The sequence below is a fragment of the Nothobranchius furzeri genome, chromosome 6 (assembly GCF_043380555.1).
Source record: "Nothobranchius furzeri strain GRZ-AD chromosome 6, NfurGRZ-RIMD1, whole genome shotgun sequence".
NCBI lineage: Eukaryota > Metazoa > Chordata > Actinopteri > Cyprinodontiformes > Nothobranchiidae > Nothobranchius > Nothobranchius furzeri.
In genome coordinates, this window is record NC_091746.1 from 48,728,967 (window position 1) to 48,863,572 (window position 134,606).

Sequence of the window (134,606 nt, forward strand, 5' to 3'; positions counted from 1 at the left end):
CGTTTATTTTTCACGGAGATCAGCCGCGGATTACTCTTCCGGTCGGTATTCTAGGAATTGAAACTAGGAATCTAAATAAAAAACTTTGAATGATTCCAGGAAAAATGAACAGTTGGAACCGGTTCCAATCAATGCTCGATCCCCAACCCTAATTTAGTTTAGGAAAAATAATTAAATTCATTTTATAAACGATATGCCTGACTCTGTCTGGATTAATACGAAGTGTGTTTATGGTCCCTGAATAAGCGAAGAACCCTAGAGTCCTCTGATTAACATTCAAAGATCAATCAGATTAATATTTCATATTTGTATGGAATATCACATCTTATTGGTCATAATTAATATGTTTTAATTGCTACAGTAGCCTGGTCTGCCAGACTCCTCTTCTGTTTAATTCTGCACAGAGAAAGGGTCTGGGAACTTTTCTATTCAAATAACCCCACCCCCTGAGAATTCTAACCGAGCCAATCAGCGCTGAGTAGCGTACGTCCCACACCACAACGCCGAGTTTGTCATAAACATGGCGACTGAAGAGGAGTTTGCTGTGGCTCTTTCCTCTGTTCTAAATGACTTGGACATGTCTTTAAAACCACAACAAGTAGAAGTGCTAAAAACCTTTTTTCTAAAGAAAGATGTTTGCACCGTCGCCAGATGCCATTTTTGACTACAGCTAAAAAAACTACAGCGTCGCGGACGTCACACAGCGATGCTCAGTTTCTCATAAACAACGAAGACAGCGGCGGAGTTTGCTGTGACTCTTTCCTCTGTTCTAAATGACTTGAATGTCTTTAAAACCACACGTATTTCTTCTAAAACAAAATAAAAAATTGCGCCGTTGCCAGATGCTATTTTTGACTACAGCAAAAAAAAACTACAGCGTTGCACGGTACAGTCAGCATTTCCGTTATTTTTCTGATAGGTTATTTTTGAGCTGGCTAGTCCTGCCCCTCATGTGCCTCTCTGCCTGTGAGCTACCAGACTCTTTCTCTTTGCAGAATGAAACAGAGGACGAGTCTGGCAGGCCAGTCTACAGGCTTGGGCCAGCTGCTCCATTAACGACATTAGCAACATGCCTTTAAATATTTCACGTTTTAGTGATTACAGCATTTTAAAATAATAATAGAGTTAGAGTAACTTAAGATATGACATGTTTTTAGTTGTTTAAAATCAAAACTATTTTGCTAAAACAAAATGTTATCTGAGTTAGTTATCATCATATAACAACATCAACATATTTGTTGTAATTTCATAAATAAATGCACTCACATGCTTTTGTTTCACGTCTTGCATTAGGCAAAATTACTACACAAAAAATTCAGAAAGTATTTTAAAGTATTAATGCTTAGGCTCTGCCTTCTGCAGGGGGACCAAGGTGGTCCAAGCTTGCTGTCAGGGTGGCACTGGCCCACCCTAGAGGTTCCCTAGAACCACCCCTGTTCTGATGTGTTATGACACACTCTTTCTGATTGAAAATGTGAGCCCTAAAGTTTAGATTTGATCTTTTGATGCTGAGGAGATGACTGACTTATCAAGGCTTTGCTTTAGATTCAGAGTCAGTTGTTCAGCAGTTAGGTTAATCTAGGACATCCTTCCATTTGTAGGGGCTTATCTCCGTAGGTCACTGACAGTGTTTCTCTGTTGATCTTTTAATGAAGCTAGGGATCCTCCAGTGCTCCAGATAGCTCTGTGTTATGCTCAAATGCCCGTAGGACCATGTCGGTGTTGCTGTTCATGGCTGGGACCCCCTCTACAGGCTCTGATAAGTCCTTCCTTATAATAATAATAATAATAATAATAATAATAATACATTTTATTTAAAGAAAAGCACCTTTCTGGTCACTCAAGGACACTGTACAGAATAAAAACACAAATCATTCAGTAAGTAAACATACATCAACAAACAAGGCACTCTAAAATTCAAAGCTGATATGTGGTGAGAGGGCGAAGGGAGTTCCAGAGTTTGGGAGTGGTGCAGCTGAAGGCTCTACTCCCCATGGTGCTGAGACGAAAGGAGGGCACAGAGAGATGAATGGAGGAGGAGGACCTGAGGGAACGGGACGAGGTGACGATGTGAACGAGATCTGTGAGGTAGTGAGGGGCGAGGTTATGGATGGCCTTGAGAAGGAGAATCTTGAAGTTAATCCTGGTATGCACTGGTAGCCAATGGAGTTGTTTGAGGATGGGGGTGATGTGAAGAGAGATGGGAGTTTTAGTGATGATGCGTGCTGCTGCATTCTGAACCAACTGGAGCTTACGGAGGGTTTTCTGAGGGAGACCTGAGAGAAGAGAGTTGCAATAATCGATACGTGATGTAACCAGACTATGGACAAGAATAGAAGTAGAGTGGACATCAAGGGAGGGGCGAAGATGATTAATGTTATGAAGATGGAGATAAGCTGACCATGTGATGCTATTGATATGAGATTGGAAGGATAGTGTGCTGTCTAGGATGACACCCAGACTCTTGACCTGGGGAGAGGGGGAAACTGAAGTATTATCAACAGTGAGAGAGAAACTGTCAAATTTTGAGAGGGTGTTCTTGGTACCAACCAAAAGAAGTTCTGTTTTGTCTGTATTTAATTTCAGGAAGTTCGAACTGAACCAGGATTTTATTTCTTGAAGGCAGGTGATGAGGGAGGAGGGAGGAAGTGCAGAATTTGGCTTACTGGACAAATAGAGCTGGGTGTCATCCGCGAAGCGGTGAAAATGAATATTGAATCTGCGGAAAATATTGCCAAGGGAAAGGATGTATATAATGAAAAGGAGGGGCCCCAGGACAGAGCCCTGGGGCACGCCAGAAGAGACAGAAGAGGGCTGTGAGCGGGAGGATTTGATAGTAATGAACTGAGTGCGACCTGATAGGTAGGACTGAAACCACTGAAGTGGGATGTTAGCAATGCCGATGGAAGATAACCTATGGAGGAGAATGGAATGAGATATTGTGTCAAGGGCGCACTCAGATCAAGGAGGACCAGGATGGATAGTAGACTGGAATCCTTCCTTCCTCTGTGAAGGGTTTGGCATGTGATATTAGTAATAATAGAAGTACAGCATGTGCTTCATGAGACTGGTGTGATGATTTGGGATCAGGGGAATAAAATGGTTTTAATCAGGCAGATTCATTGTTTATAATATTGCTTACCTTTTATTTGAGGCTGTGCTGTTTCACTCAACTACAGTTTTTGTTTTTTTATTGGGTTAGGCTAATTTTGTACATGTAAATACCACTGATAGCAAAGAAACTCCACTGTTTGCAATAACAAAAGGCAGCAAGCTAACTGATTAAAATGAATTTCAAGACCTGCCACGCTGCATAGGGGATTGTGATACCATCATCAGTAAACAAACTGCATCCCCCCCTACACACACACACTCACACACATGCATGCACAGTTAACAGAGATAGGGTTTTATTTTTTAAAACAGTTTATCAAAGTAGGTCAGTCATTTTAAGTAGTTTAAGCTCTCTTGCCTGCTGCAGCTGTGAATATCAGTGTCGTGACTTAGTATTTCTTGACTATGCCGATGCTTAATGCATCAGGGAACGTCGTGATCATTTTAAGAGGCATAGAAAGTTTTCAGATGTTAGTGGCATTCAGACTGTGCTAAATACTGGGTAGAAAATGTTGAATTGCATTTTAATTAGTGTGACATAATATCTTAAGATATTAAGGTTTTGTAAAGTCATTCTGACAAGTGTAAAAACAGCTGATGAGCAGGTCCCCATGAACCAGCTATTCTCCTTGCTAGTTCACAGCACTATATATAGTCAGGAAGGGCCACCTGAAGTGGGTGTCTCCTCCCACATATGATACTTATTCAACACTTGGCTGGAACATTCACAGTGTTGTTTATTTAAAGGCTTTCTTTTGTTTTCCAATTTCTGTGGATTTTATCACCCAAATAGCCACATTCCCACCATCCTTAAGGTATGCCATTAATTATGCAGATTTGTAGTCATGTTCTGCATTCTTTTTTTTATTATTTAGAAAACAAGTACACACCACAGTAAGATTGAAATGATGCAGATACGTGTTTTAGTTTAGATGCTTTGCAGATTATAATTATTCATGTCAGATGACTGACATCAAAAACGGACTGAAACTTTGCTCTCACTGAGTTTTTAATGCTGTATCTGCTTAACAGAGCAGAAATTTTCCATACTAGATGTGTTTGCATGAATTTAACCCCCTTGGAGGCAATAACATGTTATGTTTTTTTATAACTGCAAGAGAAGCATCATACCCACCAAAATTGGGTATGGTCAACCTAATTAGGAATTAGCTAATCTGAAAGGGATTTTCCTTGTTTGGGTTGTGAACTCACCAATACTAAGAGCTAGTTTGTGCTAGCACCAGATCTTCCATGTGGACATTTTAACGTCCAGATCTCATACTGAAAGCAAACCTTTTTTTGGTAAATTCACACTGAATTATTTACGTAAATGAGGTTATGTGTCACACCCTGTCTTGTCTCCCCATTCTGTTTGGTCATGTGTCTCTGTTAATTGTTCCCACCTGCCTCTCGTTTTCCAATCACCCAAGCTCCCAGCCCTCTTGTATTTAAACCCCTTCAGTTCTGTTTCTCGTGTTGGATCATTGTTTCTATGTCAGCGTGTTCCCGATTAAAATCCCTGTTTTAATGTTCCTGTTTGCCTGCCTGCCTCCTTCTTCACCCGTGTGTGGATCCTCACCTCCATCTCACTCACCAGCACGCCTGACAGAGTGATCCAACCCACAAAAGGATCCAGCGGGGAGATTCTCCCCTGGGAGTGCCTGCTCCAATTCCTCTCCTCGGACCACTGGCCAGCTTCTCCTCCTCCGGCGTCGCCTCGCCGCGGATGCCGTCACCGAGTTTCAGCCTCGGCAGAGCTTGGCCGGATCCGTCAGCTCGTCAGCCTCCAGGAGTTCCAGCTGGACACCCTATCCTCCCCGCATCACCAGGAGAAGGTGTCAGTCCAGTCAGCAGCTCCCTCGTCACAGGACCAAAGGATCGAGCCTGCAGTCCACCCAGCAGAGCTCGCCGGTCTCCGAGCTGTGCTGGCCCAACTCCATCAGTCCCTCAGTCTCCAGGAGCTCCAGCTGGACGATCTGTCCTCCCTGCTCTCCCAGTTTCCGGCGCCTCCAGTTCGGTCCGCTCTGGTCCCGGCGGTGACCCAAGAGGCTCTTCCCCCGGGCTGGCCAGTCCATTAGTCCGCAGCTCCTCCTGCAGCGGCTCCGCCTCCACACCAGAAGTCGACGGTTCCGGTCCAGAAGTCGGCGGTCCAGAAGCCGACGCCCCCGGACCAGAAGTCGATGCCCCCGGACCAGAAGTCGACACCTCCGGACCAGAAGTCGACGGAGGTGGACGCCTCTTCCAGTCCTGTGGTGGACGCCTCTTCCAGTCCTGTGGTGGACGCCTCTTCCAGTCCTGTGGTGGACACCTCTTCCAGTCCTGTGGTCGACGCCTCCTCGTGTCCTGAGGTTGACGCCTCCTCGTGTCCTGAAGTCGACGCCTCCTTGTGTCCTGAAGTCGATGCCTCCTCGTGTCCTGAAGTCGATGCCTCCTCGTGTTCTGAAGTCGAAGCCTCCTCGTGTTCTGAAGTCGACGCCTCCTCGTGTTCTGAAGTCGACGCCTCATTGTGTTCTGAAGTCGACGCCTCCTCGTGTTCTGAAGTCAATGCCTCATCCACTCTAGAGGTCAACGCCTCATCCACTCCAGAGGTCGACGCCTCATCCACTCCAGAGGTCGACGCTCCCTCCAGTCCAGAGGTCGACGCTCCCTCAGGTCCAGAGGTAGACGCGCCCTCCAGTCCAGAGGTCGACTCCGTCTCCAGTCCAATGACCCCATTTTCAGTCCAGAGGCCGACGCACCCTCCAGTCCAGAGGTCGACTCCGTCTCCAGTCCAGTGACCCCATTTTCAGTCCAGTGGTCGATGCCGTATCCAGTCCAGTGGTCGACGCCGTCTCCAGTCCCGTGGTCGACGCCGTCTCCAGTCCCGTGGTTGACGCCGTCTCCAGTGCCGTGGTCGACGCCGCCTCCAGTGCCGTGGTCGACGCCGCCTCCAGTGCCGTGGTCGACGCCGCCTCCAGCCCAGAGGTCGACGCTGCCGCCTCCAGTCCAGAAGTCAAGGACGTCTCCTCCAGCGTCTCTGCCTCCCCCAAGAGCCCGTCGGCGTCTCCCCCTCTGCCAAAGACGCAGGCCCCCAAGATCCTGTTGTCGTCTCCTCCTCTGCCCCAGACACAGGCCCCCAAGATCCAGTCGTCGTCTCCTCCTCTGCCCCAGACGCAGGCCCCCAAGAGCTCGTCGTCATTGTCTCCTCCTCTGCCCCAGATGCAGGCCCCCAAGAGCTCGTCGTCGTCTCCTCCTCTGCCCCAGACGCAGGCCCCAGAGAGCTCGTCGTCGTTGTCTCCTCCTCTGCCCCAGACGCAGGCCCCCAAGAGCTCGTCGTCGTCTCCTCCTCTGCCCCAGACGGAGCTCCCTGGACTTTACTGGTTCCTGCCTCCTCTCCACCGGTCCCTCAGTTCCTCTTGGCCCTCCTTCCTGGTCCCCCTCCTCCCACCCTGCTCTGTGTTCCTGTGGGTGTCTGGGATCCGCCCTTTGAGGGGGGGGGGGGGGTGTAGGGTACTGTCACACCCTGTCCTGTCTCCCCGTTCTGTTTAGTCATGTGTCTCTAATTGCTCCCACCTGCCTCTCGTTTTCCAATCACCCAAGCTCCCAGCCCTCTTGTATTTAAACCCCTTCAGTTCTGTGTCTCGTGTTGGATCATTGTTTCTATGTCAGCGTGTTCCCGATTAAAATCCCTGTTTTAATGTTCCTGTTTGCCTGCCTGCCTCCTTCACCCGTGTGTGGATCCTCACCTCCGTCTCACTCACCAGCACGCCTGACATTATGTTTCTATCCTAATGAAAAAAAACATGTTTAATATTTTTGTTTTACTGAAAGTATAACAAAACTGATTACTAGTGTGCTTGGATCCTGTATGTTCTTTTCTAGTTTAGTTTAGTTTATTTCAAACAAAGAAAACATACATCATTTTTTTTAAAATACCACAAACAGAAAAAATACATATCATCATCCCTTCTTCTCTGTTTGAAAAGGAGTAGGCAGAAGTGGGAACTTATATGTCCCTACCCCTTTATACAAGTAAGTTTTACTTGTTTACTAAATCTAACACAAAACCTACATTAAAACAAACAAAATGGTACAAGTCACCAAAAAATAAAAAATAAACACCAAACCATATGGGAAAAAAAACAACAAAAAAAAACACATTTTTTTTACAATTGATACAATTTACTTTTCCTTAGAATAAAGGACACCCACTTAAATCATCGATTTTCCACTATATACTTGTTCAGAATATGTTTTTTATAATTCATTTTTAACACATTTATATTTGTACTTACTTTGATTTCCTCTTCTAAATTGTTCCATAATCTAACCCCTATTATTGTGATACACAATATACACAACCCCTTTTAGGGGTTAATAGTTAAATGCTTTCTAAGACACATGAGAAGTGTGGGTTTCAGTACCGTCCTCTAAATAAACAACATCAAAAACGAACTCTGAATGTGGAAAATAGAGCTGTGCTGCTTTAAATGTGTTGTCAGCTGAGAAACAGCTTTTGTCTTACTTTTCTGTGATGGGGACTTTGAAGTTCAGATGTGCTAAAGAAATGCAGATTGGTTCCAGCTAACACTCCTACCTGTTGACACAGCTGTGAGCAAAATAAAGACATTCCCATAAAATCTGACAGTTTAACCACCTCTCAAATGCTTATGTGTAGTTGTGCAGTAGCGGGGAAGTGTGTATTTGCAATTTTTTACGTAACAATCTGTCTTTTACTTTCTAAACAAACCCATATTTTTCTGTCCCTTTGCCTTAGACACATCTCCCCTTCGAAGGTTTGCTCTGATGGAGCAGCGATTCTCAGTCTTCCTGGACAGGCACCATGTTTCCTTGCCACGTAACTGCTTGGCCTTCTGCTGAGCCCCCAGCGTCTTGCGGTAGCCATGCCCCCTCAGTGCAGCCCTCCCAACCTCTCCCTGATCTGCTGTGCAGCTGTCCTGTGCCACCTTTAAACACTTACACTGTCCTCGGACCCCATGGAGTCCCTCATCGTGGTCACGGAGTATGAACCAAGCCGGCCACCTGGACAGGCTGCAGAGGAAGAGGTGAGATGAAAAATAATCTGATTTATAGAAAGTGCAAGATTCAAATACATAATTGGGAAAATTTGTAATAAATCTTCATATTGACCTAAAGTGAAGTTTCAAATGCTAGCCTGAATAAAAACACAAACTTTAACACCTTATTAAAAGTTTGTACTCAACTACTGACATTTATTTATGTTAAAATGAAGTAACAAAAATTATTTCTATGCACTACATCAGGTAGAAGAAATGGACAGCTCTGAGACGCCCGAGCCTGCTTCCTCCCCTGCAGCACCTTTCCGGACTCCATCCTGTGACCTGCTGTCCCATACATTTGGTCGGCCAGAGGCTCTGCTGCCGGAAAGCCAAGAGCAGAGGGGCAGGCTGAGCCTGTCCGACCGGAAGCTCTCTTTGCAGGAGCGCTCACAGACGGCAGCATCCCCCTGCAGCTCCCCTGGATTAAACGGGCGCTATATTTACCCATCACTACCATACTCTCCTATCACATCACCCCATTCTTCTCCACGTCTGCCCCGCCGGCCCACCGTGGAGTCCCACAGCGTCTCCATCACAGATCTGCAGGTACTGTTCAACCCTGAACTTTACCTTTTAGTTTTAACACCACAGTCAATTATTTGGGTTGTCACATATCAAATAATCATGACTTTAAAGAAAATTGTCTAATTAATGGCCACAAGCTGTGCAGGAGTACTGGTGATAATGTGATTCTGGATCTCTGAACCATCTGACCCACTTCATTCTTTTCTAGATGTTGTGTGTTGCATGAAACCCAAAAAACTTACTCTGACACATAGCCATGGTTCTCTTTAAAGATGTGGTTCACCCATTTAATCAATAGAGCTCCGGACGTCACGTGACTCTCAGAGAGTAGACGCCATGTTGGCAGGCAACAAATGTAAACAAAATGAACGGGATCGGCTTGGATTTTACTTCGTTGGAGTTTACTTCACACTTTAAAACCAAATAAATCTTTTTATATAGTCAGAAATTAAATTGACTAAACATCTCCGACCCTTACCGTGCCCCTGGGATACTTTTTAAAAATGCCAGAAGCTGTCAGAACGGACTTCTTACCGGACCTGGCCGGGGAACGCCTTGGGATTTCTTCGGAGGAGCTGGCCCAAGTGGCTGGGGAGAGAGAAGTCTGGGCCGCTCGACTTAGGCTACTGCCTCCATAACCTGACTCCGGATAAGCGGATGAAAATGGATGGATGGACAAATAACATAGATTTACATGTAAGTAGTTTAAATAGAGTGCTGTGCTGTTTGAAAGTATAAACTGAGCGCCAAGAGAAATCACTAGTCTGATTTTTTCCCGTGAATAAAATAAATATGTCAGGCAGGAGCGTCTCAGGATCTGTCTGAGATCTGTCTCGGTGAGACAGATAATAGCAATCCAAAGTGCTTTTTATGTGTGATCTGACAATTGATCAACCATTGCTTAAAAATTAAATACAGCTTAGCCGGTTAATTGCTGTCATCATAAAACACGTAAACGGCAGCACGCAGAAACACGAGGCAACGTTTTACGTGACGTTTACTTGTTGCTATGAGTAATAAGACAGAAAAAGCCACGCCAAAATAAGTTTAGGAAGCCCACTAAGAATCGTAATAAAAGCATTTAAAATAAACACCATACACAGTTGAGGAAACGTTGGTTTAAGTACCTGATATGAAGCGGTCGCTGCATAAGCGAAAACCTTTACTCTCGGGATCCCACAGTTTCATTTTAGCCCGGTCACTAGCACGTTTTATTACAATGATCCAACGTTTGCAGCGCTCCGGATCTTGGGGAATCCTGTAGATGGCTCATTCCTTGTGTCGTCCACGTCTGTTCTGCATTCTGGGGCACAACAGGAATCTACCATATTTCCTGTTTGATTGAGTTTTCTGACAATAACAAATAGTCCAGCCGCTGGCTTCTGACTGCCAAGATGGCGCCGTTTTGATTGGAACTGTTGCATGCCGGGAGAAGTGACGTCAACTCCCGGAGCTCTATACATTTGCAGTGGTCTCTAGCAGGAATGCCATTTTCGGAGGTAGGGGTGGGTATGCCTGTTTCAGGAAGTACAAATCAGCATGAGAAAGAAGCTTCAGGTGGCAGGATTTGGATTTGAACATCTCCCTTCTGATCTGCTAACAGCAAAGCAACTCTATCACTGACTCTGTTAGCTCTGCAACGTTGATGCTTTATCTCCACAAAAAACACAAGCTTGAAGGAGTTCTGCTGTGTTGTGGAGTTGCTAATGCTAAGGGCTGTGATATACTTGCTGTTTGACCTCGTGTTGGTGCAGGCAGCAGGCTGCGTCTTTGTTCACATACTTGCTACTACACAGCACTGCACTGCATGTAGTTCTGGAGCATTCCATTAAGGGGTACACTAGACTATTCAGACCAGATGGAGAGAGCTGGGTTTGTGGGTACAGCCAAAACAAACATGGCGTCAATAAAAGACCTCACTAACTGGTTAGTTTGGAAATCACGAAAGAAAAAAAAGAGAGCAGCGGTGAGATGGTGTGAAAGCCCTCTAAACCAGATACAGAGTCACCATGTTGGCACGACGCGAGTGCGCCTCTGTCTCCAGTATGCCCAAGGCTTTACTCCACTTCCACTTCATGTTTGAAAATTACAATAAATGCTGTTGCCTGGCAGACCGAGAGGGCGGGGCCACTAACAAATACACAAACACACATGCTCACAACAACATTGTGACATCATAATGTACCAGCTAACGTCATAGTGTACCTCTTAGCCAATAGCAGTGGCAGATTTTAATTCAAATGCAGTGTAGAGTTTTTACCTGACGACGACACAACACTGACAGAATATTTAAATTTGAACTAAGATGCACTAAAGTACCAAATGATTGGCTACACGCATCTACAGCATGATTAGACACTCAGTTATATAGTTAATCAGCAAAAAAAAAAACATTTATTTGGGGGTGACTTGCTCTTTAAGTGACAGTGTGATGTAGATCTGTCAGGCTTTTCTGAACCTAGATTTTCAGGAGAAATGGTTAGAAGACCATTTTCATGTTCACCCTGCCAACAGCCAACGTCACATTGCATGAAAAATTCATGAAATCAGAAATAATAATTAAAACATTGTTTTTTAGTGAACCGTACCTTTAGCATTTGTTAGCCTGGTGTATAATAGCAGAACTACGTGTGCATTTGTCTTGAATACAGCAGCACAATGATAAAGGCCAAGCTTTGTGGATGCAAAGGTAAGGTTTAAGGTGTGTTGGGTGTAGGTAGTAGCTCTACTAGATGTAGGAGTGGGTAGTATCTCCCTTAGAAGAATTTGGCTTTAACACTGTTGTACTTTTTAGGAGATGCAAGTTTATTTCTTTAGAAGAGTTTCTTCATGTAGAAAAATTTCTCTTTATTTAAAATAGATTTAAAAAATCTCTAAAAATGTACGTTCCACAAATGATCGCTTCTGTTCTTAGCACACACACACACACACGTTACTATTTAGCTTTACATATATAAACCCAACTGTAATACTACCATATCCACTTCGATTTTAATTTTGTATGTTTATTTGTTTCTGGGATTAATCTGTGACATCTGAGGGTGTTTTGATCTGTTTCTTTGGATGAAATTAGTGGAAACAGAATAATTCAATTGCCTATTTACTCCACCTAAGAAGAAGATAGGACCTGGCCTGATTTAGCAGTCATTACATTTTAAATTTCCAAATGTAAAAAAGAGGAAGAAAAAAACTAATGTGTAGACATTCTTTGGTAGTCAGAGGAAAAGAAAATTCCCAAGATTCACTGTATAAGGTACATAACTGCTGATGTGATTGATTCCTTTTGAAATTTCTCCTCTTCTTTCTGCTTCTCTCCCCCTGAAGGACTGCGTTCAACTCAACCAGTACAAACTGAAAGACGAGATTGGAAAGGTACCATTCGAGAGGACTCACTGTGATTGCTCCCTTTTCACTGACTCTTTCATTTCCTCTGTCTCTCCGCCTACTGCACGTCTGTCAAATAAACGCACATCATCAAGGACAAGCAGTAACAGCCTCTGATATCCTCGCTCCCGGCTGTCCTCATTTTCCCAAACTCTGTGTAAACCACCAGGGCCATGGGAGGGCTGGAAGATGGATGAGAGGCTGGTATAAATAGTGCTCTCTAAGGGTTGTATTAGGCTTAGTGGATAGGGGTGTGTGTGTGTGTGTGTCTGTGCACATATTGTGGACTGTTGGTTTTACCAAGCAGAATGTGTGTGTAGTTGCGTTTCAGTATGTAAATAGACATGTTGGTGTGTGCAGTTTTGAGCCCAGTGGAGACAATTAAAGCCTTTTAGGATTGTTGGAGAAGCTCCTGCTATCAGATCAGCTCTTGGACTGTGTGATGAGCTATCTGCTGCCTCTCCATGCTGCAATCTGCTCCCCCAGCAGGAACCGATCCTGTGTTCGCTCTCTTTTTCTGTCTGTTGGTGTTTTTGTGTCTGAATTTGTCTGCACAGGCGTCTAAGTGGGCCTACTTTCTGTCCTGAGCTTCCTGTGTGTGGGAAGCAGAGCTTGGTAGCACAAACCAGATCCAGTTAATTAGCCTGAAATCAAAAATGAAAGAGAGATGAAGAGATTATTTGAATTTCCCTGTTCTCCCTTTGAAGCAGCTGGTACCCTTTGAGTGAATACTGTCAGCCCACTCACTTCCTGTGTGGAGAAGAGTGTGTGTGTGTTTCTATGTATTATTAATGTTTGTTTTTATTTCCTTAGTCCTACTTTTGGTTTTATCCTCTTTCTGCAGGGCTCCTACGGCGTTGTCAAGCTGGCTTACAACGAGGATGACAACACATACTATGTGAGTTTTCCAGATGGTTTCCTCTCATCCCTCCTTAATTATCACGTGTATAACCCAATATTAATCAAACCCCCCCCCCCACGTCTATCAATATCTCCAGATAATTGACTTCACAGAGTTGCTCAAGCGTTTCAATTTGCTGATTATGATTATGATCACAGAAAAATGACACAGGGATTATTTTAATAGTTCTCCCAAGTGACAAAGCTCACGTCACATTTAGTGATTATATTATTGTCAAAATAACTGAGTGCATGGAGTTAGATTATGAAAATCTGTTTGATCCCCCGTGATGTGTCTGCTCTCTCAGTAGATTGTGATGGTTCAGCTGTGATTGTTGGAGATGCAAAACTGTTAGAAAATCATTTAATTTGGAATCAAACTGGATTGGTGCTTAAAGTCACATTATCTATCTATCTATCTATCTATCTATCTATCTATCTATCTATCTATCTATCTATCTATCTATCTATCTATCTATCTATCTATCTATCTGTCTATCTGTCTATCTGTCTATCTATCGTCTGTCTGTCCGTCCGTCCGTCCGTCTATATATATATATATATATATATATATATATATATATATACTTTCATTGACCAAACAGCTAATTTAACTGTTTTAACTTATGACTTGTGATGCTGGTCCCTGGGAGAGAGATTTAGCCCGCAGAACGTGACACTCATCTGTCCAGTAGGTGTATGAGTGGGCGCTCTGTCAAAAAAGCCACATATCACCGAGCTGTTCCTTACAAATGCTTTCTGTCTGCCTCTCTGTTCATCTGTATTCTGGCCCCCCTCAACCCCTCTGTCCCTCTTTTTCTCCTCCGCATCCTAATCCATGTCTGCCTGCAGGCGATGAAGGTGTTGTCCAAGAAGAAGCTGATGAGGCAGGCAGGTTTCCCACGTAAGTCAGAGGCAAACGGTTTTCACAAAAATGAGCAGTCTGTAATGCTCCAGTGGTGCCCGCACTAACCCTATCAGTATTTAATCCTTCTGTGTGTTTCTTCTGCTCCTTACATGTGGTGCTTTCTCCTCCATCAGGGAGACCACCTCCTCGTGGAGCCAGATCACTCCCCGAGGGTCCTGGTCAACCTAAAGGGCCACTAGAGCGAGTTTATCAAGAGATCGCTATTCTTAAAAAACTAGACCATCCTAATGTGGTCAAGCTGGTAGAGGTGGGTAATAAACGTTTGTTATTTCCAATCTGATTGTCTTTTAACAAGTGCAGCTTTTCAAAGTGCCGGACCCCTTCTGTCCTCAGAACAATGAACAGATGGGATGATTAATGAAAAAACATGAAACTAGATCAATTAAAGGTTGTTTTATAAAGTCATGAAAGTAAAATCTCTTTTTAGAAGGACAAAGCAATCAGATTTTGATCAAACCTCAAATACATCCCATTACATGATACAGACAATAGGCTCCTTCCTGTCACTTTAACAGACGATGATCTGATGTTGATTGGAGTGTCTGTGTTTGTGTTTCCAATCCTTTTCATTCCTTTGTGTTTTGGCACCAGGTTTTGGATGACCCCAGCGAGGACCATCTGTACATGGGTATGTTTACACACACACACACACACGCACGCACGCACGCACGCACGCACGCACGCACGCACACACACACACACACACACACACACACACACACACACACACACGCACACACACACACAGTGATATAACTGAAAGCTTTCGTGGCTGAGTTGTTTCTGCTTTTACTGCAGTGTTTGAGCTGGTGAAACAAGGGTGAGTTAAGCTCCTTTTATCAGAACCACTGTAGCTCTGCTACATTCTCAAACTCATTAGATATGATTGCTAATTACGCCTGCGTGTTGTTTTTACATTTCCATTCCTTTCCCCTAATGCGCGTCTAGGGCGGTAATGGAGGTGCCAGCAGATAAAGCATTTAGTGAAGACCAGGCTCGTTTTTACTTCCGGGACCTTCTCAGAGGAATTGAATATTGTGAGTTTTCAGAACATCCTGTTACTTTTCCAGCCAGGCTGTCGCTTTATCCTCGTATAATCACTCTCAGGTCATCCATCACTCGTCTGGAATTATAGATGATTCAGAACAACTTGGGCTTTAACTTTAATTTTACTCTAATTAGACAATTTAGTCATCAAATTGTGCCTTTTTGTTTCAAAACTACCATCTTATACCTGATATAATTAGGTGAAAATAAACTTACAAGTCTAAATTTGAATTGTGTGATTTAGTAAAGATGAGGGAGCACTTAGAGTGTTGTCACGATCTCCCCATGTCCTTTAAATCTTCCCTGCTTTTCGACACAAGTCCTTCATCAGAGCTGTTCTTAACTCGAGCCACCCACAAGGATCATCTCACCTCATCTCACTGGCTCTTAATGCTTTTCAGCTCCGGAGAAGTGGTTTTGCTCAAGTGTTGTCTAGGAGACTACTGAGGAAAAGAGGGAGGGCTTTGCATCTTTGACATAAGAAATCTGAACTTTGTAGAGAAATATAAAGAAAAATAAAGTGTTTTACAGTCATTCTTAGCTGTGGACAGAGAATGTTGAGAAATATTTACTAAAATGAGCTTCATGTCTTATTTTGTTACCAGTGCATTACCAGAGGATCATTCACAGAGACATCAAACCCTCCAACCTGCTGGTGGGAGAAGACGGACACATCAAGATTGCAGATTTTGGAGTTAGTAACCAGTTTGAGGGAGCTGATGCTCTGCTGACCAGCACAGTGGGAACGCCGGCTTTCCTGGCACCTGAAACCCTTTCTGAGACCAGAAAGAATTTCTCTGGGAAGGTGAGCAACCATTTAGCTAAGTAGCGCCATCTGGAGATACTTTTCAGGAATGCAAGAACATGGGTTTCATACATCATTACCCATGGGACTTTAAAATATCACAGACCAAATGAACAGTTTATCAAATATTTACTTGGGTGTTTTTTTATTTTTCTCAAAGGCTCTGGATGTTTGGGCCATGGGAGTGACTCTTTACTGCTTTGTCTTTGGTGTGGTGAGTTCATGCACTAACAGAAATAGAGCAATTTTAAAAGTTTCTCCTAAGTTTTACTCTGGAGTGTTTTGTTTTCTAATACTCAACACTTTCCTTGTCTCTGTAGTGTCCATTCATGGATGAGCGTATTCTCAGTCTTCATCAAAAGATCAAGACTCAGCCAGTGGTGATACCAGAACAGTACGTTCTGGATCTTATCAGGTTCAATCATTCACCTAATCCTAACAGCCTTTTTATTCACGTGTTTCTCTTTCCTGTCATCAGCACCGACATTTCAGGTGATCTCAAAGATCTGTTGTTGAAAATGTTGGATAAGAACCCAGAAACCAGGATATCAGTGCCACAAATAAAGGTACAAACACTGTTATTCCACAATTAATTAATAATCTGTAATTGTGTTTTTGAAGAGCTGCATGCTAAATATTATTATTAGCTACTTTAATTTTTTAGAAAAATGTTCCTCCACGTTTTCTACAATTTTTCAACATCTAAATGGTTTGATTTCCAACGAGGCATTTGGGAATCTATATTTTCTCTGTTGAAGCCCCCTTCAGACAGGCCATGAAAAACGGAAATGTTCCGGAATCTGTCTGTAAGACCTTTGTGTCTGAATACAAACATCGGATAACATGTTCCGGAATTTATCCGGACGAAGCCCCTAGTAACAGCTCCGGACTTGTTACGAACAGGGTGGCTGCTTCAGACTGGTGAGGTAAAGTTCCGGACAAGGGGGAGGGGGAGGAGGAGGGGACCGGGGGACGCTGTGCGCACCTAGATAGCCCGCAACTGTAGCATGCGGCGAACCACGGCAGCTCGCCTCCTACGGTACCGTCTAGACGCGCGACGGAGCGCTTCACACGCTTCAGTGATTCATCATCCAGGTCTCTTATGCGTCTTCGTGTGCGCAGAATTATGCTTAAGCGCCTCATGATTTTTATCTTGAGAGGCGCTATAGAAATGATATTTTCTTCTTCTTCTTCTTCTTCTTAACATGAGTCCGATTCTCTCTCCCCCCACCACCCTCCCCGCCGCCGTCAGACATCTGGAACTTTTCCCTGCTGTGTGAAGGCAGCCGAAAGGACAAGTTCCGGTACAAAAGTGGTGTGTCTGAAAACACAGTTCCGGTTAAAAACCGGATTGAATTGTCCACAAATGTTCCAGAATGTCTATCTGAAAAGGGCATGTTGGTCTTTTAAAGCATGTTTTCTCTGGAAATGTCCTAATAATATAAGTTATTATCTGTTATACGCAGCTCTTTAAATAACCTCACTCTGGAGAAATGAAGTTTAATTCTGATCATACAGGTGAGCTAACAATTAGTCACAACAAGCTAAAAGTGTCTCAAAAAATAATTCTAATTAATTCATTAAAATGCACTTTAAAAAAATTCTAGATTTCATGGCTATTCTCACAAAATTATTTTGAAATTCTGGCCAGAACCACTACAGAAACCAGCTGAGCAGCTACGTTTGATGTAAATAACCACATAATTCTGTATAAATACCCACCTAATGTGAAAGTTGATGTGGTGTAAAAGTTTATAAAATAAAACTTGTTAGAACTGTGATGACATTTCTGATTTATTTAGATGCAAGAACACTTTAGAAGTGACTTCTCTCAAATTGGCAATTGGCTCATCTGCTAGGTAGGATAGAAGAAGAAGAAGAAAATATCATTTCTATAGCGCCTCTCAAGATAATGGGCTCGACACACGGGAGGCGACAAACGACCGCGATCAGCGAAATTTGTCGCCACCGCTTTTATTACCTAACACACGGGAGGCGACCCGCGGCAGCGGCCAGCGGCAAAGCCGTCTACGCGTTCTGTTCCATGGCAAAATCAAAACTTCCGTTGTTTTGTTTGGCTGTGTCAGGCTGGAGGGAATTAAGGTTATTTAAGCAGTTCAGAGTTAATAAAGTGGTAGATATGATGTTTCACAAGGTGCTGCGAGTTATGTAAAATCTTACTTCTGATTTTACTATATAAAACATAATAATAATCAACTTCTCCTCCATGTTTGCCCGGAGATGTACGGAGCATCCTGTCTGCTCATTGGTGAGTGAATGAAACCTCCGTTGATTGGTCCTCGTCCGAGCGACAGCGATGAAAAGTTGAAAATGTTTCAACTTTCTGGGATCGCTTCGCTGGGTCGCCTGTGCACGACACGTGCACGAGCGCACAATTTCACACGCACGTTTTTCGCGTTTCGCTTAGGAGGGAGACCCGCGATTGTCGCTTTGTTGCGCATGTCTCATTGAAAATGAGTGGAGGAGAGGCGATGTCGCCTCCCGTGTGTCGAGCCCATAAAAATCACGAGGCACTTCACAAAAACAAAAAGTATAAAAATATAGAAAATATTTTAGAAAATGATCAAAAATATATTTAAAATGAGCAAAAAATTGACAATTGTAATTAAAAATATTAAGAGATAGAGTGAACAGGAAAGAGGGAAATCAGTGGATCCTGAGGAAGGTGGAATAGGTGGGGAGAGCAGAATAAAGAGAGAGTGGTGAAGAAGGTCATACAAAAGCCATCTTGAACAAATGAGTCTTCGGCTGCTTTTTAAAGGAGACCACTGAGTCCACTGATCTCAGGCTCAGGGGGAGAGAGTTCCATACTACAGATACTGATCTCTATTTCTCCAAACTGAAGCCATTCAAAGAGCTATAATATGTTAATATTCTAAAACTTTCACCACATAAACCTACTTCACAAGATCTGAACTTTACCATCTTTTGAGGTTTCTAGCTCCTGACACTTATTATTGCTACTGATATTTTGAGGTGTAGGGCAGCAGTCGCTCAACAGGTTGAACGGGTTGTCTAGTAATCGAAAGGTTGCAGGTTCGATCCCGGCTCCGTACAGAGAATTCTGCTGTTGTGTCCTTGGGCAAGACACTTAACCCACCTTGCCTGCTGGTGGTGGTCGGAGGGACCAGTGGTGCCTGTGCTCGGCAGCCTTGCCTCTGTCAGCGCACCCCAGGGCAGCTGTGGCTACATCATAGCTCATCACCATGTGTGTGTGAATGGATGAATGATACACTGTAGTGTAAAGCGCTTTGGAGTCTTTACTCTGAGAGGCGCAATACAAGTGTGGGTCATTTACATTCCTTCATCATCAATGATCCTGGTTTTATTACATTTTTAGTGGAAACAAAGGATTTTGTATTTTCTACAAGCTACAATTAATAAAAGTAACCCCCTTTCTTCTTTAGATGCAGTTTACATTTAATTATTGTAAAATAAATGATCGTGATCATCTTTGTCATGTGACTTTTACTTTTCATTTGATCTTTTATTTCACGTTTCACGACCTCTGAGACAATAACTGTTTTATTACTTCACCTACTTCTTAAACACCTTATGATAAAAATTAATAGCATTAGCCCTTTTGTATCCAGGTGCACCTGTGGGTGACGAAGCAGGGGGCGGAGCCTCTTCCTCCCGAGGATGACAACTGCTCTAAGCTGATTGAAGTTACTGAAGAGGAAGTGGAGAATTCTGTCAAGCACATCCCAAGTTTGGCTACAGTGGTGAGTTCATCACTTCATCTTTGCTGCACACCAACATGAATGAAAATAATTTTAAAGGTGTGGTTTACTTGGTTATTCAATACATTTGCAGTGTTCTCTAGTGTAAATCAGTGCCTTTTTAGTCATTAAAAAAGTTATGATGCTCCTGTTCTGAGGTGCAGACGTTTGCTGGTGAAAACAGCGGGATTACTCATTATTATTAATGATATGCACACACCTCACTTCTGATTGACTAACAGAACATGTTCAGCCATGTTGCAAAGTCACTATCACCAAAACACCCTCCGCTCTTTCCTAGCTGCAAAAAAGTTTAAAAAGCGTTTCTGTAGGTGGATGTGAGCCAAGATGGGTGAGGCCATGGATGCAAATTCACAGTGTGACATAAATCTGTGAGGATTTTCAAATCCTAGAATTTCACCGTCTATTTTCTATCAGAAGCCAGTGCAGGAGATAAGTGTAGGAGAATATGTGCATGTTCAGCCTACATGAAAACCTCAAAGTGACCCATTATAATCTGAAATAATCATTAAAAATGGTTCTTCAGTCAATCAAACCTTTAATAAATGATCTAACCTATATGTCATACATGTAAAATTTCATCATATTTTCCTGCGTCTGCATCCCATCACACCACTGAATCAGCTATAACCGCTTCACCTCTTGTCCCTGTGTTAGGCACATGTTGGCCTTCTTGACTTGCTGCCTCTTGGTAATCTCAAATATTGTGAGACAAATTACCGTTCGGGTTGAAGTCATTGGGTTAACTTGTTATGGAGGCACAGACGCGGCATCACTTCTTCATAGACAGCAGTCAAAACCAACTATTTGTTACTGTGGGTTAGAGATTTAAAAGTAAACCTCTGTGTTTGCGAGTATTAGAATATAGATTTCTGCTGTGGTATAACCTTAAGTCTTATTCCCCCCAGATTCTGGTGAGAACCATGTTGAGGAAGCGCTCTTTTGGGAATCCGTTCGACTTGGGTCGGAAAGAGGACCGCAGCAGTTTGTGTGCATCAGGACAAGCACTCGCGTGAGTCATAGTCTCACCAACGAGTCTTTTCATGACTTGTTTCCTTCATAAAGCTGCCAGAGCTTATATTGCAGTTGATAAAGAATATATATATTGAAAAAGGTGACTTTCAGAGGATATTTGGCTCAAAGCTTATATACTCAATCCTGAAATCCTCACCTGTCAGCGTGGTATTTTGCCCTCTCATTGCTGTGTGATTGACGCAGATCTGCATCGTTGCTAGAGCTAAAGCTGTGTCTCTGTTGTTGTCTCTCAGTAAACAGGGGAGCGGTAACTGTGGGAGAAACATGGACGGGGCCTACGTCGGGGAGCACGAGGCTCTTTCCTGATACAGACACTTTGATATGCACTCTGAAAATCTTCCTACCTGTAACCGCACAGCATGACACCCCTTTACTCATCTTTAAACTGTCAGCCGACACACGGTGGACATCAACGTGGAAGATGGACATAAAGGACTGTTTACAAAAAGGAAGGCATTTATAATCTGTGGCAGTTTTTTTAACTTTAAATCTTTTTGTCTTCTTGTACAGCTCAGTTTGGGGGTTGTGATTGTCCCATGTGAACTTTGACCCCATTTCCTCTAATCCACACTTCTCTTCTTCCTGTCCTGCATGCATTTATAGTCCGTGCATGCCTCGTCTCAGGCTTTACTCGTACAGTTTCAGGTTTAACCTCTTGTTTTACTCTTTTTTTACTTAAGCCCTTCAGGTGCAGGTAGAGGCAGGAGATGGTTTATGGGACGAGATTCTCTTTAGATGAGAACAAACCTTGATTGTGTGGTTCAAGCTGCTTGAGAGTAGCCGGACCCTGTTTTGTATCATAATTCATAGACATTCCTGTAAAGTTTACTTCAAATGGGAAAAAGGGAAAACGTGTTTACTCCAGTAAATGCATGTGCTTAATTTCTCAGTGCAGATATTTTAAAAGCTTTATAGACACCTCGATTTGACATTTGTCATTTACTACATAATTTTAAAGCTTTAAAAATTTTCATTTATTGATATAGTGCTTTGGTAACAATCGTGTTTGTCAGTAATGCATATAGAAGTCTTCAAGATGATCCTTTCTGGTTACAAAATCATTCCTTTAGTAAAAGAAGCATGTTAAATACATTTGAATTCCACTAAGATGCTGCAAAATGAGCATTAAACCTGTAGTCCACTTGAGAAAAACAGAATGTGCAAAAAAATTCTGTAGCTTTACATCAATTTCTTTAAGCAAAAAAAAAATTATATATAGATATATATATATATATATATATATATATATATATATATGTGTGTGTGTGTGTGTGTGTGTGTGTGTGTGTGTGTGTGTGTGTCTGTTTGCAGACACTGAAAACTAAAAATAGTCCAAAAGAACCTCAAGTTTGATTATTTTACATTTTTTATGTGCTTGTTTAGTCAAAAACAGTTCTGTTAATTTAAGGCTGCACATTTCAGTCGGGGTATTTTTCCAGCCAATTAAAGAGTAAGTTAATGCTGACTTAAAGGTAGAAGCATAGTGCCAATGCAGACTTTTATACTGATCTATGCATGACTTACACTACAGAGGTGTTTTAAAAATTCTTGTCCTCTTTGGTCAGAAGTGTAGGTAACTGAGCAAACAGTGTTTTTAATTTGTTGTGTTTTACTTTCGACCCCAAAGCAGCAGATTAGACATTTCCACCCACTTTTCCTCCTTTATTTATTTATTTATTTTTTTGTTAGTTTTTTCCCCTTTAGGATCTTGACTGAATGTGTCAGTAGAAAACAAAACTTATGGATACGGTACTGATTCTTACATTTGATGCTTCCACATGTTTCTTAGTTCAGCACCTTTGTGTTGAATGTATAGAAAAAAAAGGGACTGGACTGTTTTTGCACTCGTTCCTGTATTTTCATGTCTGTTTCTAAGGCTCGTACTATGCACATGATGTGTCTCTACAGTGCAACAGTACACACGGTCAGATTGTACAGCAGGCACAGCCAGCAGCTATGTTCAGAGGGCTGTTTGTGCTTCGGTGATCCTAATTAATTTCTTTTTTAATAAAATAATTACATTTATGCCCTTAAATGGGCTCAACACAGCCTGACACTCTGGTTTAAGATTTATATAAATTATAACATCCTTATAAAAGATATGAGCATTTAATTAAGAAAGTTAATGAAAAATGCCTCAGATTGTTTTAGTTGTGTAAAATATGAATATATTATCCCTGATTATAAATGATAAAGAGTATTCTAACATATTTCTGATTGTGAACACAGGGTGACGGTGTTTTGTACTCGCCATATTTAAACATTGTTTACCTGCTGCTGATTGTTGTCAGAATGGCCAGGCTAAGTGATCGGCTCACTGTTATCTGGTTTCTTTTACACCATTAGTTGTTGTAGCTGGTTTTATTGAGCTGAGGGCTCTTGTCCACTAAATGCATGCCAACAGACTCAGTCATCACATAAGAGGTCAAAGCAGGGCCTTTAAGCTACACAAACTGTACTTTGTTCATCGTATAAAATAAAATATTATTGCCTTTCTTTAATCATTTTTGTCTTGTCTTTATTATCTATCTATCTATCTATCTATCTATCTATCTATCTATCTATCTATCTATCTATCTATCTATCAATCAATCAATCAAGATAACAGTTCCAGTAGTTGGCCACTAGTGTGTGCTGTTTACTGTAGCATTTCTGATTCTGTTGGAGCTTAATGTTTGGAAAAATAAACTTCAGAAGGTTTACATCAGTGTAATTATATTTATATATATATATATATATATATATATATATATATATATATATATATATATATATAAGGTGCCTAAATATTTATACATTAGTAGAATTTTTTTATGGATAGATAGATAGATAGATAGATAGATAGATAGATAGATAGATAGATCATTTGGTTGGTGCATTTAGTCCCTCAAGGTAATATTTCCATTTAAAAGATTTAAATGCGACTTAAGTATCTGCTTGTCAATGACGGATTGAGAGCCAAAAATGTGCATCAATGCTGAAAACGACTCACCTGTGGCTGTGAGGTGTTTGGTGAGATCCTGGTGTCTTAAATCATCCAGACTTTTGTCTTGCATTAATCATCACAAGCCCATCAATTAATGTAAAGTTTTGGTGAGAAGATTTTACTCGTTTAGAAAATTTAGATACTAGATTCTAGAACAGTAGTTTAACCAATTTTAGGAATAAATCGCTGCAGTAAGTGAAGTGAAGTGAAAACTTCTATTTTTTATTGAAAGAAAAAAAACTTGTTTTAAAGGGAACTAGGCAGTTTTGGCTTGATCTTAGCATCCGCTAGTGTCTGTTTGTACAACCAACAGCAAAATCTCACTGTGCCTTCATCTTTTTAACACCTCAACAGCTGAAATTTCTCCCCAGCCTTCCTTGGTGTCTACAGAAGTGGTTCATCACTGAATTAAACAAATCGGCCGTGTTCATGATCTAAAACGCGTTTAAAAGAAGTCCCAACAGACCAGCTGCCAGGCTGAAGTTGCAAGTGGAATGTACTGGCCACAGGGGCTGGGCGACCTTTCATTAACTAATGATAAATGACTCTGCCTTGTAACGCGCCTTTCAGAGTCAGAGGATGATACAGTGTATCATTCATTCATTCACACACTGATGGTGATGAGCTATGATGCAGCCACAGCTTCCCTGAGGCACACTGACAGGCGAGGCTGCCGAGCACAGGTGCCGCCAGTCCCTCTGACCACTGCTGCCTCAAGTAACCCAGTAAAGAGTTATTTTAGCACACACTGGCTCCAGAAAATGATTTTAAAATATGAAAAAGTTGCAAAGTATCCTTTTAAACAAAAAGGTTCTTGTTTATTTAAAAATCTGGTTTAACATGATCTAACAAAGTTGATTCAGATCAATTTGCATTTGCACCAAATTCAAATCCCTAACGAATCTTCTAATAACACAGTCTTTATACTGACTGTACTTCGATGTGATACAGTACAGCTACTCTCAGTCTCTCTCGACAATAAACATCCAAACTTGTGTAAAAACAGCTTTGAAATGTTTCACGTCTGCAGGGCTGACGCCTGTCACAAAGTGCTCGCTGCGGCACAGTGTGTGCTAATGTTCACCATAAAAGGTGCAGTGTAAGTGCAGTTGAGAGGCTGTTTCAGGTCTTGAACTGCATTGTGCATTACGCCCCCCCGCTGGGGGCATGTAAGGAAGCCTAAAACCTCCACATCAGCAGACGAGAAACGCTGATTGTGACAGAATCAGGGCCCTTACTCATCTCACTCAGTTAATTGTTTTCCAACAGAGGAGAAAGAAACAAAAAAAAGGGAGAAAAATGTTCTCAAACAACCAGAGAAAGGTCCTCATCAGCATTCTGGTTTATAGAATTATACATCTGTTTTTGTACCCCCCCCCCTCTTTCTTTATCTTGCACCAAGCCCAGTAGTGTTAGGTTGTTGCGTTAACGCTGTCTGAATCTGGGGCTTTCAAGGAGAAAAACTACTCTGAAATGGAACTGCTGACTTAGGAGAAAAGTGGAAATCTGAATTCCAAGTTTCTTTTCTGTTTATCTTCCCATTCTAACTCAAAAGGCTGGTAGGCGGTAATGTTTTCATAAAATATCTCATGAACCACAGGATAGAGTTTAATGACAGTCTTATAAAGCAGTCATTTGACGTACAATGAAAAAGAATTAAAGAAATTGAAGAAAAACATGCTTTTTTTTTTGCCTTTTTCAGAAATTGAAACCGATTTTATAGACTAATTACTCACAGACTGAAATATTTCAAGCCTTTAGTTTTGTGATTTGGATAAGCTCTAAATCAACACTCTCCGGTCCAGGATGATCTAGTTGTTCCCCTGCTCCAACACACCTGAATCAATGGTTAACTCACCTGTTCTGCAGCTTGAAGCTTTACAGAAGCTTTTCTTTACTTCAAATACTCCGAAGTAAGAGAATGAATATCAGATACCTAGCAGCTCACGAGGGTGTTTACTATGGTACCCATGATTTAATGCACAACCTTATGAGACAATCAATTCCTGTATGATTCCTGTAGCTGTCAATGAGGCTTCTACATCTCTCAACAGGTATTTTGGCTCACTCCTCGCTAGCAAACTGCTCCAGTTGTCTCAGGTTTGAAGGGCGCCTTTTCCAGATGGCATGTTTCAGCTCCTTAGGATTGAGGTCAGGACGCTTAGAAGGCCACTTTAGAATAGTCCAATGTTTTCCTTTTAGCCATTCTTGGGTGTGTTTAGCTGTGTGTTTTGGGTCATTGTCCTGTTACAAGACCCATGACCTGTGACTGAGACCAAGCTTTCTGACACTAGCCAGCACATTTCTCTCTAGAATCTATTGATAGTCTTGAGATTTCTTTGAAGCTTGCACAGATTCAAGACACCCTGGGCCAGATGCAGCAAAGCAGCCCCAGAACAAAGCAGAGCCTCCTCCATGTTTCACAGTAGGGACAGTGGTCTTTTCTTGATATGTGTTATTTATCCATCTGTGAACATAGAGCTGATGTGTCTGGGCAAAAAAAGTTCCATTGCTCTCTCATCTGGCCAAAGGGGAATCTCCCAGAAACTTTGTGGCTCATCAGCATGTAGTTTGGCATATTCCATTCTGGCTTTTTTATGATTTGTTTCTAATAATGGTGTCCTCCTTGGTCGTCTCCCATGTAGTCCACTTCGGCTCAAACAACAATGGATGGTACGATCTGACACTGATGTTTCTTGAGCTTGAAGTTCACCTTGGATCTCTTCAGAAGTTTTTCTGCACTCTTTTGTTACCATTCGGATTATCTGCCTCTTTGTCATTCATTTTCCTCCAGTGGCCACATCCAGGGAGATTGGCTACAGTCCCATGGATCCTTGCTTGGAGATCTTATAGCTTTTACCTTTAACATGTTTGTCTGTAGTTTTCTTTCTAATCTCCAGAGACAACTCTTTCCTTTCTGGTCCATGTGATGTGGTTCACACCATGCCACCAAACAACACAGTGACTACCTGGAGCCCTATTTATAGGCCCACTGGCTAATTACAAGATTGTAGACACATGTGGACACACCTTGAATTAACATGTCCCTTTGGTCACATTATTTTCAGTCTTTTCTAGGGGTACCATTATTTTTGTCCAGGTTTGTTCCACGAGTTTATTTTTTTAACAATTCTGTTGAATCACTGGGTTGAATACCATCGTCTGACATTCATTGGTTAAGTTTGATATAATTTTAATTTATTATTACTTTTGTTATATTCAAGTTATTTCTGTGACCATTGTGTATTCCAGTGGGTACCAACAATTTTTTTCCTGTCTGTACAGTATATATTTTTGTCTTTAAATCATAATCATCAACATTACAAGAAACAATGGCTTCAAATATGTCTCTCTGTCTAATGGATCTGTATAATATGAGTTTCACTTTCACAACAGTGGCCTACAATGTTGCACTTTGACACTATGGTTTCACAATCGAATAACATTCAGAGGTGCTCCAATCCAAGCCGGCTGAGCTCAGCAGATGCAAAAAAGCTACAAATACATCTGTTTTTACAGAGGTCGAGCTAAACATTTGTGTCATGGTAGCTGAAAGTTGTTTCCTTTCATCTTCCTAAATGATTGCAATTACCTGTTTCAAAGGCTGGACCAAAACTTCTTTAAGTTTGTTATTTCTCAGCAGCATAAGCTGATATAAAAAGACGGACTCTGGTGTGAAATTTAAAGGTAATAGGGATTCCTTTAATTATGATTTTCATCCTACTTTTAGTTGGCCGGAAGCAGGGTCTAAAATTCAATGTTCATATCCTGCCATCCTCCTCTGAATCACATCTAGTGAATCATCTTTCTACTTGATCAGTTTTGGAAAAAGACTTTTTCACTTTCACCCTTACATGTGACCCAAGAAATGCTAACAACACAGAAAGATGAACACATTAGTATTTTTAATTAGATTTCCAGTCAAATGCTGTTTGAGTTTTTATGGCTGATGATGAAAACAATAGAATGCTCGCTTAATCTCCTGAGTCAGGATGTCTGTACCGCCAAATTTATTCAATATAGTGAGACTTTTTTTTAACAGAATGTATAATAGATTAGTTTTTCTGTGGCACATTTCGTTAGACTGATATCACCCATGGCTGCTGTGTGTCTGATGTGAAAAATGTTACTTTGGTGAAGCTCTGGAAAGATAATCCCATTGAACCCACAGCTGTTTAGGGCGACTTCTTGAAGAATCTGGCAATTTAATGTAAATGCGGGAATTAAAAATGGCTCAGAGAACTGACAGGTTGTGTAACTCCTGAATTTTAAATCTGTGTGACTCAGTCTTGAGAAAGAGTGTGTGTGTGAGAGAGAAAGAACACTTGAATGTGCTGGATTTAAAGAAGAAAAAAAGAACTGTAGGCCTGGACTCAAGTGTCGGAGAGCAAACACACTAAAATAACATTTAAAAGAAATGAACACAAAGTTCTGCAGGACAGAGAGCAGTCCAATGAGACTTAAAAATAATAAAAGTATTCAACACAGGTTCAAACATTGATTTATCCACACGAAAAATGACAAAATGTGGGTGTTAGCCAAAGGACCACTTGACACTAAAGACCACTTAACATTTTACCCAAAGTCTTCCCTTCATGCAAAATAAAAACATTTCTGCATCCAGTTCTCCTGCTTTGATGTCAGAGTTTGCTGTATTGCTGATGTTTTTAAGATCTATGTGGTGTGACGTTGCTCTGATTGGCTGAGGCTGGAGTGGCAGCGTGATTAATGTGTCGCTCTGGCTTTTAGAAACTCTTCGTCAGACATGTTTTAAACACATTTATGACAACTGTTTGCTCTGATATGGTACTCAAGAGGCACAAAAGATTCATATTCTGGAAAAGAACATTGCATTTCTCATTATCTATCCTCATGTATGTCTACATAACCAGTCGTCACAAAGACTTTGTGGTTTTTTTCTTAAGTTTAAAGCAATGTAAGGATCAGTGTCTTTTTCCTCAGAAATCTTTCCAAAATCCCACAAATGATGGTAAACTATGCCTCCACCAGCAGAGAAGAAAAGAACACAAGCTAAATGGTGTCTGTGATGTGGACTTCAAACTTCCCCTAAATGGATCATTCATTCTGCTGTTTAAGGAAGTGAAGTTCTGTGGAGTATTTTGTCTGTTTCCATGGTCCCCAGAGTTAGATAAGTGGGTAAAAGCATTTTGTTGTCATGCTCGGCGTCTCCCTCATGTGTCTCCTTGTGTTCTCAATCCCTCTCTAGGTTCCCCTTATGTGTCTCCGTGTGTTCCTCATGTGTCTCCTTGTCTGTGTCCCCCCTCATGTGTCTCCTTGTGTTCTCCATCCCTCTCTAGGTTCCCCTTATGTATCTCCTTGTGTTCCTCATGTGCCTCCTTGTGTTCCCCAGCCTACCCCAGGTTTTCTCCTTAGGTTCCCCCTTAGGTTTCGGTGTCCCTGTGGTCCCAGCCCCCTCCAGGTTCTCTCTAGGTTTCCCTCACGTTTTTGTTAGTCACTCCACTAATCGTTAGGTTTTTGTTATGTTTGGATTACTTATTCAGTATCTTCCTTTAGTTCATTTTGCTCCCTTCCCCATTTTTAGGTCTGGTTTCCTCCCCTGCTCCGTTGTGCTCCTCCTCTCTGTTTATTAATCTCACCTGTGCACAATTCCCTAATCACCCAGCCCTTGTGTATATAACCCTGTCTGCGTCTCAATGTGTTGTCGGTTCATTGTGTTTTTGTCAGCGGTGTCTCGTTCCCCCCTCTCTAGGTATTTGTTTTTTTCTCTAGGTCTCTTGGTTTTTGCTCTTTTGGATTTTTGGACGTTCGGATATGGGCTTCCTGCCCCTTCTTGGATTTAAGCCCTTCTTGGAATTTTGGACATTGACTGCCAATAAAGGATTTTACGTTTTACTACGCTCCTGCCTTGTGTCGTTCTGGGTTTCTGCATCTTGGGTCCTAACCTCCTCCTGGCTCACAACGTGACATTTGTAACCAGCCCGGCAATATTCCGTTTAGCTTTAGCTTAGCATAAACAATGTAACTGAATGGTAACAGCTAGCACTATGCTAGGAACAGCAGTGGGTTGAACTAAAAATTAGGGATACTCCGATCAGAACTTGTGATTGGAAATCGGGCCCGATCACGTGATTTTAAAAGGCTTGGGAGGAAAAGAAATTGATTTAACCTCTTAAAACAACAAACACAATTTTTTAATTCATCCTGAGATATCAATTTTCTAACAAAATAACTGTTTTAATTTCAACAAGTTCCTCTACATCTATATTCCTTGTTTCTTGTACAAAAACAAGACGTTAATGTCACAATTTATGGCAGGCAGGGATTCAGACATAAAAGTGCAGCTGTTAGCCAGCAGGCTAACGCAGAGCTAACGTGTCTTCTCAGGAGAGCTAAAATGTCTGCAGCTTGGTGGTAATCTGGCTATTCAACATGCCGGAAAGGACACTGCTCCATGATTTGCTGTTTCAAAACAGATTACATTCACCTTCGGCTTTTCCCTTCGGGCATCAACAAAGTGAATCACCTGCCTCTATTAATGCCCAGTTTGCCACTTTTTTCTTACTATTTTAATGCTTTCCTGAAAAGTATCAAATCAGGACTCAGTATTGGCAGATAATCAAAATTAAATGACTCGGAATCGGATTGGGAGCCACACAAATGTGATCTGAACATGCAAGCAGAGCACATGACAGACAAAGAAGATGCCTTCTTGAAATTAGGTGTCTTTTGGGCTGCTGAGTCATGTCTTTGTTTGCTCCTTGCAGCGGCGGCTTACAGCGCCTGTTCTGTCCTGATGTAGTCCCATGTCTAAACCAGTTCCTGTTATTTCTTCGTGTTACTTATTGTTTTCATTTGCAGCTGATATGATAATTGAGATCACCAAGAAAAGTTAGGATTGTTATTGAGTATTTTTCATGACCTTTTCACACATATTGCTAGCTGTTACCATTCACTTACATTGTTTATGCTAAGCTAAAGCTAATAGAATATTGCCAGATTAAGAGTATGACTGGGCTGTTTAAGAAGTGTCCCCCCCCCCCCCCCCACCCCACCCCACTTACTCAACTCTGGAGAATATGGAAACAGATCAAATTTCACTTAGGAGTAGAATATACCTCTGACATTCAGCAGCAGTTTTCAGAGGGATCTTACCCCGGGTTTCCACGGGAGCCGTCAGCAGCACATTACTGCAGCAGCACGTCTTGCTCCCGTAAGCTGCTGCTTGGCCCTTCCCACGAGACGCGAAGCAGCAGGGGAGCAGCTGTCTCCGACAGAGCACAAAGTCACACGAGTGACTTCGTCAGTAAACACAACAACAAGCAGGAGAAAACTACAACAAGGTTTGTGTTTTATGTTCTGTCCGTTTTATAATCGCTAATACGGACCTGAAAAACAAAGGAGACCGCTAGGAGGGGATAACTTCTCACGGGGACGCACAGTTAGTAATGTTTTTTAAAAGTAAAGCAACCGGAAGGCAGTACGTTCTTTATTCTGAAAATCCCGGTAGCTTCGCTCCGTTTCCGCGTCCAATTTCCTGTCTTTCCTTCCCCAAAAATGTCGAACTTGACCCGTTTCAGAGGCGTCGCGCGTAGAAAATAGAACCGGCGCGTAAAGGCCACGACATGCTGCTCCTGAGACGCGGCCGACTCGCGCTGCTGACGGCTGCCGACGGCTCCGGTGGAAAAGGTTCTGTTGACCACAGCGGTTCCTATCAGCAGCTATGACGTGCTGCTGCAGTAACGTGCTGCTGACGGTTCCTGTGGAAAGCCGGGGTTACTTTCTGGGGTAAAGCTAATCTCTTTTGGTCCTGGTCCCTGTGGTGGAAACACTCAGGGTCAAAGGATGGTCCCAAAAACTGTTGCCTACTGCAGGAAAGACACTGACTACTGATTATTACTCCACCTAACCACACAAGAAGCCTGAACAAGTGTCTGAGCGTATCTTGGTCCCAGCCCGTGCGTGAATTTGAAGGCAACACTATCCCAAATTACTTTGAAACTGCTCAGATTGCATGACTAGTGCACCTGGTGCATCTTTCTGGCCCTTTTTTAACAAGCTGCCACCTGGCAGGGGAGGCAGATAGCTGCTCACTACTCCTTTGAGTCAGAGAGCTCCAGTCCTCACACAGGATGGCAGCCCGCTGAAGTGAGAGGTGGCAGAAGCTTGTTTGGCTGCCATTAAGAAAAAAAAAAGCAAGACTGTGTGGCAGACAGAGCTGCCATGACTATTGGTAGGGCCCGACTAAGTGGCATGAACCCTCTGCAGAAGAACAGGAGGGATCATTAGGGCAACTCCTCCGAAGCCCTTGGATGGCTGTTATATCCATTGACATCATAAATCATACAAGACTGTCATGCTGTTTGGATGTACATGACAAAGAGATACACGTGGGGGATGCTGGCGATTCATCTTTTTGCTTAAGGGAGCTGTAAGAGAAAATGCACACAATTGCACAATTCTTTTAACTTTTTTTTAAACACACAATCAACACTTATCACCCCCCCCCCCCCACACACACACACACACACCACCACGCCCACACCACCACCCCCCACCCCCGAAAACATACAGTTCCTCCCACACCAGTCTCCACAGAGATAGTACATTCATTCAAAGCAATGGCATTGAGTATTAGAATAATATCATAGAACAGACAAACAGATCCAATACTTAATGGCTAAAACCTGAGTTATCTCAAAGTATTCCCATATGAAACTGCACAACAATGCACATCAAAAATAAAACCCATGAATCCATTACAGACTATCATTAGCATGACTAAAGCTAATACATTCATGAGAACTACACACACATTAACATATGGGTTATTTATCTATATGTTTGTCTCAGGTAACTGAGACTTTCTGAGAGGTCGGGTCAAAACACAGAACCACACTGAGACAGAATGAGTTTACAGCAGTTTATCAGAAGCCCATCAGCTCCAGAAAATGTCATTGTAACTAAAACTTTAAATATATATATATACCTTTAAACTCTTAGTTTTTGTTTTGAACTCAAAGATTGTATGATATGGAAATTCCAGCTCTGTTTGGGTTTTTCCTCATTTTTTTGATCCAGTATTCTTTACATTCTGTTATCCTTCAAAAACAAGGAAGTTCAGAGTTCTTAGTTGTGTTTTTGTTTTGCTACTGCTTTTCTTCATTTCTTAGCCCAAGCAGGTCTGACTGTTTATGCGGGGTTGACGACCCGAGGGCTAGAGTGTTTTTTTACAGCATCCTCACAGCAATGTGGCGCTCCATCACGCTCATCCTCCAGACGTCTTCGTCACAAAAAATCCTCATAGTCCAAGAGTTTGGAGTGTTGCCGTGTCTTCCAAAGGCGATAGAGACGGAAATCGAAGAACATCTCAATCATCTCTTTGCCTTAATTTGATAAATGAAATGGAAATGATTCATATAGTATACAATTTCAATATCTAAATGCTATAAATGTTCATTTTGTTTTTGTTGGAAACTTTGAAATACGTTTCTGTTAAAAATAAGTAAACAGTTGAAAATCCAATTTGGACAGCCTCACTTTGGAGAAACACAGATTAGGTCGAAGGTACCATTAAAGCTGTTCTTAGCATCTTTCCTACAAAATATTATTTATATGGAGCAACAAAATTGTAATAGCTTATTATCAAATGTGGCTACTTTTCAAAAGTTTGAAAAATAGGTTGTCATTAAATAAATGTTACACTTTATTGATGAGAAATACGCAGAGCAACAGCAGTTCTTCCTATATTTACCAAATTAGGAAAATAAGCGAATGAGATAAATAAAGCATTAAAAAATAAAAATAGAGGAGGTTTTTTGATAAATCAATAAAGGTGTTGTAAAGAATCTACAAAACAAGCTACGTTTTGAATGCAAACACGGTCACCAAACACTCACCCCCTCCCCTTGAGTGTCTTCCCTGAGACACTTCTGCCGGAACCAGAAACCCACACTTTCAGAGGAAACGAGACAGCGCTAAACACCAGTAGCCGTTTTCTACATCCAAACATCTTTTGTTGTCCATGACTTCAGATGCTGTTTTTCTTTTTGCGTAGTTTGTCCTAAAGTTGAAGTAGGTTTCTCCTCTGATATTATTGAGCAGAGAACCTCTCACACCATTGGTGTTCTGTTGCTAAATAGGTGAGTGCGTAATGACCTGTTACAGTCAAAGTCAAAAGCTCTTTATTTGTCTCCCTTGGGAGAAATTTGTTTCAGACATAACGTTGTTAAGAGGCATGAAAAAAATGTAAGCTCATTTATTTGGCTAAATTTCCATTGTAGCTCTAAGGCTCCAGGCTAATAAAGTCATAATACATTTCTGGTGTTCTTGTTGTCATAAGACTTGCTTGCTAAATGGTAAAACTATGTTAATCAAATTAACACAGCAATGTAGAGCTGCCACACACAAAAAATAAAATTGAGCGATGTCAAGTTATACAGTGATTATTTCTTCTAGCAAAACATTTTTTACATTTTTACTATACATATATTTATCATGTTTTAACAATAATGTAGTACAAATATCATACATGTGTATTTGCTAGAACCTGGTTTTGCATTGTCCAAATGTGGAAATGATATGTTAAAGTGGAACTAGGCAGTTTTGGCTTGCTTTTAGCACCCCCTAGAGTTCGTTTGTAGAACAGAAAGCCAAACCTACATCTGGTTGCAGAGCAATTTGTCTTTTTAATCCCTTAATCTAACAGCTGAAATGTCTTCTCAGCCTTCATTTGTGTCTACAGGAGTGATTCATCCCTAAATGAAACAAATTAGCTGTGTTCATGATCTAAAACATGCAGGAAACATGTTAGAAGCAGACTGCAGCACCAGTTTAATGTTTTCTCAACAGAGCGACCCACCAGCTCTGAAGTTGCAAGTGGAATATTCTGGCATCGGAGGGTGACAGGGGCTGGGTGGCATTTCATTAACCATGTAAAGGGTCATTTTAGCACACATTGGTTCAAGAAAAAGATTAAAAATTGTTGAAAGTATCTCTTTAAAACAATAACAATTTCACATCGCGCAAAGACCTATTTTGGACGTTCTATAGATGTGGTCTGGACAGACAGACTCGATATAGACATGATCTGCACGTCCATGCAACCTTGACCGTTTGCAGCGATCACAAATGTTATTTTACGCAGGTGGCAGCTCTACATATCTGTACACGAATGTGCAAAAGTATGTTTCTTTATTTTGCAGCAAGTTAGCTCAGACATGTAAAATGTTTTCTGGTGGATTATGTCACTCTCTATGTTACTGAGCAGCAGGAGTGAGCTAACTGTTAGCTCTACAGCAAAAATGCATTTTAAATACATTTTGGGGGGAAAACGCAAGTTGCTTTGATCTAAATATGGTTGTGTGGTGATGAAAAGTGACCAACTTGTAATATCAGTGTCATTCTGCTGCAGGAAATCTGTCCACGTGTCGCATGCTATTTGGTCCTATTTTCATAGAAATTCATGTAAACATTTTTTTTTACCAATTTTACACCACCAAAATCACCACACTATGAGCTAGCTAAGCTGCGTGAAGTTTTATGATCGTTCTTCCAGAATGAAACCATTACGAATTCATTGTCTGCTTGATCCAAATGAATTGTTGTTTCTCCAAACTGAGGTTGTTGAAATGGCGATCTACTTGAAGTAAGATATTCATCATTCTTTATCTCACTCTAAAAGATCCAAAACATGTTTCAGAGTCGTCTGTGCAACCTGTTGCATGAAAAGGTCTGTGCCATTCACAAATGTATTTAAAACAACATATTTAAACCCTAACAGAGAAGTGTTAGGCCAAACGGAAGCCAAAATATATAATTCAAGTAGACAACAATAAAATACAACAGCTAAGTTTTTTTTTTGATAATTTCTCTTGTAGCTGTGAGAACAGATTGAATGAGTTGGCACAAGTATTGGATGTAAAGTGTGTGTGTATAAATCATCATGTTTATGTGTGAGACCCTGGTTTGTTGGGATGCTCACCCTGTGCAGACAGCTCCAGCGGTGATTCAAACTCAACAGAATAAGGCCTCATCAGATTCTTCAGTTTCTGGAACAGCTGTTGGCGAGAGATAAGAAAGCAAATGGCAATTAATCCCGCTTCGCTTCCACTTACAACAGGAGAGCCTGTGGTCAGATACAACGCACATACTCTTTGGCTTGTTACTGTCTGGGAGATAAATGAACACTGCTCCTGTCCCATCGGCTTCCACGTGACCTCTCTTGTGTTCATGAATCAAAGTTGCAGAATCTTATCAGCCAAAATCTCAGCCACCTTGTTTTTTGATTCACCTTTACCTTCTCAGTGGTGTAGCGGTAGTCCGCCCTGGGGCTGGGAGATCAGGGTTCAAAATCGGTCGGTTCATACCAAAGACTTTAAATTGGACTCAATGCCTCCCTGCTTGACATTCAGCTTTGAGGATTTGGACTGGTTGTCCTAAACCACCAAACAGATCCTGAGTGCAGCCACTGCTGCAGCTCACCTCTCCCCACAGAGATGGGTCAAATGCGGAGATGTAGTGTAACCAGTGTGTGATTGTGACTAATGGGACGTTAACCGATCATCAGAAAAGAGATAAATGAATGTGATGTTGCACAAATGAAATGTCCTAATCAGTAGTGATGTGACGTTCATGAACGAATCAAATCTTTTGAACGGGTTTTCAAAGTGAATGATGAGAGCCGAGTCCCTGTAAAGAGCCGTTCATCTTTACAAACCTCCCCGGAAGTCGGTCAAACTCACCCACTGCTGTGACGGACGTAGGAGGAACCATAGATATGTATATAAACACGTGTTTATATACACATCTATACATATCTATGGGAACGCTACCCCCCCCCCCCCCCCCCGTTCTCTTGCCTTCAGGAAGCAGTCTTTTGAACGGCTCTTTGAGGTAAACCATACCATACCATACCATACCATTTTATTTATAAAGCGCATTCAACATGGCATTACAACCAGACAAGGCGCTGTACATTAAAAGATTACAGTTAAATTAACACGTTCAGAATGACATTTAAAGCATAGTTTATAAGAAAAAATGAAAACAAGAAAATACTCGAACTAACAGTCGTAAAACACTAAAAACGCAAAGGAATGTGAAACAACAGATAAAAACATATGAAAGAACCACAGTAATACAGATGTTAATTATTGTGCATTCTATTGTAGAAAGAATGCAGATGTCGAAAGTGGTCCATGATTATGTATTAAACGACCGACTAATGAACGGCTCCCATGACAGAGCCATAAATATTATCACTACTAATCAGTGAGCGACAGGTTTTGGTCCTGTGCAGCCTCTGGAGTCAGAAGAAGCAAACATTTTTCTTGTTCTGATGTTAAATTGAAGGTGGTGAAGGAAAGGTGCTCCTTTGTGCTCGTTGTGCCGTGTTTGCTGCCTTTTGAAGAAGATAAAAGAAGATGGTTAGATAAGGAGGAGGGATTGTTTAAAGATGTGGAGGCGAAGCAGCTTGTCTGTAGTGCAAAGTAAGCCAGAGGCTAATCATTAATCCAAGAGAAATGGGGGTACGTTTTTTTTTTCTTCAAGCAGCTAGATCACATCAGAAGATGCAAATTTTTGCCAGTAAAAGCCAAACATAGTATGATATGTTCCTGTTGCCATCTAAGAAGTAAAATAGGTCCGTTTTACCTACTTTTGGGAGTTTTTAATGTGTTCGACTAGCATCATATGATATTGTCTCACTGCAGGACAACATAAACACTTACACCAAGGGCTTTTTTGCTGCATAATACATAAAAAAGTCATTCTTTTTATAACAAAACCATTTTAATTAGTAGAAGTGAGTTTTTTTGGGGTAGTTTAAGGTTAAACATTCTACATCCTACTGACTGTAAAGGACATTTGCAATGAAAATATTGTTTTAATTGCTAAACAAATTAAAAGCAAAATATTTTTATGTTGTGTCTGGAAACCTACAAAACACAACTCCCTCAGGTAAAAATACTTTTAATATGTAAAATAATTACCCACGTCCCTAAAAAACACTGAAAAATATCTGTTTTATTATCCTGGCTTCACACGTATGAAATAGAGGCTGCCGTGTTTGTTGAGGTGGAGAAACGACAGATGAGCTATCTGTTCTGCAGACTGTCCATCAGTCCCAGAGAGATCCACTTTATATAACAAAGCACTGTTTGGCAGACATGACAGGAACAGACAGTCAGGTCAGTCAAACACTGCAGGCGATGGTCTGTCTGTGTGAGCACCAGCTCGTCTGTCCATGCGTTTGATTGTTTTGTTTTCTTTCTGTGCCCTGAAATGTGTCGCTCTGTGTCTTAATATTTATTCACATCAAGTTTAGAGAGCTGCAGCATCATTTGGCATCTGTGGTACTCAGCTTAACACAGAAACATGAGATAAATGACACACAGACAGGTGGAGGAGGAAACAGCATGCTGATCATTAGACAGACAGGGTTTAGAAACCAGACGCGGACAGAATAAAGATGAAGAATATGAGAAAAAAGAGAGGAAGTTTCAAAGTAAAATAGAAGAGGATTTAGGAATCAGTCAGTGCAGTTTGAATTTTTTTATGTGAACCATTCTGTGCTGGGATGGGAGGCTGAAGATCCCACCTGTTCGAAATTACTATTTGTAATTGTCATCTAATTGTAAAAGGAAAAACATGACATTTAAATACACATCACCAAGGCAAGTTTGATGTGATTTTTTACTTTTTAGTCAGAAAAATGATCCATTTGTTTATACAGAGAGCAGGGTTGAAAAGCCTATACTGCAACCTGCCACTGGGGGTGATCCTCACTGATAAATTCAGTCTGAGAGACGTCCAAGAGTGTTGCTCTGCAGCCCTCTTTTAAAGTAAAACGGAAACATCCTTGTAACAAACACACACAACAATTTATGTTTATTTATTTGGCAGATGTGTGCTTTTATTCAATCAATCAGTCAATCAATCAATCAATCAATCAATCAATCAATCAATCAATCAATCAATCAATCAATCAATCAATCATTCAGTCGACCAATCAATCAGTCGATCAATCAATCAATCAATCGATCAATCAATCAGCGACGTGCAATTGTTATCCTATAGGACATGTTGATTAGATGGGGTTTAAAGGTGTGGTTTATTCAACACATTTGCAGTGCTTTCTAGTATAAATCAATGCCTTTTGAGTCATTAAAAATATATACTTCTGTTCTGAGATGCAGAAGTTTGCTCATCCAGAGGTAGGCTGAAAACAGCAGGATTATTCATTATTATTAATGATATGCACACACCTCACTTATGATTGGCTAATGGAAAGCGTTCGGCCATATTACAAAGTCACTATCACCAAGACACTCTCCACTTTGTCTCCTTGCTGCCTGTGGGCAGGCATGAGCCTAGATGGGCGAGGCCATAAATGCAAATTCACAGTGTGACATAGATCTGTGAGCATTTTCAAATCCTAGCATTTCACCGTCTATTTTCTACCAGAAGCGAACACAGAAGATAGGTGTAGGAGACTATTTTCATGTTCAGCCTGCATGAAAACCTCAGAGTGTCCCATTATAATCAGAAATAATCATTAAAAAATGATTTTTCAGTCAATCAAACCTAAAATGTCAGATAATAATAATGTCTGTTTTATAATTCAGACAGCAGCATATATTGAGTGCTTATGCATTTGTCGTCGTCATCGTCTTCCTCCACTCATCCGGGTCCTGGTTGCGGGGGCAGCATCCCAACTAGAGCTCCAGACCGTCCTCTACCCAGCCACCTCCACCAGTTCCTCCGGCAGGACCCCAAGGCTTTCCCGGACTAGATTGGAGATGTAACCTCTCCAACGTGTCCTGGGTCGACCCGAGGGCCTCCTGCTGGCAGGACATGCCCGAAACACCTCCCCTTGGAGGCATCCAGGAGGCATCCTGACCAGATGCCCAAACCACCTCAACTGACTCCTTTCGATCCGGAGGAGCAGCGGTTCTACTCCGAGCCCCTCCCGAATGTTCGAGCTCCTCACCCTATCTCTAAGGTTGAGCCCGGCCACCCTACGGAGGAAACTCATTTCGGCCGCTTGTATCCGCAATCTCGTTATTTCGGTCATTACCCAAAGCTCATGACCATAGGTGAGGATTGGGACGTAGATCGACCGGTAAATCGAGAGCCTGGCTTTCTGGCTCAGCTCCCTCTTCACCACGACAGATCAGCTCAGCGTCCACATCATTGCAGATGCTGAATCAATCCGCCTGTCGATCTCCCGATCCCTCCTACCCTCACTCGTGAACAAGACCCCGAGATACTTAAACTCCTCCACTTGAGGTAGGACCTCTCCTCCGACCCGGAGTTGGCAAGCCACCCTTTTCCGGTCGAGAGCCATGGTCTCAGATTTGGAGGTGCCGATCCTCATCCCAGCTAATTCACACTCGGCCGCGAACCTACCCAGCAAGAGCTGAAGGTCAGAGCTGGATGAAGCTAAGAGGACCACATCATCTGCAAAAAGCAGAGACGAGATTCTCCTGCCACCAAACTCGACACACTCCACACCACGGCTGCGTCTAGAAATTCTGTCCATAAAGGTAATGAACAGAACCAGTGACAAAGGGCAGCCCTGGCGGAGTCCAACCCTCACCGGGAACAGGTCCGACTTACTACCGGCTATGCGGACCAAACTCACGCTCCTCTGGTAAAGGGACTGAATGGCCCTTAACAGAAAGCCACCCACCCCATACTCCTGGAGCATCCCCCACAGGGTGCCCCTGGGGACACGTTCATAAGCCTTCTCCAAATCCACAAAACACATGTGGATTGGTTGGGCAAACTCCCATGCCCCCTCCATCACCCTTGCAAGGGTATAGAGCTGGTCCACAGTTCCACGGCAAGGACGAAAACCACATTGCTCCTCCTCAATCTGAGATTCAACTATCGATGAATTATGCATTTGTGTTAAATTAAACTATACGTTTTTTTTATTGAGGTGATAAAAGTGCCAGAGCAGCCAGGGTCCAGAGAAAATCTCCAGAAACCATGAAACAAATGTTGGTCCTGAACACCTTGAATTATTTCAAAGACTTCTGGCTCCTTGGAAGCAAAATATGAAGAAACGATAAATCCAGTCCTCCAGAGCTGAATTATGTCCTCATTTGACGCTACAGTTCTGAGCTGATTAAAGCTAAATAAAAAAATATAAACCCATGTCTTTGTTTATCATCAGGATGTGGTGTTGAGTAAAACTGATGTAGAAAGAAGTTCTCATATCTGTAATTTCAGAAGGGCTTGTTCTTTAAAATGAATAGAAATTAAACATTTTTGACCGTTTTACCCCACCTGGACAAAAAAGATCTGTTATTTTCACACAAATCAATGTTTTCCTCCAGCTTTGTGACCTTGTTGCAGAAACATCATTTGTGGGATTGAAGTGAAGCCTTCTTTTTTAAGTGTTTGAGTGCATTGTTGTGTGTTATACCTTTTCTCCATTTGGGTTCCCCAGAACGTAGCATCCCATTATGTGTATCACGTTTGGTTCTGGGTTGATTTTACTCATGAATCGACTCAATCTCCTCCAGAATCTGAACAAAGGCAAAAAACTGAATGTCACATTGGGATTGTTTATGGAAAGTTTGGGAAAATTAATCTGTTGATGAGATCTCTAGATCTTTGTGTTGTATTTTATCAAGTTTGATTGTATTTTTTAAAATTTTTTTCTCTTCTCATATGCTTTTTGTATTTTCACGTTCTTGTTTCTGGTTTGGTTATGATCCTACTGGTTTGGTGTCATGCTCTTGTTCCATATTTTGTAGTAATGTAATGTTTTCATTTACTTTCTGTTTTCTCCACTCACCTGGTCCTAACTCACTGCAATCTGCAACTCGTCCTTCGTTAGGTTAAATCCTTCCTGATTTCCTTTGTTTTGTTTTTTTATTCTTGTCTTTTTGTCCTCTCTTTTTAAAAGCTGGTTTGGGCTCATGTTCACTTTTGCTCAAGAATGAAAGGTCACCTGTCTGTCTTGGACTGCGTCCGTGACTATCATACATAAAGTTTGTGACATTTAGCAGAAGAAAAAAAAGTAAATTAAATCTGATTTTCATGCATTAGTGCTGTTTCACTTTTCATTCATGGTAAAATAATGTTGTAAAGTCTCAGTGAGCATTTTTACTTCCCAGAAAGGTGGTTTGTGTCTTCCTGATTTATTTATAAAGTTTCTGTGATCCTTTAACTCAAGAGTCTACAGCTTTTATAACCATAACAGCCATTTCTGTTTCTACTGCAATATATTATATCCAGACCCACAAAATGAACTTAAAACTTGAAAAACAATTTTTAAATGTAATTTTAAAAAATGTTATGAAATTATGGGACACTTTGATTATTGCATTTATTTTGAAACAAAAAACCCACACCCTCTTGGGTGACCAATAAACTATGGAAGCCTGGAAGTCTTTTCTATCATTGTGAAAAAACATCCCATTTTGAAAAATGTAAGCATTTGGTTGATTTAGATTATGAATTGTTGCCAAATATAAAATATTTTTTTTCCAATTTTAGTAATATTTAAATGTGGCTTACCGAATTTCTTTTGGAATAAAAGGTGTAATTTATTTCAAATGTTATTATATTTTTGTCAAAGAAACACCTTTATTTGTTCTTCTAGTTGCTATCAGGAATATATGCCATATTTTATACAATTATTTGTGTGTAAATATTTACTTTATTTTCACATAAAAAACAAATGTATCTTTTCAACTCCTTTCCCTTATAATATTTTGCTACTCCAGATATTATTTGCAATTAATTTGACAAAAATCAAGAAAAGGCATTTATGCAGTGGTCATGAAAATCAATTAAATTCATTTTTCTGTTGTTTTGGGTCATAAAAGTCAGTATGTGATCTTAGAGCTACGGGTTGAAAAAAAATGACTTTTCGCATTTGCCATCATGCAAAATAAAGCAGCAGCTTACTGGCTCATGTCTTCTTCCTTTTCCACTTTTGCAAAGGTTGCCACTTTATTCTTCAGTAAATACAGATGACCAGGGCCTCCCTATGAAACATAGCAGCGAGTGTACAGCAGTGCAGTGAGATGCAAGGCATCATGTGTAGAAAATGTGGGGTTTATGTTGTTTTTGTCTCCTTGTTTATCTCACCTGACAAAAGATAAGCATCCTCCAAAACTTGCTTCCTCTCCTGTATGCTGTTAGCTTCTTTTCTATTTCCTCTGTGGCAAAAAAGAAGAAAGAGAGAGATTGACGTAAACGACAAAGACCTTGCGAGGTGAAACTGGATAAAAATGAGGAAATTGCATGGAGGGAAGGAGACGAGCACTAAAAAAAAGAATAACTGGAAAGTAAGTTAGAAACACCAACCGAAGATATACGTAAATCCAAATTTTACTCGACACTGTGCACTCAGTAAATGTTGAAATAAAATAAATCAGATCAATCGAAGTCAAACAGAATGGTTATATTTGCACGTGCAAATAAATATTTAAAAGGATCCTCTCAACTACACCATAGCTTTCTCTCAGAACAACAGGCAAGAACACTTCTACTATCTTCAAGAATACAGACTGTAAATTAAAAACTCATTATTTAGAGGATTTAACTAAATCTGAACCTGCATTTATGAGTAGAAGCTATGCGATCATCTGAAGATTCGTGTGCATGAGTGATTTATCTTAGAACCAATTTCCTGACCATTAATTTCCACAGTGAGTTTGACTCCGAGAGTTTAACACCTCAGGCAAACTGCTGCTCAGACGAAAGACTAAAGGTGGCTTGTCTCCTGTACAGATGAAGAACTCATCTAATCTTTTAATCTCCTTTACAGACACGATCTCATTCCACTCATTTATTTCTGGTAATTTTCAAATTTGTGAAATTACTTTATCCTGTTTGGGGTCACGGGGGTGCTAACGACCATCAGGGATGTTAGGAAGCAGGGAACAGTTTGGATAAGTACCGATTAGCACGTAGAACCCACTCAAAGATGCAGGAGACAAAAAAGACGTGTACAAACACACTCTTATAGATTCAAAGCAGAATCTGCCTTTCTGCAGAGTGACAATGCAACACCTTCTCATCATTTTTATGTTTGGCAATGCCAATCAGCTCTTGAATTGGGTTGAAACCAAAGTTAATTATGTTTATGTTTATGTATTTAGCAGACGCTTTTGTCCAAAGCGACTTACAAGTGATAATCGGCATGTTGCCCTTGAGGCTAACAACAACAATAACAACAACAAATTGACATCAGTCATGGAGAGGAGGGAACAAGGAGTGGACGGTAGAGAGGGGGATGGGTGCAGGGAGGGTGCTAGTTAAGAAGATGCTCTCTGAAGAGAAGGGTCTTCAGGAGTTTCTTGAAAATTGGAAAGGAAGCCGCAGTTCTGGTAGTGCTTGGTAGGTCATTCCACATTTGTGGAACGATGCATGAGAAGAGGCTGGATTGTCCTGAGCGTGGTGTAGGCACTGCTAGCCGACGATCCTGTGATGACCGGAGCGGCCGGGCCGAGACGTAATTTGCAAGAGGATTCAGGTAGATGGGAGCTGTACCGTCTCGGACTTTGTATGCTAGTATCAGCAATTAGAATTTGATGCGTGCTGCTAGCGGTAGCCAGTGGAGCTCAATGAACAGAGGGGTGACGTGTGTGCTCTTTTTGGCTGATTGAAGACCAGACGCGCCGCTGCGTTCTGAACCATTTGAAGAGGTCTCACAGTACAGCCTGGAAGACCAGTTAGAAGGGCATTGCAGTAATCGAGGCGGGAGATGACAGTAGATTGCACCAGGAGCTGGGTGGCATGTTGTGTTAGGTATGATCTGATCTTTCGTATGTTGTACAGCGCAAAGCGGCATGAACGAGCAGCAGAGGCAACATGATCTTTAAAGGTCAGTTGTTCATCAATCACAACACCCAGATTTTGAACTGCCTTAATCGTAGATGTTTGTCTGATGATGATGATGTTTTAATAATCCTTTATATACTTGTAGTAAAATGCATTTTTAATGATGACCAATAAGATGTGATGATTCCATACAAATATGAAATATCAACCTGATTGATCTTTGAATGTTTAATCAGACGATTCTAGTATTCTTAGCTTATTCAGGGACCATAAACACACTTCGTATTAATCCAGACAGAGTCAGGTATATAGTTTATAAAACAAATTTAATTATTTTTCCTAAATTAATGATACAAGACAAGATATGATTGATGAGGTGTGGTGTGGTGGATGTGAGGTGATGTAATGGAAGCTAGATGTTGTAGCAACCGTTCTTTGTATCTGAGAGAAATTGTGAAATCTGAGTGTAAAAGAATTAGTTATTAGTTTTAAACTAGAGAGTTAGTTTTTGATAAAAACCTAATCAGACACCAGTATGCAGGCGTACGATACCCTGGTATGAGTTGCTCCTGGCGGTCTGGAGGGTTGCGGTCAGAGTGGTGAGGTCACCGGACGTCGAAACCACAATACTCAGAGATTAGTAGCTTCCTCTGAGTTCAGCTTCCCTGACCATGAGATGCAACCCGGGGTCTGCAGGTTAGGTGTCCAAGGTGGATGTCTGAGTTGAAGTAGCTCTAAAAAGATCTGTTGTGTCTGTAATCACCTGCAGCGTCGCAGAAAGGTTTTGACTTAAGGTCAAAGGAGTTTGTTTCAAAAGAGGCTTCTTTCCCGATTTGGCCGAGTCGGGGTCAGCTGGAAACTGAATTACTCGGGAAGTAATTCTTGTTTTATTTAACTACTTTGCTATGATTTCTGGCCAAGTTTGGCCAATCAGAATTTGACACGTTTCTTAGTATTTACCAACATCCCTCAGAAAGCCGCGCCTTCCTTCAGATACAAAACTGTTTTTAACATTAATATGTATCTTATTGTAATGTGTATGAGTGTAAACAATGATTAACTTGTTCAATCAAACACATACTGATTTGTGATATAAACGGATCATTGTAAGAACAATATTCATTTCAAATTCATTGATTTAAGCACAGGGATTGAAACATTTGATTAAAACATCTTGTTCATTCATCACATATGATTATTTAACTTATAACTATAAAATCATGGAGTCTTCACTTATTCAGAGTGAAGAATGTTGACGTCTGGCTTTCACAGAGAGTGCAGGAACCTTGGGAGAGAATGTTTGTTTGAATGTTTTGTCTTCATGGAATGTCAACACACGCTGAGCAGAACCTTCTGGATTTAGAAGGCCGCATAGAAAGTGGATTTATTTCTGTAGATGAAAGGTTATTATGTTGATCAATATATAGGTGAAAATTGACCCTTTTGGACGTTACACACTTGTTGGACACAAGAAAACGTCCTACAAAATCACTGATCATACAAGTTTATCTAACAAATATAAAAAGGCAGTCACCAATAAAACTTACCTAAAATATCATCAAAGGTTGCATGCTCATGGTCCTAGAGAAGAGACGTTTACATAAATCATGTTAGCAACCACTTTGGGGGAAAAGTGCCTTTATTGGAAAATATTTTTTAAATAAACGATCGTAAACTTCATCTGTCTGCACGGCTGCGCTCGACTCACGTAGAGGATGGGGATGATGGACGGGTCGTCCCTTCGGATTATGTTGGGAACGTACTCTGCCTTGGGAACCTTGGAGGAGATCAGCTGGAGGTGACAGAAGAACAGGACAGGGATGGAAACGGTTAAAAACACAAGGAAAGCACAATCATTAAAAGAAACATGGTTAGCTTATGGATGACTTAGTATTTTATATAAAATAAATGTTTGAAGAGTGTTTTATTTTCATTTTTATGAAGAAATACAAAATCCTTTTCCTTCTGAGTGACTGACACATTTGAGGATTGTTAAAAAACTGGTGTCTGTGCAACATGTGATGATGGATTGGTGCCTTCAGCTAAGAGGAAACACTTCTTAGCTGAAGGCACAAACAATCCATCACTGTGAACCGAGCTTTGGAAGAATTTACATAAACTCAGCCTGCACTTGACCTCCACAGCTGCACGAAACCGTTATCTTGTATTGGAATATGAATGCAAAGACGAGAAATGTGAGAAACCGCTCTCAGTAAACAGAAAATTGTTGTCGACTGCAGATTGTTCATGTTGTATTTTCCCCTGTTGTGTTAGTCCTAATAAAAGACCCATCAGCTGATTTTGTGCTCAGTAATAAAACTTCACTCAGTAATTTTTATGACACAGACTTTATCATTTATGGATTTATGTGTTTACTCTCTCCACAATGTGTTTCTTACTCTAAAATGTGCGACATAGTACTAAATCAGGAACAACACAGTCAGGGAACATCCACAACATTATAGCACACACTTATCTAGTGTTCTAGAGGGTTTCCTCTGAAAAATGGCTCAACTGTAGCTCATAGACTGGTTTTCAAGCATTTATTCAAAATTTTCACACCTATTTTTGTGACTTTCATTGACACGGCACTCCAAAAGTAGTTACTCAGATTGGATCAAATAAATCATACTGACTCCTCACCATGATTTTAGGAGGGATAAAGTCATCTCCTTCACAAGCCAGCCTCTCCATCTCTTTCTCCTCCTCCCAGTCTACAGAGTCATCAAGGCCTCCCTCCTCCAGGGTGCCGCTGGACATCTGCAGGTCTCCACCTGGAAGAGAAAATGGGAGGCACAGGTGAGCACTGAGATTTCAGCTAATTGGTTGAATCTGGAGATGCCTGGATGTGATGGAGAAAACAAAGAGAGAGAGAGAGAGAGAGAGAGAGAGAGAGAGAGAGAGAGAGAGAGAGAGAGAGAAGTGCAAGCAGAATGAGTACAAGAAGTCAAGACTGTAGATTGTGGAGGAAAAGAAAAGAGCAAAAACAGCAAAAATTGTGGTTCTAAAAGGGTCTTGTCACATGAAACACAAAAAAACATTGAGCTGCTAATCTGTTACCCTAGCACTGGGTGCATCGCTCAGCCTGTGGTATTTTCATAAAGTGGGCCAGTTCACAAAGATCGAGGATCTCTACAAGCTGCATATGGTCCAAATATAAAGGTAATCCATCAGAGTAAACCTCTAAGTCAAGTGTCTTTATCAGCAAGTGCTTTTCAGTCCTCAGGTTGCAGCAATGCTTTGCAGTCGAGGCTTTATTCAAAGGCTACAAGAGTAGTTCCTGTCTTGACAGATAGAGAGGTGGTCGAGAGTGAAGATTTGGAGTCATGGGTCTCATTATGTCTCTTACAACGAGCTGGAAATAAAAAAAAGCTCTGAAAATGAAATGAAGAAGAAGTGTTCTGGAGTTCTAACCGTGTTGTGTTTGACCTCAGTCACAGCTAACATCAGGGAATTGAGTTTACTTGTCAAAAAGTTACTTATTTCTTTATTCTTTTCAGCTTTGACAGCTTTTTACAGGGTTATTGCACTTCTTAAAGCTTCAGTGTCATGACGTTTTTTTTTTTTATGAAGATGAAAGAGGTTGACAACTAAACTCAACAACAAAGGGAATAAGCTGAATTAAAAGGCTGAGACCAAAAGACCAATGATATCTTGAACACCGGGAATCAACAAAGGAAAACGACACTGGATTACTGGGTGACTAACGGGTGAGCCTAACGTTACAGGTGTGAGGGGCTAAGTGGGAGCTAGGGGCGATAAAGATGCAAAAGTTTAGCAAACAATTCAGCGTGAAGACTGCATTTTCTGTCGAGACCAAGTGGATTTTCTGGCCCGTGCAAACAATCCAGTTAGAACTGTGGTCAGAGCTGCAGCCACAGTGTCACGGTGTGGTGGTGTGTCAGTGGTCCAAACGAACTCCCCCTGATGTGCATGAATTCTTTGCACCTCCAAACATCACCATGTATTAATGACATCATTATTAGTCAGTGATGCAGTTGAGGAAGTTTTTGTTTTCCTGGTTAAACTAGAGTTTCAGAGCACTCGTCCATTCTCAGTAAGGGTCTTTCTTAACTGTATGTTAAGCGCATGCGCCAACTGCCTTGGTGCATGTCAACATTCATTAGTGTAAATGCTATAAAACATTAGAAAATGAGTTTTATAACACATAAATGCTTGTTGAGTCTAATTCTCTCTGCTTTGTGGCATCGTGAAGCCATTCTGAGCGTCAGGGAGCTCTGGGCGTTTCAACAGCATTGAAGGTTAGGGCTTTTTGCTAATGACAGTAAACATCATGTTACATGTCTCTACCTCCTTTAGAATGGTCTCCGACTCAAATTCTGTAATGTTTCATTGCATCTCTGTGTAAATAGACATAATTTTTGATCATGTAAAGACAATGATCTGAGCTACTGTACATTTGCATATTTAAATTGAGGTGTGTCAAAAAATGTGTCTGGTGTTCCCTCATGTGTGCTTGAGCCCGTAATCATTGGAATGCACAAAAAAGAATATGTTTGACTCCGTGTGTGTGAAAACAGTTTGGCACATCTGCATTTGTTGGGTTAGCTTGTATTAATTCATCATATCCATGACTTCCGCTCATAATGTACAATGTTTAATAAAACATGAGGAAGGTTAAGTGTTTTGAAAATGTTTTCATCATTTGTATTGTTCAATAACCTGACCTGAACAGTTTTTTATTCCTCTAGCTGTTTCAGTTTAGTAGGATCTTGTAGACATAAAACAAGTGTTGTTTTAGATATTTTAATAAGTAGTTAGCATGCTCCCCTCATGCATGTGTGGGATTTCTCCAGGTGCTACGGTTTCCTCCCACAGACCAAAACCATGCATGTTAGTTTGATTGCAGTCTTTAAACCGTCCTCAGCTGTGAGTGAATGGCTGGGTGCAAGTCCCTTAGATGGAATCATGACCTGTTCAAGGTGTCTGGATGGATGGATGAATTGATGGATGGATGGATGGACAAATTATGGATGGATGGATGGATGAATGGACAAATTAAGGATGGATAGATGGATGGATGGATGAATTGATGAATGGATGGACAAATTGAGGATGGATGGACGGACGGACGGACGGATGGATGGACGGATGGGTGGATGGATGGACGAATGAAGGATGGATGAATGTATGGACAGACAGACAAACAGATTGATGGATGAATGAAGAATGGATGGATGGATAGATGAATGAATGGTTGGATGAAGGATTGATGGACGGATGGATGGATGGATGGATAGATGAATGAATGGTTGGATGAAGGATTGATGGACGGACAGATGAAGAATGGATGGATGGATAGATGAATGAATGGTTGGATGAAGGATGGATGATGGATGGATGGATGGATGGATGGATGGATGAAGGATAGCTGGATGGATGGATGAATGAATGGAGTTGTTCTAATTTTAGAGACCAGATTTCAAAAATAATAAAAACAGATCTAAGTCAAACAAAGTATAACACTACAATGCGAGAAGCCGGCGTCATCTATGGGGGATGCAGGGTCCCAGGAAGATAAAGAGAAATGAAAACAAAATCTACACAGCATCTAGTAATAAACCTCTAAAGAGGAGCTGATGCAGAAAAAGAGCATGAAATAAGAACAGTAGGAGTGATTCACAGTGTAACCAGAGAAACAAGAGAATGATAGGCTCGCCTATGAGGGAGGAGAAAAAAGACATCAAGGCATGATTCTGCCGTTAACAGTTCATTCATTTGTTATCTAACACTGACACACCAAGACATCGATGGAGGTGGAGGAACCAAAAACTAAAACCACAAACTGGAACATCAACATAGACAAACGGCATGCAGACAGTGTGTGCTGAGTCACTTGACCGAAGCTCTGCAAAATGCACAAATGTTCTCTATAACATCAGAACCAGCTGATACATTTGGACTCTCACACACACACACACACACACACACACACACACACACTCTCTCTCTCTCTCTCTCTCTCTCTCTCTCTCTCTCTCTCTCTCTCTCTCTCTCTCTCTCTCTCTCTCTCTCTCTCTCTCTCTCTCTCTCTCTCTCTCTCTCTCTCTCTCTCTCTCTCTCTCTCTCTCTCTCTCTCTCTCTCTCTCTCTCTCTCTCTCTCTCTCTCTCTCTCTCTCTCTCTCTCTCTCTACTCACAGACTGAGAGAGCATCACAATGTTGAAGAAAGACCCACGGTCACAGGGAGACAGATGGACAGGGTCAGAGTCAACAACAAACATAGTCAATTTGTGTGTGTGTGTGTGTGTGTGTGTGTGTGTGTGTGTGTGTGTGTGTGTGTGTGTTCACCGCTGTGATTTTTCTCATTATAGGAGAGACATCCAGAGCAGCATGTTTTTTATAATCACAAGATCTGCTTGTCAAGAGTTAGTTGGAGTTGTGGACAGAATGAAGACCTTAATGTAAAAGTCTTTTGGGGCATTCTCAAAGTAGAATCCTAAATCTTTACTACTGACTTTCCTTCTAACTCATTCATTGAAGTTTTACTTACAGATTAACTTTAGGGACTGCATTTCACTAACTAAATGCTGATTAGTGATTTTATGTGCAACTAGTGTATTTCAAGGAATTAATGACGAGGCACAGAGTGAGTGTGATGTTGTAATAAATCTCATGGCCAATATGTGTTGGTGCAAAGTAATTACTAACTCTACAAATATTACATTTTCTAAGCATTTTCTAACCGTTTTTTTTTATTTAGCTTGTGCTCAGAATATAAATATATTAGAATATTAATTCAAGGACCAAGTAATAACTTTGGCTGGTCTTTAGTAAGAATGAATGCCTTGTAAGTCGTATTCTGGAGAAAAAAACCCACTGGTGAACCTGCTTCAGGAACTATCACAGATGAGCTTCAGATGACAGGATGTCAACACCGGACGTTAAACCAGCAACAGCATTCTTCTTCGCAAACCAAGATGGATGAGTCCATTGTTAAGTGACAGTGTGACGTAGATCTGTCAAGCTTTTCAAATCCTAGCATTTCACCACCTATGTTCTATCAGAAGCTAATGCAGGAGATAGGTGTAGGGGACTACTTTCATGTTCAGCCTGCATGAAAAACTCAGTGTCCGATTATAATCAGAGGTTCCATATCTTTAAAAATAAAATTATAGCTTCTGTTTCTTACTTTTAATAAATGTACAACACAAGGAGATTTTTGATTATTTACTTGTTTAAACAATGCTTCTTGGCTGAAAGCCTCGCATTCATTTGTGCAGAATTTGGTTCCTATTACAAGGAGGTGGGATAATGTCACTCCTGTGTTAGCATCATTGCACTGGCTTCCACTGTATTACCAGGCTACATTTAAGATACTCCTGCATGTGTTTAGGGCTCTGCAGGGCAATGCCCCACATACGTAGTTGCATTGCTGCACAAGCATGTCCCATTTTGATGTCTTTGCTCTGCTGAACAAGAGCTGTTGGTTGTCCCACATTCTAAAACTTAAAGGTGGAATATGGAACATTTGAATAAAAATACCTCCACGGGCATTTAGAGGTGTGCAGAATGAATGTACAGTTTCTCCTATAAAACCTATATTAAAAAAAAAATCTAAATTTCTGACAGGCACGACACTGGGTTTATCTTTATGTCTACCAGCCAATGGGGGCACTGTTGCAGTAGAAAATCCGCTTGGCAAGGCAAGGGTAGGACTGTGTAAAATGACGGACTCGTTAAGTCAAGCAGCAAATTCTGAGCCCAGAAGATGTTCTAACAGTATATACTGTTGTAAAATAAACTTATTATTAGAAATCAGGGCGGATTTAGGACTGAAGAAGATCCGGGGCTTAACACACACACACACACACGTGCGCGCACGCACTCACACGCGCGCGCACCATAGACTGTACATGTACATGTGCGCGCGCACACACACACACGTGACATGCACTAGTCAACATTATATATATATATATATATATATATATATATATATATATATATATATATATATATATATATGTCTTGTACCACATAATTTTTAATCTGAAGCTACATATTAAGCATTTTCAGGGCAGAGTATTGTTCCTGTTAGTGTTTAGTGTGAGATGATAGTAAATATTCCTGTTCTTTCTCCAACAACTTTACCTGATAAGCTAACTTTAGGCAAACCAGCAGCACAACAAATATTTTCAAATAAGACTCACAAACCTGAGTCAACACCAGTCTCATCAAAGCTGGGTTCTGTCGCGGTACTTTTTGTCTAAAAAACGTCCTTATGTCCATCTTCACCCATGCGTTTCAGGCAGAGTGTAGAAGAAGCCGGCTGCTGAAGGGCTTCTTCTTCATTGGTGGAGGCTCAGGCAGGCTGTAAACAAACTACTGCCAGCTGCTCCCTCTCTGTTGGACTTTGGTACTGCATGCTACTTCCGTGATTTAGATCCGGGGCTTTTCATGAAACATCCGGGGCTTCAGCCCAAGTAGCCGGGCCTAACGCCGCCCCTGGTAGAAATTAGTCCTTACTCTGTACGATTTGTCACTGGACATGGTGTTGGCTGGTCACTTTACGTATCAGCAGCAAACCAACACCCTGACGGCTCGAAAATGTGTTCTGTTGATGCACTATCACGTCTAAACTCTAGATGTCGCTATTAGTGTCCTTGTTCTATATGTGGCAGAGTGGAGTGAACTGCTCCACCAGCTCCCACCTTTCCTTGATTAGGGAGCCAACCAATCAGGGCCCTGGTGGCTTCCTTTAAAAAAGCTCACCATTACAGGTGTCATAGTTTCTGATTCCTGCCACTCCCTCAGGCACAAGCCATGGACGAGTTGGTCCCTTCTCTGCACGGACTAAAGAGGGTGGAGGAGCTTGGTTCATCTCCATCCACCCTCCAGTAGTGCATGATTTTGCTCTGTCACTCGCTCTTCTGGCCTGGAGCGAGCAAAGGTGGACTGCATGGGGAAGTGTGGAAAGGAGGGCACAACAGAGGAGAAGCTGGCCTGGAGCAAGGGGTATGGAGCCACTGGCGAACATTCTTACTGGCCATCAGGCCAACGGGGTCACACTGCAGGCCAGGACGGTGTTGGAGCACCGACAGAGTGTCCAGTACCACAGAGTTCTCTGGGAGGAGGGAACTGTCACACTGGACTTTTCTTTTTCTTTTCCTTTTTTTTTTTTTGTTAATTTGTTTGTGTTTTCTTTGCAGCCGAGGCTCCCAGTGGATGTGGTAGTCTCACCGCGGTGGTGGCATCTCCAGTCTTTTTGGTGGTGGGTGGAGTTGCCACTGGCCTGTGGGGTTCCCCCACCACACTGGTAAGCCTCGGCTATGGGCTTTTATTTTAGCCCTTCAACATGAATCATGATTCTGACCTGATGCCTTTGTTCATACTCTTCTATCATTTTATCTGAGAATGCGTTTTAAATGTATTTGTGATGCCATTTTATGATTACTATTTTCTTGTGTTATTGATGTGATGTTTAACACTTCCTGCTACTGCTAAGGTTTGTGGAAAGTGCTACATGAATAGAATTTGATTTGATTTAGTTGAAAAGTCTGTTGAGGCATCCTCACTATTGGGTTTGTGCATCATTGGGATGATAAACATAGCTAAACCTGTGGGATGCAGCCGCCAACATGCACCAAAATCCTGTTGAATGTTCTCCTGTTGGACTCTTACTTTAAACTTCAAGTGCTGCCAGGTGCATGTCAATTACAGGTGTATGGCCGGCACCTGATTCACTGCTTTTAGACTGCTTGAATACGCTGCACACCAAGGGCCTCTGGTCAGTGGAAGAAAGGGAGCCACTGCGCCACTTTTTAAAGTGGAGAAAAATAAAACGTAGCTTTGCTCCATTCACTGTGACTCCAAATCAAACCTAACTCCCAGCAATCAAACACTTTTTATTTTAAATTAGCCTATTTTATTTGGAAACTCTTTCCTCACCCTAGTGCAGCAACATTCAACCATGAAGACGGGATTAAGAAGAGGAAAGTTTTAAAGCTGGGCTCGTTATTTTGATGCATTTGCTGTAGTCTCTAGTTTGAATGAATGCCTCGTGAGTCATTCTCTGTGGAAAAGAAAGCTCTGGCACTCACTCCTGTTTCAGGAGGTAAAATTTAGTCAGAATAGTAGAGGCAGAAACCGGAAGGATTTGGAGTCTTACTCGTTATTATTCATATTTAAAAATCTGACCTCTGATTGGCTAACAGCAATGCACCTCTTCCACTGCCTTTTTTTCAGAAATCCGTAAAAGTGATTGTCTCAACATGCACTGTGATATAATGTACGCAATACGTCCTTTTTTTGCTAAGCATGCCCCCTGCCCCGCAGACCTCCGTGCAATAGGAAACTGAGCTCCGGCCAGAAGTTGGTGAACTTTCCACGGACAAGAAAGTTTTTAAAATATAAATATATGAGAACACAACATGACATAAAGCATGAAATAAGCAGCCACCATCTCAGCTGGACGTGTTGCTGCACCCATGATGTAGAACGGAGAGACGTCGCAGGTCTTTCCTTCCAGCTACTGTCAGACATAACATCAAAGACCTTATAGTTAGAGATACTTGTAAAACAACATGTTTTAGCTCTGTTTGTCGGCTACAGAAGCACATTCATAAACAAGAAACGTGAAATCGCCATCTTAAAAAACGGATTGAGAGAATATTTATGTGATGTGCTTGTCAGCCACTAGGTGGTGCCATCGGATAAGCAAAATACTCCGGAAAGAGACTTTACGGGTTTAGTGTATAGAATATAATGATGAATTTTTTCCCTTGACATTTAGAAGTTTGCTTTAAAGTGCTTGAAATGCTTCTTTGTGATTGAAACAAAAAAAAAACATCACTGTTATAAAAATCCGTGCCTATTAAAGGGGACATATTATGTAAATCTCACTTTTGGCATTGATGAGGATTCATCATTTTTGTTTTCCGAGACTCGTGGAATGACAATACTTTAGAGGGATTAGGTTGCTTTGCTCACCTGGGAATACCTTACGATTCCCCTGGAGAAGCTGGCTGACTGCGAATAGATAAGTTTTGGCTTCTCTGCTTAGGTTGCTACTCTGTGGGCTAAGCAAAGGACAATATGTTGATGAATGGAGATGTGACATGACACAACGCAACGGGACATGATGTGAAGCTCCCAGGAACAATATGCAAGAAAACGTTGGTGTGTGCAAACCACTTCAGTACAGACTGCTTTTGCCTCGTTTTCTGCAGAGTGGTTTGGTTCGGGTTTGTATGTTATTGAGCTAACCTGGCTCAGGAGTTGTTTGTCCTGTAACCAGTGTGGAGCAGAAATGTATGTGCTTTTAAATTGGCGTTTAAACACATATGAAGGTGCATAAAGGACACAGTCTAAGTGATTTTTTGTTTTACATCATTTTGATGTGTCACAGTGCTTTAATTATAATGCGGTTGGCAACGAAAGAAGCATCCGTAATTCCCGATTTTCTGTGAGAAATGCCAAGCCAATAGGAGATGGGTGGGTGTGGCCAGCAACAGCTTGTTCTCTTAAAGGTGCAGAGCACTGAAATAACTCATTCTGGAAGGTACTGAAAATGTCAAGAATAAAACTACTGAAATTGCTTTTATGTGAGAGAAACCTTATGCAAAAACTTCCTGAACATGTTCTGCATAAAATATAGAACTATCAAAACTTTGTAAAAAGTCATAATATTACATTGATCAGAGTTTTGCAAGACTCTTGAACAGATCTAATTTGATAATGGAATAAAACAAGAATTTTCCTGCACATTTAACCATATCTTGTTATTATTTATTTATTTATTTATTTATTTTTATTTTTTTGCGTTATTTTTTCACCAAGAGTTTTGCTGCCAGAAACTTCAACAGTAGCTGTGTGGGTGTGTCTTTATAAGTGCACATGTGTGAGTCTGTGTTAACTCACTGTCTTTGGGTTCATGAGGAGAGTCAGTCTTGACAGGGGTGGGATCGCTCCAGGAACGGCTGAAACTCTTCGATCTACGTTCAGCGAACGCTAATGCAGGCGAGGAGAGATAGTCACACACACACGCTCACACACACTAACAAGCCTGCAAACTGGCGTTTTCCTTTACACTCTCGTTTTCACAAACATACACAAGACTGCTGCAGCTGCAAGTGTACAAATACACAGTGGTGTAAAAAACAATTTGCCCCTTCCTGATTTCTTATTCTTTTGCATGTTTTTCACACAAAATGTTTCTGATCATCACACATTTAACCATTAGTCAAAGATAACACAAGTAAACACAAAATGCAGTTTTGAAATGATGGTTTTAATTATTTAGGGAAAGAACAAAATCCAAACCTACATTGTCCTGTGTGAAAAAGTAATTGCTCCCCTTGTTAAAAAAATAACCCAACTGTGGTGTTTCACACCAAGTTCAATTTCTGTAGCCACCCCCAAGCCTGATTACTGCCACACCTGTTTCAATCAAGAAATCACTTAAATATGAGCTGCCTGACACAGAGAAGTAGACCAAAAGCACCTCAAAAGCTAGACATCATGTCAAGATCCAAAGAAATTCAAGAACTAAAGGGAACAAAAGTAAGTGAGATCTATCAGTCTGGTAAAGGTTATAAAGCCATTTCTAAAGCTTTGGGACTCCAGCGAACCACAGTGAGAGCCATTATCCACAAATGGCAACAACATGGAACAGTGGTGAACCTTCCCAGGAGTGGGCGGCCGACCAAAATTACCCCAAGAGCGCAGAGGCAACTCATCCGAGAGGTCACAAAAGACCCCAGGACAACTTCTAAAGAACTGCAGGCCTCACTTGCCTCAATTAAGGTCAGTGTTCACGACTCCACCATAAGAAAGAGACTGGGCAAAAAAGGCCTGTATGGCAGATTTCCAAGGCGCAAACCACTGTTAAGCAAAAAGAACATTAGGGCTTGTCTCAATTTTGTTAAAAAAAAAAATCCCAATGATTGCCAAGACTTTTGGGGAAATGCCTTGAGGACTGATGAGACAAAAGTTGAACTTTTTGGAAGGCAAAGGTCCCGTTACATCTGGCGTAGAAGTCACACAGCATTTCAGACTAACAACATCATACCAACAGTAAAATATGGTGGTGGTAGTGTGATGGTCTGGGGTTGTTTTGCTGCTTCAGGAACTGGAAAGTTTGCTGTGATAAATGGAACCATGAATTCTACTGTCTACCAAAACATCCTGAAGGAGAATGTCCGGCCATCTGTTCGTCAACTAAAGCGGAAGCAATCTTGGGTGCTGCAGCAGGACAATGACCCAAAACACACCAGCAAATCCACCTCTGAATGGCTGAAAAACAACAAAATGAAGACTTTGGAGTGGCCTAGTCAAAGTCCTGACCTAAATCCTATTGAGATGCTATGGCATGACCTTAAAAAGGCGGTTCATGCTAGAAAAGCCTCAAATAAAGTAGAATTACAACAATTCTGCAAAGATGAGTGGGCCATAATTCCTCCAGAGCGCTATAAAAGACTCATAGCAAGTTATCGCAAACGCTTAATTGCAGTTATTGCCGCTAAGGGAGGCCCAACCAGTTATTAGGTTCAGGGGGAAATTACTTTTTCACACAGGGCAATATAGGCTTGGATTTTGTTCTCTCCCTAAATAATAAAAACCATTTCAAAACTGCATTATGTGTTTACTTGTGTTATCTTTGACTAATGGTTGAATGTGTTTGATGATCAGAAACATTTTGTGTGACAAGCATGCAAAAGAATAAGAAATCAAAGGGGGCAAAGAGTTTTTCACACCACTGTATAAAGAACAAGCCCCATAATCTCCACAAATACCATCTACATCTACAAACCAACAAATGAGATAAAACACAGACAGCTAATTTCTGGCTTCTGTTGGCAAAACCATCAGCATAGATAACATCTCACTTATAAAATTAACTCTGCATTAAAAGCCTTTAAATATTTATTTGACAAGAGTTTAAAACCATTTATTACTGTCATTTTAAGCAAACATGTTGGGGGTACACAGCAAACAAAAGAGGACAAGAAGACTAAGTAAAAGGGAAGAGGAAGAAAAAGTTGCAGAGGAAAGAAGTAGAAAAAGAAGAAATCAAGTAATTTAATATGAAGAAGATGAGGAAAAGGAAGAAGGAAAAGAGGCAAAGAACGAAGATGAAAATGGAGAAGAGAAAAAAGAGAAAACGGAAGAAGTAGAACAAGAAGAGGGAGAGGAGAATGAAGAAGTAGAAGAGAAAGAGAGAGGAAGAAGAGGTTAAAATAGTATCAATAAGGTAAATCTGGTAATTATTCATTAAAAATTAAACATTTAAAATATTTTTAGAATAATATAAAAATAAAATGCTTACATATAATAATTATCATTCTTATATGTATATATGTATGTATATGTATATGTATATATATATATATATATATATATATATATATATATATATTTCTGATTTTACCTTAGACAAAAGAAAAGCTGTATAACTATTTTTTTCCTCACATGATATTAAAATTCATACCGTTCTGATCATGGACATCATTAGCCCTGGTATTTTATTGGCTGTTTTAAAACCTCATCTTTCCACTAACCTTTATGTAAAATATTATTGGTATAGAAACTTAAACACTGATATGGTTCTGTGCAGTAGTCACATCACTGTTACTGGGATTTATTTTTGCTACTTTGGTGGTTTTGATGGTTTTGGTTTATATTTCAATCTCATTTGTGTCATAATTTCCTCAGGCTGCCTAGATCCAGTTCTAATTTCTCATTATAATTTTGACATTTATATGCCACACCATCAGATAAAGAAAATGTCATTTCACTCAAAACTGCACGGACGTGAGGAAATGGAAGGGTCTATAAATGACTTTTGCTGATAAAATCCTAATTTGAAGATTTAACAGATTTCTACAGAATACTAATTTTACTCTGAGGAAGTACAATGTAAAGGCATGATCATTTAGCTAATTGTGATACATATTAAAATCAATAGCTAGTTGTCTTTTTCTGAGTCTTCATTTATAAAGTTTGCCTTCCTCATTGTTAAATAGTTTTTTTTAGTTGGAGCAAAAAATTCCTTCCAAAAATGCAAATAATTATATTTTGTGCAGTTTTAATTGCATTTTATGTATTTCTATTTTGAGTTTACAACAAAGCTTCTAACCACCAAAATAAAAGTAAACACGCACAAATACAACGGAAAAAGTCTCCTCACGGCACATTTTACATGCTCACTCATACAAACGTGCACAAAGTTTTGTCTGATCCAAAAGGCCATAATCAGTCAGTGGCAGCGGTGGGTGCCACACACATACACGACTGCACCACACACACACACACACACACACACACACACACACACACACACACACACACACACACACACACACACACACACACACACACACACACATACACACACACAAAGTGAACAAATATAAAGTGATGATGGTGAAGTGAATAACACCACAGTGTGTTTGAACAAACATATCAACCAAACACAGATCTGACTCACTCTGTGCTTTAATCCTTCTGCTGCCCACCATCCGAAGATGCTTCCGGAAGTTCCTGTGGGTAGCGAATTCAAAGCGGAGGAGGGATAATGGAAAACAGAGGAAGGACCACGAAGAAGGGAAGGAGGAAGTGGTGGGCGGGCGGAAGAGCCGAGCAAAAAGACAGAAAAGAAGAAACTTGAGTATCGGGATTCTCTTTAAAGTTGAAAAGACACAATTACACCAATGCAGCTAACATTTTGTTGTCAGTGTGAGCAGAAAATAAGGGTCAGAGGTGCGATGTAGGCGTGATACAACACATCATCTATTATTATCTGCTTGTTAGACTTAACTGTAGAGCCTTTTGCTTGACTTTATTTAGATTTAATGTTACATTTTGACCTTGGCATCTATTCTAATGTAGACATCAGAAAGGCAGGGTTATTCATGCAACCACAGAAAGGAAACGCCAGTTTTAGTCCACTGTGTTGGTGGCAGATTCAAATCTCTGTGAAACACAGCCGACATATTAAAGCAGGGATATTCTATTCTGGGCCTGGAAGGTCAGTATCCAGCAGGTTTTACTTGTAACCCTGGTGAGCTGCTGCACAGGTGATTCAACCACCAAGTGTGTTGGAGAAGAGAAACCACTAAAACAAGCCCTCCAGTCCTGGAATTGAATACCTCTGTATTAAAGGATAAATGTGCAGTCTTGCAAGGATCCTGAGGAAAAACAAACATGTAAAAGACTTTTAAAATGCTTGTGATGTTAGGTGTGAATGTAGCAAAAGTAGTTGAGACACTTTCTAACTCACTCACTCACTCACTCACTCACTCACTCACTCACTCACTCACTCACTCATCTTAACTTTTCATCCGTGTGTTCCAGTCTGGTTCTAAAGTTGGGTACAGTACTGATTCTGCTCTTTTAAAGGTTTTAAATGAAGTGTTTTTAGATAAACGACGCTGATTCTGCTAAGCAGCTTTTGACACTGTAGACCACCAAAGGTTATTATCCTGGCTTGAGCAGGGGGTGGGGAGCACTGGACGTGCCCTGGAGTGGGTTAGGTCCTGTCTCTCAGGGAGAAGCTTCTGCATGAAGCTAGCTGACTTCCCTTCCTTCCTTGCCAGCCTCTCTTGGGGGGTATCACAGGGGTCCGTTCTGGGTCCATTGTTGTTTCCTTCTATTTGCTGACACTTGGTTCACTTTTTCAGAGGCAAAAGGTCAGTCTGTATGCTGACGATTTCCAGATCTATTTTCCCTTGAGATGGGATACTGTAGACTCAATCAAGCTGCTCCTGGATTGCCTTGAGGAGGTTAGAGCCTGGATGGCTTCCAGCTTTTAAAGCTTCAACAAGGAAAAACAGAGGTCATTGTTTTTAGCCAAGTGTTAATCATGCATCAAAGCAGGAGCTTGACCTCTCTTCGCTGGCCCCCTTGAAAGATCTGGTCACTGATTTGGGTGTGAAGCTGGATGCAGCACTTAAGGCTGGGGTGGTGCACTCTTGCTTTTTCCATCTTTTCTGTCTATCCAAGATCTTGCTGCTAGTGCCGCATGCACACTTGGAGACAGGAGTCCATGCTTTCATTACTTCACGCCTAGACAATTGCAACTCTCTTTACTCAGGAGTTAGCAAGGCTGTGCTAGCCCAGCTCCAGCTTGCTCTTGACCCAAGCTGTGGAATGACCTTCCACTTGAGGTCAGATGAGCACCTTCACTGCTGGTTTTTAAGAGTCAAATGAATACTCACTTTGAACTGTGGCATTCCCTCAGCACACATTTTTGCCATACTTTTAGATAATTGAGCTGTCTTTTGTTATGTTTTTTACCTAAATGTCTTGTTTTTATTTGTTTTTGTGTGTACCTCAGTTGACCTTTGTTTTAATTACTTCTCTTATACATGCTCAGCCCTTTGGTTCATCTCCTGGTTGACGGAAGGTGCTATAGAAGAAAAGTTGTTGATGATGATTCCTCATTAGGGTCTTAACTTTGTGAAGTGGCTTGAGATGAAAGATTTGGAGCTATATAAATAAACTGAACTGAATGGAAATTAATTGAATTTAACCAGCTTGTTCATAAGTGTGATACTGTGTGAACTGTTCTCTTCAGGCAGGCATTATCCCAACTGCCTTCAAAACTTCGGTGGTGAAGCCCCTTCTGAAGAAGACCAATTTAGATCCTAATACTCTTGAAAACTACAGACCAGTATCCAACTTGCCATTTTTAAGTAAAATTATAGAAAAAGTAGTTTTAATGCAGCTTCATGAGTTTTTATATAAACACAATGTTAGAAAAATATCAATCTGGTTTTAGGACACAACACAGTACTGAGACGGCTCTTTTAAAGATTGTTAATGACCTCAGGTGCAACTTAGATTCACGGAAACTTTCAGTTCTGGTGCTTCTTGATCAAAGTGCAGCTTTTGACACAATAGACCACCACATTTTATTGCACAGACTTAGAAGTCTGGTGGGTCTCTCAGGTACTGTTTTAGATTGTTTACTCCTATCTCACTGATCAAAGTTTTTTCATAAGTATGGATACTTATTCCTCAGAAACCAATTAAATTAAGTGTGGGGTTCCCCAAGGATCAATTTTAGGCCCAACACTTTTTAATCTGTACATGCAGCCACTTGGAGACATCACCAGGAGACATGACATTGATTTTCACAGCTATGCTGATGACACACAGCTTTACAGTGCAGTGTCCCCTGATGGCATCAAATCAGTGAATTTACTTTTGAACTGTATTTTAAATATAAAGTCATGGATGGCAGAAAACTTTTTACAGCTTAAACCGGACAAAACAGAAGTCTTAATCATTGGTATGCAGACAAGCGAGAGGTCATTTTAGCAGAACTACACAACTTCAAACCTTCTCACTGTGTGAGAAATCTGGGTGTCTGAAGGTCATTTTACTCCACATTTAAAAAATATAACCAAAAGAGCATTTTATCACATCAAAAATATAGCCAGAGTCTGCCCATTTCTCTCTCTCGCCAGTAAGGAGGTATGAATACATGCTTATATTTCAAGTAGAGTCGATTATTGTAATGCCCTGCTCTCTGGTCTTCCCAAAAAGAGTATTTAAAGATAACAATTACTCCAGAATACAGCAGCACGTGTGCTGACCAGGACCAGAGGGCAGGAATATTACACCAGTTTTAAAATCACTGCACTGGCTTCCTGTACATTTTAGGATCGGTTTTAAGGTTCTTTTATTGATTTATAAATGTCTCCATGGTCTCGGACCATCCTATTTACCTGACTTACTCTTAAATTATGATCCCCCATGGTCCCTGAGATCCTCCGATATTGGCCTTTTAGTCCCACCAAAAGTTTGAACCAAAACTTACGGTGAAGCATTTTCCCACTATGGCCCTCGTCTGTGGAATGGTTCACCGGAGACCCTCAGGGCTGCTGAAAGTATTTATTTTTAGTATTTAGTTTTTAAAAAGAGGCTCAAGACCTACCTTTTCACCTTGGCTTTTCATTGATTAAATGACCATTTTTAGCTCATTTAAATAAAATGTTTTTTTAATGTAAAGCACTTTGTGCTGATTTTATCATGAAAAGTGCTCTATAAATAAAAAGTGATTTGATTTGAATTTGATTTGATACTGGTGAGGTTTATTTGATCCAAAGAGTGTTTTCATCTCCTCATGAGTGCGGCTCCTTCTAAATACCACAGGTTTCACCCTGCCGTGTTCTAGCTAATGGTCTGCTTAGTATCTTTAATACCAAAAAAGGTTTTGTTTTGAAGTTTTTAGTGTGTGACTTGCTGACTCATACTGACATAATGTTCTATGCAAGAGTGCCACATAAACAGCCTTTTATCTTTCTGAGTTCCTCCCATGTCACCACTGCTCAGGGTATCAGTGCAGCGAGCAGCCAGTCAGCACTCATTATTAATGGTCTCTGCATGTGGTTATGTGTTAGTGGGGAGTAGGTTTATCTGGTGGCAGGAAACCACTCAAATATGCATCTAAAGATAAGAGATGTTTTTTGTCACTTCTTTATCATTGCTTCAACTCAGCAATAAATTCAGCTGGACATTTAGGTTGCTACAAAATAAAAATGTCTACTATGGACTAAAGTTCAGGAGTAATTTAACAAGGAGACAGTTTGGGATTAAAACGTTCTGCGTAGCTGAAATAAACCATTGCACCCTTTAGTGGCAAGTTGCAGAACACTTATTAAATCAAATGCATTTGCAGTGGCCTCTAGTAGGAATGAATACCTCGCAAGTCGTAGTTGGGAGGAAAAAGTTTAGATGTGCCTGTTTCAGGAACTAGCAGAATGCCACACCAGAGGAGAGCTGAACACGGCAGGATTTGGAGTCTTATTTCCTGATATTTGGACATCTCACCTCAGATTGGATAAGAGTAACACAACTCTACCACTGACTTATAATGTTGATGTTTTATCTCCACAAATAACATAAGCCTGAAGTTGTTCTACTTTGCAGTGGAGGTGCTAATGCTAATGGTTAGCTTCTACTTGCCAAGACAGTCGCTGCTGTTTCCTGGATGCTAAGTCAACAACAGCCTTCTCCATTGTGAGCAAAGATGGGTGAGTCCATGAATGTTAAGTTTCAGTGTGACGTAGATCTGTCAGGCTTTTCAAATCCTAGAGTTTCACTGTCTATTTTCTATCAAACGCTAATGCAGAAGATAGGTGTAGGAGACTATTTTCATGTTCAGCTTTCATTAAAAACTCAAGAGTGACTGATTTATAATCAAATAATCAGAGGTGTGGACTCAAGTCACAAGACTTGGACTCGAGTCCGACTCAAATCATTATTTTAATGACTTTTGACTTGATAAAATCTTTTAAGACTTACGACTTGACTCAGACTTGAACGCCAATGACTTGCGACTTGAATTGACTTGCATCTGTTGACTTGATGATGGCTTGAGCACTATTGATACTTTAGCACAAAAGTGGCATGACATGGACAAAAATCATGAGTCGTTCCTCGTTCTGGGTTTGATCTTGTTCTGCTAAATGCTGCAGCACTTTGTTTATAATCAGTTTCAGTTGCACTTTCCGCTTGTTTGAGCAAATAAACGAAGCTTTAAGAAGCTTTTCTTCTGGAATTTATTATTATCATTGCCATTAAATTGAAGCTGGACAGATGACTTGAATATGACTTGAAAAGTCCAAGTTAAGGACTTGGACTTGACTTGAACTTCCAGATCATTGACTTTAGACTCGACTTGGATTTGGTTGTCTTTGACTTGGACTTGACTCGAGACTTGACTGAAAATACTTGTGACTTACTTGTGACTTGTAAAGCAGTGACTTGGTCACACCTCTGGAAATAATCATTAAAATGTTTTTTCAGTGTTCCACACCTTTAAGTCTCGCTCCATCCAAGTAAAGCTAGTGTTGATAGATATAAAATACTACAAGGGCATAGATCTGCCACCCATGCAAAATAAAATTAGAGCAACATCCCAAAATAACATCATAACTTCAGTGTTCCAACGATATAACTTTCACATTTGTACAATATACTATCATGTTCCATGTAAATATTAGATTGTACAAACATGATTTTTATATTGTTAAAACACGATAGTATATTGTACAAATGCGATAACATATTGTAAGAGTGTGAAAACTCTATTGTTAGAACAATAAAGTTAAGAAGTTGTAACACAATGTTGCTCCAAATTAATTTTGCGTGGGTGGCAGTTCTACATTGTTGTAATGTCTACATAAACATTTTCTACTATAATTTACAGGTCATGCTTAAATGAATCAACACACCAAGAGAGAAGCATCGTAGCATCTCATCTGAGAAGTTTGTAGTGTTTTATTTTTGTTACAGTGAGAAACAGTGAAGAAAATCAGGCTGGAACACAAGTCTGCTGTTTCTTAAATATTCACTTTCAGCTGATTTTTGCTCTTTGATCTGGTTTTGGTGCTTCAAAGTCAGCAACTGTGCAAAAATAATTAATACATTTTTAACTTGAACTGCCTCAGGGTGAAGACTTTGCAACAGATCTTTGTGCTGTTTGTGAAGGGAGGCGAAGAGTGCCCAAAAATCATTTTTTTGTTGACTTTTCACCATGTCACAAAATTTTAGCGAACAGGCTACAATTAACCTCCTCATTCTTTGAGACATTCTTCCCTCCAAGTGGATATGAAACAAATAGTGGCTGCTGTAAACGTCAATCACGTTGATGCTAATTTGTGTTGGTTCATCTGCTCTAGGCTCTGGTGAAAATGTGACAACATGGTGAACGCTGAGGACCAACGGTCTCTGTAGAACAAGACAAACATGGGTAATAACCTTGTAAAGGCATTAGAATATTAGTATGACTTCATTGTGGGTGTCCCTAGATGCCACTTGGTGCCGAAACATTTACGACAACTTTCATCCAATTAAATTAAATTTAAAACAAACTGTGTCATCCTGTCTCACTCAATACCTCTGCCACACCAGCACAGTAATGTATGAATTTCCTTCAGACGTTTTTCTCATGCTCAGATCATTGGTGTTGATGAAGTAACACGCAGCTTTAATGATGCTGACACTGCAGATGGATGACACTGAGATGTCAAAGGAACTGAGATGTACGGCCTGGTGTCACATTCACCATCTGGCCCTTTGTGACTGAGCAGCTGGGCCTGAGTGGGACGCCTTCTGAACTTGTTAGTGAAGCAAGTTCTTTTCCAAGTGCTAAAGATTCTCTCTCTGTCAGAAGAATGCAGGCATTCACATTTTACTTTTTTTTTTTAATTTAATTTGAAATTTTGAGGCAGTGTATTTGATAGGAGAACCTCAACGTTTGGTTTAACAAAAATTGTGTTCTTTCTAATCCCGCTAAGGTTTATGGCCCTTTTGGCTAAGACAACTATAATCTGTGAGCATGTTTTATCATTGTTCTTGTCTCAAAAGCTGTGTTTCTTATCTAGATATTCCAGGGAAGGAAACCAGGAAAATACGAGGCTTCTGTCCTCTCAGCAGCTGTCTCCTCATAAAGTCGACCGTTTCAGAACTTTGCTAAAACATCAGCATATCATCACCGCTTTAATAAGGAGCGACATCACTGATTAGCACCAAAGACGTCCACGGACATTAATATTAAGAAATTTCTATTCTGTCAAAGTACTTTGTACTTTAAATCACTCGGAGGGTGGGGAAAAAACAATATTTTACAGAACAAAGAGGCAAACATTACTGCGTTGTGGACTGATTTCCGCCACATTGTTTGGCGCTACAGCAGCAGAATCAGCAGTAATCCCGCTTATTTTCTTTTTTCTATTCTGCTTCGCCAGCAACTTTACCAATTTTACAAATGCTGCTTGTTTGGAGATGTTTACTGATATAATTTCCTTTGGAATTACAACCAGTCAGCATGAGTTAACCACAAGTCCGGTCCAGTCACTGTACTGGGCCGTTTCCGAGTGCATAACTCAATGCAGCTACTCAGTCGGTCCCTGAAATAACCCAGAAAGTACAATAAAATTACCTGGACGTTCTGGTGGAGAAAACGGGCTTATTGTGATGGGAAAACCTCCTAAACGTTTGAATTGGCATAAATTGTGATCTTCTATTGACTAAAACGTGCAGAACTACTTACATCTAAGGAGCTGAAGATGTTTTATTTGACATTCTTATATTGTCAGTACAACTTTGACAGTCATAGCTGAAAATCAACTAAACTAGAGCCTGAAAAGAGAGGATAAATAAAAACAATCCACCAGGTATTGGGAGCGCTTCATACCTCTGGATGACTTCTGCTGAATCCTGCTCCCTCTCTCTCCTCTTTCTTTGCACAAATCCCCGAAACACCCTGCCAGGACGTGGCACCGTATTAAAGGGATGAGAGAGGGAGAATGCTGGCATAGTGAGAGGGTAGGACCGTGCAGGGAAGCTAATGCCATGGCTTTCAGCCGCAGGGTTTATTCAGCTATGAGGGTTAGACTCTGTTGTAGGTATGGCAGCAGGTAGCTTTGAGAAAGACCCAAAGGGTCAGATCACGTCATCAGCTCCAACTAAAAATTCAGTTTGTACCTGGAACAAATGTACCAGTTTGCATGGGCCATTATTGATTGGAAAATTTGCATTTATGTGGCACATCGGCTTGCCCACTTTTAAATTTAATATAACAGTGTTTTGGGTTGTTAACTTTACCAGATCGAGTCACATTTCTTTGTTTGTTTGTTTTTGTCTCTTGTTTTTTGCTATTTTAATGTTGAATTTGAGACTTAATTTTAAGACAGTTCCTGAAAAAGATGCTAAAATTAAAACAGGGCAGTGATGCAATTAGAATATCATATTTCCAGTCTGAACTTCATCCATTTTTGATGTATATGTGCTCAAGATTAAAGCTAATACAATTTTTTAAATATTCTACAGCAAACACAAATCGTTTTTGTGAAACTCTCATTAATGATCTGAAGAACGTGTCCTGATTTTCAGACTTACTCCTCTGTGCTCATGCTGGACGTCATGGCGTGAAATATATCACTTTCAATGTGAGTCGTTGCAGTGTTAATGACTGTCAAAAGTGCTGTGAAAACAGTTCAACATTTGTTCAAATCAGACACCAAACTTGAGTTTTCCAAACCCTGCTAAAGGAGAGGGTGTGTTTCATAAAGCTAACACAACCTCTTCTCATCTTTTTATGTCACTATATCAAATGAATTATTTAAAAAAAAAATCATGCATTTTATTTAAATATTTCCCAAATGTTATAAAGCAGTATGGCACAGAAAGACCTTTTGATTAAATTGTCATAAAATTAATTTAAAACATAAAAATATTTTTCTATTTAAATTTGTCATAATAGTGCTAAAAAAGCACTGTTACCAGGCATAAGTATATATTTGATATTATTATGGGTTTTTCCCAAAAGTTTTGGAATAATAGAAGAAGTACGCTGTGATAAAACTCGTTTATGGTTTGAATTACGGTCCATTTGTTTGGATTTTTTTCATATTTGAAGCTAAAGCAGCCAAAGTTTTCATTGTAGTTAAAAAAAGATTTTAAACAGCATATAACACATGACAAAAGACAGCTTTCCTGTATTTATTAAATACATTCAATTCCCTTTAGAACACAAAAAAGTGTTAAAAGTAACTGCAAGAGGGCTGCGAGATGCTTTCACATTTTGCATTTGGAATTTCTTGAACTCATTTAAAATTGAGAATTCAGATATCCAAGTTCAGTTGAGAAAAACAGATTTATACTGTGAAAAATGTCAGTTGTAATATAAACAATATGGTGGACACTAAAGGATATTATTTTGAGGACTTTCTCACAGGTTTAGCATGGGTTTTCCAGAATGTTTAAAACTGTAAAAGGAATTCTACTTTAGGGTTTAGTTCAATTTTTTTTTATTTTATTTTACAACATTAAGTTAAAACTTGTATGGCAGAAAAAGTCAAACGTAAGATTTGTATTCTAAAATCGGGGATAAATTTAGCGTCAGACACTGTTTAGATCATGTTGAATGGCCTGTAAATGGTAAGTGGCCTGTATTTGATATAGCGCCTTCTAGAGTCCTGGAACCCCCAAGGCGCTTCACAACACAGTCAGTCATTCACCCATTCACACACACATTCACACACTGGTGGGGATGAGCTACAATGTAGCCACAGCTGCCCTTGGGCGCACTGACAGAGGCGAGACTGCCGAGCACTGGCGCCACCGGTCCCTCCGACCACCACCAGCAGGCAAGGTGGGTTAAGTGTCTTGCCCAAGGACACAACGACAGCGACAGACTGAGCGGGGCTCGAACCTGCAACCTTCTGATTACGGGGCGAGCACTTAACTCCTGTGCCACCGTCGCCCCACATATGGCACCATTTAATAAAAAGCTATATTTAAATAAATAATAATACCTCCACGGGGCTTTTAGATGTGTGCAGAATGAAGGCACAGTGTTTCCTTTAAAAGCTATATTTTAAAAATCTGACATTTGTTTTTGACCGGCACGGCACGGGGTTTATGTTCACATCCACCAGCCAATAGAGGGCACTATTGCAGGTTGCCAGACAGCCCGCTCGGCACAGCGAGGCTGGACCTGTGACTCGGCAAGTCAATCAGCCGCGTCTGAGCCCAGAAGATGTCGTTATCCTTCTCAGAAGAGGAGCAACCATAAAAGATCTACAACCAGAGTGAGTTTAGTTGAAGCCTACAACAGATGGACCCAAACAAAAAAAATTCACATATCGGTAGTGAACCTGTTATCTCGACATCTGGAAACCTTGTTCTATTGTTGTAACCACAACCTCCACACACTAGACATTGCTTTGGTGTTCGTGTTCCATATTCCAACAGTAAACCAGCCTAACACGTTACAGTTTTCTATAAGAGCTCATTTTAGTTTGGGTTGGTTAGATAAGTTAGATGTGTCCGAGCAGATAATGTACAGAATGATGTCAGCGACTTAGTTTGTTAGGTCATGTTAATAATGATAGCTGTCGGTAATACAACTCCATCTGTTTCATTATACAAATGATTATTAAAGCTGAGAGATGACTTCCTGTCCAACAACAACAGAGGAGGAGGCACTGGAGACCAGATACTAGTGCTGCGAAAACTCCCTGAAAAGCCAATTCCTGTATTTGCTTTCAAAGTTAGCCAAAGTCAGCCGCTCAAATTCTGAGATTATTTGGATGACTATATGAGGCGGGATTACACACACACCCTAGCATGATTGCCTCTAAGCGTGTGTGTCTAGTTGGCGGAGTTTAGGTCCTTTGACACAAACAGTGTCATTTTCTGGACTTCACTTTGGCAGACTTACCCAGCTGTGGTGGATTTACACTGGACTGTATCCCTTCTGTTGCACAAAAAGCCTGTAAACTTTCTCCTTGTAGATTTTTACTCGAATCAAAAGGCCTCACTAGTGCTGACAGGTCTTAGCTTGAACCTTCATGTCAGTAACTGCCAGTCACATGATTGGAAAATCCTCTTATAAATATGCATTTTATGCATTTTAATCAAAAACATCCAACAGCCACCTTTTCTATCACAGCTAAAGTACCAACAATACCCTTATGACTGCATGGGGATAGGGTTACAGTGTTTCTCTGAACTAGCTGTGGATGGATGGCAGTAGTAGGCATCAAAGTTAAGAAGCAGAAGTTAAAGACAAGAATTAGTCGAGGTGAAAAGAAGAAAGATTCTCATGCAGGAAAGAATACTCACGATATCCTGTGTCAGGATCCAGATTATTGATGATGCAAGGAGAAAGAAAAAAAATCTACATGAATAAAATAATAAGCTGATAACGTCACATAATAGCTGTCAGTCTGTGCTTGTGTAAATGTCTAAAGAGAAGCCATTTCTTCTACCTGATTAAGGTTTTTGAACTCTAAACAAGAGTTTATTCAAAGAATAAAGATAAAAGGTGCAGAGAATACAACTGATGTGAGTTAAAATGGCAATAATACAGCAGGAAACCTGCAGGAGGTTCTGTATTTGGTTTGAACGGATTATCTCAGCTAAGATTTCTTTTATAACTGCAGGAGATCTGGAGACAGAATCTCATTTAGCTTTCATATGCAAATAAAGCCCTGACTCACATTCACATTTGTACACCACACGTGCCATTTGTTTTGCCTCTTCTGGTTATGTGTGTCAAAGGGGTTTTAGATGGGTTTTATGGCATTTCTTGCCAAAGCATTTTGTTTTCTGGGACATGAAATTTAATCGAAAAAACAAATTTTTGGGTTTTTGGGTTTGACTTTGAGGGTCTACTATTTCCAGATTTATTAAAAAAAACACAATTAACACTTTCACAACAGCATGACTTTGATTCAGGTTTTTGATTCATAAAAATAACAAAACATTAATTAAAATGATTTCTTTCATATCATTTTTTAGAAATTTTTTATTAGCTTACTAAAATGCTCATTTTGAGAAGCTAGAAGATTGGAGATATATAAAAGCTAATTTAGGAAAATATTGAATCTTTTCATATTTTTCTGTGTTTACATCATAGCTTTGGTCAAATGATGTGTTTTAATATTCAAATTGAAAGTTTTTAACTTGAGACTAGACTTGAGACTTGCATGTCTGTGGCTTGACTTGACCAAAGACCTTCCTGTCTTGGTTTAGGACACATATCTCCCAAGATATGGCTTAACTCTAGAGTTGAGACTTGCAAAACAATGTTGTGATTCCATCTCAGACAGGTAATGATCTAAACCCTAACTACTATGGGTGCAACGGTACATAAATTAACCAGCTTAGCACATTACAGTTTTCACTTCCTGGTCCACAAAAAAAAACCTGTGTCTGGTACAGACAGAGCCATGTGGACCAGGAAGCTCGGGTCCTTCGAAGGATGCAGCCCCTTGAATTTGGACACAGCTGCATGTGTTGCTGGTTAACTTGTGAAACACATCTGTGTGGGACTTGTCTGTGCATAACCGAGCATACTGCACAGAAAAGTCTGAATCTGAATACATGTACCGTTACACCCCTAGTAAACACACTGAACATCACATTTAAAGTACACGTCTGTGTGTTTTAAGGTTGGACACTCACGCCTGCATAGTTGTTGTGGCTGTTTGAAAGGTGAACATATTCTCCTTGGGGAACCAGTTTGTGTCCTCTGCAATCACAAAAAAAGTTAATTGAGCATAAGTGTTTTGGCACAATTTTGACGTAAATGCAAAATGAAAACACAAAACCAGAAACGGCACCAGCACCTCACAGTCCACAATCCCACGAATGGAGAGAGGGAGACACAAAGGGAGAGACAGCAGAGGAGAGACGAAGAGTCAGAAATACAGACCACCACGTCACATCTAACACCAACAGTCCCCAATGGACCAGAGAAGAAATAGATCCGAAGTGTGTGTGGGTGTGTGTTTTTCATTTAGTAAGAATAAGAAAAGCAACAACAAAAATAGAACTTGAGTTCTTCAGTGCAAGTAACTGAAAATGGTTGATTATTTCTTCTCTGGATCAGTATAGCATAAGCTAAGCTAAAGGGCCTCCCCAGTCCTGCCCTTGTTTGGATTTCAGTGCCTCTCGATTCCTCTGTGTCCTCCACCCTCTCACCTCTCTCCAGCCCAGTCACCCGGTCCACACTCCACATCCGCTCCAAGCGTCGGTGCTGCTTGCCTGCCTCTCGAGACGCACTCTCCAGGTCCAACGACCCCTGGCTACGCGAGGGAGCTCCGCTGCACGAGTCACAAGCCAGCCCTCGGCAATCCACCTCCCCTTTCCCACTGTCTCCCAGGCTACGAATGTTGTGGGCGCTGACTGAGGTCTGCAGTGGCGGCTGGGACAAGTGATGGTGGTGATGGGGGTGGTGGTGCGATGCATGATGGGAATGGGACCCTGCACCAGCTAGCTGCTGCTGCTGTTGCTGCGGATTGCTACTGCTGCTCCCACATGCCCCGCTAACTCCTGCGCTGCTGCTGGAAGGTGCACTGTGGTTCATCTGGTGATTACAGTGGTGATGGTGGCTGGCACTGCAGCTGTTGGTGCCGCGGCCACTGCCTGAGCGGTTGTATTGGGTTGGAGATGAGGAGGCGGATGATGGGGAGGTGGATGGCTGGATGGGACCACCTCTAGACCTACCGCTCCCCGACTTGTCCTTCAGGACGTCCAGTTCTAGGCTCTCTTTGCTGCCCCGGCTGCTGCTCATCAACATACCGTGCTGGGTGGTGATGGTGTACACACGAGCAGGTTGGAGCGCACACTCGGTGGATCGTTTTTGCTCCTCCTCTAGTGTAAAGCTGCGTTCAAGGGACAAACAGGTAGGCTTGGTGGGAATGGTGACACAGGAGGGAGGAGGCTGGATGAAGCCCAGCTTCTCGTTGGCTGGTTCTGGTTTGGGCTCACAGCCTTTGGTGGTAGAGCAGGGACGGAAGGGAGTCTTACTGTTTGGACCAGTCGTATCACTCGGCGACTCTGGATCAGGACCCACCAAGGTTTCACACAGAAGGTGAGCTAGAAAATAAAAGAAGAAGATGAACATATATAAATACCACGATAAACACACCCAGATGCTAACGAGAAAAGAAAGAGAGAAACCAAAAGGATGACACATCCTCATCTCTGTTGGCTATCAGCTGCTGTCGTGGCCCACCAGTGAGCACAGCCTGGCATTTCAAAAGAGGATGAGGTGAAGCAGGTGGAGGAAGGATTAAAACCTCAAAGGAACACACAGAACAGGAGTAGAGGGACGGACAAATGGTGGGGTGACAGAGACGCTGACCTGATCCGTTTCGGTTTTCAGGGTGTGAGTGGGACAGGTACTCTCCAAATGCTCGTGCTGCTCTGTGGGGATACACAAACACCACACACATAAAGAAATTAATTCATGGGTGGAGGGGAAGGATGAGCACGGTACGAGACAAAAGGGAAGAGGAGGAAGGAGAAAAGGGCAAGGGAACTATAAATTATAATCCTAATTGCCTTCTTTGTGCGCTTGTGCCACCCACAGATTAAGATGCTGTTTTATCTCCTCTTCAGCCAATCCTCGCCAGAGACAAAGAGACAGCAGGAGGAGATCGAGCGAAGGACTGTTTTAAGGTAATTTCACAGTATGACCTCAGTTTGCGTTGGTGGATCTAACTACAGGAAGACTGTGTTTGCTGTATCCAAGGAAATTCTCAAATTCCCTATGAGCTGAAAGCACACGGGCTCCGTAACGTCATCTCCTCACACACCTACACACACACACACACACACACACACACACACACACACACACACACACACACACACACAAAGATTATTAATATTGTCATATTCTATTCATATAGACTCTCAATTAATGTAATGGATCCCATCCAGCGGCTGCATGACACCAGCCCCTATATAATAACTCCGTATGTGAATGTGTGTGAGGAGAGTGGAAACAGCATAAAAGAGAAATCCCTAAAGACGTTCTTCCTGTGTCAGAATGGGTCCTGCAGTAATATCCGTCCGGAATAATGATCCATAACTTCTCCTTTCTGGTCAGCATGACTTATTTCATTCTTTCAGTAATATAACAAAGCTTGTGTACTCATTCTTCTGTCCAAGATTTTAGTAAAAGGAAATAGAAAATATTAAAATATAAAAATAATAAACAATATCCATTATTTAAAATTATTTTTGACATGCTTTGTTGGATCCAGCTCATCTGTTGGGCTCTGGCTGTCAGTCGGCACAGAATCCAAAAGAAAGAACGACTGAGTTTAGTTTAATGCAGTCAATACTATATCTGTAACAGAGTCAGGATCAACATCATAACTTTGAATCTTTTGTCAATTCAATTCAAGTTTATTTATAAAGCGCCAACTCACGACAAGAGTCGTCTCAAGGCACTTCACACAGTATGACTTTAAAACTCATGATGCTTTTCAAAGTCACAGCTAGGGCCACATCACATGTTCTTGTCTGTTAATTGGCAAGTGTGAGCTTTTCTATAAGGGTCACCGTTGTCTCGGTTTAGGACAAAAATAGATCATGACAGAATGCAATGGATGTTAAATTAAATGTTCTAGGGTTTAGAATTTTCTGTTCAATTTCTGTTTATTATTATTATTTTAGTATGGATACGGCTAAAATGTTTAAAGCCTGAAAGCATCAACTATAAAAAAATCTAGTAACAAAAATGAAGCTATTTCTTGGCAAATTTTAATATAACAAGAATAAAATCATCTTTGCTTAGTTTGTTCTGTGTTCCTTATCTAATTCCATTTTCTGGTTCTTCACTATACACAGAGTAAATAGAGGTAGTTTTTACCTTTTTCCTGACATGCTTAGACTCTCACTGTAACCTTTGTGAGAGTATTGCCGATGTTGGTGGCGTTGCTTCTGTCTCTGTTCATCTGCGGGCAGCAGAGGATGATCTCACCCTCTACTGACCTTTCCCGTTGATGACTGTGTCCTAAGAATGGTCCAGTGTGTATACAGTGTGTATTTCAGAAAAGCCTGACAGATTTACGTCACACTGTCACTTAACTCACCCATCTTGGCTCACAAAAGGAAGACTGTTGTTGGTTTTAGCGTCCAGGAAACAGCAGAGAACGTCTCTGCTGGTAGAAGCACATGAAATTGCTTCTGTGTATAAAATGAGCTAAATAAAGCTACCTTGCCTTGAAGCTAACATTAGCATTAGCAACTCCACTCAATGGCAGAACTCCTACAGGTCTGTGTTATTTGTGGAGACAAAACATCAACGTTGCAAAGCTAATGGAGTCAGTGGTAGAGTTGTGTTGATGTTAGCCAATCAAAGGAAAGTTGTCTGAATATCAGGAAATAAGACTTCAAATCCAGAGGTGTTTCTCGTCAAGGCGCCTGGCCTTGCAAGGCGATGTCTTGCAAGGCCAGGCGCCTTGCTTACAAGGACACTGTCCTTCCTTGGTGAAAGAAAACTGTTAATTGGAGCAGACATCTCGTGACCGTGGCTTCCACGGCCGTCACGTAACGTCACGTGACACGGGAGATAACATTATATTTTATACGTATAAGTTTCAATATAAATATATATAGCAAGCCTTTTACTTTTAAATTGTGTATATATTAGTTCAATTAAACATGTAAGCGAGTTACTACCCGCTAGCCACCGAAGCTACAACTACTAAGCAACTAACCAACAATAGATAACTTCTTTGGATTAAAAAATTTTTTAGATTAGTTGACTTACATTTAAACTTGAAATTTTCCCCCGAAGTAGCTGCTGGCTTCTGATCCGCCATCCTTTTGAAAATACAAGGTATATTCTGGGAAATGTTGACCAAGGCTAGGCTACAAGACACCTCCCATGTATCTTTGCTCAGCTAGCTAAACGGCTAAACAGACGCCTCGGTAGAACATGCACATTGGAACACGTCTTGGCCGTTCCTGATGACGTATCTCAGGAAACGGGGGCAGGACCAAGACATCAAAGTGAGGTTCATTGGCATTGACAAACACTCCAGGTGTCTTCTGCCACTTCCTCTTATGGCTGACTTCTATGTACTCTAACAGGTGCACCGGTGCTTTTGCTCCCCAGAAACGACTTATAAGGCATAAAACTATAAAAAATGTAGGGAATGATCTTTAAGGCCAAAAGGTGTTTGATGTGAATTTGTGACACTAGTTTTAAAGGGGTTTAAAAAATATGGAGCTCGAATCTGATTCCGTTTTTAACAAATTGCTTGAATTGTACTTTGTAAGTATCATTGTGATAATTAAAATTTGAAATATTTCACGTTTGAAGCTATTTAAACTTTAAACGTTACGTATTGTTTAAATCAGAAAATCCCTGAAATCTTAGGCATAAAAACAAACACATTTGACAGAGGTGTGAAGAGAGGTGTGTTTCTTCTGCAACAATGTCATACTTGTCATTGGGTTAAAACCAAATTTAGCTGATTGGATGAAGGTTTCAACCCACCAAGTGTGTTTAACAGAACAAAGTTTAAAGTTAAAGCGAGTTTAAAAAAAGGCTAATCAGTAATATGTGGGATTAACATTTCCTCTTTATTTCAATCAAATTTAAGTTAATCATTAAATTTATACACAAATAATATTTAAAACGAAGGAAAACGAATGAAGGATTGGAATAAAATGTATAAATTCAATTATTTCTCCACATTAAGGGTTTGTTCTCGTTAACAAAATATTTAACTTGTAATTTTAATGAGTGGGTCATAAAATTGACACAGTATTTAATCAGAGCCTGTGGCCCAACGGACCTCCCCAGCAGTTTTTAGTGCGTGAACAAGATAAATGAGGAAACCTACACATTTCCCAGCAGAACACCACACTGCACTGAGACCATTAATTCAGTTGGCCTTACCTGTTACGAGTTTTGATGTTTTAGCAGATTTGCATTAAAAAGTCCAAGTAACAGCAGGATATAAAATAAATTACTGCATCAATAAAGCTATTTTCTCACTAACAATAGTACAAAAATAACGCAATCCCTGCTAACATCTGCACTGACTAAAGCTTTAGTCATCATTCACTCAGCTCACATTTGCAGCTATTGCAAAAATCCACTGCTGCTGCTTGCATGTGTGTCATTTTTGTTTTATTAATTCAATTCAATTCAAGTTTATCTATATAGCGCCAAATCACGACAAGAGTCTTCTCAAGGCACTTCACAAAGTAAACGTTCCAATGCAGCTCAGTTCATTAAGCCAATCGGAAAAAAGTTTCCTATATAAGAAACCTGGCAGACTGCATCAAGCCACTGAATAGTCAGTGACGTTACAGTAACCCTCATACTAAGCAAGCATTTAGCGACAGTGGAGAGGAAAACTCCCTTTTAACAGGAAGAAACCTTCAGAGGATGCTGGCTCAGTATAAGCAACCATCTGCCACGACTCACTGGGGATCGAGAAGACAGAGCAGACACACACACACACACACACACACACACACACACACACACACACACACACACGCACGCACGCACGCACGCACACACACACACACACACACACACACACACCAAGCAATGTGTCTATGGTTACATTGTGATTTCTTAGTAAATATTCTATTTGGTGAGAGATAAACTTTATTGTATTTATCCTAGTGGATCTATAATTAAACAGGTAAACTAGTAGTAGCACATCCAATGTCAAAGAAAGTAAAATGCTATTATCAGGAGAGGGAAAATATTTAAATGGTTAGCAACAGTGATCAAGCCGATTAACACTAGTATAGCAACTATACTGTCCCACATGGAAGCTCTGAAACTATCCACATTGGTTTTCTGCATGGCAGCGGGTGGCTGAGTGAGTTTTGCTGAGTAAATCTGGTTCCTGTGGTTCCAATCAAAAATGAAATGATTTGTTCCAGAAAGTCGTGCTTTTCTAAATCTGTGGCTCCCCACAGCTTGTGGCATGTGCTGTAACCTCATCCCCTTCTGTTTTAGTGGCTCAAGAGAGTTTGTATCTACATAAATCTGTAAAATAACTGTATCTGCTCACTGAGCTTTCAGTTCATTCAACGTCATGAATATTCAGAACGTATTCCTGTGCGGGCTGATTATCCGGCCAGCGACTCTAAACATAACTCATCAATAACATTTGTGCTAAATCTTAAGATCTTAAAAGCCTTCATACCCATAGAGACCTATATCTTCACCACCAAAGTGAGGCAAGTCCCCACTATTTTATTTGGAGTCCGGTTATTATTCCCTAGGGTGAAAATGAAAATAAGGGAGGTAAGATACAGGATCTCACTGAAGAAATCCCTGAACACAAGCTAATCTATAAGTGTGCACCACCTCCCTGGCAGCTGCTTCAATTATTAAAGCCTGTCCAACGCAGCAAGTATACAGGTCACACACACACACACACACACACACACACACACACACACACACACACACACACACACACACACACTGGCTCACAAACAGAGCCGGACCAGAAAAACAGACCATTTTCAGGCTGTGAATCCATATATCGTGTCTCAGACATCCATATTTAAACTCAGATAAACTTAATTCCAGGGTCACATTTGACTCATGAAAGGATCGATGCATGGGACCCTTTCATGGGAAAGTCAGCTGAAAAAACACCCGGTGAGCACAAGGATGAGATTAAAAATAAAATACTAACATAGTTAGGGAACAGATACATGAAAAAGCAGCCCTTTTAGCTTACCTGAAACCATTCTCAGCATTATTGTTTTATTAAAACTGCTAAAAACGGCAAAAAATAAAAAAATAAACCTGAAGGAATTAATCCAGTTAAACTATTGCTATTGCCAATATTAAATCAAATCCGACCCATTTGATATGAAAGTACAACAGTTATTGGCCTTTTTAAAAGTTTAAGTTTGAAAATCTTTTAAATCAAGAAAAGAAAGTCATTTTACAAAGAATCCTGATATTAAACATTGAGCAGCAAAAGACAAGTAACATAAGATGTATTCAATTATGCTCTCAGTTACAATATTTTACAGTGATATTATAATAAGAGGTTTGACTTCTGTGCTGTCAGAAAGTCCACCGCTGTTAGAATATTTTACCTGAAATAAACCCTACAACTTGAATCTGTGCCAAAATTCCCATTAAACTATTTTCAGCTGTAAAAACCATTTCCCTCTAAAAGATTTTCAACTACATCTTTCAATATCGGACAAAGACAGTCTGAGTAAGACAAATTAATCTAGTATGGGATCAAAGTTATCTAACCTATGGAAGCCCATTCCCGCTACTCTGATTAAAAAAATATTTATCTCATAATTATGAGACAGCATCTCATTATTATTATTATATCTAAGTCATAATTGTGAGATTTTTTTTATCAGAGTGGCAGGAATGGGCTTCCATACTTAAACAACACGGCTCTATCTGAAAATGTAATTGCCCCCTTTTAAAATCATGAGTCAGATGAGATTCACCACATTATTTAGAAAGCTAACTTGTGTTTAATTAACCACACCCAGGTCTGACTACTACCAAATCCATAGAAATAAGAATTAACTTCAATACAACCTGTCTAACAACATGAAGTATGCTAAAAGATCTCAAAAAGCAACAATTCTCCTGTTCTAGAACAAAATAGCCCAAAACACCTGAAACAATTATAGATTAACATGGTTTCTTCTTCCGGCTCTTGGAGGGTGCAGACGCTTTTTTTCCTCCTCTCCTCCAAATCTTATCCTCAAGGCCTTTGTCTGTCTGTGTGTGCTGGGTGCACGGCTGCTTCTGCATTTTTCTGGAAACTGAAATTCACTTAAATGGATCTCGTCAGTTGGTCTCTCAATGTGATTGACAATTTTGAGAACGGGAGAAGGGGCTCCCGGATGCCCTGCCGGGACAGACCTAGTTGGACACATCATGGACTCCTGGAAACAGTGGAACTTGATCTGTCTTTCTCAGCTGTCTGTGGAGGACTCTGAAGACGTGTGGATATTCGTGGTGTTGGTGTCAGGTTTACTGCTCACTGGCCTTGGAGGCTACCTGGCTTAACGGAAAGGTAACGAGCTGTCAAGGAATATTGGCCTGATCCTGGAGCTCAGAGATGGTTTGCACCACGCTGTGAATTCACAGACTCAAATAATTGTCGAGATGAATCGTAAGCTTGGGACTTTGGCGGAGATTCATTCTTTGGCACTAAAGATGGATGCCATCAAGGAGAGAGTGGACGAATCAGCACGGATTGGGATAGATTAATGTCCATTATTGGGATTTTGAGAGGTTGAGGACCAACAAACTGTAAGACAGAGAGGAAATTATCTCTGTCTGGCCCCAAAACAATTTCTAATCGCCAGCAAAGCTCCAACGAAAACTCCCCCCTCAGAAGATATGTGGAATGTGCCGTCGCTATGGCAACTCAACTCTGTATCCTTTCCCAGCCTGGGCGTGACTGCGGGAAGGCCGCTGAAACGTTCCAGGGTCACTGCAACCCTCCAACCCTCAACACTCCTCCACCTATCCACACTGAGGTGACATGCGCTGCTTATCGTGGCTGCAGGAACTGAAGTAGGAATAGTCCCAACCCACCACCCCACCTAGTGGACACTTATGTTATGTTGTCTGAAGTCTGTTGCATATATGTTTGAGGTGGTTTTTTTTTGCAGAGCAAAGCTGCCCTCCCGGTGGAGGGTAACTGTGAAGTGCCTTTTTTTCCCTCCACCTGAACCAATCCTCATGTAACCCTCTGATCTCTATTAAGGTAGCACAACTCAGGGTTGCGAATGACCACAGTCACCAATTCTTGTCATGTGTCTTGCCCATGTATGTCTGATCTCTGAATTGTGTGTACTGAAACTCTAATTTCCCTCTGGGATTAATAAAGTGTCTTTGATTTGATTTGATTGTTGGGGTTGAGGTCGAAGGTCATGATTCATAATGAGAGACTTCCAAGGAGGAAATCTCTGCGGGCTCAAACACTAGAAAACGTTTCACATTTTCCAAACATGTCTGTCAATTCAGTTTATTTAATTAGTGCCAAATCACAACAAGGCTAATCTCAAGGCACTTTCAAAAGAAAACCTTTAGACTGAACCTACTTATCAGTGCATTGAGTTCCTTCATTATGCCAATTAGTTTCTGTTACGACCGACCAAGGATTGAAAGTGTTTTATTTATTTTTTATTTTTTGGAAGGGGGGGTTGCTGCTTTGTGTTGATTTGTTCTTTATGCTAATTTTAGCATGCAGGTGCCCGCCTGTGATTGGTTGGTGGACCAGCGGTCTGGGGAGTGTCCTGATTGGATGATTGGAGGGATCGGTATAAGTACACTTTTTCACTATTTCACATAGAACCAGGTTGACTAGCTTTTCCCCCTTAAACCATTAAAAATATCATATGAAAATAGAATTTTGTTCTTACTCGGATAATCTTTGCCTGATTCTGAAATGTGTTTGTTGTGTGGTGTCAAAAAAGTAAAAGTCTGTCAAGGACAAATACTTTTTCCCGGTTTACTCTGTTAATCTGTGAAGCATTAAATCTACCATCAGCTGGTGAAGACAGTAGAATGACTATTTGATAGCATAAATAGGTCAAAGCATTTTAGCTTTTAGGTCAGCTGGCCCCAAAAGATTCCCTTTTTCTTCAAAGGGAATACAAATTTGGTTTCAATCTCATCGTTTATATCTCCATTCTGCTGACTGCGCCTTCTGTCTGTCTCCATTTCCTCAGGTTTACTCGAGCTTTCATTGTTAATACACTACCAATTTATCTATGTGCACTCCTCTTCCTCTCAGCTGTAATAACCTCTCAGAAAACTCCCCTCCCTAACTGACGTCTTTCCCTAAAACCCTATCACATGGCTGAGAGCATGCGGGACGAATTTCATATCTGCCAGCCCAGCTTCTCCCTCTTCATTTTTCACTCGTGTGTATCCACCTCACACACACATGATGCTCTGAAACCATATATGAAGCCGTACGGCAACATGAGACACAAAGAGAGAACAGCGTTCCTTTATTGGATGGATTGAGAGGCATTTTGCTCACTTCCCTCTCATGTATAATGGATTATGTGAGTCTGCCGCACAATTGTTTGCGAATTTTAATCAGGGTCCAGTCTGCTGAATAATGAACTAGGAGGGCAAAATGAAAACGTCTCAAACCTTCTTAGGGCCAGCTGCTGATTAGAGTTTATACCACATTGATTACAACTCTTTGCAGCTGTGATTGTTGCGTCACAATCCTTTTTGCTGCGTGTGCTCTCCACCTGCAACAACACACATCCACTCATGCACACGCAGGACCATTAACGACCCAAAAAAGTAGTGGATCTGTGAGACGTTGGTGCAGCAGAGCAGACCTGCAGCTGCATGGAGATCTATTTTTAGAAAAGTATTGAGGGAAGCTGGATGGTGTCGCAGCACGTGCTGAGCCTCTCAGTTTTCAGTAGGAGCATTAAACTCTAATGGAGCCTCATTCACTTTTGTCATTATCGTTAACACTGGAGGAATCAAAGGAATGTGCAGGACAAAAAAAGCTGCTTCCAGTTTATTCCTGCTGCAGTGTGAGTAAATACATGAATGAGAATGCTCTAATGAGCTGGAATGTGATGCTGCATGCTTTTAGTTTTACCTTTGAGGAGGTCCTGTTTCACGTAAGATCTTTAAAAGTGGTTATGAACATCAAATGTTTGCTTTGGGAAGAAACAGAGTTTGAATCTGATCAAAGCGATGAGCTAACAGCTAACCTGCACACGACCCAAACCAGTCTTGTACCAACTCTATATCTTTAAACTGTCTTGGCAATTTGAGCAAACATTAGATTATGAGCATCATTAAGAACAGTGGTTCACAGTCCTGGTCCTGGAGGGCCGCTACCCAGCATGTTTTAGTTTTAACCCTGCTCCAACACACCTGGTTTCAATCAGCAGGTAATTAACAGGCTTCTGCAGAGCCTGATGAGCTGCTGCACAGGTGATTCAACTACTGAATCAAGCGTTTTGGAGCAGAGAAACGACTAAAACATGCTGGATACCAGCCCTCTAGGACCAGGATGGAGAAACACTGATATAGATGATAATGTTACATAACATTTTTAATGGTTAGGGGTTTTTTTGGCAGTTGATGTGCAATTCTAGTTGTTTCTGCTAAAATAATTACAATTTACAGCAGTGTACAGTTTTTAGGAGGTATTTGCACCAGCTGCTACAACTTTGTAGAGATTTGAGACATTTTCTTCCACTTTAAAAGCACTCGTGGTCAGCTATTTGTTCATTAATTCATGCGATTCAGTCAGAACTAATATGTGTTTACAAAAAAATCCCATCTGCCAACTAAAGCCTAATTTATACTTCTCCATTTGCATCGGGACGGAGACACACAACACCAATATGCATCGGCGCAAAAGGATTTCCGGCTGGCTCGCAGAGGGTGACAGAGAAATGTTCCAATTTTTAACGATTCGTCGAAAGAGACAGAGACTGCAAACTTGTCAGAACACCAATTCGTGTAAATTCATCAACAGTGCCATCTTTGTCACTTCAAAGAATAAAGAGATATTTAGCGGCAGACCGCATTGTAAGAAAAGTCTGAAAATATGAACCTTTATTCACCCGTGACTGAAGGAGTACAAAGATATGCAGCAAGTGTTTTAATCGTGGACAGAAAAGTCGAGAAACGTGAGTTGAGAGGTTCCAATGGCATGAAAAGGTAGATGAGGGAAAAATTTGTCCATGTTATTAAGGTCTAGTCCACACGTCGCTGTTTTTTTTTTTTAAACGAATATCCGCCCCTCCAAAAACTTGCATCCACACCACCATGTTTAAAAAAAAAACTCTGTCCACCCGTACCAGGATAAATACGTTGTTAAGGACATGCCAGACCTGTAGGCGGCAGTACTTCCCCCGAATTGTATCCAGTCAGCGTAACTTTTCGTTTTCCTGCTTATGTTCAACAAAACATGAAACACGGCGCCCAACTCATTCGTCTGTGGTCTTCCGCAAGGAGCAGTAATTCCGCTTGCAAAAACAAACAAGCAAAAAGCGCTTGGACAACTGATAAAGTGAGCGCAGCTCTGAGGGCATCCATGCTGTCGGCTAGTGTAAACACAGGTCGCACACGTGATGTCAGCATTTTTTTGTCACGGAAAGTGACGTTGCGGACCTTAAAACTCCGGTTTTGTCTGTCTACACGCAGTCACCCAAAACGGAGAAAACGCAGATCTTCACTTTGGTCGGAGTTTTTAAAAAGATCCGTTTTTGTGTGAAAAAACTCCGTTTTCGTGTGGATGATAGGCCAAAACGTAGAAAAATATCTACATTTTGGCAGATCCCCGGCTACGCGTGGACAGGGCCTGAGTCTCTGAAATACATTAAAACAATGTAAACACAATAGCAAATACACTATCGAATAGCACTACGCCCTCTCTTGTCCTGGCGGGGAATTGTTTTGCAACAATCCTCAGCTGACAGAGAAGTCTGAGAGCAAAACGTCTGTCAATGTGTGTGCATCTCTCCCTCGGGGAGCTGACGGAGAAGTTTAAATTAAGCTTAAGCCTTGGAATGTTACTTGTGTTTCAGTGGCTTTCATTCTTCGACAGTTATCTCCGATCATCTTTTGTGTCTTTCCACACTTTACATTACTGCTGTAATTTCCTCCTCTGTACATGAAACATCCAGCTACGTCCACATCCACAATCAAAGACACAGGCTGCAAAAACAAGAAGTGAGTTTAGTTAGTCTGAAATAATGCCTCCTTCTGGTACCTCTCTACCATAACAGGCTGCCAAAAATAACAGATTTCCTTGCTCCTAATTCTGCTTAATCAAATCCTCCTCTCAGAACCTTTAATTCAATCAAGTTTCCTATACACACACACACACACACACACACACACACACACACACACACACTGAGGAGCATCCACACACTAACATGCATTGCTGGAGACATGAGAACCTGTGGAGAGGCTTGTACCATGACCGGGGGCTGACGAGACCTAATGGCTCTCCTGAAGGTGCAGTGCATTATGGGACATGTGAGACAAGCACCGGGTTGAAATGTCAAGCTGTTTGAAATGTCAGCAGACTTGTGGCCTAAAGCCACTCCATCAGATGAAGAGCTGAGGGATTTATCTGATTCATACATATCTTGCTGAGGTTATACTATAAACCTGATCTGATTCTAAACTATAGTAGAAAATATCAAAAATGGAACCATGGCGGTCAGAACTGCTGCTCATCTGAGAAAAGATGTCATAATAGTGATTCTTCTAGCTTGGATAAGATATACACAACTTTGTGAAAACGGTGTGTATGTATAGAATATAACATTTAGATGTATTAGTCTGGTTGTTTATTTTTAAATCTTACCTAACACCAATCATCTCCTCCATCACAACCAAAGATGATGAACAATTAAAGCATTGGTGTCCAAACGTTTAAAAACATGAACATAAAATTATAAATTGAAAGTGCTCGGGAGCCACAGAAAGATGGGTTATTTGAATGAAGAGATACACATATTATGTTTTCTTTTGTTACCTACTCAACAAAACATCGAAATTGCAATGTTTTATTGAACGTTTTATTTGTGGTTTGTTGCATGAAGTTTTTTTATATACAAGAATTTTTTTTTAATTTCTACATTATCTGCAACAAAAACATGTTATTGTTCGCTCTTTCTTTTTTTTATTATTATTTATCTTATTTAATTAAGTTTTATGAACACTGCCCACAAGTCTGCTTTTTATTAGAGGCTAGGCTGAGTTTGTGATCCTATTTACATTCAAATTTAATTAAAGCACAAAACATGGTTATAAAAGTAAAAATACTTTGTATTAATCAACATTGTTTTTAGGCGTCACATTAGTAAATAAATAAAACTTCAGCATAAACACAACAGACTTTGTTGTTGGCCCAAATTTTACCCTTGTTAAAGAGCAAGTCACCCCTAAATCAACCTTTTAATGCTGATAAACTATATGAATGAGTGTCTAATTGTGCTGTAGACACGTATTTTAGAGCATCCTAGTTTAAATTTAAATATTCTGTCTAAAACAGTCAGTGTTGTGCCATCTTCAGGTAAAAACTCTGCACTACATTTGAATTTAAATCTGCCGTCGTTATTGGCTAAGAGGCCCACTATGACGTTAGCTAGTACATTATGATGTCACAATGTCATTGTGAGCCTGTGTGTGTGTATGTGTGCATGTGTGTGTGCATTTGTTAGCGGCTCCACCCTCTCGGTCAGCCAGGCAGCAGCATTTGTTGCATTTGTCAAACAGGAAGTGGGGGTGGAGCAAGCCTCTGGTAGGGGGTGACTTGCTCTTTAAAAAGAAAGTTAAAGGTCAATCCAAATCACTCTGAGGGCCTCACACGGTTCGTGGCCTGCACTTTGGCAACCCTGTGATACAGACACCAGCCACGGGGCGGTTCCGGGATGGGTCCAGTATGGGCCAGTGACACTCTGACAGCAAGCTTGGACAGGTAAGAAATATGCCACAAGTAACTCCTTAACTCATCATATTTCAGCATAGCACTGTCTAATGATGACATAATATCACAATAACTGGTAAAGAATCTGACTAATGCTCCACTGGTGTCCAAATATCTTCTAAACAAGTGAAGGTATTTTTCCCCCACAAGCAGAATATTCTTCATAAGTGTTTTAGTCCATATCTGGTGTCCTCGAGCTCCAGTCTGAATGATGCAAAGACATTCTACTATCAGACGGCACTAAGTTTTACTTTACTTTTACGCAGTTGTGCTGTTTCTAATGGATTCTTTACACAGCATTTTAGCAGTTTAATAAATTTATGTTAAAACATTCTCTCAGATGCAACTCTGTGTTCAGGCGTGAGGTGAATGGCAAGACTAAAAATAATAATTTTTATGTAAACAAAATGCATTTAAAGACCTGAAACCAAAATAAACTGTTGGTGGTTTTTATGTTGCGTAGTCTGTATTCTTTGTCAGTATGTTAAACGTAATTAAACCGCATAGAAATGTATTAATAACATAAATACATTAGTTCTGAGGCTAGGAAAGTGGAGAAAAAGGCAAGAGGTAGACAAAAATGGCAGATTTTACACAAAAACATATGTAAAGAAACTAACAAGAATAAACAAAACTATGAAACCGCTTTAGAAAAAACGGAGTAGACCAAACAAAAGTTACGTTACATCTTCAGTCTCCAGAGTCAGAATGGCTGCAGGTCAACAGCAAAGTCACACCTGGCTGCCCTGAATACAAGACACAATCATTTATTTGCATCCTTCTGTTAAGGCCAGTCCTTTCATCTCTAATGCCATCTTCACAAGCTCACAGATAAGTGAGCCCTGTTGTCCGCTGCCACTCATCCCAGCCTTGTCTCGAGCTGATCAACAGATCAAAGCTTCTGTTTTCTCCCTCCATGTTATTGGATATGGTTGTGTAAATAAGATGAAACCTCTCTGCTTTCTCTTTATCTCCCCGGGTTTTCAGTTACCACGTGCGCTTCTAGGGGGAAGAGGCAGATTTGTTTCAAAAACAATAAAACATGGATGAAGCAGGCTCTGTTGAACTCTAGGCCAGTGTGTGTTTCCTGTATGCTGTTAGATATTTGGTGTTAGTTTGGTGTCTTCACACAATCACATCATAAAGAAAAAAGGCAACATGTCAGTTCTTATAATTCATTCTGGCTGCTACAGCAAAAACGATGGCAGCACCAGCCTATCCACCACGTCTCAGCATAATTAAATATATCAGAAACCATTGGATGAGTTTGGCAATAAAATCTCTGCAGAAACTCTGAAACTAAAAAGTGAAGCCAGCATACAAGAGCCAGAAACTTCTGTTCTCCTACCAATGATTAGAGGATGGCTCCAAAATAAAAGAGCCAGTCTTTACATAGCCTCACATTGAAATCTTACTTTTTATTTACATTTATCTGGAATTTAAACATATACAGGCATGCTATTTGGTTTGCGACAAACAACGTCGTCCTTTGGACGAGCATCTGCTTATTCTCCATTAATGAGAAGACTGTTTTGTGACACTTATCAGGGAACACATTAGAGGAATAGTGACTTTATTCTTAATAAATAATGCAAGGACCCACAGTAAAACATGAATTGACCTCTTCAAGGAAATGGAAATAAGAAGCTAATTCAGAATAAGGAGGGGCAAACAAAAGACTAATTAATATTTTATTGAAACGTCTCAGACACTGAACGTGCTTGTTGTCTTTTAGAAACTAATTGAACCTGCTATTATGCTAATGCTAATTGCTGCTAGCTAGAAAATAAAATGTTATTTTTCCAATATGACCACTAGATGGCAGCGAGTCTTTTACACTGCCCCTTTAAGTCCTTTAAACTCATCTTAATACGCGAAGCAGCTCACGGTTTTTAACTACTGTAAAGAAGACATCTTATGTGTTCAGTATTTATAATCCTGTCAGAATAATATTTAATCCAATAGAATCAGATTACAGAGGTTGTGAGGAACATTGTGAATAACTAAAAAGTGTTGGTGCTTTTTCTTAGTAGAGAAACATCGACAGGTTTGTGGGAATGAGAGATTATGCCCAGAGGTTGCATCACACAAAGCAGCTGAGATAACAACACACACAAAGGAAAGCCACTTTGCTCCAGGGTTGGAGTAAGTCATGCTGCTGAGTCAAGTGTGAGCTGTTTAGGACAGACAACATAGTTACCTGAGGTTGGTTGGAATAAATCCACATTGTTTAAAGCTAAGATTGGTGTTTTCTTAAAATCCTTCTGCATCACATTCACATGCAAACAACTTTGTTTAGTAAAAGCTTCGATTTTCCCATGAAGACGCGTTTGACAATTTGTTTTAATGCATATTTAGGTTTACCTATCCAACTCAAATAGCACAAAAGTAACACGTCAAGGTATGCCGCAAGTGCACACATTTGCCTTGTGCACTGACATGGAACAATTTCTGTGTCCTGATGCTGTATTTTAAACTTTTGATTGCTGCTAATATTAAAATTTGATTCACTATATTAAAACATTTTGAATGGGTTGTTGATGTTATATGGCCACCTACAAGCATGGCATGACAATTTAATCATTTTAGGGGAATTTCTGCTTCTTTTCCAAATGGATTTCAAAAGAGTGTGTGTGTGTGTGTGTGTGTGTGTGTGTGTGTGTGTGTGTGTGTGTGTGTGTGTGTGTGTGTGTGTGTGTGTGTGTGTGTGTGTGTGTGTGTGTGTGTAACAGTACATCTAGCCACTTGGACTCAGTGAGTCAGCAAAGGATGATGACTTCCATTTTAGCAGCTGTCACCTGCCTTTGAGCATTTCTAATCACATTGATTTATGTGCTTTCACCCTAACTGCGGTTGTTTAGGAATGCAGCAAGAGGTTAGGTAAAGTAGTGTAATGGAGTTATGAAAACACAACTAGGTTCAAGGAGCATTTTAATCTCCCAATTCACTGTATACAGGAAGTTCATCTTTACATAAACTAGTGCATTGTTTTATAGCATGCTATGATCTGGGATGCATAGTGGCCCAGGAGGATTCTGGGTTCATCTACCAGCCGGGACCTAAATGTTTGCAGTTTGTGTGTTCTTCTCCTGATCAATGCAGTTTATAAAATGTAAGGAGTAAAAAGTAAAGTGTTGGCTATTATAAAAACGACTCCAGCAAAGTATAGATAACCAACCATGTACTTTGGTACTTGACACCTTTAATGGGGACACGTGTTAACAAACACAGAATGACAGGGATGCATATTCTCAGATTGACCTTTAGCAACATGGAAAAATAAAATACCAAAAAAATGGATGGATGGATGTTTACATTGTGCATTGTGCCTGAATCAATCAATCAATCTATCAATCTATCAATCAATCAATCAATCAATCAATCAATCAATCAATCTATCTATCTATCTATCTATCTATCTATCTATCTATCTATCTATCACGTTAAAAATATTTTTTTGTCATAATTAACAGAAAAGACATTTCAAATCCCACCATAAGGAGATATATCATTATTTCAATTATTTGCTGTCATAAATCTGACATCATATGTGCTTTAATAAAAGATGCACTGACCAAAAATTGATGAGTATTGATCTGAAGTTTTTATTCAGCAAGTGCATGATTCAGATTGAGGACAGACCACTTCTGGCTGAAACATGATGTTTTTCTGTTGGTGAGAGGGGTGGAGAAATTGAAGGTTTGGATGAAAAGCAGATGAGATTCAGCTGCTTTTTTTTCTCTAACATTAAGCTAAAAAAATGTAAATCCGAGGTGAAAGCGTGCAGCCATGGTTCAGCAGCTCTCTCGGGTTCTCCTGCAATAAACCACCTGCTCATAAACTCTGGAGCTGTAGATCATATGGACACCTCTCTCTTCTTCAGGGATGCACAGACACAACCGCACTCTGCACTGTGTGTGTGTGTGTGTGTGTGTGTGTGTGTGTGTGTGTGTGTGTGTGTGTGTGTGTGTGTGTGTGTGTGTGTGTGTGTGTGTTTGGAATAGCTATGTATTAAAACAAATAGAAGGAATGACGTAATACCACATCAGCCCAAATGTGGCTGAAGGTCATTCATTGACTGAATCCTGATAACTCCCGATCGATCTGGCTGAATCTGTATTCCGATCTCACGCGAGGCTCTGGCTCGAGGTGTAGTCATACATGAACACTCAGCCGCACGTGCTTTGCAGCATCAACTCAGAGCTGTGAGCGCACGCGGTGTGCACGCTGGCGTTTGTGCTTATTAAAAGAAGGGAGTGATTAGCGGCTCTTAAAGGGCTGGACTGCAGCCAAACAGTGTGGCTCTCGCTGCTTTTACAGGTCGGGCTGGATTTTACAAACCTGGGTAAATTGAAAGGTGATCAGTGCGCGAGAGCATCGATTGCGGTGATTGATTAATTGTCAGGATGTGAAGGCAGCCTTCTCATCACTGCACCATGCAGCTCGATGCGACCAGAGTCACCAGACATGGAAAATAAAACATATTTTTATTAAATAACAGCAGCACATGAAGGTTGTACAAAAATGTGAAGTATCCGAGCTAATAGGTCCCCGTCCTCCCTCCTGACTTTGGTTATACAATGATGCTCCATTCAGAACAGCATGGGAAGCTCTGACGCGCCAGGAGCAAACATCAACCTCCTGCTATGTGGATCTAGAACTAAAGCTTAGACAATTAAAGGAAATCCACATTTGTCTTGCTGCAATGATATTGGATTATAAAGGTGGGGAGCATGCACGCCCCGCGGCTATAACGGGACAGTCGGTGGCGCACGGAGCCTCTCTGCGCATTGCTGGATGGATGGACCCGGGATAGCGCAGTGGCAATTCATCAAAACACACAGATGCCTTACCTGGCTGTTTGGCCTGGATTGCATTATTTACGCGTTGAAATAACAGCAACGAACTCCTAAAGCGTCCATAAAGGCGCCTCGTGTCACTCACCGAACTTTTGCTGCCACAGAAGATATCGCATCGTTTCTTAAATTCCTCCTTTTGGACACGGTGGTTCCCATGCTGACATGGAAACGACGCAGGCAGGAAAACTGTTCATTCCCAGAGGACGGATGGAGGAATGCGAGTGGGAAAAAACGACAAACGCTTTCGATAAATTAAGAATAGAAAAAGTTGGAGGGAAATCCGTGAGCCGATGCAGCGCAGAGACGCACGTCTGCCTCTTCTTCCCTCTCTCCTCCTCCTCCTCTCTCTTTGCGTGTCTCTCTGGGTTTGAGCACGTATAGGGTAGCTCAACAGCTGCTGAAAACGCGCGCGCGCGCACGCACACACACACACACACACACAGACTCCTCCCTCTCATTTCATTGATCTAAAATCCATGAGGTTTGGTTTGGTGACAAGAGAACAGGACCATGTGATGCCATTTATCCCATTGATCTGATCCTTAGCCTAAGTCTGGACTCATTTCATTTACTGTGTTACATAATCGGTCATTTTAGTAAAAGCTCAACACCCCCACCCCCTTTTCACACACACACACACACACACACACACACACACACACACACACACACACACACACACACACACACACACACACACACACACACAAGGCATTATTCTCAACTAGAGACCACCGCATTGATTAAAGGGTTAGGGTGGAATAGAGGAGGAATCATACCCAAAGTTAATGCATTCTAAACTTTTAGCATGAACATATTTTATGATCAAATCCTGCAGTCACTAATATGCAAACTTGATTAATTTTGATACATTAACTGATTTAAAGGAATGTAAACAAAGATATTTGTGATTTATTTACACTGTGTTGTAATTCAAAGAGCCAGCTGACAGAAATCAAGCTGCAGAGCCTGAAACCAATTTTCTCTTGAGTTGTGGGCTGGCTAAAAATCGCCACCATCAGCACAGAAAATGTGTTAACTCACAGAGTTCACTGATATTTAATCTCCACCGTCTGTGACAGGAGACAGTGTTTTTTACTGTGGTGTGCACACACACCCTCAGACATATGGCCACATGCATACGTCATGTAAACAGATGGAAGCTCAGGAAGCCGTCAAACCACCCATTAGCCTTCGAACATCAAATCAATGAATCTTTCAATCCACAGGTCATTTCACAAGCTCCCCAAATGAGCAGGGCAGCCTTGTTTTTTCTTTTATTTTCTCTTTATCGTTTGTCCTTGTCCTACACACAGACACACACACACACACACACACTAAGACAAAAGGAATGGAAATCAATACATAAAGCAAAGCACTGCTGGGCTGATGTGAGGTGCTGCTGGCCATTAGGCAGTAAATAATTCCAGGCAGCTCTGACGAGACTGAGGAAGCGTGTGCAGGTGGACTGTAGATGAGCACCATGGAAGCAGGTATGAATCAGTTCTCAGACAGGGAGAGAGGAGTTCCTCTTACAAGCCTGAAAAGATAAAACAACAGTGACGATGAAAAGGGAGGTATTCTAAAACAGGAACAAGTATTTTAGAACCCACAGTGGGATGCAATTGCGCTAAAAATGGGGAAGGAATGTGTTAAATATACTAAAAAAGAAATGAAAATTGGAGAATAGGGAAGATGTGGAGGTGTACATCCACTCCTGTCCCAGATATTAGAGTCTCTGATCCTGACAGGCTCTCAGGGTTTGATTGATTGCAACGCAGATCAATACTTGAGTCTGTTATGCCAGCAGCTCACACAAGTGGTCTGACAAGGGGTGTGCATTTAAAACACCATTAAATTAAGAGTTTTGTACACATGCATGCAAACAAAGGTCTTTGAAGCTACTAGTTCACATGGTCATAATTCACAACTATGGAGTGGATTGTTGATGCATTGAGAGAAATGGTTGGACAGGCTTTAATAAACCAATAATGATGGTATTTGCTGCGACCGTAATTCGACCGTAAATCAAAACATCCACATTAATAAAACCAGTCCCCACGCCATCTTAGTTCAGTTCACCGCATTCTAAGAGAAGTATCGGACCAGCCACCCGGACTTCTTTTTTAAGCAAAGAACCGACAAGCTGGAAAAATCTGTTGCACTTTACCAACCAAGCAACGGTTCCTTTCAGAATAAAAGCTGAACTCACTGACCCTCAAGGTCCATCTGACGCTGTCAACCAACTGTCGCTTTTAACCTGGAGACAATCCAAAGACTAGTCTGTCGTCCTGCTGACGCAGTTTCATCTGCTCCAGTACCGAAACGGGGGTCCGAGGACCTGGCATTCTGGATCTGTATAGAGGTCTCATCCTAAGGGTATGTGTGGAGCGACAAAATGGCGTCTCATGTGTTTATGAAACTCCGATCATTGCTTAAGAGCAAAACATCACTTCCCACATGCTTCTCCGGATACGAGAGTTCTGATGACAACATCACCCACACATTGTCACGCGTGCTGGTGAGTGAAGCGGAGGCAAGGATCCAAACATGGGTGAAAAGGCAGGCAGGCAGACAGGCAGGAACGGTTTACAAAGGTTTTAATAAGGAACACACGCTGGACAACTGAAACAATGAACCGACAAAAGACACAGAACTGAGAGGGTTTAAATACATGAGGGCTGGGAGCTTGGGTGATTGGAAAACGAGAGGCAGGTGGGAGCAATTAACAGAGACACATTACTGAACAGAATGGGGAGACAGGACAGGGTGTGACAGTACCCCCCTTTCCCATCAGAGGGCGGATTCCAGACACCCACAGGAACACAGAGCAGGGCGGGAGGAGGGGGACCAGGAAGGAGGGCCGAGAGGAGGAGACGGCGACAGGCTCTGGGGGGGCCTGCGTCTGGGGGCAGAGGAGGAGACGGCGACGGGATCTGGGAGGCTCGCGCCTGGCGAGGGCAGGACTGGTGGTGACCGGAGGCAGAGCTGCTGCAGGGGTAGACGCTGGAGGAGACGACGTCGACTTCTGGGCTGGAGGAGACGACGTCGACCTCTGGGCTGGAGGAGACGACGTCGACCTCTGGGCTGGAGGAGACGACGTCGACCTCTGGGCTGGAGGAGACGACGTCGACCTTTGGGCTGGAGGAGACGACGTCAACCTCTGGGCTGGAGGAGGAGGTGTCGACTTCTGGGCTGGAGGAGGAGGTGTCGACTTCTGGGCTGGAGGAGGAGGCGTCGACTTCTGGGCTGGAGGAGGAGGCGTCGACTTCTGGGCTGGAGGAGGAGGCGTCGACCTCTGGGCTGGAGGAGACGACGTCGACCTCTGGGCTGGAGGAGACGACGTCGACCTCTGGGCTGGAGGAGACGACGTCGACCTCTGGGCTGGAGGAGACGACGTCGACCTCTGGGCTGGAGGAGACGACGTCAACTTCTGGGCTGGAGGAGGAGGCGTCGACCTCTGGACTGGAGGCATCGACCTCTGGACTGGAGGCGTCGACTTCAGGACACGAGGAGGCGCTGACTTCTGGTCCGTAGGCGCCGACTTCTGGTCCGGAGGCGTCAACTTCTGCACCACCAACTTCTGAACCGCCGACTTCTGGACCGTCGACTTCTGGAGTGGAGGCGGAACCGCTGCAGACATGACCGCTTCCTTGGCTGGTGCCGCCAGACTGGGCTCTGACATCTGGACAGGCTGGCCTGGGGGCTGAGCCTTGTGGACCGGCTGGCCCGGGGGCGGAGCCTCCTGGAGCACTGCTGGAACTGGCGCTGACTGGACTGGTGGCGCAGGACCGGGCGCTGACTGGACTGGTGGCGCGGGACCGGGCGCTGACTGGACTGGTGGTGCGGGACCGGGCGGAGCCGGAAACCGGTAACGCAGGGAGACTAGATTGTCCACCTCGTGCTCCTGGAGACTGAAGATCAGACGGAGTCGGACCAGCTCAGCTCGGAGGCCGGCGAGCTATGCTGGATGAGCTGCAGGCTCGGTCCTTTGGCCTGGAGACAAGGGAGCTGCCGACTGGACCGGAGGCAGGGCCGCTGGCTGGACAGAAACTTTCTCCTGGAGATACGGGAAGGATAGGGTGTCCAGCTGGAACTCCTGGAGGCTGATTAGTTGACGGAGCCGGCCAAGCTCCGCTTGGATGCCGGCACGCTCCTTCTGATGGGCTGTAGGCGTGGTCCCTCCGCCTGCAAATGAAGGAGGTGCTGACTGGACCAGAGACGGGGCCGGGGTTCGGCAGCGTCGTCTGCGGCGAGGCGACGCCGGAGGAGAGGAAGCCGGCCGGTGGTCCGAGGTGAGGAACTGGAGCAGGCACTCCCAGGGGAGAACCTCCCCGCTGGATCCTTTAGGACACATATGTCAGAGTCAAGGCCCGCGGGCCAGATGCGGCCCGCGGAGCATTTTTATGTGGCCCGCGAGATAAATATCAAAAATATATTAAAACCGGCCCGCTGGCCGATTTTACCGCAAAGACTTCAACTCCCATGATGCTTTGCGGCGTCGGCGCGGAGCAGACGAAGCCCTCTCCTTTGTGTTTTTTCCGCCTGCTGCCGGTCTCTGCAGCTCCGCTGTCTCGACAAACTACACTCCTCTCACTCAGCGCCGAGTTCACTCAGCTATTTTCTGACGTTGAAGCCCAGAAACAGAGATTTTAATCGCTCAGTAATGTGTTCACGACTGAAAGAAAAAGTGTTCCAACTAACTTCCAGACAGAGCCGATATAACTCCAGCGAGCAGCGACACGCTCAGACCAGCACAACTCTGTGGTTGCTGTCGTGTTTCCTCCCCGACACACAACGACGTGGTCAAGCTGCTCAGACATGTTCAGCAGCACAAACGTATGTGAGCACCTGTTGTCATCTAATGTTGTCATTATTATGATGAAGATGAACAAAACAACAGGAGTCTCCTCAGCTCAGATCAACCCCATGATGCAGGTATCTGGCTGGAACAGGTGAGCATCACAGTAAACCAGTGGAGTAAACTGAGCTTTAAATATGTTGGTTTTATGCTCTTTTTCTGCTCCAAAACATGAAAGTTAACAGGTGAGATGTTGCATTTTAATTTAAGATAAAATGATATTTTTATTTTGTTGTTGGCCCGTGAGAAAAGATTTAACCTACAGTAAACAGGAAGTGGAAAGGCTGCAGATAGATGAATAGAATAGAAAATCCCTTTATTGTTCCTCAGTGGGGAAAGCTAGACGTCACAGCAGCGATGACACTTATTACAGGAGAAAAAAGGAGAATAAAAAATAAGAAAAATGAATAAACAAGAAAACATAAATCCTGAATAGATTTTAAAAATGCTGATTATACCACACGTAATGAATACCACTGATGCCTTTTATTTAAAACGGACTTGCTCGTGTGTAATTTGGTTATTCCACATTCAGTGTTAATGCAGAAATAAGTTTGTTTCCAAATTTAAAGGTTCAAAATTACATATATGTTGATAAAGAAAATGTGCAAATTTGCCATCACTTTTTCAAAAATATTAAGTTTGGCCCTCGACTCCGTCCCAGAGTTTCATTTCGGCCCAGCGTGAGTTTGAGTTTGACACCCCTGCTTTAGGAGGTCGGTTCATTCTGTCACGCGTGCTGGTGAGTGAAGCGGAGGCAAGGATTCAAACGCGGGTGAAAAGGCAGGCAGACAAACAGGCAGGCAGGAACGGTTTACAAAGGTTTTAATAAGGAACACACGCTGGACAACTGAAACAATGAACCAACAAAAGACACTGAACTGAGAGGGTTTAAATACATGAGGGCTGGGAGCTTGGGTGATTGGAAAACGAGAGGCAGGTGGGAGCAATTAACAGAGACACATGACTGAACAGAATGGGGAGACAGGACAGGGTGTGACCATAGACATAAATATACTGGACATCTCCTTTCCACAGGCTCCAATATCACGTTTTTGTACTAAAATGGGAGGTGGCCACCACCGCCATTTTGACTGTGTCACAGGTTTCGTCAAGCCCAGACAATAAAAGGGAAGAGAGGAGGAGCTGAGGGTGGGGCTGTAAGGCGGGGATCAACTGACGACACCCGGTCGAACTAGCTACAAGCTAACCTGAAGCTAACCCAAAGCTAATGCAGAGGTGGGAGCTAAGCTAACGGAGGTAGCAACCTAGCTACAACCGGAGTTAACTGTGCACAACACCAGAGCTTCTGAGTCAGAGATACGCCGGGCTGACTGCTGGGTAAAACCGGGTGGAAAACAGAGGTCTCCAAGAGCTCCACAAGCCGGCAGCCGCACAGCAGACAAGCGCCGCTGCCTTCTGAGATGCGCAGAGCTGCCGCTGGGGAGAACTGGATGGAAAGGTTTCCATCCCAGAGCTCCACAAGCTGGCAACCCGCGCAGCAGACAGAAGCTGAAATCAGACAGAGATGTGCCGAGCTGCGGGGAGGGGAGAAACGGGTGGGAAACATCGGTTCCATCCAGAGGTTCACAAGCCAACAGCCTGCGCAGCACACAGAAGCCGCAATCAGACGGAGATGCGCCGAGCTGCGGGGAGAACCAGCCGTCAGCCCGCGCTCAGCAAACAGAAGCCGCGATCAGACAGAGATGCGCAGAGCTGCGGGGAGGGGAGAACGGGTGGAAAACATCGGACTCCCGAGAGCTCCACAAGACGATAGTCGGAACCCAGCTCAACCAACATGTTATATTTCAACCCATTTTCTAAAGTGCAGCATTATGTTAAATGTTCTGGGTTTTACCCTATTACATTTAAATTTCATGGTTAAACAGTACATGTTACAATCTAAGCTCAGTTCGGCAGTGACCTAAAATACATAAATATAATTTTACTTACCGAAAAAAATGAAGTGGAGACTCCTTGGACGCTCTATTGGTGCAATTAATGCCACAGCAAGTCATTTTGTCCAACAATTGCACAAAAAATATCCAAAAAAGAATACACAAACACAGACTCAAAATCCCGGAACAGTTTCCAAGCCAGACCGAGGCTGTACTGAGGCCTTTCCACGGAGCTAGCTCTGTGGTCACGTGGGTCTGAGGCGGCGGTCATGTGGGTCGGATGTTCATTAATTATACAGAATTTTAGGCTTTTAATACACTTAAACAGAAGAGTGAGAAAAAAATTCACCCCCCTCAGAGTTGTCATGAGTATAAACTAGATAATTTAAACAAAAAACATGTTTTGGTACCAGGCTGTAAACATGTTTATTTCTGCTGTGAAATTGGTATTTTTAACATGGGAGTCAATGAGGATTTGCTCGCTTCTGATACCAGCCCCCAGCGGATGAGGGTGGAACTGCAATTTTTGGTACTTCCCGGTTGAGACCAATTTTAGAGCCGCATTGTGGGGGCTTGGGTGTGACACATATACACCATCCATCTCATCTCACGTCTCATTCACACCAAGATCCATTCATCACTTAGAGTTTAGTTGGTCTTGTTTAAAATTGTTTAGAAATAAATCTTCTTAAACGTTTTAAAGGCAAAGGGCACATTTACCCAGCTGGGTTAAGCAGGGTCAAACAGTACTTTGAAATCCACAGATTAATCAAGGAGCCATGATGTCTGGAATATCATATCCATATCTGCTGCTGTTCCATCCCAGGAGGAGGACACTTCAAGTTCAGGATGATAATAATTAAATGATATTAATAAAATATATTTGATTTTATTACTGTTTATGAAAATCATAATAAATGATCACTTGGTTCAATATAAAGGTATTTTAATTACATGAAATGAAATTATGCTTTGGGTATAATAATGATGAAGATGATTATGGTTGACGACAGTAAAAGATGTGTTCAGCAAAGAAGGTCAGTACACCTTATCCATCTAACACAGAGTCCAGATAAACGATAACTGCAACACATGTTTTTGACACATGACCAAGCTTTCTTGCTGAGAGAGTGGGAGTGTCCTGAGAGCTTTTGTAAACTAACCAAAGTTTCACATCAGTTCTTGAACCAACATCACGGAGCAAGGGAACGGCTGTCCCTAAAATCTCCACCTGCTGTTCTGTCACGCCGACAAGAGTAGCTAAGAATAAACGAAACTGTAACCAGCTAACGAAAACTCTACCCAGAGTTGTTGATTTCTGAGTAAGTTAAGAAGAAAAACTCCTTCAGAGTTATGGACTTTGAGACGCCAATAGTTCAGTCGTGTGACCCACGGAGACAACCCAGGACTGATTTGGTCGCATAGAGGTCCTTCTACCATTCTCGTGCCCGGAGGAAATCATCTCCACCTGACATCTCGGATCCGAAAGGGGGTCTCCGGAAAATGGGTGAGGTAGACACTAATCGACAGATGACATTTGATTCTGTTCTCTCTAAATAACTCAGTTAGCCGCATAACATCATTTCCATCCAGAACGCTTCTCCTCTCTGTGAAAGAAATCTTCTGATAAGTCTATTCATGCACCCAAACTCATATTTTCAATTTAGCTTCCATCTGTCATGATTGGGGGAAGGTACCTAACCCATGACATGCAGAACACAACACTGACCAAAAATGGATGAAAAAATGATTTATTTATAAGGGGAAACTTAAGATGCACAGATAATTCTGTGGTTGAAACTGCAACAATCAGCTCAGCGTCTGGAGGAGGGAGAACACGGGTGAGCAAAGGTTCTGGTGTCACAATCCTTTGTAGGCAGGCAGAGGTGTTCAGCAGACTTACTGTGTTGGGTGTATGTGTTGGCAGGAGGAGGGAGAGGTAGAGAGCCGGGGAAGCGCAGGAGAGGGAGCAGAGGTGGAGAGAAGCGGGGCGTCCTGGTGGATGGGGCACTGGGTGAGATGAGAGGTGGGTTATGGCGGTGGTGATATGGTCCGTGTGCTGAGATCCAAAATCCAGGTAGAGGTCAGAATCCAAGGAGGTCGACAGGAATCCTGAGGAAGGGTAAATCCAATATAAGCGCAAACACTACGAATAACATTTATCCTAAGAACACTAGAGATCACACGAGTGGCTGGTTACTACCAAAACTGAGGCAATCTTCCGGCGTCGAAGTGTGTCCACCATCCACCTTAAATAGGAAGGCACCCCGCTGATTGCTGATCAGGAACAGCTGGGCCACTCCCTCTCCTGGCAAGAGACTCACAGATGGTTATGAGAACAGGAGTACTCACCCCGGCTCATGACACCATCCAGCCACAGGTTTGCTTTAAAACAAGTTTAATATCAAAGCTGTTAAAAATTGTCATTAAATTGTCATCCATGAATTGTCCTTTATAATTGTCGTTTCAAATCTTTAAGTTTAAAATTGTTAGTAATAAAATTTCTTCATTTTTGAACTTGCCTCATTATTGAATTAAAACACAGAAAAGGTATAATATTTTTGGTTATTGACAAGCAAAGATCCCTAGCTTCTGATTGAAAATAACTTTTGCTAGTAAATTTAATTATCTAAATTAAACATTAATCCTTGGATTAAAATTAGACCAAACAGGTTGGTGTATGAACTCAGATCAATATATAAGTATCCGGGATATTTATCCACGATCTAAGCCTCATAGGTTAATCTGATTGGTCATTTTCAGAATCTAACAACTGATAGCAAACAGTGTTGATTCTAGTGTGTAGTTTAATCTCTAAACTCTCTCTTCTCTTGTCTCAGTTAATACGAAGTGGTTACATAATCCCTGCAATAAAAAGTTCCAATCTTCTGGTTACAATTACCCAAAGATCCATAAGATTGATTTCATATTTTCTATGGAATCTCACATCTTATGGTTCATTAAATAGACGTAAATTAAATCATTACACATCAAACCCACTGAGCTACTTCACACCTCCAATTCTAATATTTATCAGTCAAAATGGGAACTAACTAACCAAACTGTGGTCAAGTTTCCTGGAATGAGAGGGTTGACTCATTTTTGACAAAGATCGTTTTTTTTTTCTTCTTTTATTTTTGGGCGGTATAGTGGGGGGCTGTAAAGCTTAGGAGTGGATTAAGAATTAAAACTGGAAGGCTTTTAACTGTTATAAACTCTTTTATCCACCTGAGGGAATATTAATAACACTAATCTCTTACAACCCTGCTTCCTTCAAATACACCCTTTAATTAAAGGAGAGTTACGTGTTGGCCCTAACTTACATTAACCAACAATACTCCCCAAGGGTAATGAACTCTGATTGTGCATTATAGGCTCATTAGCTATTTTTGACGGCTTAATTGAGCTGCATACTTACAACCATTAAGTAGTTGCTTCAGAGCTTTTCTTTTGATTATTATGGAAAGAGGTGTTTTTAAGCAGTAACAGTAACATGACAGATTATATTTAGCTATTACATCTTTTGAGATGTCACAAAGTCAGATAAAGATATCACACATTGTTTCCAGCAGCGTGAACAGATTCTCTAAAAGCAGAGAGAGAGAGAATGATGTCTGACTCATCATCTTAGTCACAGAGCTGCTGTTAAACCTGAAATTTAGGGTTGTTTTTTTTTCTTTTCCTGCCGTTCATTACAAATACTAGGCTGCTCAGCTGTTGCAGGAGGAGGGTATTAAACTTATCAGCTAAATAGATATTGTCTGAAAGAGTTCTGATAAAAAAAAATCTTTAAGTCAAGTGGACCGCAGTTGTAGACATAAAATCAAACTGCTACAGACCTCAAAGCATCCAGGCGGAGTATCAGGATTAGTATTTTCATCACAAACCTGCCGTATCCAGTCCTACGTGTGTCTTCTGCCCTCTGGTGGAGGAAAGACAGATGGAAAGGGCCAGTTTTATTTATTTATTACTGTTATATTGTAGCATAACTGCATAAAAGAAGTATAATTTATGTTTGATAGTATTACCACATTTAGGAGATTTCTCAGCACATATTTTCTGGAAATAGTATTCCAGCTTTTCTTACTTCACCTGTGGTGCTTTAACTTTACTTTTCTGTAAAGTTTTACTTTTAAAAGAAATTTCTTTGATGTTTTGCCTCGTTTTCCTAACACATTGACTTTATGCTGGGAACAGTGTTTAATTTATGTTTATACATTTAAATATATTTTCTTTACATTCTCTTTTTTGTGACATTTCGGTTACAGATATGTTGTAACTTTTCCTTCCCAGTGTCCCTAACACACTGTTATCTTTTGCTCGTTAAAAACCGATGTACAAAAAGACGTTTTTCTCTGAGCCCAGATTGTGACCCAATTCTTTCACCACATGCACTCTGGATGACATATCTCACATCTTCCTGACATTCTGACTCTAGAAAGCACTGCTCAGACCACTAACTCATGAGAATACCAACCTGTAAATGTAAATAAACTAAAATCTCTCCAAATTGTTTATTATTTTTTCATTTTAAAATGTATTCAATCTGCTGATTTTCAAAAATAACCTAAAAAAGTTACTTCTCTGTTGATTTTTGGATTTATATCTGATTTACTCATAACTTCTGTGGTCCACATCATTAAAAATTATTGTACATGTTTTTCCTCGCAGAGAATCTGCATTAATAACAACATGATTTTTAATGTTTCTATGTATTGTTTTCTAACACACTTTAGATTTTAATGACTTGATGCGGGCGTTGTACCGGTCTGTTGTGGCGAAAAGTGATCTCGATTTACCAGTCGATCTACATTCCTACCCTCACTTCTTTCGGTCACTACCCAAGGCTTGTGACCGAAAGAACGAGGTTGCGGATCCAAGCGGCCAAAATGAGTTTTCTCTGCAGGGTGTCTGGGCTCTCCCTTAGAGATAGGGTGAAACGCTCAGAAATCAGGGAGGGGTTTGGAGTCGATCCGCTGCTCCTCCACATTGAGAAGAGCCAGTTGAGGTGGCCGGGGCGTCTGATTAGGATGCCTCCTGGACAACACCCTGGTGAGGTTTTCCAGGCACGTCAAACCTGGAGAAGAACTAAAGGAAGACCCAGGACACGTTAGAGGGGCTATGTCTCTCAGCTGGCCAGGGAACGCCTTGAGATTCCCCCGGAGGAGCTGGCCCAAGTGGCTAAGGAGAGGGAAGTCTGCGCCTTTCTGCTTAAGCCGGGCGTACACTGTGCGACTTTTTCACTTTTTTGAGCCGATTTTCCAGTCGTGCGAGAATCCACAAGATCGGGGCGAGTTTTGCGCCGAGCGGTCGTGTAGTGTACAGTGGGCTACGAGAGGCGATTATCACCACGTGACCAGCTACCGATCAGCAGTCGTGAGGTCGCACGGACTTCTGGCGTGTTTAATATTTTGCTCGTCCCTCGTGAGGGTATCGCACTGTTGAAGTGGCGCTGCGAGCAGCTGCGACCCAAAATGTACCAGAACCGCTCACGGCGCATGCGCAATCCTGCATCAACACCGCTCCCCGCTATTTCCCTAATAACACACGCTGTTCGTTTTAATTTCTACACGTTTTTTTTACTCACAAAGATTGTCAAGAAAGCGTGTTTGTCGTGTTCATGTCAAATTAAACTGATCACAAAACACAGATTTACTTTCTTTATTTCGTTTTCCTCATCCAACCCCCATAAATCCCTGTGTGTCCTCCTGCAGCGCTCCCGAAGGACAACAGGCATAACAAGACCAAAAAGTCTAACGTGTTGAGTAAAAACTGCTATTTTCAGCATATTTTTAGGGCCGACGTGTTGCTACCAGACGTACAGTGTGAGCAGTCAGGTCGCATCCGAGAACTGGGTCGTGCAGTGTGAGCACATGACTCGTGAGATCTGCTCTGCGAGGAAGTCGTACAGTTTGAGCTGAAGCTGAGTGCTACGAGTGGAAAAGTCGCACAGTGTACGCCCGGCTTTAGGCTGATGCCTCCATGATCCGACTTTGGGTAAGCGGAAGAAAATGGCTGGATGACTTGTATCATTTAGAGAGTAGGGAGCTAAAAATGAGTAGAATTAAATTAATTGAAAACAAATTATCTGTTTCCATGCCAGCTTTAACAAATATTAAGAAATAAAAAACATTCCTAAAATGCATCTGTTTATTGAAAGTAGAACAGTCAGAGAGCCATTGCATGTCTATCTGTACCTGAGAAAACTGCCCACCTGAAACAGCAGGGAGCTGAGACAGGAGATGAATTTGAGCAGAAAAATGGCAAATAGGAAAACCCAGGAATGAAGTTTGCTAGAGGAGGAAAACAGATTTTCATGGAAACATGATAGATAGTGCAATCCGAGGGCAGGTGTGTGTGTGTGTGTGTGTGCGTGCGTGCGTGTGTGTGTGTGTGTGTGTGTGTGTGCGTGCGTGCGTGCGTGCGTGCGTGTGTGTGTGTGTGTGTGTGTGTGTGTGTGTGTGTGTGTGTGTGTGTGTGTGTGAGGTTTGCAGTATGTTTGTGGCAAGTTTCACCAGAGGGGATAAAGTGCTAAAAAAGATACTTCACACATTAAATCCTAAAACAGGTGTGTGGGAAGAGGATGAGCACATCCCAGAGACCATTACGAAACTGCTGCGCATTGTTTAAACTGCAATGTGACTGGAGCTTTACTGAGTTAACTAAAGATGGTCTAGTCACTGAAACATATTCATGTTTGTGTGGGAAAGACCATAAATTTGTATCTATATATAGATTTTCTGCAGTGACATCACAAAAGCCATATCATCTCATGAATGCATTTTAGAAAGATGCAGGATATTTATTGATAACAAAGATCATATTATGTATTATTGCATTGCATGTTGTACACCATCATAACATATAAATGACCTGCTCTTCTATAGCATCTTTCTAAGTCAAAGGACTCCAAAGCTCTTTACACAGTGAATCTGTTCACACACACATTCACACACTGGTGATGTTACAGGGTAAATTCTTAAGCTCTGAGCCACTTTGCCTCCACATGTATTTATCATAATTGCCACTGTGTATATGCGCTATATAAATAAAGCTCTCGTGTTGTCTTGTCTTGAGGGCTACTATCTAGCATGTTTTAGATTTTTCCCTGCTTCAACATACCAGGTTCAATTCAGTTCAGCATGTCATCAAGTGCTGCAGAAATCTGTTAAATATCCAAAATCCGGTATTTTGAAGCAGAGAAATCTCTAAAATCTGCAGGATGGTAGCTGTCAAAGACCAGGATTAGACACTGCTGTTCTAATCTAGTGTTGTTTTACCTTGTTTCACACACTCTCGTCTTCTTCTGCCTATCTGGGTCCAGGTCGCGGGGGCAGCATCCCAACTAGGGAGTTCCAGACCATCCTCTACTCAGCCACCTCCACCAGCTCCTCCGGCAGGACCCCAAGGCGTTCCTGGGCCAATTCGGAGATGTATTTTCTCCAACGTGTCCTGGGTTGAGCAGGGGACCTCCTGCCAGCAGGACATGCCTGAAACACCTCCCTGGGGAGGCGTCCAGGACGCATCCTAACAAGATGCCCAAACCGCCTCAATTGACTCCTCTCAATATGGAGGAGCAGCGGCTCTACTCCGAGTCTCTCCTGAATGTCCCAGCTCCTCACCCTATCCCTAAGGCTGAGCCCAGCCACCCCATGGAGAAAACTAATTTCGGCTGCTTGTATCTGCAATCTTGTTCTTTTGGTCATTACCCAAAGCTCATGACCGTAGGTGAGGACAGGGCGGTAGATCAACTGGTAAATCGAGAGCCTTGCTTTCTGGCTCAGCTCCTTCTTCACCATAACAGGCCGGTTCAGCGTCCGCATCACTGCCTGTCGATCTCCCGCTCCCTCCTTCCCTCACTCGTGAACAAGACCCAGAGATACTTGAACTCCTCCACTTGAGACAGGACCTCTCTCCTGACCCGGAGTTTGCAAGTCACCCTTTTCCGGTTGAGAACCATGGTCTCAGACTTGAGGTGCTGTTCCTCATCTCAGCTGCTTCACACTTAAGCCTGATTCATGCTTATGCATCTGTGTCAGTGCGGGGACACGCAACGCCATTATCCGTCCTTGCGGGCCTGCTGGAGAGCCCCCGCAAGGACGAATGGAGTCGAGCTCTCTTTTCTAAACATCCATCCGTGGAGACGGAGAACGCAAGCTTGTGATTGGCAGGGCACCGCTGTTGTCTACACCGCCGCCATTGCGCCCTCAAAAACATAAAGAGAGCCGAGAATAACTAGCGGCAGACACGGAGAAGCTTGAAGAATACCTCACGAAAAAACTCTAAAAATGTGAACGTTTAATTCCCCCGTGACTGGAGGAGTGAAAAGATGTGCAGCAAGCATTTTATTTGTGGACGGAAATGACAGGAAACGTGGGGTTAGAGGTGGCGAGCCCATGAAGAGGTGGAGGAGAATGAGAGATAAATGTATCCGTGTTAAAAAGTCTCTTATATACAAAAAAAAAACACAACATAAACACACTATCTTGGATTGGATACATGACAGGATACCACAGCTATTCCCTCTGTTATTCTGGCGGGGAATTGCAACATGTCTCCATCCGTGCGTGCGTGTCTCTCCCTGTTGGAGCTGACGGAGAAGCATTAATCAGGCTTTAGCTGCGAACCTCCCAAGCAAGAGCTGCAGGTAAGAGCCTGATGAAGTTAGGAGGACCACATCATCTGCATAAAGCAGAGATGAGATTCTCCTGCCACCAAACTCAACACAACGGCTGTGCCTAGAAATCCTGTCCCATTATGAACAGGACCGGTGGCAAAGGGCAGTCCTGGCAGAGCCCAACCCTCACTGGGAACAGGCCCGACTTACTGCCGGCTATGCGGACCAAACTTACACTCCTTTGGTACAAGGACTGACTGGCCCGTAGCAAAAGACCATCCTCCCCATTGTCCTAGAGTGCCCCCCCACAGGATGCCTCTGGGGACATGGTCATAAGCCTTCTTCAAGTCCACAAAAGACACGTGGATTGGTTGGGCAAACTCCCATGACCCCTCCATCACCCTAGCAAGGGTAACGAGTTGGTTCACAGTTCCAGGACCAGGACAAAAACCTGTATTGTATCATGTTTTATTGCATGCAACTGCATCACTTCATGTTGTATTGCAATATAGGGAGCCTGAGTCTCCTCCCTTTACGGTCTGCTCATGAGTCCCCGGAAGAACAAAATATAATTGCAAAGGAACGGGGGCTGAAAGAGCTACTCTCTAATCTGCTTTGCCTTGCTCTAAATGGCACATACGTTGTACTTCGATTTAAATGAAGTAATGATGTGTGTTTCGACCACTCCTGTCATGTATTTTGAGATTCATCAGCTTGTAAAAAATTTTCTATTATCATGACTACAAATCAGATGTTGGCAGGTTGCATATATAACGTCACCATAGAATCTCCTCTCCCCCAGCGTAGCTGCAATTTACCACATGTCCAGATTTATGGTGGTTCTTTCCTCCTGAGGGAAGGATTTGAAGTTTGCTGAATTTACAGCAATTTTTCCTCGGCGTTTCCCCACGTCTGGTTCAGTGACACGTAATTAAAATTAAAATTGCGCCCACATAAGTTAACCCACATTTCTTTTAACAATGGTAGTTTTTGCATCTTTAATGTTCCCTGCTTCAGCCCTCTCCCCCCCTCCCCCTGCACAGCAGCAGCAAACTCACTGATGCACCCGCAGGCTCTCAGAGTTCCTGCTGATCTAAACATTGAAAAAATAATTTCATTTTCTGTTCCTCACTTCTGATTACCTTCAGTGGTGTCTGTTTGTTGCAACCACCAGGTATAAAAAACAAACTTGTTTGTATTTGACTATTTTTCTGTCCTGTTTGTTTATTGTCTTCCTGCATCTCCTCTCAATCCTAAAGAAAAACTGCAACCTACCTTCATATATTTTCACCTTATGAATTACCTTTGAACTGCAGTTCTAAAAGATCTACCGACCGCAAGTATAGCGGTGTGTGCTGCGCGCCGGCCACACCAGTGTGGAGAAGTCTCCGAAGAACGAAACAGATAAACTCTGCTCTGCAGCAACGAAACCATAGACTGTACATACGAACGCATCAGGCACAAATAAAAGACAGAAATCATAAAAGGACATAAACGATCACATGTTAAATTTGTTTTTGAGGTGGCGACACTTTGAGAATGTTACTGTGGCCGTGCTCAGGACGCATCTGTCTGGAGTGCATCAACAATCTGTAGCGGAAAATTAAGACTACACACTGAAATCACCTCTGTTGCTATTCAGTGGAGATTCCGAAAAATGACCAATCAGATTAACCTATGAGGCTTAGATCATGTATAAATATCCCAGATACTTATATCGATCTAAGCTCATACATCAACCTGTTTGATCTAATTGTAATCCAAAGATTAATGTTTAATTTAGATAATTAAATTCAATAGCAAAGTTATTTTAAATCAGAAGCTAGGATCTTTGCTTTCAAATAACCAGAAATGTTATACATTTTCTGTTTCGTTTCAATAATGAGGCAAGTTTAAAAATGAAGAAATTTATTACTCACAATTTTAAACTGAAATATTTGAAACAACAATTATAAAATGACAATTCAAGGATGACAATTTAATGACAATTTTCAACAGCTTTGATATTAAACTTGTTTTAAAAGCAAACTTGTGTCTGAATGGACGCTAAATGTAAAATATGAGTTTGGATGCGTGGATGAAGTTATGAGAAGGTTTCTTTCCCAGAGAGTTGGAAGCGTTCTGGATGAAAATGATTTTTGAGGCTAACTGGGTTATTTAGAGAGAAAACAGCATCAGACACAATCAGTCAAAGTCTACCTCACCCATATAGAAGACCCTCCTTCGGATCCGAAGTGTCAGGGTGGAGATGGTTTCCTCCAGGCACGAGGTTGGTAGAAGAACCTCTATGCGACAAAATCAGTCCTGAGATGTCTCCTTGGGTCACTCGACTGGTGGAACGATTTGCGTCTCAAGATCCGTAATTTTGCGTCTCAAGATCCGTAACTCTGAAGGAGTTTTTCGTCTTTTAACTTAACTCAGAAATCAATGACTCTGGGTAGAGTCTTCGTTAGCTGGTTACAGTTCGTTTATTCTTTAGCTATTCTAGTCAGCGTGACTGAACAGCAGGTGGAGATTCAGGGACGGCCGTTCCCCTTTCTCCGTGGTGTTGGTTCAAAAAACTGGTTCTGAAGCTGGGGATGGTTAGTTTTACCAAGCTCCAGGACACTCCCACTCTCTCAGGAAGAAAGCTTTGATCATGCGTCGAAAACATGTGTGAAGTTCTCTAGTTATCTGGACTCTGTGTTAGCTGGATAAGGCGAACTGACCTTCTAATATGCTTAACGCATCTTTACTGTCATAATAATAATAATAATAATAATAATTATTATTATTATTACTATTATTATTATTATTATTATTATTATTATTAATCATTATTATACCCAAACCATAATAGTCCATTTCATGTAATTAAAATACCTTTATACTGAACCAATTGATCACATATGAGATTATGTTAAACAGTAATAAAATCAATGAGTTTTGTTAAAGGGACTTTACGGAGTTTAGCATTTTTATGCTCGCGATTGTCCCCTCTGGCCAAAAGCGTAACGGCAGCTTCAATTGGAGGCTCGTGCACGAGGCGCACATGCTGTACGTGCACACTCCTCAATGAAAATAACAGCTGAGACGAAGCTCTGTGAAGCTGACGGGGGTCAGCTTCACAGAGCTCTGAGAGCTTACAGTCCCTTGTGTGTGTGTGTGTGTGTGTGTGTGTGTGTGTGTGTGTGTGTGTGTGTGTGTGTGTGTGTGTGTGTGTGTGTGTGTGTGTGTGTGTGTGTGTGTGTGTGTGTGTGTGTGTGCGTGTGGCCCAGAGGACAGAGGACAGGAGAACGTGCAGCTAATTAATTAAATAATTTGGTTCTGTACCTTTCTCTTCAGCACAGCTGACAAAGGTTTAAGATGGGTCAGTCTTCCTGCATGCTCAGATCATGCCCTTCCCTTGCTTGAAAAATTGTTCAAAAATGAAAGTTGAACCCACATCTTTTTTATCTGTGAATTCAATGCCGTTCGGCGAGTCTCAAATAAAAATTTGGGCATTTTACTGTAAAAAAAAAATACCATTAATGTAAAAAAGAAACTCTAAAAAAACTATGTTCTCACCCAGAATCAAACCCGGGTCTCCTGCACGAGTCCGACGTCTAACTAGATGAACTAAACCACCACTGATGTTTTTGGTATCTGTAATATTTATATCCTTGATGACAACTGAAACAACGTTCAAAGGACGGTTCAGAGCAAAAATGGCTATTTTGTTGCTAATTTGCAGGAAATATCTAGAAGAAAGTAGCTAAGGGTCCTTAGAAATGTAGCTAGGTTCATCACTAGGCATTAGAACAGCGACAAAGTCGCTGAGTTGGCACTACCTCACTCTCTGCTGCTAGAGCTACTGATAGCAAATGCTACGGGCGATGCCTGAGCGTGAACGCGCATGAAGCAGCCTGCTCGACCCGAGCAGCTCTTTTTTTCTGTGATTTTACAGAAAAACAGGCAATCACAGTAAAAATGCCAGGACTCATTCTACAGGACCAGGGCATTGCAGGAGAATGTATGAAGAAGACATTTATTATTTCTATACATGTTTTGGCTGTCAAACTTCCATAATGCCCCTTTAATTATTGTCTAATTATTATCATCGTGACTTGAAGTGTCCTCTTCCTGGGATGGAACAGCAGCAGATAGGTGATATGATCTTGCAGACATCGTGGCTCCTTGGGTTAATCTGTGGATTTAAATGTACTGTTTGACCCAGCTTGACCCAGCTGTGTAGATGTGACCTTTGCCACAAATTGTGGGACCTTCCATGATGCTACTACAGACCAGAGCTCTGTGCCTCTCAGCTCTAAATAATCCCTGGAGAGTCCACATAGTTGATGCAATATAAGTAGAACCAGGATCGTTTTTGGGCTCCCCCTGGGTGTGTTGAGGCCTTCCAGGAACTCCCTAGCTCACCCGTAATTCGAATCCTGCGTATAGCACAAGTTTGTCTCGTGAGTTGCCGGATCCTAACAGCCAGTTGCCGGAACAGTCCTTTCAAAATAAAATAGTTCCCGGATCTTGTTCCGGCAAGATCCGGCTCAAATTAAGCCCTGCTCACGGCACAAAAGAAGCCTTAACCCTTGAATCACAACAGCAGCACTGTTAAAATTGTGCACACTTTCCAGCAATGACTGAACAACAAACATTCCCATAAGCTGGTTGGCTTCATAAACTGCCAAAGGAGTAGATCTACATCAGAGAGCCATGATTGTGATGAACACCCAGATTTGCATTTCATGCCTCCACTCCTGTTAAACAGAACAGACAAGCTGCCAGCAGCAGGTTAAAATCATCAGTTTGCTCCGTCCAAATGCATAATTGAGAATTATGATAATGTGGCCTTTAACAAATTGTTTAGTTTGAAGTGGCATTGGCTGTTGAACATTTTAAAGATTAGAAAGAAAAATTTGGCTTGATAGTACCATATGTTTCAGTGGCTCATTAATGATATCTGAGTTCAGAAGCGACAGTATAGGTTTTGGGTCATTTCCAGGTGCCACAAAACCACATTTACATTGACTACGTTTACATGCAGCCATTATCCGGGTTATGATCGGGTTAAGGTCGGTATTCGGGTTTCTGAGTTGATCAGAATAACCCGTTTACAAGCATAAATAGAAAGAGTTACCCCTAACTTGCATAACCCGATTTAAATGCGGACGTTGTGGTAGCGCCTGGACATATGGACTACGTCCAGACGCAATATGCGTCATTTCCGGTTCTTCTTGTTCCGGTATCCGTGAAAACAACAACATGTTTCCCAGTTCAGAAGAGATAGCGACCGCGTTTGTTTGCGCTTTAGTTTCCTCGTCACTCAAAGTGTGGTGCTGTGCCGCGACTCGCCATGTTGCTCCCAACTTGTTGTTTACTTCCGGTGTTCTGGCGCATACAAGACGTCTCGCTACTCAAAAGACCAAGATTCCTTGTGAACAGAGCATGCGCAGAACACACACTTTGATGGGGATATCCCGATATGCGTTTACACGACCAAACATTCGGGTTAGAAAAGGGTTACCCCAGGTGTAGTAACCGGGTTTTTAAAAACCCGGTTATGAGCATATCTGGGTTTTTGGCAGTGTTTACATGGACCTGCGGAACCGGGTCATTGTGAATATTCGGGTTTTAAAAGGGTTACTGGCTGCATGTAAACGCACTGATTGTTGTTGAATTTGGGCAGCTTGGGGTGTTTAATAAAAAAATCTGCTTTGTCTCTGATCTGCTTTCCTGTGTTTATTAGTAATATTGTGATGGCCGCTAAGAAAGGGTTTGTTCTGAGTAAAGCTGGTTTAATGTTGAATGTGGAACATGAACACCAAAGTGACATCTAGTGTGTGGAGGTAGCAGTTGCAGCAATGGAGCATGGTTTCCAGAAGTCGGGATAACTGGTTCATTGCTGATATGTGATTTTTTTTATTTTGGTATAAATGTTGTAGGCTTCACCTAAACTCACTCTGGTTTTAGATATTTTATGGTCACTCTTCTTCTTAAAAGGATAACCACATCTTCAAGGCTAGGAAGCAACAGCTTGACTTGCAGGGTCCACCATTTTCCATCTCGCTGTGCCGAGCAGACTGTTTGGCAACCCGCAATGGTGCCCTCTATTGGCTGGTAGATATAAACATAAACTCATGTGCTGTGCCTCAAAATAAATATTTGATTATCTATTTAATTAACATATAGCTTTTAAACTAAATACTGTACCTTCCATCTGCACACCTCTAAATGCCCTGTGGAGGAATTACTTTTGAAAATATAAACATTTAGTTAAACTGTTCTATGTTCAACGTTTAACATGTCATAAGCTAAGACACACCATCTTACATTATGTCCCAACCCACTTCAGCATTGGCAATGTATAAATGTTGGTCACAGTGATACTAACCGCAGAGCAACGCTAGCTCCAACTACTGCTGAGCTAAAAGAAAAACAACAAAGAAAGTTGGAGCACCACTCACCTTCCAGGATATACTGGGAATACAGAACAGAATGGTTCAGCAGATTTTTGTCCTTGTCCTCATCATCTTCCTTGGTTGTCCAGCCAATCAGCATGCAGCTAATTTAATTTTCATGTTCTGGCCGTATGGGCAGCCTTTTAAACATTGTCTTCCCTTAGAACTTTAACATGGGGTTGTGTTTGGCGATTTATCAGGGCTCCTGGGCCATTGTGAGACCCAACAAAGTTTCCTATGCTATATAAAGGCTAAAGCGGTTTTCAATTGTACATTAAAAAACTATCAGTTTCAAATGATTAATTATCAATCCTACAAAGTCAATGGTTTATCAAAAACACAAGGTTCAAGGTTTATTCATTTGTGTAACACTTCACAGTTGTGTTAGCGACACTAAAGTGCTGAACAGGACAGAAGTAATCAACATAAAAACACAATCAATAGCACGAATAATTAGATTTAAACTTAGATATGAAAAACAACTAACAAAATAACACAACATACTAGTCAGTCTGGGCATTTTGGTCAGACTGTAATAAAAGTCAGCTCAAAGAGATGGCTCTTGAGTAAGGATTTCAAATGTTCTAGTCTGTGCATGATCCTTATTTGTAAGGGGAGGCTATTATAAATGTCACCACCAACACCAAAAATGTAGCATTTATGATCCATTCAAGGTCCAAGGTCTCTTTAGATGTACAATTGTTTAATACATTTATCTTGAGGAGTAGTTTAAGTTTGGGCCAATTATTATTTAGTTTTCTGGTTGTTGTTTTTTTTCTTTCGCTTCCATTAAATTGGAAACAACAACTTTCTGCGGCTGATTGAAAAGATGAAAGAAAATCTGAGAACCTGACATGTTTGAGGGTCTGCATTATTATGGTTAAAGCATGATTTAATGCACGTTGTCATGAAATTTTGGCATTTAGCCCTTAAAACATTTTAAAATAACTTGAATTTCAAGTGACTAACCATCAGAAATAAAAAAAAATATTAAAACCATGTTTGAATTGAAAGCCTCTTTCTATAGGCTATTTCCCAAAGGAACTCACCCGAGGGATTAATAAAGTTCTATCTTATCTTATCTCTTATCTTATAAAGCTGCATTTTCTCTGTCTGTTGTTTTTACGGGAGAAATCGAGTGTGTGAAGCTTTTTATGGTGGTGAAACCAGACATCTTCCACAAATGGAAGCAGAACTACTAAACGGCTGTTGTGAATACTAATGTTGAGGATGACCTAGACAGAGAGTTTGGCAAAGTCTGAAAAAAAAAATAAAAACGTATGACCCTAAATGCATCCAAGGAGAAAACAAGAAGAGTGAACAGAGGCTTTAAAATAGAGGACACCAAGTGCGCAGATGGAGGAGGAAGGCTTTATAGCTGTTACTGAGTGGGGATAATGAAACGGACTAATGAAATAAGATGATAGAGAAAGGAAAGACGAAGATATATTAATGCTGAACATGGTGTTTTTACAGTTCTGGTCCTTACATGTCGACCTGCGCCACACACAGGCCCTCCTCCTCCTTCTAATGTCACCAGAGACTCAGTTGAACCCTCGTTATTTATCACTACTGGACATGAGCTTCATTATAGAGCTAAACTGCGGTCCCTTTCCAAGTGAATCATCCACCAGCGCTCTGCTCGGCTAGGCAGAGGCAGCAGGATGGTAATTGTGGATCTGCCTGGTAAACGGGAGTCCCACGGTCACGTCCTCCACCCACAGCCTTGTGACATTCAGGCAGCTGCGATAAATGAGCTGCGGAGTCCCGTAGATGATGAAGGATTAAAGATCTTAATTCACCAGCATGGCAAGGGAGGGCGCCACAAAAAAGAGAGACATAAGTCCAATAACGCCCTGTGGATTTGCTCAACCCAGCTGTTATGTAATTTATTTGTTTTTAAACGCTGATTTCTTGTTTCTCTGACCTCAACAGCTGACATTATGAGTATTCCAACTGATGCAATCAGCAAAGGTGTTTAATTAAAACAGGATTAGGAACTTTCCCCAATGTGGAAAAAAGAAATTGAAAATGTTCTATTTTCAATTTTTATTGGGGGGGTGGGGGGGCAGAAGGGTTGTAATTTAAAGGTGCAATGAGTAAGGATTTTACATTGACATAACCGAAAAAATATACAATAACCAGTCTAATGTCTCAATTGTGATGCAAGGAAGGTGACATTGAAACAGATTTTCTTCTCAGCCAGCTGGTTGGTTGTCAGTGTTCTCCTTTTAAAAGGGCCAAAGAGCAACGTTGTCATTTTTTTACAATCTGTCCCACCTCCGTACTTCCTGGTTCCAGAGTGTGGCAATCACACCTTATAGCGTGACGACTGCAAATTAATTATCACCAATGAGGTGTGATGATTCCATATAAATATGAAATATCAACCTGATTGATCTTTGAAGTTTAATCATAAGATTATAGTTACTTTTACTTGTTCAGGGACCATAAACACACTTCGTATTACTTTGGACAGAGTAAGGTATATTGTTAAAAACGACTTTTATTCTTTTCTAAACTAATGAATATACATGACAAGATATGAATAATGAGATGTGATGTAGTGGATATGCAGTGATGGAATGTTATGTGTAGGTGGTGTGACGTAAGTTAGATGTTTATCAGAATCTTTGTATCTGAAAGAAATTGTTAAATCTGGGTGTAAAAGAATTTGTTGTCCGTTATAAACTAGAGAGTTGATTATTAATAAAACAGCATCAGAAGCAATCTGTTGTGTCTACAAACCCTGGCGGAGACCCCCAGCAGATCCGGACTGTCAGAAGTCAGGTGGACTTTATGGCACCTGAAGCCCGTAGATTAGCTCTGATACAACCCATCCAGTCTTGAGATGTCTCCAGATCACAACAGGAGCTGGAATGCTTGTTTGCGTCCAAAGTGGATGTGGCTCTTAGGGAGCCATCAGGCTGTGTCAGCTTGCAGCGTGCAAACAGGTTTTTGATTGTCTGTCAAAAGAGATTGTTTCAAGGATGCCTGTTCCGAATTGGCCAGTTCAGAACCCCGCTACAAACTGAATTACTCGGGAAGTAAGTTTTGTTTTATCAAACTACTTTGCAGAGCAGAAGGAAGGAGAGCGCTCTGGTTAAACGTTCCTGCTTTAAGAAAACCGTTAAATTGCATTGTTTATGTGCTACCTGGGAACTCTAAATATTTATTTAAAATTAAATCAAAGGAAATTGTAATGGTATTGAATGTTTATTAATTACTATTAAAAAAAATGAAAGTGATGGGGAAAAAGGTGGATCATACTTTTTTAACCCTGTCTGTTTAGCTTGACGTCTGTACGGACTGGGGGGGGGGGGGGGGGGGGGTACCGTTTACCCAGGGCCCACTGCAGGGAGGGGCCATAAGACAGCTTTGAATAAAAATGTTTTATTGTTGTTTTCCCCCCCAACTTACTTAATGTCTTAATAAACTTCCCTTTACCTGGATAAAGAGGTTAAGAAACAGAATTTCGCCTCAAAAATAATAACTGAATAATCTCTGAGGCATCTATCACCCCTTAAAAATGTGCAAAGTGGTTCAGTCCACACCAGCGGCCAGGGGCTGCACGGCCGCATGTACAGCTATGAGACATCGCAGATGCCGACAGCCAGAGCTGGAGGCAGGAGAGTCAGTCATGTCTTTTCCCAAGAAAGGGAAATCTGGCTTCCAGAAAAGAAAAGAAAAGAAAAGAAAAGAAAAGAAGGAGAAGGAGAAAAAGTTAATTGAACAGAAGCAAGTATTGACTAGGATTTTCAAGAAGGACGGTGAGCAGCAGCCAGCAGCAGCAGAACACAGTTTTAGCTGATATTAGCTAGCTCTCAGAAGCAGCATTCATGTTAGGTGTTCAGTGTTAAACGCCTTTAGTTTCACCATCAAAATCAAATATAAATTAATTAGTGTTATCAGTGAAAACACTAATATATATATATATATATATATATATATATATATATATATATATATATATATATATATATATATATTAATCAGTATTATTATCTCAGGCGGCCGCCGCCAATTAATTCGCGGACCTCGCAGTAAAAACAGGTTCACTCTGTGTGGATATTTCAGCTCCTTCCCAGTCATGGACCAGGACAAACTTGGTATCGATGGATTCGTGGTAATCTCAGGAATGAGAAGCTGCCACTGTTTTTCGTATAGCATGATGACACTGGTGTTAGACGATTGTTATTGACTTGGTTAGATATTTTAAGCCTATTTTAAATTTCTTTATATTTGATCTTGAAAACGGACAATCTTATAATTTGGCTGATAATGCAGGGATTATAAAATTTAGAGTACATTACATTCACAGAGAGAACCTGGTTTATGTCATGTCATATGTATTTAATATATCAATACATATCAGCAAAGCTTAACATCATGAACCATGACAGGCATGACTGAAGAGCAGATGAAGATATCATGCCAGGCACTGATGAGAAAACATTACAAGGATCTCACAGCTGAATTTGAGAATGAGATGCTACACCTGAGAACAATATATGGTGCCACATTTCCACACATTCGGTCTCCTCTTGTGCTGCTTAATGCCATCTACAGGATGCAATTACAGAGCATTTTTGGAGAAGTTTGTATTGGACTGAGGATATTTTGCACAATACCTGTGACTGTTGCTGGGGGTGAACGGGCTTTTAGCAAACTGAAACTGGTGAAAAATTATTTGAGATCAACAATGTCCCAGGATAGACTGAACACCCTAGCTCTTCTTTCTATTGAAAGCCAATTAGCCAAAAGATTGGACTTTAAAGATCTCATAAGTGATTTTGCTAACATGAAGACCTGTCAGTGGGCATTTACTGGAAAATAAATTCCAGGATTTTTGTTTGAACACATTGTTGGCAAATAAAAATAATTATATGTGAAGTCTGGGCATTTCACTTTTACTATGCTGGCATTTGTATTTGCTCAATATAGAGGTTAAACTGAGATCATATTTATTATCTTGTCTTATAGCATGACAAAAAATGTGTAAGAGAGGTATTAAGTAATTGAGCATGGGGGCCCACCTAGAAGACTTGTACCTAGGGCCCAGAATTTGGTGCTACGCCCCTGTATATATATATATATATATATATATATATATATATATGTGTGTGTGTGTGTGTGTGTGTGTGTGTGTGTGTGTGTGTGTGTATGAGAGAGAGAGAGAGAGAGAGAGAGAGCCATGCCCTGATGGGGGGGCTGGGGGGTGCGTCGACATGGTTGGGACATAGAAGGGAGTGCGCGGCTAAATAAGTTTGGGAACCGCTGCTCTAGAGTGTTCTACCTCACTGCCTAGAGACTTTTTTGGAGTCTATTTTTTGAAGTCCCACAAAAAGCCACACACTGAGCAGAATGTTCCAGCAGGTCCTTCCCAAATTGCATTGTGTTGTGTTTTTGTCAGGTACAGGTCCGCTCGATACTGTTCAAACTCCAGGGGCTACCTAGCATAGAAACCTAGACTTTCATTCGCCAAAGCAAAATTATTTTGCTCTGCATGTCGGTCTAGCCATGCTCCATTGGAACTTCAGCAGGCCTACCGTTGGCCTGAGCACTGTTGTGCCAGTCACAGCACTCTGTCAGTTTGGTGGACCATTCACAGTGCTCTATTGGTTTGGTGGGCAGGATGATGCGACAGAGCAGAATAAGATAGCGACGGCTCATTTGAATCAATTTTGGACTATTTAGACTTGGGCTTTTCTTTGAGTGATGAGCAGATAGAGGTATTTAGGTTCTTTGTTTAGAAAAAGGATGTATTTGTGCCTTCTTTGATGGTGCATGGCGGTTGTCCTTTGTTGTCCAATAGCATGTAGAGACAGGTTGAAAGACAACTATGGAAATTCCTATTGGTCATGACCAGACTATATTCACATATACAGGATGGCTTGCCAGGATTGGGGCCACCCACAACCTGCCTACTAGTGACATTTCCCAGTTGGATAGGAAAACCACTCAAATCCCAGTTGAACTGCGTAGTAGGGGTTGTATCAACTAGTCGGCTTCACTGCTCTATAGTGACTTTTTATGCCTTTCACCGACTAGTCGCTGTCGCGTGATAATGACCGACAAGATGCAGTCCTCGGAAAAGACAGCAGGTGATGAGCCCCCGCGGGTCGGGAGCCGACGCACTGTGCCAGGGCATCGATATCTGACGCCCGCGGTAAAACAGACATTTGACCAAATTGTGACCTTTACCCTCTTGCAATTTAACCTTCCTCTCACCCCCATCCTAACCTTAACCAGCTTGCGCATGCAAAGCTCTGATCGTTGACGCGCTCCAGACATCTGTGTCCTGAGCACGGCCACAGTAACATTATCAAATCAGATGTCGCCACCACAACAACAAATTTAACACGCGATCGTTCATGTCGGCTCATTTCCTTTTATGTTTTCTGTCTTTTATTTGTGCCTGATGCGTTTTGCTGCTGTGGAGCGGAGTGCATCACCTGTTTTGTCCTTCGGTGACTTCACCTTACTGGTGCGGCCGGCACGCAGCGCGCACTCCGCTGTTTTTGCGGTCGGTAGATCTTTTAGAACTGCAGTTCTAAGGTAACTCATAAGGTGAATATGTATGAACCCAGGTAGCAGTTTTTCTTTAGGATTGAGAGGAGATGCAGGAAGATAATAAACAGATACAGGACAGAAAAATAGTCAAATAAAAACAAGTTAGTTTTTGTACCTGGTGGTTGCAACAAACAGACACCATTGAAGGTAATCAGAAGTGAGGAACAGAAAATGAAATAATTATTTTAATGTTTAGAGCAGCAGAAAGTCTGAGAGGCGGCAGGCGTATCAGTGAGTTTGCGGCCGCTGCGCAGGGCGAGGGGGGAGAGGGCTGAAGCAGGGAACAGTAAAGATGCAGAAACTACCGTTGTTAATAGAGATGTGTTTAACTTTGAAAATGCCCCCCCCCCCAATGCGTTGAAAAAAAACGCATGGTCACCCATCGTCAGTTTTAGTGCTTCAGGTGTATGACATTATCAAGTCGACTCGATTTTCATTACTTGACGGTCGACCTTAAAAACGACTAAGTCATGCAGCCCCTACTGCGTACTATGTATTAGTGGAAAAGGGTCATACGTCTCTCTAATTTGTGCAAATGCATTTTTACAGAACTGAACCTTGTAATGTCACGATAGAAGCCCAAAACACAATAAAAATGTAAAAAACGTAGAAGCTCAGGATTAAATCTGTCTTTCCAACTGCGGGTATGCTTTCATCTTTCATTCCATAAATTAGGAAACATATAAAATCTCACATAGGAGGTAGGCAAAAATAAAACATAACTAGGCTTTATGCCTTACATGACCAACATAGATGCTAAAAGAAATTCTAGTTTAATATTTTCATCTATTATTAATCATATTTTATGAAATCTGCTTTCCACAAAATAATTAACTAATAAATCGCAATGTTTCCGGTGTGTGGCTGGGTTAGTGCATTCAGATAACAATAAAAAAGTCATTAACGGCCTGAATCATGGTCGAATAAATTGTTGCATTTTTATTCACAACATTTAAATACTGGCAGCACATGCAAAGTGTGAGAATCTGTGAGAAACATAAAGTGTTTTGATTATAATTATGTATGTTTGAATGCAATTTATTCTTGCTCTTGGATTTTAGAACACAAACAGGATTAAACTAAATAAAACAAGTTTTGGAGACGTTGTCTTGACAAGTTTAATATATATATATTAATATTACAGTAAATAATATTAGATGACATATCTATTTTTTCCTCAGTCTCATATTAACTAAAACATTCAGACCAAATTAGAATTTATAGCTGTAATCATAGAATGGCTGCTGCTGCTACAGTAGCCCCAACATGCTGTTTTTAATTAGCTTCATTAGCTTCCAATGCAATTCATCCCCTGCTCTAATGACACACAGTAAATACCTACACTTAAAGCATCCCATAATGCTTTGCTGTACTTCTGAATGCGACCATAGAATAGGCTGAAAGAAATCTCTCTGCATTGTTATTGAACTGCAGTTTAAACCAGCAGGAAGCTTCAATCAGAGATAATTCAATCAAATTAAACATCTAAAGCATTTGTTCAGTTAATTATAATATATTTCTGAAAATGAGAAGCTGAGTCATTCACAAAGACAGCATGCTGAGTTCAGTTTTGTGAATCTCAGAACTGTGAGGATTTTTTGCCTATTTAGTCCTCAGATCCCTGTTTCACGCCCACATGTTGATGGAATCATACACATTGGAGCAGGAAACGCTCCACAACTCAAATGTTGAAAGCGTGGCTACTGTCAGTGAGTGCTGCAGAGGAAAATGTGACTGTTTGACCTTATCGCAGTGGGAGCTTGTCTTGGCTCTTCTCTGCACTGCCGTCAGGAGGATACGTTGCTTGTGTTCAGGGCTGCACAAATGACAGAGCTGACTGTAATAGCTGACTTTGTTGAGTAAAAGGCCATCTCATCGCTGTCAACATCATCCAGAGCTGCAGTCTTGCAGAAGCATCTCCCAGTGCACATGCAGGAGGAAGCTGGATCCTTACATTGGGATAGATTAGAATGTGGTGCATTCATTCACTCAACAGGCCAGTAAGGAGGACTGGTATTATGGGCAATATTTTCCTGACTTTTCACAAAAATAAATAAATAAATAAATAAATAAATAAATAAATAAATAAATAAATAAATCTGCAAGGAAATTCAAATGCTTGCGTTGAAATAATGCCTCTGTATGAGAGAATGAAACTTCTGTATAGCAGCAATTACAACTGGGGGACGTTTGAAATCATAACACTTGAAAATAAACCATTAACTGCTTGGCAGGATGTATTTTTGTCCCAATATCTTCTTCAGACATGTAGTGAACTTCATTTAAAAATAAAAATATATTTCTCTTAAACAATTCTAAAACATGGAAAATATGGAGATGTTTGCTCTAGAGCAACTAGGGATTTGCCCCCCACCTGGCCAATCAGCGAATAACACCCCTCTGGCATTACATATTTGGGTTCGAACACTAGGAACCACTTTGAAGCAGGTACTAAAAAAAAGAGGTGGCAACATTGTGCCCATTATTAGTAGAAACCTAGTCAAACCTTGTCAAGCTGCACAGAGTAGTTTCTGGTAGAAAAGGCCTATTAGATGTTGGCTTAGCTCCTACGCAGTATGCAGCCAATGGTCTTCATGATTGCTGATTGGCAGCAATTGCTTCAGCTTCATTCCAGCCAAAGTTGATGTCTATGAGGGCATCTATAAAAGTGCTGAACTGACCATACCCAGTTTGCAGGATCTTCATCTTCTCTGAGCTAATGCAGATCAAATGTTGTCAACTCGAGACTCAAGATTCAGATGTTGAAGTAAGATCTCTTGGGATTGACGCAAGAAGTACAATATACCGAGACTCAAGACTGATACAATTTGGCATTTTTCTTCATGAAATCCCAATTCAATCAGTTGACAAAAACAATCAAAGGATAGAAAAGGACAGGTGATATCATAGTACACAGCCTTGAGGCACTTCGGTGTTGTTTCTGAAGAGTGCTGTGGTGCAGAAGTAGCGGTTTAAATTTGGATAGATGCAGTAAAAAGTTTCGATGAAGGGACGCCATCAAATGCCTTCTGAAAGTTGATGATGGTCTCTTTCTGCTGGAACTCTATGATCTGTGGAAGATCACCCACTTCAGAAACTGGCTAGTTCTTCTCACAGAAGCTTGTCTATGCTCCCCTTCTAGAGAAAGCCTAAATGTAATGTTTGCACATTAATTGTTAAATCAAAACCACATCCTTGGAAAAATCAGTTGATTGTCTTGATATGCTTAAAAACACTGCTGTGAGATACAACAAATTTTCTAGACAGTAATCACATAATGTTTTATTCAAATATTTTATAGGTTACAATAAAAACAAAACATAAAACTGAAGCATTTATTTATCTTTTTAAAGAGAGATCCATTGCTTTTGGAAACAGAAATAAAGCTTTTGCTCATTGTTTTTTAATCATGAAGAATCATGTGATGCAAGAAAAAGAAAAGCAATCATGCCAAGAAAAACTGAGAGCAGTGAGTCACTGTTTCTCTGACATGGCAGGAGATGAGTTGTCATGCTAGTCTGCCCGCTGCAGTGTAAACAGGTGGATTTATGGTGTTGTAAGGGGTGGTCCAACGGGGCAGCGCTCCAATCTCATTACTGCTCCAGAATCACTGCTGAGGCTAATGGTATTCGTGTTGGCTCGCACAATTCAACTAAAGTTTACGAGTGTGTAAGCATGTGTGTGTGTACAGGAGAGAAAGCAGTGGAAAAGCCTTCTCCCTACGTGACACCCATGACTATCCCCTCCTTGGTTCACCTTGGTGCTGCAGCACTCAACTCATTTCTTCCACTTCTCCTCTTCTCCAACGTTCCTCCCTCCTAAATTGCTGCTGACATCATATCCCAGATGACATATTTCACCAACTGTTCCCAACAGATCAGTGTGCTCTCAAGGTGGCTGAGAAATGCTGGTTTAAAACGACAAGAGGAGAGGAAGGTGTGAAATGAGGAGGTTTGAGGACATGAAAGAGGAAACTGGGATAGAAATGGAAAAGGAGAATGGAATGGAAAATGGGAAAAGGAAAAAGCAAGAATGGGCAGGGTTTTTAAGGACATGGTGGCTTGATGTTTGGCCACCATTTCAGCACTGGTTCTGTGTGAGTTTGGACATCATGTTTTAAAATTTGTTGTTACACTTTCTTAGGAGGGAAAAAAATGTCCATTAGCAATGACTGGTCCTCCATTCTGACAGCTGATGCTTTATTCAAAAGGCCATTCCTTAAAAAATCATATTTTGTGCACAAAGATCTAACCTGGTAACTCATTGTAAAAAAGGTGAACATGTATTTCTAACTTCTCCAAATATTAGACATTTTTTAAGTTGCATCATAAAAACAAGGAAACAGCCTGAGACGTAATAAACTGCTTTATCATTTTGTCAATATTTATGACTCAACTGCATAAATAATCCCTGTTTATGACTAAATGCTCGTGAATGTTTTACATAATAATGTGTTGTTGATGTTTTAAATGATTTCACAAGCAATAAGACTGTTTTACCTCAAATACCTGACGTGACTTCATGTAAATAAGCTACAGATATAAGTCATTATTTCAATTTCTGATACAGTTCTGGTTTTTGTCATTCTAGTTGAAGAGATCTCCTGTCACAATGTTTGGATATTTCAGATTACATGACAGCTGATCACACAAAATATAACCTTGTATTCCATCCATCTATTTTTGGCCACTTATACGAGGTTGGGTCACGAGGGCAGCAGCCTAAGCAGAGAGGTCCAGACATCTCTCTCCCCAGTCACTTAGGCCAGTTCCTCCAGGAGAATCCTAAGGCGTGCCCTGGCCAGCAGAAACATAGCCCCTCCAGAGTTTCCTGGGTCTTCCTTTAGGTCTCCTCATGGTTAGAAGTGCCCAGAAAATATCACCAGGGAGGCCTTCAGGAGGCTTCCTGACCAGATGCCCGAGCCACCTGAACTGGCTCCTCTCAATGTGGTGTAACAGCAGATCTACTCTGAGCCTCTACCGGATGACCAACCCTCTCACCCCATCCTCTTATTCTGTGGATAATAACTTTATGCTTTCCTTGACGTTGGACGTGTTACTGCTAGTTTACCCATTTAATTATAGATTCACTAGGATAAATACAATAACGTTTATCTCACCAAATCAAATATTTACTAAGACATCACAATAGAGCTATAGACACATTATTGTGTGTGTGCGTGCGTGCGAGTGTGTGTGTGTGTGTGTGTGTGTGTGTGTGTGTGTGTGTGTGTGTGTGTGTGTGTGTGTGTGTGTGTGTGTGTGTGTGTGTGTGTGTGTGTGTGTGTGTGTGTGTGTGTGTGTGTGTGTGTGTGTGTGTGTGTGTGTGTGTTCTGTCTTCTCGATCCCCAGTGAGTCGTGGAGGATGGCTGCTTATACAGAGCCAGGATTCTCCGGAGGTTTCTTCTTGTTAAAAGGGAGTTTTCCTCTCCACTGTCGCTGCATGCTTGCTTAGTATGAGGATTGCTGTATAGTCACTGACACTCGTCAGTGACTTGATGCAATTTGCTGGGTTCCTTATATAGGAAACATTATTTCTGATTGACTTAATGAACTGTGAATTGGAATGTTTATTATGTGAAGTGCCTTGAGACTACTCTTGTTGTGATTTGGCGCTATATAAATAAACTTGAATTGAATTGAATTTTATCTCTAAGGGAGAGCCAAGCCACCCTGCAGAGAAAACTCATTTTGGCCGCTTGTGTGTGCAATCTCATTCTTTCGATCACTACCCAAAGCTCGCGACCATAGGTGAGAGTTGGAACGTAGATTAACCGCTAAATCAAGAACTTTGCCTTCCAGCTCAGCTTTCTCTTCACTACGACAGATCGGTACAACGCCCGTATCACTGCAGACACAGCACCAATCCGCGTTTTGATCTTGTGCTCCATCTTTCCCTCACTCGTGAACAAGACACAGAGATACTTAAATTCCTCCACTTGGGGCAGGACCTCGTCCCTGACCTGGAGAAGGCATTCTACCCTTTTTCAACTCACGACCATGGTCTCGGATTTAGAGGAGCTGATTCTCATCCCAGCTGCTTCACACTCGGCTGCGGACCGCTCCAGCGAACGATCACGTTCTGATGAAGTCAACAGGACCACAACATCTGCAACAAGCAGAGACTCAATCCTTAGGCCACCAAAATGGATCCCCTCAACACCTTGGCTGCACCTAAATCTTGTCCATAAAAGTTATGAACAGAAAAGGGCAGCCTTGGTGAAGTCCATCTCTGTATCCTAACAATTCTTAAATATATCAGTCTTTAAAGGTTAATCTCTGTCTATTTTTAGCATGTATCTGAGCTCTTCAGCCTATAGCAACTTGAGTAGGGTAGGGGGCGTGGCCAACTCTAAAGTGCCAGAGACCTGAAACGGATCATTCTGGAAGGTACTGAAAATGTCAAGAATAAAATTGCTGAGTTTACTTAGAGAGATTTAGCGAGAAAAAAACTTCAAAAACACATTTTTTAAAGATTATAAATCTTTTATAACTTAAGAAAAAAGTCATAATTTGTCCCCTTTAAAGTCATTTGATCTAAAAAAAAACACCACAAATCCAGATTCAACTTCTTATCAGTCAGTAATTTGGGGTTAATTTAATGCAGTTAAATACTTTTCATATGGTTTTGTTAATTTGGATTGTTAATCTCCTAACAACAATATTTGTCCCAACAAAACATCCTGTTTCTCCTCCAGCTGGTTAAATGTGAATGGTTTCTCTGAATTCCACATGGTAAGATGGGAGTGAATGCAGCTTTACAGCTTTACAGTGGTGGAAAATGCAGCCGAATGAGAATCTAAAGCTTGGTTTATGCTTGACGCATTCACTTTCCACTTGGTGATGCGGTTCGCGGATGGAACACGCTTCACAACTGGCAGAGTTTATGGTTCATGCGGCTTGTCTCTGCGGTGAGTCAATATTCTCCCAAACTGAACGGGGCAGCATGGAGCTCTACGGCATGCATCCAACACTACACCATAGTAGAAGTAAAAACTGTTGTTTACAACATGGCATTTCAGCATTTTTAATAGCGTCCTCGTCTTTTCCGACAGTGCGAGCTATTTCTCTCCAAGAATTATTAACAACATGTTGATCACGGTGATCTCTGAGAGCTGAATCATACAAATGTCTGTATTTACGAACCTCTGCCATACTAGTTCTTGCCGGTCCGCCATGTTTTCCCGCGTCCAACTGTCTGCGTGGTTAGAAATTTTCCTAGGTGTGCGTTGCGGAAATTTTGGGCCGTGCGGAGGCGCGGTGGAGGGGCGTGGTTGTTAAAATGGCGCAATTTCGCCGCGCGGACCTCGGGGACGCGTCAAGCATAAACCAACCTTAAGTCAGTGTCTCCCCCAGAGGGTGGATGATGAATTATGAAGGCCTGCTTTGTGTTTACCCAGACAAATTTGTATTTAAAGGAGAGAAACACTGAAAGATGTAAACTTACATCCCAGCATCAGCCGCAGATGTTCTCCATCTCAGTCTGTAAATTCTGTTGGTGCAGTTTTAAACTATTAGAAAATTTGTATCCTTAGCGGGGAGGCTGGATTTTGGCCCGGGACTGCTGTGATGAAGCGAAATCTGAAACCAAATTGCCAGACAGCATCTGTTTGTCCCGAGCTGTGGCTTTTCAGCTGTCACAGCCATTAAGGGGGGGATAAATGGCAGAAAAGATGATTACATTGAAATTTGGGAATCAGAAAACACAAACATTTAGGAGGTCTAAAACATGCCTCAATGATAATAAATGTGGGTGACCTCTAGGTTTTATCTGATTACTTTGATTTCTTTGTAGATGGGAAAATCTAAAGTCACATTGCATTGTACTCTTTTGGGAAACACATTTCAGAGGAGATTTTTTGATTGCCTTCTGACATAAAGAGCTGTCTGATTACTTTAAGCTGATGCTCAAATCAGTCACTTTTGTTCCACTGATGGGCAACCAAACCAATTTTATCATTATTATCCACAGAAGAAAACTCAAAATATATATATATATATATATATATATATATATATATATATATATATATATATATATATATATATATATATATATATATATATAAATGAATGAATAAACACAGAGAAGTTTTCAGCTTTTTCCAGTTTTCTCACAACTTTCAAACTTTTTGGCTGGGTAATTCATCGCGGATGTAAAAAATCTCTGATTACATGTAATTGCAGATCCCAGATTCTATAAAACAGGTTTGCCAACTCTATGCGACGGAGGTGTGTTGCCCTGCATGGGGCAAATGGTGGCCACACCAGATACTGACTGGTTTTCCGCCCCACCATCGGTGCACATTTCAGGGTGGCCTTTTATTGTGGGCAGTCTAAGGCACACCTGTGCATTATTCATGCTCTCTAATCAGCCCCTTCATATACCACACCTGTGAGGTGGGATAGATTATCTTGGTAAAGGAAAAGTGCTCAATAACACACATCTAGACAGATTTAAGAACAATATTTGAGAGTCATGGGTGTTTTGTGTGTGTACGTATACAAATTTTTAGATGTTTGAATTCAGCTCATGAAAAATGGACACAAAAACAAAAGTGTTGAGCATGTTTCCCATCTTTGACTCTTGAAAATTTACTTTAGGGTTTTCTTGACACAACTGTGTTCACAACATTAGACTTTGGGTGTCCAATATTATACTCTAATCAATCTACCTGGTCATCAGTGGGCACATTAGAGAGCTCCAGCAACAACCAACTTCACTCTGACTGATTTATTTGCACGGATATCCCTCATTTTAAAAGTTTCTTTGACTTTGTGCTAACACTGGTTGGGTCTTTTGGAGTTCAGCTTAAATAGGTCAACATTAGCATCATTATTGCCCCTCTGTGCCTCAAAAAGCTGCCTATGTCTCTATAAATGCATGTTCATAAAAAGTATTTCAAATAAGTATCAAATTTTGCACTACAAAGCATCCATTCTCACTTTATCATTCGACACACTTGGCAGACCAGTAGTTGGAACCATCTGTGTGAACTCGGCACAATTCTTCTGTGGATTAAGGTTGCCTTGGTGGCTTCTGGGTCGTCATGCAAAGCCACACCGATTGCAATATGAGATCTCAACTGAAGTAATCCAGTCTGTTGCATTTTCCATCAGGTCAGCCTCAGTTTCAAACAAGTTTTGTTTGTTAAAACTGAACGCAGTGACATGCAAAACGCAAAAAGCTTGCAGGTGATTGATGGCTTTTAGCTTTTGCTACAAAAAATATGTCTGCACTAAGTGGTGGAATAATAGCAAAAACCAGCATGTCTGAGGCTTAGGATATTGTTTCACAAATGTAAAACAAATGAAGAAGCCAGCACACCTTGTAGCCTTAATGAGGTGATTACTCTCAGCATCTGAAGAAATCACTCAAGTGTTGACTGATAGTGTAAGTGGTACTGGAAGAAATCCGATCAGCTCTCCGAATGAGGGCTCATCAGCTGGAATGGGCCCTCACAAATGGCTCTAAACTGATCCCTGTATAAATATTTGTCAAGTTACTAACTGTTGCCCTTCTTTGCATTTACCACAAGCAAGATTGCTTATAAGCATCATTTTAAAGTTTATAAACACCAATCAGCTTTTTCGGGAGAGTAAAGTGTCTCAAAGCTTTTGCATGTGGTCCAGCTCTCTGTGAGCACTGGTCACTGTGTCTGATTTACATCCTTAGAGAAGATTAATGCAAAGATACCTCATTGACGTCACGGAATATTTGCTCTTTCTAGGCTTTAACAAGTATGTGGGAGTCATTCTGTTGTGCCAAGAATACTCAAAAGCCATAAATACATTTTCCCTCTGGGGGAAAGAGTCTCTGCTTTTAGAAAGCTGTGAACCTCTGTGACGTGCACGGACAGTGAGGTGCTCTCACCTCGTGTTTCACATCAGCAGCTTTGGCATGATATTATTAGCCAGCGAGATGCAGCAGCTCTGTGCAGACCGTCTGTTGGATCAGAGAGCAGCTGTGGCTCCATCTTTGTTTTCATCTTTACCTCTAACTGCATATGTGTTGAAGAATTACAGCGTACACAACAGGACACAGAGGGGCCTCCCACACACAAATCTGTGGTTATAATTCCAGTCTTACTGAGTTTTACTAACTCAGCAAGGCTCCAACCCACAGAATTGTAACAACCTGGACATAGTTTAACTTTTTTTTAAATTTTGAAATCTCCTCTCTAATGCTTATTAAAGTTGTGAATTTTCCTAAATATACAATTTTTTAGAAAATTACCTCATTCGTTGCCTTACTGAAAGTGAAATAATTTACTAGGTCATGAAAAATCTTGATACTGGTGAGATCCAATTTGTAGACCCCATCATCTCTATTCATGGTTGTGTGTCCACGTCTCCTTATTTCTCTAGCTTTCTTAACCCTCCCACTGTCCTAATGGGTGAGTCCACGAGGAAAGTCTACCATTGAGCAGGGTTGATGGTCTATCCCTTGAGGTCCACGTGGCAGGGGTGAGGTGGTGCTCATTCCTCACTCCTGCCACATGGACTTCAAGGGATAAACCACAAATCCTGCTCAATGGTCAACTTTCCTCGCGGGGTCACACCCATTAGGACAGTGGGAGGGTTAATCCATCTTTTGTACTTAGAAGCTATAGAAATAAGGAGATCACGCATGGGACTGTGCCACCAGCGATGGGGGCACGGGCAGCAGAGGGTGACACCGTGTTCTGCTGCTCGCGTATAAACAAAGAAGGAAGTGAGGCCAATAACAGCAGCGAGCTCTGAGGAAGGCGTTAGCTGAAATGTCAGCAAAAACAGGGTAAAACAACTCTTATACTGTGTTGGAAAAGAACCATGTAATGCAGTGGGGAGTTACTGCCGAGCTCTGGCTGGCAACTATATTAAAAATGATAGTGAACACAGGTATGAGTTTAGTTTTTGTTAACAAAATTAGATGAGATGTTAAACTGGGGCGATACTGAGCTCTAGGAGGTTCTTTCCGTTAAAGCTGGAGCTCAGATCACCAGAGGCTGCACAGGGATTGTGAGTGACAGCCATCCTTAGGAGTGGCGAGTCAAAAAACTTAATGAGCGCGGCTTTGATTGCAATACAAAGTCTGTGACAGCGCAGAGACCACCCCCATTCCCCCTTTATACTGCCATTGTAAAAAAAAAAGGCATGTTTGCACTTCATTACCATCAAGGTCTGCCACTTATAAACCACCTAAGGCTCCCTAATGCCAGCTCAGCGTTGCGACAAACTGGCAGCATTGTTTTATGAAAGAGGCTTAAGAGAGACACTGACTATAGGAAGCTGCAGGGCAGCACAAACAGTAAATAAAGTGTTCATATGGTCTAAAGCTGGTGTGTGGTATTTTCTGTGCGTGACCCCTGAAGTAGTTATCAGTCCTACTGTATCTCCCTCTCCAGTGCAGCTGTGCGATGACACATTGCCTTTTTGATGCATGTGGCCTACTGTAGCTGCATTACCTAATCTGAACTGCATGGCACTAAGGAGTCTAATGTTTTTACACACTGGGGTTGACTAGTGTGTACATGACTACATGGACAGGTGGGTACATCTGGCAGGATAATGCACCATGTCACAAAGCTCAGATCATCTCTAACTGGTTTCTTGATCGTGACGATGAGTTCACTGGACCCCAACAACCTCCACAGTAACTAGATCTCCATCCAGAGCCTTTGGGATGTGGTGGAACAGAAGACTTTCATCATGGATGTAACTTTGTGATGCTGTCATGCCAACATGGACTAGAACCTCTGAGGAATGTTTCCAGCATCTTGTTGAATCAATGACATGAAGAATTAAAGGTGAGATTCACTGAGAAATGTATAATTCTTGTTCTTTTTGAAATGCGATCGGTCAGTCTCAGTTTTATGTGCATGCAGAACTGATTTAACTGCCAAAAGACAATAGACTGGGGAAAGCTCACACAGATCTATGTCACACTGTAGACCGACATTCATGGACTCACAACAAGGGAGGGCTATGTGGATTTAGCAGCCAGGAGAGAACAGAGCACATCTCGACTAGTAGAGGCTAACCGTTACCATTTGTAACTCTACAACATGGCAGAACACGTGCAGCCTTGTGATATCAGTGAAGATAAAACAATGCAGTGGAAGAAAAAATGCAGTGGAAGAGTTGTGTTGCTGTTAGCCAATCAGAGGCAAGATGTTAGAATATCAGGAAACAATTGTACGTAAACTCCACATCCTGCTTACCTCTCCTCAGACTCACTTAAACAGGAGTTCCAGAGCTTTTTATCCACCAAGATTGTCTCACAAGGCATTTATTCATACTACAGACAGTGGATTTATTAAAATAACAGGCATATTCCCACTTTAAGGCCATTCTTAAGGCAAAAGTGAGTCCAACCAAATATAAGATGTACCTAATAAAGTGACCGGTGAGTGCATTGTAAAAGTCTGCAACTGTGATGAGCTGAATGATTCAATAAAAAGCTGATGAAGTGAGTCTTCGTAGACATTTGGTGAATTACATTGTCTTCTTCTGCAGATTTGTACATCACAAGTTTAATGAGTTTTTATGAGTCAGTGCTTCAACTGTCCTCCCATTCCCGTAAAGAAGGCATCTTATGGGAAGATGAGGCAAATATGATCAGTTGTGTGGATCCATGTTTCACAAGTACTCACGTTTTGATATATTTCAGCTTTTGGTTCCACTGTTCCTGATTTGCTTTCAGGAACAAATCTGATGTGTGTTACCATGTGAGAGAAAAGGCCTCAATGGTGAGGGCTCTCAAAGCAAAGTGTCCGTTTTTCTTTCCCCCGATAATCAAAATCAGATGTCTTGTAGTCTGGCCAATATGTTAATTACTTGAAGTTGGAACATGGCATCATGCCTGAAACCAAGTTTGATAAAGCTAAGGACGAGCAGAGCAGGCAGACGTTTAGTAAACAAAACTTCAGGTCAGCCAAGTCTGTTAGAGGAGACAATAAACTCTCCACTAAACAACAAAGACAAAAATCGTTCAAGTTTGTCCTGCTTGTCGGCTACAGAGAAGGTTACATAAAGGATGCCAGCATAATTCAGATTTGACTTTTTTTTTACCTCGTGCTTTATGATCTCAAATAGTCAGATCAGTTTACGTCATCCAAGAACTTCAGGATGGGAAGAGCTTTCATCTGGATTTCTAGGAAGAAGACACCCAGACAGAGAACCTCTCAAGACACAACATCACATGTTTCCTGGTTTGATTTTAGCACAGAGCTGCTTCACCTGTAAAAATAGTGACAATTATTTGGCTGATGTTCATCGTTCTCAATTGGCACAAGTTATTTGGAATTTTTCACAAAACGTTTTTGACCCCATCTACTCACGATAGACAGAAAATTATTCAGTATGAAATATTGTGGTTTATCCACAATATGTAGTTTTAGTAATGTATTCTTTGGGCCTAAATTCAGTTCTAAATGTCAGAAAGGAGCTCTATTTCTGTCAGTGTTTGCTGAAATTTTGTATCCACTTTTTCTTGTTTTATGAGGTAATACTAAAAATAAACTGATATATTCTAGAACATTACACACCATGAGGTTGTTTCACACTGGAGCAATTGGTAGTGGTACAAGCGTTTGCATTCTGAGTGATCAGTTTGTTCATTTTCATCTCGCAAATGAGTATTTTATGAGCATGACCAGTTTGATATGATTTAATAAAAATATATATTTTTAAAGGTATGGAATTTGAAAAACAAAATGTAATGATTATTTTTGATTATAATCACTTAATGTGAGTTTTTCGTGCAGGCTGAACATGAAAAGAGTTTACTACACCTATCTCCTGCTTTAGCTTCGGACAGAAAATAGACGGTGAAACTCTAGGATTTGAAAATCCTGACAGATCTACGTCACACTGTCACTCATGGACTCACCCATCTTGACTCGCAATGGGGCTGTTGTTGGTTTAGTGTCCAGGAAACAGCAGGGAACATCTTGGCTAGGTTAAACTAATTGTTAGCATTAGCAACTCCACAACACAGCAGAACTCCTTCAGGCTTGTGTTATTTGTGGAGCTAAAACATCCACATTGCAAGTCAGTGGTAGAGTTGTGTTGTTGTTGTTGTCCAATCCAAGGCAAGATGCCCAAATATCAAGAAATAAGACTCCAAATCCTGCTGTGTTCTGACACTGCTGCAGCAGACTTGTTGGTGTTTTGGTCTGAATATTTTGAAGCTAACACAGACTTCAGAGTTTGAAGCTAACGGCAAAACATGTTAGGTTTTTACAGCTGATTAAAGCTGTCACTGGCACGTGGCAGCCATTTAAAAAAAACAAT

The 134,606-nt window shown here is 41.3% G+C and overlaps 2 protein-coding genes and 1 long non-coding RNA gene across 3 annotated transcripts; 1 reads left to right on the plus strand and 2 right to left on the minus strand.

Moving 5' to 3' along the window:
- Positions 1-7,902: 7,902 nt before the first annotated feature.
- Positions 7,903-21,358, plus strand: LOC107397234 (calcium/calmodulin-dependent protein kinase kinase 2). Its single transcript, XM_070552755.1, has 16 exons — positions 7,903-8,159; positions 8,379-8,720; positions 12,024-12,071; positions 12,928-12,981; positions 13,836-13,887; positions 14,025-14,158; positions 14,503-14,539; positions 14,710-14,731; positions 14,860-14,948; positions 15,564-15,763; positions 15,924-15,977; positions 16,084-16,157; positions 16,242-16,329; positions 19,378-19,509; positions 20,436-20,539; positions 20,796-21,358. Exons 1-16 carry the CDS (start codon positions 8,091-8,093, stop codon positions 20,866-20,868), a joined length of 1,572 nt encoding a protein of 523 aa, XP_070408856.1. The 5' UTR covers positions 7,903-8,090; the 3' UTR covers positions 20,869-21,358.
- An 11,218-nt stretch (positions 21,359-32,576) lies between these two features.
- Positions 32,577-92,439, minus strand: nsmfa (NMDA receptor synaptonuclear signaling and neuronal migration factor a). The gene is given in 14 exon segments (XM_070552269.1): positions 32,577-32,913; positions 35,511-35,586; positions 40,962-41,064; positions 42,455-42,534; positions 42,638-42,708; positions 45,883-45,916; positions 46,044-46,127; positions 46,979-47,109; positions 59,785-59,837; positions 67,504-67,572; positions 72,276-72,348; positions 72,801-73,697; positions 73,966-74,027; positions 92,036-92,439. Coding segments are annotated over 14 exon segments (1,902 nt in total). The 5' UTR covers positions 92,107-92,439; the 3' UTR covers positions 32,577-32,815.
- Positions 92,440-100,444: 8,005 nt separating this feature from the next.
- Positions 100,445-100,750, minus strand: LOC139070418 (uncharacterized). Its single transcript, XR_011520935.1, has 2 exons — positions 100,613-100,750; positions 100,445-100,530 (listed from the first exon to the last, which is right to left on the minus strand). It is a non-coding gene; the product is annotated as an uncharacterized lncRNA (long non-coding RNA).
- Positions 100,751-134,606: the final 33,856 nt, after the last annotated feature.

What these genes read in the sequence shown, in the direction of transcription:
- LOC107397234 (XM_070552755.1), top strand. Translation starts at nt 8,091, where the DNA reads ATGGAGTCCCTCATCGTGGTCACGGAGTATGAACCAAGCCGGCCACCT. An exon ending in ATGTGGTCAAGCTGGTAGAG is followed by an intron (nt 14,159 to 14,502) that starts GTGGGTAATAAA and finishes TTTTGGCACCAG; the next exon opens with GTTTTGGATGACCCCAGCGA. An exon ending in CCAGTGGTGATACCAGAACA is followed by an intron (nt 16,158 to 16,241) that starts GTACGTTCTGGA and finishes TCCTGTCATCAG; the next exon opens with CACCGACATTTCAGGTGATC.